The 104,000-nt window shown below is 40.1% G+C and overlaps 1 protein-coding gene and 1 pseudogene across 2 annotated transcripts; both read left to right on the top strand.

The window, feature by feature from the left end:
- The first annotated feature begins 258 nt into the window (after positions 1 to 258).
- On the top strand, positions 259 to 74,038 carry Nipal2 (NIPA like domain containing 2). 2 transcript variants are annotated; one of them, XM_046464947.2, is made up of 11 exons: positions 261 to 495; positions 20,393 to 20,461; positions 23,475 to 23,646; positions 35,899 to 35,958; positions 45,593 to 45,714; positions 53,979 to 54,075; positions 61,292 to 61,427; positions 63,298 to 63,386; positions 69,466 to 69,529; positions 70,640 to 70,734; positions 72,042 to 74,038. In XM_046464947.2, the coding sequence occupies exons 1-11, from the start codon at positions 361 to 363 to the stop codon at positions 72,152 to 72,154; spliced, it is 1,152 nt and encodes a 383-aa protein (XP_046320903.1). In that variant the 5' UTR covers positions 261 to 360; the 3' UTR covers positions 72,155 to 74,038. The 2 variants fall into 2 exon arrangements, with proteins under 2 accessions (XP_046320904.1, XP_046320903.1); XM_046464948.2 differs by lacking the exon at positions 35,899 to 35,958 and having other exon boundaries at positions 259 to 495.
- Positions 72,787 to 72,877, top strand: LOC124107078 (U6 spliceosomal RNA; annotated as a pseudogene).
- Positions 74,039 to 104,000: the final 29,962 nt, after the last annotated feature.

Here is a 104,000-nt window from a genome sequence, read left to right as displayed (position 1 = left end):
GCTCTTCCATTCACTAGGGCACAGATTTGCAGGAGGGCATTGGAGACCGTCTAATCTCGCCCCGACAGGGGTGGGCAGCGGGCGCGGACTGGCCTGGGCTCTGCCCCGCAGCGTGGCGCTGGCCCCGGCGGGGTTGGAGGCCGCAGAGCGCGGGGCTCCGGCGGGGCGCGGGGAGGAGACGGCCGCGCTGGGCAGAGCTGGCGGAAGGGCGCCGCACCTGCCGCGCGCGGGGGCGGGAGCCAGGTGGCCGGCGCGTCCGCCTCGCAGGGCCACTGGGCAGGAAGTGGCTTCAGAGCGGCCTGCTGGCGGGGCGGCCCCGCGGGGAGACTGCCGCAGCCCGAGCGCCAGGAGCGAGACCTAATGGCGGCGCTGGTGCCAGCGGGCCCCGGGGACGCCGCCTCGGCCGCCCTGGACGAGCTGTCGCGCAACTTCACGTACTGGGCGCCGGACGCCGGCAATGGCTCGATGTCGGGCGAGTGGTACCGCAGGAACCAGGTAAGGGCCGCCGCCCGCGCCGCCCGGGGGGACCTGGGCGGGGCCGCGGCGCCCGCCATCCGCGCAGGCCGGGCGGGGACTGCGGGCGCCCTCCTGCCCACTCTCTGAGCGACGCCAGCTGTGCCAGAGGGAAGAGCTGACACGCGGCGATGCCACACCTGACGTGACTGCCTCTCATTTGGCAGAGAGGGGGACCCCCAGGCTTCTGGACGCCAGCCACTGGGAGAGGACACCCAGTATGTGGCCTTGACCTCTGCGGCCCATTGCAGGGCCTCAGGTCCCCAGCCCGAGTGCACAGCCTGCTCCCAGAAGGAGACCCAGGGTGTGGGTGAATCCTCACTCGTTTTCACCCCAGGACCCTTGTACAGTTTAAAAAAAAAAAAAAAAAAGACATCGGGTTCTTAGAAGTAGGAAACTCATTAAGAGCATCCGAATGTCACCTCTACGCAGATGCTCTGGTGGTGTGTCCCCAAGTGCCTAGTGCTTCCATTTCCGTGTGAGGGACACTGATATTCTCAGGTCGTAGTTGCATGGCTCTTTCATTCTTCATCAACGACCCTTTGGGAAACATCAACATAAACAACGCCTGTTTACGCTGGAAATGTACACTTAACAATACCAAAGGGGATTGGACCTGCCTTTTTTTTTGGCTAGGTCTAAAGTTAAAAAAAAAAAAAAAAAAAAAACAGAAAGAAAGAACGCAATCTCTGGTGAGCCTTGCCTCTTGCAGCGTTTATATTCTTTTCCGTGGGCACAAGAGAGCTTGATGTAGTGGTTTCCAAGCTTCCTCTTGTTTTCCTAAGTGCTGCTTTGTTCTTATTCTTTAACAAAAACATGAATCTTTTTATTTTACAAATTTTAACCATTAAATATTTGTTGTTATTGGAGTCAGTGTGGGCTTTTAACCAATATCAAAGATCCAGGTTCCTTTTATGCTTGAACAGTGTCTTGGATGTTTGTTTCTAAAGTCAGATGATAATTTATTTATATAAAGATAAATACTCGTGTCCACGTTATAGGTTTTCAACAGATGGAAGAGCATTGTTTCAAGTCTGCTTTGCCACAAGAGAGATTAAAATGGGAAATCTGAGGGGACTGAAGACTTATTCTGCCCCCACCCCTTCCTTTTACCCACAGGAGTTACAAGGAAAAGAATCACTTTTATGGAAACTTCTTGGACTATATCTTTTATACTATGCTTATACTAGAAGCATTTCCAGTGAAAGTTTAGGAATGAATTGCCCACTCTTAGTAAAGAAATTAGAGGTTTAATAGATGTGACCTACCATGGCATCATCCAGAGCAGAAGAAAACATTGTTTTCACAGTGGAACCATCTGCAGTCATTAGTTTTCTTTAACATTTCCTGGAATTCTTGATTGTCTTGGCTTCTGTTACTTGAACACAGATTGTCATGTGACATTAAATGTGAGGCAGATAATGTTTGCAAAGCTTAACTTGCCTTTGACAGTTCATATTTGTACATGTTAGAAGGGGTGTGACCTCTATATGCTAAATGAAATTACCAAGCTTTTATCTAAACTGTTGTTGATTTGAAATAAGACTGTATCAGCTTTTTCCATTCTGTGCAAATTTAGACTGTCTTAGATCACTGTAGTATTTTTTTTCCTTTCAGTAATTGCTGAAAGGATAATTACTTTCATGTTAAGCAAGAGTAAAAATTGATTTTTAAAAATCCATTCAACACACATTTTATTGAGTGCCCCTACTGTTAACCAGGCCAGTAAAAATTAAATGGAGTCCAATTTTTCTTTCTTTTCTTTTTTGACACTAACTGATTAGAGATGACTGAACATGGGTGCAGCTCCAGAATAACAAAGTGTGAGATACAAATTTCTGACGCTGGCGATCACAATTAGCCTTGGTTGCTGGCTAGCCAAGATTTAGTGCTCCTTGTTAGGGTTCATTGATTTTATCAAATCTGAAATATTTGCACAGTATCTGTTTGCTGATAGTCCAGCTTTCTGTACCTTTCACAGTGATTACCATCAGATCTGCTTAATTAATCTTACTCTATTGAGAAAGACTGATACCCCATGAAATGCCTGCATGTGGCACATGGCTATTTAACAGTAGCTGCTTAGAAACAATGTTGTCTAAGGCAGAAACATGAGTGCTTCTAGAGGAGGAAATCTCAAAGCATGTAGAAAGTGCTAACTCAGTGGGGAAGATGTCTTGGGGAGCCAGGAAGGTGAAGTAGTCATCCTTTTGCATGCAAGAGCCTGTCTATTTGGTAAAAACCCTGCTATAGAAGCATGGATGTGACACAGTTCTGCACAGTTGGATCCACAAGTTTTCAGTACAAAAGGATAGTGTTCCTAAGATGTTTATTGAACTCACTGTGCTGTACAAAGTACTGTGGGGTCATTCAGTATAGTTCAAGATCCAAAACTTTCCTTCCATGAATGTTGTTAGGTGTTTGGGAAGATGTAAATAACTCCAAGACAAAGAGTATGTGGTGGCATATGTAAATGATATGAAGTCCTGCAGCAGGGGCCATTCTGGATGTGTTCATGGAGAGTGGTGTTGGAGCTAAAGGAAAGGCAGGGTTTTGTGATAGGAATGCACAGGTGGAGAAAGCCTAGAGACCAAAGAGTGGGCCCTGGTGACCTGGGCAGGTGCCTTTCTGTGCATTTTCATATGTAGAGGGCAATTCGTTGGTTGTTGTGGCTGCAGCAGAAGACAGAAATGGACTGCAAAGTTGAAGTAGGGCTTGGGACCTTGGCTGTGGTCCTGGATTGCCATAAAGGACTAGCGAGGAAGTTTAGACTTCATCTTATAGACCATCAGGAGCCCTTGAAGTTTTTTGAGCAGAGTGTGCAGGAATCAAAGCAAATAAAATAAAATAAATTTAAATTAGGCTTAGCAGCATGCAGAGCCCTCCAATAGCCAGCTGTGGACTAAGTCCAGTGCATAGATGTGCTTATTTTACCTGAAGAGAAGTTTTAAAATGTTTAATATATTGTCAACATTTGCAACTGAGATTAACCATAAAATTTCAGGTTTCCATCATCTCCTTCACTAATAAGACATTCTCGCAATTCAGAGCCCTCTTTCCTACAGGATCACCATGAACGGGAGCAGAGTGGCCCAACCCCCTCCACTGAGGCCCCTGTCTTTGCTCTCATTTCTTTTACCTACTGACTCCTGTGGGCATCTAGTTTGTAACCAGTAAGCATTGGCAGGGTTTTGTGATAGGAATGCACAGGTGGAGAAAGCCTAGCCACCAAGGAGTAGCCCTGCTGAGGCTGTTGTCTTTACTGTTAATTAGCTGAGTGTCCCTTAGCAAGTCGTTTTCTTTCTCTGGATCTCAGTTTCCTTCCCAATAAAGTTAGGTTTGGAGTAGAAGCGCTCCAGGCTCCTCATGCTACGTGGTTGAACAAATAAAGACTAATCCAGAGAGGTAGTAGAGGGACCCGGCAGAAGAGGAGGAAGGCAGGAAATACTGCAAAGGGGAATTTTGTTGTTGGTTCTTCAAGTTCATGCATAGTGCTAAGTGGCTCCATTCATAAGGACATTGTCAGAAAGATTTATTTTGCACCTGATGAGATGAAAACCCAAAATTTTTATGTCCTTTATTTGAACTTTTGATTCTCAACAGCTTGATTTTTTTTTTAAAGTCAACAGATTTAAATGAAAATTGATACCAGTTGGCCGGGAAGAGGCAAAGAAGAGACTGACATTTGTTATGCATTTACTGTGTGACACTTTATAGCTATTATCTAGTTTGAGCTCCCAACAACTTCGTAAGGTATATAGTATCCTTACTGTTCATGTAGGGAAGCTTGTGTTGAATAACTTGCCCCAAGGTCTTTTATCAAGTAGGTTTAATGGCAAAGATATTTTTATTCCATGCCCAAAGGCCATTGCTAGAGATTGGGGCTTGAAAAGAATGTGGTGGGAGAGTAAATGCGAAGATAGAAATGTACATAGTTTTTCTTGCTGTACTTAAGAAAAATCAGCGATTTTATGTTGCCCTTATGTTGATTTTGCTTTGATATCATGTCTTTTCTGCCAGTAACTGCATCTGACTATCTTTTAAAGGAAGAAAAGCACCAAATTTTTCAGATAATCAAAGGGCTTAATAGAAGTTGCTGGTCATTTTCATTTTTTTCCTAAGAAAAAATCCTTTTTTAAAAATTTTGTTTATACTTATCGATTTCTCGACCTTCCTTATACATCTAATGTATTATTTTTTCCTTTACCGGGAATGAATGTCTAAGGCATCAGGAAGGTAGAAAGAGGCAGGTTACCGCAAAGCAACTGTATCCAAGCTATGTTTTTAAAAAAAAGAAAAGAGCAACATTTTGTTAGAGAAACTGAGTTTTAGTGCACTTATGAATTTGGCAGAATAGGTGTCTATATTTAAATCTACCTGACACTCTCCTTATGGCTTGGTTTTTACTGACTAGTTGTAATATTTGCACTGATAAACTCAGCCAAATCCAGGCTATGGGAAATGCCGGTTTACAGGTTGCAAGGTCTGGTTTATTCAGAAATCATTTTTACAAGAGGAAATGGAGAGAGAAAAAAGCTATAGATTAAAATAGACTTGAAAGACATAGTAGGGGGGAAAAATGCCAACATGGAGCTACAGTCTTTAAGGTTACATACTTGGGTGGTAAACGTATAAGGAAAAGGAAGAAAGGATTGTCAAAGTCACGCCAGTGGTTCTTTGGCAGCAGGTAGGTCACCGTGATTGGGTAGGGCAGAGAGTCTTGGTGGGAACCCAATGTTCCTTTCTTGATCTGAATAGTTGTTACAAGGGTGTTTGCCTTGTAAGAATTTGTTGTAGTAATTTATCCATCTAGATAATTCTCTTTGAAGTTATCGATTCTACATTTGTAAAGGTTTAAGAACATTAGCATTACTATGACTATTCAACTTGCATATCTCATCTAGATAGTTTGAAAAATGTATGCCTTTTGTTTGCTTAGAAGCATTATTTAAACAATTTCTTTTAAATATGTTGCCTGATTGTTCCATTTGGCCTTTGAAAGCTCACTGTGGAAAACCATTTTTTGTTCCTGTATAGTACAATTTTTTAAAAATATTTATTTTTTACTTATAGGTGGACACATATCTTTATTTTTTTTTTATGTGGTGCTGAGGATCAAACCCAGGGCCTCATGCGTGCTAGGCAAGCGCATTACTTCTGAGCCACAACCCCAGCCCCTAGTATAATTTTTAAAACTCACCCTCTTTGCTCTGTATGTTGGCTAGTCCCTTAATTTCTCCATTTCTTGGCATACTCTATTAATATGGAAATAACAATTCATACATATATACACACATACATACCTTGTGGGGTTGTAAGAATAAAACAATAGATGTCAGAGAGCAAAGTGCCAGACACATAGAAAGTACCCAATAAGCACCACCTATTATTAGTAATATTACAATCCACCTGTATTATAAGAAATTTCATAAAATATAGATTTCTGGTAATTTTTGGACCTAGCTCTTGCAAATGGAAATCAGAAAAATCATGCCAGCTATTTGATGCCACTTTTCATTCTTTAACCTGTGTCCACCGTTCCTCTGAATCTTGTGTCTTCCTCATGCCCTTTGATGTTTGCCTCCCCTTCCCTCTCCCAGGGTCACATTCCACAACGCTTCCTAATTAGAGTAGTTTCCTAGTTTAAACACTTGGTATCTTGATGTGCTAAGCCAAGGATTCTTCTCATGTCTTCCGCCATTTTCCAGACTTCTAGTTAGGGAGACAGGATGGGTAGCATTTGTCACAGCTGACAGTGGTGTTTGGTGATAGTGGTGTGATCATATTTCATAGAACCTGACTGTATTTTAACCAGTCAGGAGACCAGTACTCTGAGAAGGCTTATTCAGAGTTAAGACTTTGTGCCATTTATTTTAGCTTAGGTTTTTGTTTGGTTTTGGATGGTTGTTGTGTTTTTCCCCCTGAAGAGCCTGTATTACTCTACTCAGTTTATTCCTTTTATTAGCCTCCCTTCCCCTTGCCCTGAGTTCCAGCTGACTTAGGTTTTACACAAAGTCAAAGCTCTTTACTCAGTCTTCCGGGGGGCCACCCGTGTCCTAATTGCCTGGGGGCTGTCAGGTAACACTATATTTCCCTTCACAAAGCTCTCAGGAAATGCACACCTGTACTGTCTTTTCTGGGGATAGAATCCAGGTGTGCTCTACTACTGAGCTACACCTCCACCCCTTTTTTAATTTTTTATTTTAAGGCAACATCTCACTAAGTTGCTCAGTCTGTCCTCCAATTTGCTCTCCTCTTCCTCGCCTTCAAGGTAGCTGGGGTTACAGGTGTGCACAGCCACACCCAGCTATAGCTGTGCCTTTGCCTTACCATGTCTCTTGCCTAGCCCATTGTCACTCTCACCATGGTCTCCTGTCACCACTGGCACACATCAGGAGGTGCTGATGATGATCCCTAATGTCAATACAGGTGGATATATGTTCAGTCATGCACTCCACACCTCACTGAAGATTGGGTTTTATCAGGATTCCTTCCAGACCCACCCTGAGCTTGGTAGGTCATACCAGGTCTGCATAAAATGAACGTCTTTTTTTTTTTTTTAAAGAGAGGGAGAGAGAGAATTTTTTTTAATATTTATTTTTTAGTTTTCAGCGGACACAACATCTTTGTTTGTATGTGGTGCTGAGGATCGAACCCGGGCCACACACATGCCAGGCGAGCGCGCTACTGCTTGAGCCACATCCCCAGCCCTAAAATGAACGTCTTGCTGCCCTCCTGCAACCTCAGCACTGGTTTCCTAAATCACCAGAAAATTCTTTGCAACTTTCAAATTGTTTCCCTCTTTCAAGAACTTGGACCAAGTGTTATTTCTTGAGCATAGTGATAGTAGTCAGTCTCTCCTCTGTCTTCTGATTGAACCTTTTCTACCAAAAATGCTTTGAAAGTTAAGAGGCTGTAGATTGCACATTATACAAAACTTAACTTTAACTGACTTGAATAATACAGGTAAGTAATCCATTTAGATACAGAAAAAAAGCTAGAAGAATTCAGGCTCAGACCAGTCTTGATCTAGGGGCTCAAATGGTAAACACTGTTTCTCACTCTCATTTTCAACTTTTGTTCTTCAGGTTTGTTCCCCACTTTAGCAGACTCACCTCTAGGCTACATACTTCTTTACTCCCAACAGAGAAGAGCTTGGTGTTCTTTACCACTAATGAGAAAGCATGGGCTTTACTCTGGCTGGGTGGGGTTTGAAAAATGTCCTGTCCCATATAAGTCACCACAGTCAGAGTAACTGGTCTTAGGGTCCCGGAAGCATATGGGCACCCTTGGGAAGGACTGGATGCTCCTACGAAATAGAGGGTTCTATAACCAAGAGAATGGGATACTGTGTGCCCAAAACACAGTTCCTACTAGGTGGGTTCAGGTCCTCCTACTGTAAATCATGTTTTCATGGGAAAACCTTAGGCAGATGCCCATCCTAGTACATCCAGGACCTTCCCTTTCTGTATCCTGGCTCACATGATCATCCCCCACAAAACAACTCCTCATTTGGGCTGCCTTGACTTTGTGGGTATGACCTGAGCATTAATCTCTTTAAAAGCTTAGATTATAGGATTACTTTCTGAAACACTTTCATTAGCATCATCTCTATTCAGTTACTTACTTCTAAGTTCTAGACTTATCCCCTTCCTACCAAAGAAATTCTAGAGAGGCCTCTGGTCTTTCCTATTGATGGAAAAATCAAAAAGAGAAATCAGGACTAGCTAATCAATAACAAGGGCCAGAAATGCAAACATATGATACAAATCAGGAGCAGAGAGCGCTTCTCAATAGGGCAGTGTGAGCAACGATCAAAGAAGTGAGTAAACACACTAGGCCTTCAAAATGTAGCTGCATTTTTATACTGCCTCTGAGTGGGGTGTGGGCAGGGGAGAGAATGCTTTAGAAATCCTTGAGAAATTGCCTCAGAAAAACTAAAAATAGAACTACCACATGATCCAGCAATCCCACTTCTGGATGTTTACCCAAAAAGTTGAAATCAGCATGTTGAAGAGATGTCTACATCCCCATGTTCATTGCTATACTCAAAATTCATAATAGACAAGGAATAGACTCAACCTAAGTATCCATTGAGAGACAACTGGATAAAGAAAATGTGGTGTATCTACACAATGTAATACTACTGAGCCTTAAAAGGTAAGGAGATTCTGTCATTTTCAACAACCTTGAATTAGTAGAACATTATGCTAAGTGAAATAAGCCAAGCACAAAAAGGGAAATATCACCTATTGTTACTTCTATATGGAATCTAAAACAATCCGTCTCATAGAGACAGAGTAGAGTGGTGGTGCACAGACTGAGAAGTGGGAGGCCCAGGAGACATGGTCAAGGAGTACAAAGTTTCCCGGGGAAGAAGGTGAGATTAGTTTTAGGTCTGTTGCACAGGTGTAGAGTGTATTACACATTCCAAAACTGCTAAATTTAAAATATTCTCACCATAAAAAATGATAAGTACTTGAGGTGACACCTATATTAATTAGCTTGATTTAATTATTCTACTTATTTATAAATCATATCATTACTTTGTACCCCATAAATATACATAATTCTAAATGATTGATTTATAACAAAAATTTTAAATTTGTTGAAAGAACTCTTGAAAAACAACTTTGAAGGGGCGCTTTCAAGTGAAGTCATCCTTATTTATATAATTGATGGACTATTTAAACTTGCAGGACTAACAGTACTGTTGTATGAGGAAATACTGTAAGACACCTTTGACTGTGACTGCCTGAGTCACTGTAGTGGAAAAGTAGGCAGGCAACTCTTTGTGAGCAAGACTTAAGCAGACCTTGTGTTATAAGCAGCTGCCACAGCCATAAAGGAAAGGGTAATTGTGATTTATATGCTGCACATTTTACAAGTCTTTTGACCCAAATAACAATTAGCATTGACAAGTCCTGTGGGTGTTATGTGTGTGTTGACCATGAGGCTTGTTGGGACCTGGCTACTGGGCAAGCAGGATGTGAGAGGGTTTGGAGATAGGGGAAATTAGCTTGGCTGTGAGGGCTGGCCCTTTGGAGGCAAAAAAAGCCCAGGTCACAATGTCCAAGACATGTGGCAAACTTGAACTTGATTCCTGTCCTGATTTCAGAAAGATTTGGTCTGGTGGGTGGCAAGGGCCTCAGGAGTCTGGCAGAGATCAGTCACTAAGTGGCAACATCATGAACCCTCCCACTCTGAGGTAGAAACTCTGGCAATGGCTAGCACCTGATAGAAACAATAGAGTTCCATCTTCCTGGGAGGTTGCTGGCAAACTACAGTTGGAGTTCAAGGCAGGCACTGTTTGCCAAAGGGGAGTGTCCTCCGGAAACCCAGGCAGGTGTGGTGGAAAGAGAGGCAGCTGAGTGAGCTCACAGATTTAGGTTGGAAGCCTCACCCTAAACCCTGGGCTGGGCCTGCAAAAAGCAACCTAAATACTGCTTCACTGGAAACAAAGAATTGCACATTTAAAAAATTATGATTATAAATAGGTTTTTGCGAAATATGAAAGTTATCGGACCCTTTATCGATCTGAATGCAAACAGTATTGTTATTTGTGTTCAGTATGTCTGTCCTTGTTTCGAAGATTGCCTTTCTGATATTATACAGGAATAAGTTGTTTTGGGATGGAACCAAGATTAAGACTTCCTTAACTGCAGATTCTCCTTTTCTCTACTATTGTTGTTTTCCTTTTAACAAAGTGTTAAAAATTCCCAAAGAATGTGCTATTAAATGTGCTCCTTTTCTCATAAATTGGTCCTGCTGAAACTTAAATTTTTCAGAAACAAAAAACAGGGTGGCTTCTTACACTAGAGCTTATCCTTGATGGAATTTCATTTTTAAAAATAAGGAATATAAAATTATGTAAGTAAATGTGTTCCCAGTTTAAAAAAAAAGAAGAAAGTAAGTAATAGTTCTTAATTGTCTGAGAAGGCATTATATTGGGTTTTTCTGCCTAGATTTTAAAGTTGATTAGAAACTGGCACAGAACAACTTGAAGAATAGCAACAATATATGGTGTTACATAACCTTGACCTTTTATTTTGGCTTTTAATCACCAGATTTGGATCCAATGTCATGAGACTTTCTCAGGATAGGAATGCAATAACCTTATAGCATGCAGTGACCAAGATAACAAATTAAAAATCTGTTCCTGAATGAAAATTTTCCTTTCTTCTTTTTCACATATGGGATTATAGTTTTAACTTTAGATTAGTATTTCAGACAATTCAATTACCTACAAGAATGAAGGAGATTAGGGTAAGAATAGTCCAAACTATCCAGTAATCTAAAAGGCATTACCATATTTCAGTTGTCACCAGTGTTTATTGCTATTAATATTGCTTCTTTCTAGCCTGTTATAGTTACCTGTCCTCATTGCACCTATTTTTTGTCTAAACTCCTGAAGCAGTCTCCTAATTGGTCTTCCTGCTCCCTGGTCTCCCTCTCTGCCATCAATCTTCCACATTTGCTGTAGTTTGTATCTCAGTTGTCCCCCAAAGGCCCATGTGTTGAAGGCTTGGTTGCCACCTGGGGTGCTATTGAGAGATGGCAGAATCTCTAGGAGGTGGGCCTAGTGGGAGAAAGTTAGGCCATTGGGTACATGCCCTTGAAGGGGATATTGGACCCTGGCTCCTTCACCACTTCTCTCTTTGCTTCAGGCCACCGTGAAGTGAGCAGGTGTCCTCTATCTTGCACTCCCACCATGATGTACTTTGCTGCCATAGGCCCAGAGAAAGCAAAGGGGTCATTCAGCCATGGACTGAAGCTTCTGAAAGTCAGTCATGTTTTACTGTCTGGAACAGGAGATAGCATTATTCCAGTCAGGAATTGAATATGACTATTACTGTGTTCAAAACCAGCTCTGAATCTATGTTTCTTAGGAGCCATGTACTACCGCCGTATTGGTCTGATTCTGAGTTTATGTTTTGAAGGTGAAGCCAGGAATATGGTTGAGTTCAAAGTCAGAACTTGCACAAACTATTACCAATTGCATGCATTCCTATATTATCATATCCTATCTCCATGTACAGGTCAATGTGAAATTTCTAAAGAACACTCTGGCTCGAAAAAATAGGATAGAAGATTGTTATTTCAAATAAAATTAAGACATTGTAATACTTATTGATGCTGACATTTTGAACCTCATTCTAGATAAATTGTTTGCTGGGGCTGCCACCATCTGTTAGTCCTAGAAAAGCCAGAGACTAAGCTATAATGGTGACAACAATGATCTCTAAAAATCAAGGCCATCCTCCTGTGTTGCTGTACTTATAACCACATTACCAAGATGTAAAGCAACCTTTTCTCCCAGCTACTGTTGCTTTATCTAATTTACACTGAGAAAAAGAAATCAATTTTGCCAATTAAGAAAATTGTGTTGCATTGCCACTGACTAGCCAGAAGGTCACCTATTGCAGTCCATGAAAGTGATTCAGACTTGGCCTGGGTGCCCTGGGGCCAAAATGTGGCTACTGTCTAGCTGTGTGACTTTGCATAAGTCACATTCTTTCTCTGGTTCTTTCTTCTTTTTCCTGGCTTGTCTCTAGATTAGTAAAGGGCTGAGTATGAGAAAGGAAAGAGAGAGAGAGAAAGAACCTAAGCCTCCTGTAATTCTAAAATATTAGAAAACACATTGTTTTTAGAATGAGAAAGCATATTGGTTTTATAATATGCTGAATAAGTAATGATGTAAACTAGACATCTTTAATTGGATAAAAAATGTGTTAGGGCCTGCCCGCCGTACACAGATGATACTTCTGATTGCAGATGAGGATTTTGTAGTCATAAAGCAAATTTGCCAGAGACTCTAATTGGAAACAGTATTTAATAGTGGTTACTACAAGTTCCTGTATGTCCTTGAATGTAAATGAAACCACCTTCTTTTTAAAAGCAACACAAATTTGAATCATGCCTCTCCAACAGTTAAGAGCATTGTTAGTCAGTTTTCTGTCCCTAACAAAATACCTCAGCTGATTAACTTCTAAAAAGTAGTTTGTTTTGGCCCACAGCTTAGAGGTTCCAGTTCATGATTGGGCAGACCTTTAGCTTTAGGCCTCTGGTGGGTGCTGGATGTCAATGGCGGAGTCCACCTAGGGGAACAAACTGCTTGCCTCATGGTCAGGAAGGAAGGGAGAGAAGAAGGAGCCAGGGTCCCACAATCCCCTTCATGGGTGTGCCCCCAGTGCCCTAAGGACCTCCCATAAGACCCTTCCCCAAAAAGGTCCACAGAACCTCTCACAGGTGCTTACCTGGGAACCAGACCTTTAATATGTGGACCTTTGGGAGACCATCAGCGTCCCAGCCATGGCAGGCATTAATGAGGCCTTCCTTATTGCTACTTGTCACAGGTAAATGCTAACGGAATTTAATGAGGATGTAATCAACCCTTAATTAAGTTAGAGAAAAATCTTGGAAAAATAAAGTGTAATATATACCAATTTATATTGAGTACTTTCGAGGAACTGTTTCTAATACCTGCTTTGTACCTGTATTTTTCTTGTTCTTCAGTGTACTATGAATTCACTTCAAAGTCAGCAAGCAAGACTGGGATCCCAGTTAGAATAAGATATATTCCATGCTTGTATAAATATGTCAAAATAGATTCTACTGTCATGGGTAACTAAAAAGAACAAATGCATTTTTAAAAAAGTCAGCAATCAGCTTTTTATTGTACATTCGTGGTCCCTCTTAATTGTTGAAATCTGAATTCTGAAAAAAAAAAACCTTTGTTCTCACAAAAACTGAGTGTTTGGAAGATGCAAACTCCAGCTGATTGTAAAATAGTTGTTCCGTTCAATAACTTTCTATATATCCAATGGCCAAAATTTACCATTTCTAGATAGTTTATAATAAATCTGATAGTATTTCAAACAGTATTCAATAAACCACTTCTGTGTCAGGTCTTATACTAGTCATTAGGGTTATAAAGAAAATCCATGAGAGGTCACACCTCTGCCCTCAAAGAGCTCATGGTGTAGAGGGGCAATAGACTTGTGAAAAAATCATGTTACAGTATAATATGGGTATTGGCCTGATAGAAGTACATAAGACTCAATTCAGAGGAGGGAGGTCATGGATGGAAAGCAAACTAGAACTTAGATCTGAGGAAATTATCCGGAATTTAGCATACAGAGGTGAATAATTGGAAAGCATAAGAACTGAGAAACAAGAAGAGAATGAAAAGGTCTAATGTACTAATAAGAAGAATTCATTATGGAGAAAATAGAGGATAAATTGCATTCAGATAGTGGTGAGAACTTAACAAAATTGTAAAAGACATGAATCCTTCAACTGAAGAAGCATGACCCCTGAGGGGGGTGTGGAATTCACACAAAGAGAAATAGTGGTAAAAGAGAGAGAGAGAGAGAGAGAAAGAGAGAGAGAGAAAATATTACATCCTGAGAAAAATGACAGAGCAACAGTTAGACTAACTACTTTAACTTCTCAACCAATGCCAGAAGACAATAGGATGATATTGTCAAAATGTTGAATGAAATAACTGTCAGCCTGTACTTTCTGTACTTGAAAGGAAAGATAACATGAAGATATTTCCTATGTGACAGAATTTGGACTTCAAAGAATTTCATTGAAAGAGCTGCTAAAGTTTCTTCAGGAAGAACATTGAACCCAGAAAAAAGTAAGATACAAGAAAATAATATCCAAAATGTTGAAACAACCGATGTAACTACCAGCTGACAAATGGATAAATAAAATGTGATATGTCCGTAAAATGGAATATTACATAGCTTTAAAAAAAATAGTACATGCTATTGTGTGTTAAATGTTGATACATGCTACAGCTTGATGAGCTTTGAAAACATTATACCAAGTGAAAGGAACCAAACATTAAAAAGCAATGTACTGTCTTATCCATTTATGTAAAAATGTTCAAAGTTATACCAACAGCAGAATTGGTGGCCAGGGACTTCAGGGAGGAGGGAATGGAAAGTGACTACTAATAGATGAGTTTCTTTTTAGGGTGATGAAAATATCTGAAATTAGATAGTGGGGTGGCTGCACAACTCGGCAAATATGCTAAAAATAATTGAAATGTAGACTTTAAAAGGGTGTGCAGTGATGAGAAAAGAAATGGGTAAACATGGGTAAATGAGACAAGTATTGTATTTAAAAATAGTAACAATGACAGGAACTTGCATTCATTGCTAGTGGGACTGAAAAATGGCATAACCATTTTCAAAGATAGTTTGGCATTTTCTTATAAAACTGAACATACTTTGACCATACAGTCCAGCAGTCATACTCTTTGCTGTCTACTCAAAGCAATCAAAAACTTAGGTCTACACAAAAACCTGCTTGTGGATGTTAATAGCAGCTTTATTCATAATTGTCCAAAACTTGGAGGTAACCAAGACGTCCATAAGTAGGTGAGTTGTTAAATGCATCCAGAAGACGGAAGTTCATTCTGTCTTCTGGATCCAAAAAAAGATCTTCCAAGGCCATGAAAAGACATGGAGGAACCTTATGTGCATATTACTAAGAGAAAGAAGCCAATCTGAAATGGCTACATATTGTATGATTCCAACTATATGACATCCTAGAAAAGTGGGGTTGGGGTAAGGGAGGGATGAATAGCTCAACAAAGGAGATTCTCAGGGCAGGCAAACTACCCTGTTTAATTCTATAATAGTGGATACATGTCTTTATACCTTTGGCAAAACCCAGCAGAATGTAATGCCCAAGACTGAAACCTAACATAAACTAAGGACTTTGTGTGATGATGAGGTGCTGTGATGATGAGATTCATGAAATGTAATAAATGTATCATTCTTGACATGGGACAGTGTTGAAAATAGGAGAAGCTGTGCTTGGGAGGTGGGGCAGGAGGTCTATGGTAAATCTCCATGCCTTCTGCTTAATTTTATTATGAACCTAAAACTGCTCTAAACATAAAATTTTATTTAAAAAATAATAACAATGACTATTTTGAGAATATTGAGATAAGGCAGATCTAGTCAGTATGCTAATACACCAGTCAACAACATCTAAGGGAGGAGAGAACAGATAGTAGTCAATGCAAATGGAAGTTTTTATAGTGCTCAGGAGGATGGGAATATTGATTATAGAATTTATGTCAAGAATGCATGATAAATTTGTGGAGAAACTGGATCTCTCATACATCACTGATGGGAATGTAAAATTATAAAACAGTCTTGCAGTTCCTTTCAGAACTAAAAATGGACTTACCACACAACCCAGCAATTACATTCTTGGGCATTTATCCCAGAGAAATGAAAACTTATTTTCAGGAAGAATTTGTACATGAATGCTTATAGCAGCTTTATTCGTAACAGCCCCAAACTGGAAACTACTCAAATGCCATTCAATGACTGAATGGTTAAACAAACTGTGATGTATCCATACCATGGAATACTACTCAGCAATTAGAATTGAATGAACTATTGGTACAGCAACCTTGGATGAACCTGAAGGAAATTTTGCTGAGTGGGAAAAAAAGTTAACTTCAAAAGTATACATACTTCATGATTCTACTTATATAATGTGTGAAATTATATACAGATGGGGAACAGATTAGTGGTTGCTGTGGATTAGGAATGGGGTGGAAGAGAGGATAGTGTATCTCTAAAGGGGTTACATCAGGAAGTCTTAGGGTGATGGTACAAATGAGTATCTTGATGGTGATGGTTACACGCTCACACATACACAGACTTTAGTGTGTGTATGACCAAGGAAAGATGAATTTGTTGGTTTTGATATTCACTCTAGTTGTATAATTTGTTCACATGGTGAGTGTGGCCAGAAGGATGTACTTGTACAATTCATTGCAACCTACTTTGAATCCATAATAAAAAAAGTTTTAAAGTTAATATAATTATTAAAAAAGTGGACATGAGATTTATAATTTTCTTAACAGAAGAGTAGGGAGAAAAGAGAATAAAGAGAACCCAACTAATTCTGAGAGAATGTAGGAAAGAAGAAAGGAGAACTCTCTTGCAAAGAATAAGCAAGATACCCTGGGTTCAATCCCTGGTACCAAAAAAAAAAAAAAAAAAAAAAAGAATAAACAAGATAACTATACACACACACACACACACACACAAATAGTAGACATAAATGAAAATATATTGATAGTCCCTTGGCAATTGAGAGACAAAAGCAGTCCAAAGTTTAGTAAGAATATTGAAGATTTGATTGATGGAAGTAGAATAGATATAGAAAACGCAGGTAGAACATCTGTAATTTTAACAATTAAATGCTTTGCTTTTTAAGCATACCTTGGGCACTTACAAAACATGACCACACATTACTACATTACAAATTGAATTTTACTTTATACTATGTACTAAATCATAAAGTAAATGCTGATTTAAATGCAGCATGTTTTCTAACCACAATGCTATAAAATTAGACACTAGTAAAAATGTGATAACCAACACCTCATTCATTTAGAATTTTAAAAAACACCCTCTGAATAAATAAATCCCAGATAAAAGCCATAAAATATTTAGAACTGAATGATAATCATTGTACATGCCAAAACTAGGCATGCAGCTAAAACAGAAGATGTATTCAAAGAGAAAGTATAACTATACTTGCACATATTATTAAATAAGAAGAAAAAGAGAAGCTAATGAGTTAAGAGTTCAAATAAAGGAGTGAAAAAAATGAGTAAACAAAATAAATGTAGTAAAAATCTGGGAATGAAAGAAATATATGTATATCAACTACAGAAAAATGTTATTTTTCTCATGGCAAGTGAAGAGACTGGAATAAACACAACTACATTTGTAGCATTTTTATTTCCTTGAGCAAAAATATAGTTTTATATATAACTTATATGCATAACTTTATTTTACATAGCAACTTTATTTAAATATGATTCACACATCATACAATTCACTCATTTAAAGTGGACAATTTGTTGGGTTTTAGCATATTCATAGAATTATGCAACTGTAATCACAAGGAACTTTAGAACAGTTTATTTCCTTACAAGGAAACCCCACCTTTATGTCGTCTCTCATCCTTACCCACCTTAAACAAGCCATTAATGTACTTTCCGTCTTTATAAATTTGCCTGTTCTGGAAATTTCGTATAAATAGTATCCTCTAATATGTGAACTTTTGTAACTGGATTCTTTGACATAGCACAGACTTTTCAAGTTTCATCCATTTTATAGCATGTATCAGTACTTCATTCCTTTTGATGGCTAAATAAGATTTATTTTGATGTAATTTTTTAATTTGTTCTTTTTAGACATATATGACATTAGACTGTATTTTGACATATTATACATACATGGAGTATAACTTAATCTATTTGGGATCCCATTCTTGTGGAGTTTCACTAGTTGTGTGTTCATATATGAATATGAAAGTTATGTCCGACTCATTCTACTGTCTTTCCTATTCCCTAGTAAGATTTTATAGTATGACCGTACCACATTGTGTTTATTCACTTATCACTTAACAAACATTTAGATCATTCCCACTTTTGGCTATTTTGAGTAACACTACTACTATGGACATTTCTGTACAAGTTTTTGCATTTACATATGTTTTCATTTCTCTTGGATATATAGCCAGGCGTGGAATTGCTGGATCAAATGAAAATTCCATGATTACTTTTTGAGGAACTGCCAGACTGGTTTCCCAAGTTGCATTGCTTTACATTCCCACTAGTCGTGTATGAGGGTTCCGATTTATCTACTCCTTGCTGAGACTTGTTATTATCTGGTCTTTGATTATTGTCATCTTACTTGGTATGGTCATTATAGGCTTTGATTTGCAGCTCTGTAACGATTACTGATGTTGAGCATCATTTCATGTGCTTTTTTGGCCATTTATGTCCTCCTTGTTGAAATATCAATTCGTGTCCTTTGCCCATTTTAAAATCAGGTTGTTGATTTTTGTTGTTGTTGTTGAGTTGTATGTGTTGTGTATGTACTATATTCTGGATATTAGTCCTTACTGCTTTCTATGATCTGCAGGTACTTTCTCCAGTTCCATTGGTTGCCTTTTCACTCTGTTGATAGTCTCCTTTGATGCACAAGATTTTGATCTTGATGATGTCCAACTTACCTATTTTTTTCTTCCATATCATATCAGGAAATCATTGCCAAATCTTGCCACTAATTTTTAAACACCCAGCCGGATGTCATTGGAACTGTTCAGAGAATGATTTAAAGAATTTTGAAGTCAAGTATTTCTATTCAGCAATTTACTTTTACAATTATGGAAGATTTTCATAATTATCCATTCAATGTCAAATTTCTTTTGAATTTTTATTTTCCTGATTGCTGCCAAATGCATTAGATTGTAAATAGAAAGCATGGAAATAGTACATTGTATTGTGATACAATTGTTCCCCATGAGGAGTAGTGATCAAAATTATTGCCAAGTGCCTTTATTAGGAAAAGAAAATTCTTAACTGATTAAAGACCGTGGATATTATATATCAACTATAAAATGAGTTTTCAACTTTTTTTGCTTCAGTGTTTTTAAATGCTGAGTTTCATTTCAGCTTGTATAATAGAGCTCTGAGACTTCAAAGACATTTTGCATTCTGCAAAGGATTTCTTGTGGTTGTAATGTTCATTTGAAATTCAAATAGCTCCTTGGGGTTTGAAGCCTGTGGAAGTTACATGCTGTAGAATAAAAGAAGGAAAGGTCCCTTGTATCATTGCTAATTTATGCTTACAGAAGATATTCTACCTGTGTACTGAGATGGGAGCAGCAAATCCATCTTTTGAAGTCATCAAATAATTCATGAGCTCTCTATGATAAACATCTTGGGCAATGTGTAAGAACTTAATTTTGTAATCTCATAGTTCTTATTTAAACCATTATATAATACTAGCTTGAAGTTAGTATTTATTGAACTTCTTATTTGTATAGTTGGTGATGTAAAAGACTCAACAGAAGCATAAGAATTGGTTCTTCTCCTTCAGAGAATTTGCCTTCTCTTTATAGAGCCTAATGACACTCATGACAATATCAAAGAAGCAAGGGTATTTGCCATGTACAGTCTAAGAAAGTAAAGATGAGTTAGGTGGTCTAAGAAGGTCTCAAGATGGCAGGCCAGGAGGGTAAAGTCCAAATGGAGTGGGCAGAGGAAGGGAACTACACCACCCAGGTGAATGGAGTGGCATGAAGTGTCCCATGTGACCCAAGAGTGGCCTGTGACAGATACCTGGGGCAGGAGAGGCAAGTCAACTATGCCATAAACAGTTGGATGGTCAGGAAGAGGGCTGATTATGGGAGCTAAATAGTAGTTTTGTATTTTATGCAGTCAACTACAAAGAGACATTGACCGGGGGAGTGTGGGAAAATGCAGTGTCTCTCTAGTGGAGCTCCTAGAACTTCAGAGATAAAGGGTATTCTGGAAACATCCAACATCCCCTTTTCACTGAGTGAAATAACTTGTTCAAGGTCACCCATATAGAAAATAGCAGATCTGTATCTTAGATTTTCCTTTAATTACAAGTCCTATGATCTTTCTTTCATCCCACAGTCCTTTAGAATATATTAAAGAGAATAGAAAACGGACCGAAAGCATCAGAAAGAAGTATCAGTGGGAGAAAGTTGGAACTGAGAACTCTTTTCTTTATTTTAGTGAGTGAGGCAAATAAATACCTGTAGAATTCAGAGAAGGACCAAATTATTTCTCAAAAATAGTATTTGATTAAAGTGAAAAACTAATCCTGATTAACCATATCCACATTCCAAACCTACCCTGGCAAATGGATGCTAAGTGAAGCTCAAATGAATGAATGAATGAGTGAGTGAATAAATGAATGCATACATCAACTTAAATTTGTCTCTTTTTTTTAGTAAATATTTTACAAGTACTATTTAAAGTATCATTTAAAGAAAATATTTTCTTTTACAGGTTCACCTTTTTGGAGTTTTGCTGGCTATTTTAGGAAACTTGGTAATCAGCATTTCCCTAAATATTCAGGTAAGAAAAAAAAAAACAACTTATTTTTCTAACTCTGTAGTTTGATCCAGGAACATTTTGTGACTTTGATAAGACTTAGTCACTTTAGCCTTTATGGCTCTTTCTTCCTTAAAACACAATAGGGAAAAATTGTATTTTTCAAACTCATTGGTATAAAGACAAATTTAATTCAGGCTGGATTGCACTAACATATTTTTTCCTTTTCTGATTTTAAAAGAACTTAAATATTTTTGAGGGCCCCTAGTAGTATTGTGGACTGTATGTATGCCATCCATTATAATATATGCCATCCATTCATGTCTAATGGATGAATTACCTGATTTGATTTTTTGGTATCTTGATTTCTTTCATTGGCCTTATCCCCAGATGAAATACAAATGTTTTTTAGAATCAGTTTTAGGGGTACAGGGTTTTCTTTCTTTGTTTAAAATACTGTTAAATATGTCTGTGTGAAATAAAGTTCTAAGAAAGAATACAGTGTATAAAATAGGAACTTCCTCTAAAAGATGAATTAAAATCCTAGAAGAATTGCTGATTTGTTGAACTAAAAACTGAATGAAATATTAATTTTGAACCAAGTCATGAATGAAATAAAAAATTTTGTCTTAATTAGTTTGAAACAGAATCAGTTTCTAAAAATTTTGAATCAAATAAATCTGAACATTGAAATATCTCCCAGAATATTATATAATTTTATACAAACTCTTGCTAGAAAATAGCCTACTAAACTATCAATAATTACTAAGATATGTATTTGTTACTAAAAAAAAATACAAAAATAAATCATTTTCCCTATTGTGTTAATCAGATTTTCATCACTTTGAGAAAATCAACTAATAAAAGAAAGGTTTATTTTGGCTCATGGTTTCAGAGATTTTATCCTTGTCATTTGGATCTGTTGCTTTGGGCTTGTGGCAGCATAGTACATCATGGTGGGAGTGCCTGGAGGAGGCCTGTTCACCATATGGTAGTGAGGAAGCAGACAGAGGAGGAGAGAAAGGGGCCAAGGTCCTATCCCCTTCAGTGGCACACCCTGATAACCTAACTTCCTATGGTAGGCCCTGTCTTAAAAACCACCTCCTAACAGCACCATAAACTGGCAGTCAAGCCTTTCATATCTGGGCCTTTGGGGGACATTCCAGACTTGAACTATGACACTTATTAAAAAAAAAAAAGGAGGAGGAGGAGGAGGAGGAGAAGAATTCAAAGCATATAAAAGAAAAATTGCTCAGAAGTAACCACTATTGATTATGTGTTTTTTCCAAATCAGTTTCTATGCGTAAACAGCATACATACATATATTTGAGTGGGTATTCCAAAATGTATATAACCATCTCTTATTTAAGAACACACTACAGGACAAACAAATTGGCTTTTGCTGTTATAAATAATGATAAAATGAGTACCTATTAATATAAAGATACATGTTCCTTCTATACTTACGTGACTGTTCTGTAGGTCAAAGAGTGTTTTCATTTTAAATATTGCTAGGACCATGCAAATTGATTTCTGTGTGGATTGTACCATATTATGCTCATACAGCAGTTTGGCTGTGACCATTCCCCATATTCTCAATACCACATATCATTAGTTATGTGGTGAGGGCAGGGAATGATATCTGATAGATGAAAATGGTATTTTATTGTTTCAAATTATTTGCATTTCTTTCTTTATTCATGAGGTTAAGATCTTTTCTCACTTGTAATTTTACTTCTATAAATTACTGTTTCATATCCTTCATATATCGTCTCTTGGATTCCCTGGGGGTGTGGGGGGGTTCCATTTACTTGTTGGAATTCTATTTGTATTAATGATATTAAACCTTTATCACTTATGTGTTGCAAAGGTTTTCTCCCACTGTGTTCTATTGTTTGTGCTTTAAATTTGTTCATAGTATTTTTCTATACAGAAGTTTATTTTTTGCCTTTTTAAATTTTTTTTAATTGGTTCATAATTGTATAGAATAGTGGGTTTCATTGTGGCACATTCATACATGCACGTAATACAATTTGACTAATTTCAGTCCTAGAACCTTTCCTTGGCCTCCCCTCTGCCCTTCCCCTGTTTCCTTTTCTCTACTTAACTGGAGAGAAGTTTTTTTTTTTTTTTTAATACAGTAAAATATTTGCTTTTCTGGCTTATAGATTTTTGTGTCACACTTACAAAGGTGTTCCTATTATGCCAAGATTTTTTTGTTGTTAATGTTTTGTATTTTCTTCTAATACTTTAATTATTTTGGTTTTTGAAAATTTTAAGTAATCTAGAATTATACACAATTCTCATAAGAAAGCATCTTAGTTATCATAAAATCATTAGGGAAATGTCTTTATTTAATGCCCATTTTTCATGAATTTATATTTGGTTTAGTTTTGTTTTTGCAGTACAGGGGATCAACCCAGGGCCTTGAGCATGCTAAGCAAGCATTCTACTACTGAGTTATATCCATAGCCTTTTATATTTTTTTTAAATACAAAGAAATATTAAATCAGACATAAATAAGGGTCAGATTATATCCCTTCACAATTCCCAGCTGCTAAAGCATTCTGCCCTGCTATGTTAATTGTGATAGGTACTTTGACCCATAAATCTGATTTTTCCTTAAAAAAGTTTCCCTTTACTAATTTATCTTTATTTTAGTAACATTTATTTTGGCATCTGGAGTTACTTAACATTCTAAAAAAAATGTTTTTGGTGTACTGTTCTAGAAGATCTCTTGACATCTTAACATATCTTTCATTTTTTTAAAATAGTAATAATGATACATATTTTACACAATTGTTATGAAAATAAAGCAATGTACATATGTTAAAACTCCCTTGAAACTATAAAATACTATATGAATATGAGTTGCTCCTGCTGCTAATATGTTTGGGACAAAGAAGGAATCATAATTGCTCTATAATCTGCAAATAAGTTTAAATGCCATAATGTAAATTTAGGGGACCCAAAATTTCAAAGCAAGTTTTACTTGGATGGAAGTGTTTTTTTTATTTGCATTCTGATTTATTTCCAGAAATATTCTCATCTTCAGCTAGCACAACAAGAACACCCAAGGCCATACTTCAAGAGCGTGCTTTGGTGGGGCGGAATCTTCCTGATGGCTGTCGGGGAGACAGGGAACTTTGCCGCCTACGGACTTGCTCCCATTACTCTGATCGCACCATTAGGCTGTATGTCTGTTGCAGGTGGGCCATTTTTCTATATTTCAACAAATAGAAATGTTAAGATATTGGGATAATTGGGGGGGAAAAGCACAGAAGAAGAAAATCTACCCACTGTTTTCTTAGTGTGTTAACATGGAATTATGCTTCAAATTGCAGTTACCCTCTCAAGCTGATATATTAACCGTGAAGAAACTTGTGTTTTATAGCTGTCCCATTTACATTTAAAAGCCTAATCCTCAATGTCTGCATCTTGTAAGTTAATAGTAGTAATTGAAAATGTTATACTATGCTTTTAATCAATAATGGAACATGTTGGAAAAATATCAGCATTTCCAAATAAAGAACCCAAATGAGACACATTTGAAGAAACAGGTCTGCCGTTTGCATGGCCGTCCAGCTGTGTGCAGCAGCGCCATCTTCTCACTCTGGCTTCAGAACACATTTATTCACTTGCAAATGAACTCGAGGCTGAAGGGCAGATTTCTTTCTGGTCCAACTGTGATTTGAGAATGTATTTTCTGGGAAACTCTCTGTTACACCAGAAATCCACTGAAAGGCAATAAAGTTGGATATTCTGTAATTCAATTTTAGATGGCCAGTCCTTCCTGTCTCAGGTAACCCCCCTTCCTCAGGAGCCCTTCCCTGGTATCTGAACTGTGTTAAGCAGCCGAATTTTCTGCACTCTTCCCACCCTACACAGGACCTTCTCTCATTTATGTGATGCCATTTTTCGAATTAGAAAAAGGCAGCCCTTTCTCATGACAACTTTATTTCTGTCTACAAATTATTGTAATACATTAATTTTATTAAAGCAGGACCCTCTGGTGCCACCTATCAGAAAACTGTCCTTAGAAATACGTGAGTTGACAAGCTCTGGGAGGCAGGTGGTGACTCCTGGAATGCAGAGCCCCTGCACACCTCACCTGCACAGCCTGCATGGTGACACAGTGGCCTTGAGCTATGCTTCCCTCCAGCAGGGCTCTCATGCTCACAGCAGTGTCTGTCCTCACCATTCAGCGGAGATGCAGGAGACAGGAGGTTGTACCTCATTGCTTGACGTCTGCTCTCACAGTGCAGAAAATCACACAATACAGCCTGTAGAATTTGAATTTTGATAAAACAGGTATTGGATGTTCTGTTCTAAGGTGCTGAAAGAGCAAAACACTTGCTTAAAAGATTTCAATTCCTGATGAAACCCAGTGGTTAAACAGTTGTTCATTGCAAGGCACTCATGAATATTCACACTTGTGAGTACTTAGAGGTTTCTAAGCCTGTCCCTTGCGTGTTGAGTTGGATTATGTGTGCCTCTGCAAAGCGTGGCCTTACATTTAATGTTGTCTCTTTTCTGTTTATCCCCCATGACTGTGATCTGCGTTCTGCCTCAACATTTAGAGACAATTAAAAATAATGAAGTTATCAACAACCCAAAAAACTGAAGCCCATGGAATTAAGGAGTTCCATGGTAGACGTCACTCAGTATAAAATTAACTTGTCCAGGGGTGGCAAAGAAATAGAGACGGAGGAAGACTGCTGCAGGGACTGGGAGAACAAAAGGAAGACAGAAAGCACCAATGACATTTTTCAATTACTTTAAATCAGTATACTCAGAGGGACAGAACTGAAAAAGTTAAATTCTGGAAATACTTTAGGTGAAGTAGTTAAAGGTAAGAAACTAATTCTGAATGAAGCTCCACTGTGCCGGGTGCTCTGTGAGACTCATAAACTTGTTATCTTATTGGGCTGGGCCTGTAGCTCAGTGGCAGAGCACTTGCCTAGCACGTGTGAGGCACTGGGTTCAATCTTGGGCACCACATGAAAAAAATAAACAAATAAAGGCATTCTGTCTGTTTACAACTACCAAAAAACAATTTTTAAAAGACAAAAACTTGTTACCTTATTAACATGGCCAAGCTTAATAGAAGAAAGTAATAAGAAGATTGAATTTAGGATGAATTATATGAAATTAAACCCTTGGGATTTTATATGGAAAGATGAAATTAATAGCAGTTAATTCTCCTTGGCCCTAGAATAACTTCCTAAGAGAAGTAGAAACCCTGTTACTGGGCTTATATGGATTAAGGTTGGGGTGTGAACTGCACTGAGAGAATGATAGTGAGACAGACCGGTGATCAACAAGGATTCTCCATCTCTAATTTTCCCTAACATGCTAGCTGTTGCCCAAACTGAAATTCAGGATATAGAATACATGCTGTTTCATGTATTTCTTTTTCTTCTTTTTTTTTAAGAGAGAGTGAGAGAAAAATTTTTAATATTTATTTTTTAGTTTATGGTGGACACACATCTTTATTTTATTTTTATGTGGTGCTGAGGATCGAACCTAGCGTCCTGCACATGCCAGGCGAGCGCGTTACCGCTTGAGCCACCTCCCCAGCCCCTGTTTCATGTATTTCTGTGTGCTTCTCTGAAGCCCTAAGCTGAAATGTATCTGCAATCCATTAGACAGTGGTCATAGTGTAGCCAGAAAACCCTAGTGAGGCCTTTTGGAATTCCAAAGAAGTCGTGTCAAGCAAAAACTTTGGTCTCCAAGATTTTTATTAGAAACAAATGAAAGGAAACACAAACAGACCAATGAGCAAGTGACCTGTAGCATTACACAAACCTAGATGCCACAAATTCTCTGTTCTTCACAGCATGGAGCTTAGTGCCAGCCTGGATCAAGTCTCAGCATCTCCAAAACCTCCTGGATGCTTGTGATAGTGACAGTTCACATGGACGTTGGTTTTAATGCTTGAAACATGTAGAAAATATTCCTTTGCTAAATGGCTTGCTGAATTGTCTCTTCAGCACATTTGTCCAAAAACCAGCCTACATAAACTGTGGAATAAAACTCTGACGTTTTAATTTTATGTCTGCTCATACACTCTCAGCAGAAAGCATTCCTGAAGCCTAAAACTTTATTTGAAACATCTTTTCCACCCATCTTTATTTTTTGAGAATGCCACAAAATATTTCTAGAGAAATTGCTAATGATGAAGTAATGTGCTATTAAACTTATAATACAATATTAATCTTGTCAGTGGTGGTATTTTTACTTTTTTGGAGTCTTTTCAAGTTTAATCATTAGTGCATGCCAAGAAAAATGTAGAAAAGAAAGGATTATTGTTCTTAGTCCAGGTAAATTTCCTCATCTGTATTTATGTAAATTGCCTCCTAATAATGGTTATGTCTTCATTATCTTCAGTAAATGACAAAAGCATTTTTTCATCAGTGTGAGTTTCTTGACTCTTCTCTTCCTGCCAACGTGGTTGGTAGGACATCTTTTCTTTCCGTAAGCAGACATTTTTCAAACTGTCACATCCTCAGAGCTCCAAATCCTGAATCCATGGAGTACATTGTAATTGACATACTCTTCCCCCTAAAATTCTACAGTTAATGGGGAATGATAATTATAGAGCAGTACCTCCTATGGTTAGAGTTGGTGGAGCCTGTGAGCACGCTCAGTATGCCCACGTGCTTGAAGCTTGATTGTGACTGACATGAAAGTGTTTTTGTGGTTTGCTTTTAGCAGTACAATAAAGTTGCCATTATGAGTGGTCAGAAACCACAAGCCAGATATTTACATGTGAGGTTCTGTCTGTAGCATTATTATGTAAATATGTTCTTTTCATGTCATAGTTATTTTTTTAAATAAAAGAAAGGGTTTTTTGATTTGTTTAAACTATTTTGTCTTCTACTTTCCTATATTATAAACATATATCCTGGTTTCTCCTAAGATCACAGAGGTTAAGCACTAAAAGTTGGTAGAGTTTTCATTTGCAGATTAGGTCAGAGTTCACACACTGGTGGCCTCTAAACTAGAACTGGTCACTGCTGTGTGTTGTTTAGCTCAAACAATACTTTTAAAGAATATAATTTCCCATGCTTAAAAATGAGACCATGTCACACAGCCTGGATTTTTGTCTTACAGAATCAGATTTGGTGGCACTGGACTTGCCACCATCGTTTAGTTCACCAAGGCTCCACTGACCTTCTTCACCACATCCTACCAATCCTCATTGTTTTTCCTCTTTAGAGATTACCTAACTGGCCCCTGCAGGCATCTGGTTTGTTACATTTTGAAAGGGTTTTTTTCTTCCCCATGAAATCAGATAAGAATCATATTCATAATCACATCTGAGTAAAATGTAATCAATGGATATTTTAACTTTGGGTTAGATTTGTCTTTAAAAAGTGGTAACAGAGGTACTGAGAATGTAGCTGCATGGCAGAGCACTTGCCTTGGAAGCACAAGACCCCGAGTTTGATCCCCAATATACCACCAAAAAAAAAAAGGTAATAAGGGGCAAAAAGCTAAGAGAAATAAATAAAAGCAATCAAAATCACTTTAAAATAACCATGCCACAGACATTTAAATACTTCTTATAACTCTCTTCTGTGCTATTAAATTTTTAAAAATCATGGGAGGGAAAGAATTTAAGTAAAAAATGCATGTCATAATGTTACAAATTGAAAAAGCAAATGCCCATTATCTATTATTTTACAGACACAAAGTTCTAATCTAACATGTTAAAATTTGCCTTTGGGTTTTTCTGCTAAGTGAAATTTGATGCTTAAGTTCTCATTTCCTAATCCCCATTAGTAGTAATGACAGTGGAAACCCCAAAACAAGTTTATACAACCTTTCTGAACTCCTGTGCACCAGATTAATCTAGAGAGTTTTTGTTTTTTCTCTCTCTTGTGATCTACTGTGAATTTAAAGCATCTATTCTTGACCCTATTAAGCTAAATAACTTCCAGAATAACAGCTGGTCTTGGAACCTCAGAAACTGAGTGATGTCAGAGAGGAGGTAAATGAAGGGCAAATTCAGGGGTGATTCTATTTGTTGTTGTTCTAATTAGTTATACATGACAGAATGCATTTTGACACATCATACATACATGGAGTATAACTTCTCATTCTTCTGGTTGTACATGTCGTAGAGTTACACCAGTCATGTAATCATATATGCACATTCTACTATTCTCCCTAGTCCCATACCCCCTCCCCTCCCTTCACTCCCCTATGTCTAACCCAAAGTACCTCTGTTCTTCCCTAGACCCCACCACTTTATTGTGAATTAGCATCCGCATATCAGAGAAAACATTTGGCATTTGGTTCTTTGGGATTGGCTTATTTTGCATAGCATGATATTCTTCAACTCCATCCATTTATAGGCAAATGCCATCATTTCCTTCTTCTTCAAGGCAGCATAATATTCTCTTTATCCATTCATCTGTCGAAGGGTACCTAGGTTGTTTCCATAGTTTAGCTATTGTGAGTGAGTTGAACTGCTATAAACATTGATGTGGCTGTGTCACTGTAGTATGTTGATTTTAAGTCCTTTGAGTATAAACTGAGGAGTGGGATAGCTGGGTCAATGGTGGTTCCATTCCAAGTTTTCTGAGGAATCTCCATACTGCTTTCCATAATGGTTTCACCAATTTGCAGTCCCACCAGCAGTGTATGAGTGTTCCTTTTCCTCCATATCCTCACCAACATTATTGTTGTTGCTTTTATTCTTGATAATTGCCATTTTGATTAGAGTGAGATGAAATCTCAGTGTAGTTTTGATTTGTGTTTCTGTAATTGCTAGAAATGTTGAACATTTTCCCATATATTTGTTGATCAATTGTGTTTCTTCTTTTGTGAAGTGTCTGTTTAGTTTCTTAGGTAGAGTTTGATTCTTCAGTAGCCCAGTGCCAGGGCACATCCCTACTCCTGGGCCTGGCCCCTCTACATAGAAACTTGGTTTGCCTGAAGCCACCAAACTTGCTTGACCTTTATTTTCTCTTAGAAATCTGAATCAGAATATCCATCAGAGTGACTCTCCATTCTGATTGCTAATCAGAGTGATATTTGATAGCCAAAAAGAGAACAGATGGCTCACCAAGAGAAGTCAGTCCATTTTAATTGTTGCTGAGATTCTTCCTAAACATAAAGCATTAGAACCTCAAGGCAAAGTGAATACATTAATAGACTGCCTCACAGAAGTCCTGTTTTGCACCAGAGAAAACACTAGAAGATAATGTATTATGTCCTTTCCCTATGGATAGTGTTTGTGCCGTCTTTTATCCATACTCCCCCCCAATGTTGTACAAAACCACTGTTTGCATTTTGGTATGATATTTTTTTAATTTTTAATTTTAGTTTTTGAATTTAATTTTTTAAAAAATTTGGATTGACAAATAATAATTATATATATAATAGGATAGGATACAAATAGGTGTTTTAATGTATAGTATAGAAAGACCAAATCAAAGCAATTAGCATATCTGTCAAGAAGGTTTAAAATCTATTTTAGCAATTTGAAATATATAATACATATTAAGTATAGTCACCACACTAAAATGTATCACTGAATCAGTCACTGAAATGTATTTCTGGTGTCTAATATAATTGTATATAACCTTTCACCTTTAAAAAAAAATGCATTATGGCCTCTGTGCCTGGCCCTGGAGTTACTATGTGACCTCTCTGAGCCTCAGCTTTCTCATTTATAAAATGAATATAACAATACCTCTCTCCTAGGGAGGATAGAAGGAGTTAATTATTCCATGCCAAACTCTCAGTAGAATATATAGTCACCATTATTATGTATACATTTTTATATATCATTGTGTAGACATAATTTCCTCTTTCTTAATATTACAGTGTAAGCATTTTTATGTCACTATGTAATTTTGCATCATAATGTTTATTGACTATTTAATATTCTATCCATTATTGCTGAGCATTTAGATTGCTCAGTTTTCCACTAGGAAGAATAATTTGGCAGTGATAAGCTTGAACCTCTTTTCTGTTTTTTGGAATAGTTCCTTAGGACAGATTCCCAGATGCATAATTACTAGGTCAAACAATTTGAATAGTTTGATGCTCTTGAGAGGCATTGTGCAATCACTCTTTAGAAGGATTGTATCAATTTACAATGACACTAACAGTTGGAGAAGTACTGAGCCCTTGTCAGCACTCAGCCTTGCAATTGTGTGTGAAATAGCACCTGGCTTTATCTTGCCTGTTATTACTGGTGAAATTGGACTTAGTTGGACTTTTTTTTCCTCTTTGTCTACTCCTATTTGTGAACTATTTGTATTCTTAACCATTCATTATCCATTGGGGTTTTTTCCCCTATTGGTGTGGGTACACCTGATTCATCACTTAGTAAGGACAGGGCAATGCCTCATAACTTGGTGCTACACAGAACCTGGCTATCTTGGAAAACAGAAGACCTGCCTCTTGCTTATCAATAATATACTCCAAGTTGCTTGAAAAACACAAAGGTCACAGCTTGATCTATGTTCTCTTAAATAACTGGCTATTTATAACATATTCAAACAGCATGGGTAATTGGAAGCCACAAAACAAATGTGCTTTATCTCACCTGTTTAAGAAATAAAACCCAGAAGATAAGAAGTTAATCCATGAGCTGTTGCATAGCTTATTCTTGAGAGTCGAAACTAGAGCCAGGTGTTCTGCCCTCTCAGATCAGTGCCTTGCCTCCTCATCAGTGTCTTGGCTCCAGCATCCTTCAGTGGGACCCCCTGCTGTTCACCCACAGTGATAGTTTGAGTAACCGAAGAAAGGAAGTCTTTTTGGTTAATTCCTGTCCTCATTCCACTTCACAGCATTTTCATGAATCAGACTCATTTTTTCTAACTGAGCATTTCCTTAAGGAAAATAAAATAAGAAGGAGTGGAAGACAGGTCAAATTAAGCCCCTTTCACAAAATTTTTACATAGGCCTCAAGATAGGATGATTCTTGGGGCAACTGCAACAGCAGAGTTCACCATCAATTTTTTAGAAGCTTGGGGGGAAAGGGTGTCAAGTTTTGTAGACATTTCTCACTTGCCAAGAATAACAGTTTATTGACTGTGGGCAATGAGTTTTGCCTGGGAAAATAGCCTATATACCTGGAGGGACATATTATTAACCTTCCAACATTATTGAATATGCATTTTTCTCCTAGTTTTCTTTTTTTATTATTTAAATATTTTTAGTTGTAGATGGACACAATATCTTTATTTTATTTATTTATTTTTATGTGGTGCTGAGGATTAAACCCAGTGCCTTATACCTGCTAGGCAAGCGCTCTACCACTGAGCTACAGCCCCCGCCCCACCTCCTGGTTTTCATTACACCCATCTTGGTACTTTGTGATTAAGCACCAAGGCCAATGAGCATTTCATGTCTTCTTGTTTTCGTCAGCTTTTTCACTGCTGTGACCAAAAGAACTGACACAAACACTTTTAGAGGATGAAAAGTTTATTTTCAGGCTCACAGTTTCAGAGGTCTCAGTCCATAGATGGCTGTATCCATTGCTCTAATGTGTAGCAGAACATCATGGTGGATGAGTGTGGTAGAAGCAACTCAGGACATGGCACAGGAAACAGAGAGAAACTAAGTTCAGCTCAAAAAATATGTACCCCAAAAGAACACCCCTAATGACCAACCTTCTCCAGCCACACCCTACCTGCCTGCCATCACCAGTTAATCCCTATCAGGGGATTAATGCACTGATAAGGCTCTCATAACCCAATCATTTCACCTCTGAACTTTCTTGCATTGTCTCACACCTATTATCAAAACCATAACATTTCTGAAGGCTACATGGAAAAACATTCTTGAGCCTCTGCCCAAAAAAACCTTGAATCGAAAATCAAAAAGGTACACAGAACCGAATGCTGAAGTAAACCTCAATAATAACTGTAGTTTAATCACATCTATTGCACATCTGTTATTTTGCAGATGTGTTCCATTTTAGTGCTTTTTAAACTATTGGTTGTGGAATGCTCTATTTTTGAATATTGAAATATTGAAATGCTCCATTTTTTAATATACCTTCCTAGTTGTTCATTAGGCAGTAGTTATTATAGCAGCTAATCAAGAAAGTTGAATTGGACAGGTATCTGATTGCCAAGATGTATAGGAGTACTTCAGTTTAATTTTTTCTCATTTAAAAAATTTACTCCTCTACTTAGAAGCCATGTTATTAACTGTTGCCCAGATACTGACTTTTTTTGCTCAGCACAGCTCCTTTTTTACCATGATTTGCATATAAATGAGTTATAAGTAAATGTGTCCTTGTAGAATGTTTCTTTTTGTTACTTTACTATATAAATAAAATATTATTCTCTTATCTAAAAGCTCATGTCCTCTTAAAAAAGAGAAAAATGTCATTAAGTCAGTATATAAGTACATTAGACTTTTAAATTTGGAAAAAAAAAGAGGAGTATATTTATATTTCATGAAACATAATTATTTTATCGCAATTGATACAGTGTAATGAATGTAGTATATTTCAAGTTTTCTGTTATATTCATGTCCTTTGTGCTTTAAGCAATGAATTTATTTCCCATGTTACATTTTTCCCTCTTCCTTCTGAAAGTAAAATTGTTTATGAAACTGTGGCTTAGCAACAAAAGGAAAAGAAAAGCTGTCTTTTCTGACTTCAAGGGAAGAAATGGCATGCAGTATACTAGAAAGAGCTCTGCATTATGTTAAGCAAAGTGAGTCAGACTCTGAAAGTCAAGGGTCATATGTTTTCTCTCATATGTGGAAGTTGGAGAGAAAAGAATCTCATGAAAATAGAGGGAGCCATTAGGGTAAAGGAAAGGGGCGGGGGTGGGTGGGAGGAGTGGAGGTCCTGGGGAATGAAATAGATCAAAGTACCATGTGCAAATATGCCACAGTGAAACCCACTATTCTGTATAATTATTATATACCAATAAATTTTTTTAAAAAAAAGCATGAGCTCTGGACTGGGAAGAAGCAGGTATGGATGCCGGGCTCCAGTTCTGCTGTAATATAAATGTTTGTTAGGTGAGTGGATCAGAGAGTGAATACACAGACTACCTCTTTGGACCCAATTATTCCTGAATCATTTTGTTCCAAACCTAAAATAGAAGCTTTTCATATGCTTTTTGTACCTGTCCCAAACTCAATTTTTCATTTAATTAGCTACATATCCATACATTAGTTAATCTACAAAAATCTTGCTCTAATGCTTTAGACACGCACTTGATGAACATTTCCCATGCTCAGTTTACTTTGAGTCAAACTTCCATTTCTATAAATAACCTGCCTGGAAAAGTTTATCAGAACAAGGATCAACTTAAATGAGAAAGACTAGGTTAAGGGGGAAAAATGGAAAAAAAGCATATGAGTATCCCAGCTTATCTTTTTAATTTTTTTTCTTTTTAGTGCATTTCTGCAATTGCTGGAGATGTTGAACATTTTTTCATATATTTATCGACCCATTGTATTGAGGTGCCTATTTAGTTCTTTTGGCTATTTATTGATTGGATTATTTGGGGGTTTTTGGTGCCAGCTTATCTTAAATGAAGATTTCTTGGTGTAAATGTGTTATTTTGTTTTATTTTTTAATTTTTTTTTAAAGAGAGAGAGAAAGAGAGAGAATTTTTTTAAGATTTATTTTTTAGTTTTTTTCGGTGGACACGACATCTTTGTTTGTATGTAGTGCTGAGGATCGAACCACTTGAGCCACATCCCCAGCCCCTGTTATTTTGTTTTAAATAAATTGCCAGAATGCCAGACATAGTCATACTCAAATTTAGCTATAGCATCCATTGAATGGATTATTATTCAGACATTAAAGTTATGTCTATGAAAAATTCTTAATGACATGGCAAATTATTTCTAATATGATGACTGAGAAAACAGAAAATTCTGTATTATAGTTTAATCTCAACTAGATAAAAATAAAAACATCAACATTATTAACTGTAATTTTCTCTAGATGATGATATTATTTTATGATTTTTTTCTCTATTTTTACTGAAAAAAAAAAAAACCGAAAATCCCAGAGGATAGCTAAGATATCTTTTGCATGTAAAATGTCCTTTCACAGTCTGATCAACCCTTTTAGGCCTCCTGAAGAGTTATAAAATAGCCCCAAACAAAGTAGGAAGAGATAGAAAGCCTAAAGAGTAAAACAATTTATAAACCAATGATTATCCCTTATGTAAGTAAGAATGGATAATTTTAAAATAATGTATTATTTTAAATAATGTAATAATTTTAAAATACTGTATTTAATGACATTCCATAGTGTATTTATCAAGCATATTTTTATAACTAGTGAAAACACAAAAGATGAATAAAATACAGAATCCAGAGTGTATTGACTCAGTTGAACATAAGAATAAAGTGATTGATCTTTTTTCTTTTTCATTCTAATATGCTTTTTTTTTAAGAGAGAGGAGAGAGAGAGAGAATTTTTAATGTTTATTTATTTTTTTTTAGTTATTGGCGGACATAATATCTTTGTATGTGGTGCTGAGGATCGAACCCGGGCCACACGCATGCCAGGCGAGCGCGCTACCGCTTGAGCCACATCCCCAGCCCCTCTAATATGCTTTTAAAAAAAAATCCTAGCTAGTAATTTTGGGCAAAAATTTAGAAGAAAAATTATGTTGTGTATTTTTTTTATTATTGCAATTCTAAGTTCTTTAATGCTTTTACTCATAAAGAAATAGCCCCAGATGAGGAACAACACAGAGAGGTTCAGTTTGGTCCTGCTCCCTGAGGTCACAGCAGCAGGCTCTGCCTCAGGTATGGGGATGCAAGTTCAGCAGCACTGGTTGTGGCAAGAAAAGTCCAAAACATGACAAGAGTCAGCAGTTTCAGGGCTGGGATCTCACTTATTTCATTTCATGCAGTGATCACTTATTGAACTTACTATATGCTAGATACCAGCTATACACTGAGGATCTTAAATGAATAAGACATCTCAGACCAAAAGGAACTGACGGACTTTTAGGCAAAAACTAGAAACTAACTCTTAGTTATCATGAAAAACTCGATGTAGGGGTCATTTCAGCATAATGGTAGAGCGGTCAACTTTGCTGAGAGATTCCAGTAGTGATGCTTGAATATAGATTTGATCATAGAATGGGGACAGAGCTGCATGTGTCAAAGCCATAGAGCACGAAACTACACCAAGGGTTCTGTGAATTATGATTACATATTTCCCACCCTTTCCTTCTTTCTTTCCATTCATTTATGTAGTCATTCAGAAGCTTTATCAAGCTCTCCTTTTATACCAGGCATTGTCCCAGCCACACTGTCCTAGATCTCCTGTAAACCAGGCCCATCTTTAGGTATCTTCATCAGGGAGAAGGAAGTCTGCTGGGTGTCTCTACTCAGGACAGAGCTAGTCAGGCATGAGGCATAATATGCTTTAACTTCTTTCAAATGGAGTTGCATAGTATATGTTTTTATATTAGAACTAGCACTAATGGCCATTTTCTTTATAGGTAGTGCCATTATTTCTGTTATGTTTCTGAAAGAAAATTTGAGAGCCTCAGATTTACTGGGTGAGTAATTGTTTAATTCATGTAATTATAACATTGCTTGACCAGGAAATAAATAATAGTAGCCATAAAAATGTGTGATTTAAAACTAGGGGAAAATTATGAAATGGCTGCAGATCTCATTTAGATGTGACTGTAATTCTGCCTTGGAACTGCCGTCCCTTCTCACCTGAAATACTCATATTTTCATTGTGACGGTGGCTCATGCTACTGGTCATAGCTATCATTTTGTACTGTTGTTATTATTAATGTTGTAAAATTTTATGAACATAAAATTCAATGAAAATTTCTGTGTTGCCTAATAGACTGTTCCACTTCAAAGGATATGCTTTCTATATTGTTGCATTTGTATGGTATAAAAGTGAAAACCACACAAAATAAGATAATTAATTACCAAGTAATTACCTATGGTATTTAACTCCTTGCAAAGGTAACACAGAGGGTTGTTCTTCCAAATTTTGAAAATACAGTTGTTAATAGAAAACAAAGAGAGTAATGGAGGAAGGAGTGGTCTGGTAGAACTAAGTCTAAAGTCAATGAAAAAATAAATAAAGTGAATGATGAATAGAAAATGAAAATAAAATAAAAGTAGTCTTCCTGGCTATAAAAGAGATTTCTGTTACACTGCGAAGCTATCATTTATTCATTGTGTCTTCTTGCTTTTGTTGGAAATATCATTGGTGAGAAGAATTATAGAGTTTCATATTTTATTCCTTGACAAAATCCTGCTTGAATTGCTGCTGACATATGATAATGAATACAGATACTTTAGGCACTTGAAATAAAACAATGCCTGCCCTCTTCCAGGGAGATCATATTTTTCGAAAAATGTGAGCTCTAAATGTGACACCAGTGTTGGTATGTTGAGCATTTGTTCTCCCGGATCATGTTTCCCTTGAGCCTGATGTCTTGAAAGTGTTTTCACTTTTTCTTTTCCTCCTTGGTTTGATTCTGCTAGTAGAGTTTTTAGTCAACATTGTCAAATTTTTCATGGTTAAAATGTTTTTTAAAATGTATTCATATGTGAACTGTATCTTTTGCAGCATATTATTTTTTCTATATTCTTTTTTATGTGTTGTGGTTTATGGAATCATTTACGGAAGTCATAGGCAATCAGAAGTAAGAATGACCAATGCCCAAGTTTCATAAATTAAAAAAGCAGATCCTATGTTGATATTGTCATTTATCAAATGTCTTAAGGAAACATTGAATACTTTTATCTAACACCTGTTATCTTTCGTAGTGGGTGGTTAGTTACCGATTAAATTAATATGACTTAATGAGATAATATACATGGATATAGTGGAAGATTTGCTAACTGTCTTGAATATTGTTAGTAAAATGATAATTAGGACTGAATCCCTGCCCTTAAATAATTTACAATTCATAATGAAATACATAGAAGCTAGGTAGTGTGGCACAGCAGCTCAGGAGGCTGAGGCAGGAGGATCACAAGTTTAAAGCAGCCTCAGCAAATTAGTGAGGTCCTAAGCAATGTAGTGAGACCCTGTCTCAAAATAAAAAATAAGGGCTGGGGATGTGGCTCAGTGGTTAAGCACTCCAGGGTTCAATACTGGTTACCAAAATAAACACACACACACACACACACACACACACAAGTTTTTTAGAAGTAGAAAACAATGTATATCATAATGTCATGAGCCATTAGTTTAGAACAGTGTTTGTGGATCTCAGCACTACTGACATCTCAGGCTCCCTAATTCTTTGCTGTAGGGGGATATTCACTGCATTGCTGGGTGTTTATCACCCTACAGACCTTTACTTACTAGATATCTCTAGCACCCTCTATCCCACTTACCACAATCAAAAGTGTCTCTGGACATTACTAAGTGCCCCTAAAGGACACAATTATGCCAAATTGAGAACCACTAGGTTAGAATTAAGAGAAGTAATCTCTCTGAAGATCAGAGAGAATTTTTTATATCAACATTTAAATCAGTCCTGACTACTGAATAGGACAGGCATAGGCCACATCCAAGGACATGAAGGGGTCACATAGAGAGACTAATCCAGGGAGCGTCCACAAAGGTACAACAGTGGCAAAGTAAGTGTCTGTTTACTAACTGTACTATCTGCTACCTTTAAGGATTAGGAGAAAAATAAGAAAAACTCATAACTATGGAAAAGGAAAAGATGGAAATATCAGTATGTACAGATGATTTGCTATGTACTTTAAAAAAAATCCAAGATTAACTAAACATTACTAGAAACAACAAATTAATTTAACAAATTAAAGGATCTAATTAAATTCACTCTAATGGATTTGAATCTGGATTCAACTTCGGCTTTTTACTATATGGCCAACCACATATACATAAGTATTACTTCTCTAAGCCTCAGTTTGCTGACAAATACATAAAAGTGTTTTGAAAATCAAATTGGATTACTCACATAAAAGCACTTTGAGAACTGTAAAACTCTCTCACTGTAATTGTTATGATTACTATGATCACCTTCATATCCAAGAGATTCCCAAGAGGTAATACTAAAACAATAAGAAATGGGGAAACACACACACACACACACACACACACACACACCAAGAAAACAAAGTAAAACTTCAAATCAATTCTTTAATAATTTTTATATGTTAAAAACAGCTAACATCTTTTGAACATTTATTCTTGCCAGGTACTATGGTGTGCTGTTCATGGATTATCTCATTTAAATGTAGAACACTCCATTTCCAGAAGCAAAATTTGAAACTTAGGTTAAAGAGCCATCTAACTGGTGCATGATGGGCCAGTATTCTAACAGTGTCCACCTAGTAAAACTGTAGCATAATGGTTTGGGGTGAGTCTCCAGCATCAGAGAACTGTTTGACTTTTTCAGAGTTAATAAATAAGTTATTTTCATAGTTATTATTTTTAGAGTTAATAAAATAAGCTCTTATAAGCCTCAATTTCCTCATCTTTAAAATGAAGGTTAATATTACCTACCTCACAGGATTAAATTATGGCCTATTCCATAATAAGAACTCAAAATGTTAGCTGTTCCTGTTATTACTTTTACAACCAGCAGCAACCACCACTGTGCCCTGCTAGTTAATCAGAGGAATTAGAATATTTTTCTACCTTTAGTAGTCCAGGTAACATTTCCCAGAACTCTGGGAATTTTATCCCTTTCTAACTGAATGTTTTTGGAATATGGCTACATCACTTGTATCACATTTGTTTCATACAACAGTTAAAAGTGATCAGTTCTTGCCTTTAATCAGTGGCATACAATAAAACAGGATTTAGTCACATATTTCACACATTTTCCTCTGACAAGCAATATCATAAGATCACTTTATACTTACAGAAGTCCAGGGAAGGACTTTTACCCAACTGTGTTCAGTAATGTGTTAAGTCAATATATTTCCTTTGGACCTTTATTGCTGTTGCCTTGAGAAAATTAAGCTCTTTCTGTTAAAAGCAAAAAATGCATTTTTCCCCCTTTACAGGGTCTAAAACCAAACAGGGAAAAGAGTAGTTACTGGTGTTTCTTAAAGATTAACGTATGAGCATGCTAAAAAATTAAATTGTCAAAATGTGAGAAGAAAAATCATTTATTTTTCCCTGCTTCAAGCAAATGAAAGTTTGTTTTTCACAATGGAACAAATAAAGATTTTGGGGCCATGTGGAAACAAGCTGAACTAATTTATTGCCAAATGTTGCTCTGTGGCTATGAAGCTTTTCACCACTAGCCTCAAAAAATGACCTCACAAAAGCTATGTCTGAAAGGAATCGCCAACTATTATTAACTCAATGACAAGCATTGGACTCTGCTCTGATTCTTAGTGGATTAATAATTTTAAATTATTTTAATGATTATTTTTCCTTTTTAAAAGCACCAGATTTCTCTCCCCTTTGACCAGCCAAAAACTATAGTATTTTCCTCTCTCTTCTCCCAGTCATCAAAAGTCTCAAACCTAATAGTCTGAGATCCTTGTTGATTTGAGCCCAGATAATGTCATCATAGAAATAAAAACTGCAGTCAACTAACTCATCAGCACTCCCCAAGAGACCAGGAACTGGATTACTTCAAGTCACCTACAAAGGGTTTCCCCAGATGGGAAGCCAAGGGATTAATAGCGAGATGAAGGCCACCTCCTTCCTTCCTTCTCACGCACCCGAGATCACTGTGGTTTGGGTCCAGAATCTAGAAGAGTATTGCAGCCAAATGAAGCATCATTTCTAATTGGAAGGACAGATTGGACATTTTGGTTTCAGATACCTCAAGAATGGGAGCCTTTCTGATGGCAGAGCCAGGACCATTTGGATTCCCTGTATCACTGAGACTTCCCAGTCTAGGGTTCCTTCGAGGAGTCTGGAATGGCTGCATTTATTGGAGGGTAGTCCCAAATGTCTGGAGTTAAGCAGTCCAGTCTACTCTGTGACTTCTGGTATCCCAAAGAGCAGTGACTGGTTTCCTGTTAACCAAGGTACTTATTTTGAGGACTGAAGGAATCAACTTTGTTTGGAGTGAGGTTAGTTGAATATTTTAAGACTCTGGAGGCTCCCAGAAGTCAGGTCAAGTTATAAAATAGGCAGTTAATACTACTTGGCATCCAACTGGGGAGTGAGTTCAAGATTCAAGGAGATTCCAGGTTTTAGTGAGCAAGGAGATTCCAGGTTTTAGTGAAAGGGAAAACTAGTATAGAAAACAGGATGTTAATTGAAGAAGAAATGTATATCATCGATCCTGGATGCGAGGCAAGTGCTGTACCACTGAGCTACACCCCCAGCCCTGCACATCAATCTTGAAATGAAAGACACCCCACCCCCTGGGGGGTGGGAGGGGAATCAGCTCATTGGAGGTGCCAGCAAACAGCAGCACCAGGAGGAACCCAATTCTAGGCTTGGTTCCCTGTGAACACATTTATACTTCATTCCTGTCCACAGGTGTCTACGGGAGACTTTTGCAATAGGAGACCAGGCACCTCCTGAAACAAGGGCTGCATTCTCACAGCCAGGCCAGTTACAAGTCAAGTATTTCCCACAGTAGAAAATATTCCCTAAAGCACTACTTCAGGGAAATATAAACGGTCAAAAATGATTTGGAAATATGACAACCACATGCTCCTTATGCAATCCGTGTGAACATCAACACATTAGTAGATCTGAGAGGTCTTCTAGTGAAAGAACTACTCAAATTCATTTAGCTTGCTTCTTCCCAAATAATATTTGACTCATTTGGGCCTTTTTTGGTGAGGCCTCCACCTTTTGAAAACTGGTTTCAGGGAACACCAATTTGGGAATGCTCTTCTAAATGAACATTAGAGCCCCCAAAATTATGTGAGACTAGTCAGGGACCCCAGAGACCTCTGCCGGAAGGAATCGTTTCCTTATTTCTGGCCTGTTGGTGATCTGTACAGTTGTGGGGGGCTCTACTCATTTAGACTACCATGTGAATGACAGTTTGAGCTTTCCATTCAGCAGCCCTACCCCTTAATGCATACAAGAGGCAGAGGAATGAAACAGAAAACAGACTTCCTAGGTTCCAATCCAAGTTCTCAACATATTAGTTGGAAAACCCCAAGCAAAATAGTTATTCTCTTTGTGACTCAGTTTCCTCATTTGTTAAATATAGATAGTAATAGTTTAAGATTATACATTAAATATCATGCATATTGAATACTGTATGGCATATACAGCGTATGTTTTAATAATATAATTACATAATAGTAAACAATAGTCCTCCCCTTATCCAGTTTTACTTTCTGTGGTTTTAGTTACCCATAGTAAACTACAATCTGAAAAAAATTAAATGGAAAATTGCAGAAATAAACAACTCATAAGTTTTAAATAAATTTTATTAAAGCATATTGTAATTATTAGATTGTATTATTAGTTATTGTTGTTCATCTCTTACTTTGCCTAATTCATAAATTAAACTTTATTATAGGTAGGTAGACATAGGGAAAAAAGCAGCATACATAGGATTCAGTCCTATGTGAGATTTCAGGCACCCACTGGGGGCCTTAGCATTTATTAACTGTGGATAAGGGGGGACTACTGTCATAGTTTTTCACGGATTTGTTGTAAGGATTAAATTAGAATATAGAATTGTGCTTATTAGTATTAGCTATATAGTTTCTATTATCATGTTTTAATATTATTCTGATCATAATAAAACAATCATGTTGGCCATACTTGCTGATGAAATCAATAGTTCTAAGAATATCACCTTAATAAAAAGGATTACCTTGCCTTAGTACATTCTCTCCCAGGATACCTAGTATACACCTACCATAAATAGTGTAGGAATTTGCTTGTATACCTGTTTTGCTTGTATACCTGTTTTGCACATAGGCCAAGTTTATACAAGAAAGTTTCATTGCTTGTATATTCTGTCAAGCTAAATGTGGAATCTCCACTGTCAACTTTTAAGTAACTTGCATCATATTTGATCAGAAAACATAATTGCTGCAGGTTGGGATGTGAGGGAGAAAGATGAGGCACTTCCTTGAGTGGTGAGTAGTGTTCAGCTCCAGACATGGACTCCCACCTGAAGTTTACCCACAGTGCCCAGCTGCTCTGTTTTGGGCCATCTCCAATATCCAGATCTTGGTGCTTCATACACCAGTTCCCAAGGTTAGCTGGGGGAGGAAACATAGTGCTGCCATATTTGCTTCTCTGTGTTCTGTTAATTGGATCATTTCCTTCATTGCAGTTCCTTTTAAGACCAATGGGGCAAAGTTTTCACTAAGCAGTCAGAAGATGCTCGATGATTCCTTCCTGTCCGTACCTTCCACTGACTCCTTATAAACAGTTCCAGTGACAGTGCCTGATCATCCTGAGCTATATCATTAGGGATACTATTTTAGATTAATTTTTAAGTTGAACTTAGATGGCCTTTAACTCATGGCAAACAGTCAACCATCCCGAGCTAATTGATCCTAGGTCCTGTGTCGCATCAAGCCTCCAGGGGAGTTTCAAGCATATTCAGCTGCCCAGACTGGCCTCTTGGGATCTAGAAGATATGATGACTTAATTCATACCTAGAGATCAGGGAGACTCATCCAGTTACAGCTGTATCAATAATTTGCTGGAGCTCTTCTGGCTAGCAAGTTGCAATGAAATTTGAATTTTTCAGAGACAGTTTCAGCTTTGATGAGACTTGCAGGAATCCAAGTCTTGACCATAATTGTAACCACTCCTGTGGGCCAGAAGCATATCTCTACTGCCTGCTTCTTTGGGATATTACATATCCATATCACTCTTTTGGGTAACAGGGCCAAAGAAGATAAACTAGCAAGTTTTCTAAGTTAGAAATCTGTGTCCTCCAAAAGAGTATTTATGGTTTCACTGAAATAAAAATAGCAGGAACTGACATTCCATGCCACTTTTAGTAAAATATAGATATAGATAAACTTTAAGGAAATTTATTTAAGGAAGTACACATGACTATCTTCAACACTTTTAAGTACCTCTGGAAAATATGCACATGGGATAGTAAATTGCATTAAAAATGCAAATGGCACAAAATAAACAAGCATACAACTGTTACAGCTATCTAGAACTGCTTTTGCAATTGTCATGAGTAGCTGAAATTAAAATTATCAAGAAAAAGAATGGGTTTAGTAGAGTTACTAGACTCACAGTGATGTGAGGCTCAAGTGAAATAATGTTATGTAAAAAGTGACTTTGAAAGTAAAATTGCAAAATCATCAGCCATTTTGTTTTTAGTTTCAGAATGCAATGAAGACATAGTGATAGAGATGTGCACAGACACAGATGTAAATCAAAGATAATATTGAGGAAAACTAAGTTAAATACTACTACCATCATATCATATAATGGAATACTATGTAAACCTCAAAGAATGAGACTGCCCTGCATCTCTTCCAAGGTGTTCTGTTAAGTGGGGAAAAAACAAAAAAGCAAGATGCAAAACAGTGTATATAATATGCTATCATTTGTATAAAATGACAAAACTCATGCACACTCACTCACATATGCGTAAAACATCTCTGAAAAGAAAACCTAAGGACCCAGTGGTGGTGGTTAATGTTGGGGAGGGGAACTGGTGGCCTCAGGGTATAGGAGAGATTTAACTTTTCACTGATCACCTTCATTGTATCTGGAATTTTGTACCATATACCTGTGTTACCAACTCAGAATGAAATTAAAACAGGAAAGTTTATTGATGCTAGATTCTGTTAGAGGAGATCAAATCTGGTAGAGGAGCTTAATATAAATAAGAAATATAGATTTCCCAAAAGAAGCAGTTGGAAGTCTCTGAGACTGATTAAAGTGTATTTTTTAATTAAATTGATTGATTCTACTTTACCAAGTTTAGAAAATTGTTTTTTTAAAAATCTCTTTCTTCTTCGAGCTTAATTTGGAATAATTATCTTATATAATCTTTTTTTTTCTTTCAAAGAAAGAACATAACTTACCAATAACTTTTCTCCAGGTTCTTGTGTATGGCTTTTATTAGTTTGCTTTTATTACAATATTTAATAATGTATATTGTTTTTCATTCCAAAAGTTCTCATTAGAAATAGCTTTAAAATTATGTATCTAATCTCTGTCTTCACAAAATATTACATAAAAAATTAGAGAAAACTTATTTGTAGCTTCTACAAATAAGTGTTGTCTAACTTGCGTGAAAAAAAAAATCAAACACTGTTCTCAGAAACTGGAGTTCAAAACCTAAATCATGTGGTTAAGAGAAATGAGAAATTAGTGCCTTCAAACTGTGAGATTTTATACACAAACCAAATTGTCTCAGGTTAGAATCAATGCTGCCTGTAAATTATTTCCACGGTGTCAAATCTCAGTGATAAAACAAGCTGAATTGTTTGTAGGTATACTGAAAAAAAAATGCTGCTTTTATTAGTTTTTCTTAGATGGCTATTTATTTAAAAAAAAAAAAAGAAAGAAAAGAAAGCTGTTTTCAGTGTTATTGGAAAAGGCAAGTCCTCCCCCTCCTCCAGCAGCCACCCCTCCCATGCCACTCTCTCTCCTCTATAGTGTTAAGTGATGCTAAGGAACACACTCCTGTCATTGGGTTGATGATGCGATGCATTTTTACTAAGCTAACCTTGCAACCCTCAGTCCTAAATTAGAATAATTAAAATTCGGCGGCAACGTCAGCAGCCCTGTTGTTATTCCTGCTGAACCAACTCCAATAGATGGCAGTGATTAAGGCACTCATTTTACCGGAGTCTCACAGTGTGAAATCACTAGGGCGAGTGTAGGGGCTCCAGAGATGCTCAAGTGCAGGGCAGGTCATCATGTGGTGGACTTGCCTGTCCTCTAGGCTCTGAGATCTAGATCTAGGTGGATGGAGGTGAGATGTGTTTTCCCATGCCCATGTGCACATGTTCTGATCTTCTCCACCTTTGAGGAAAGCTCCAGAGAGGCCAGGACTCATCTGAAACAACAGAGAAGAACCAGAAGTTATTTTCTGGCCCATCCAATCCCTGGATTTTATGCCCCTGTAAAGGTCATGCCGTTTGGTGAACATGTGATGTTACAGGATGGCTTGATGAATCAGATTTTTAATAGAGAGGGGCTGCCAGCACTTTTACAAGTAATGCTCTGTCTCTAGGTAATGTCTGAGTCAACAAAAAGTTTTAAGTGTCCCTTTTCAGTTGGCTTTGTCTTTTCTGTTTTATTTAAAGGTATGACATTCGCACTTGCAGGAACATATTTATTGGTGAATTTTGCTCCAAATATAACTCAGGCTGTCTCAGCAAGAACAATACAGTATTACTTTGTTGGCTGGCAGTTCCTGGTCTATGTGGTAAGAATTCTAAAATTCCACTATTCCTGAAGTGATACTATCTAGACCACTGATGTCTGCAGATGTTGGAGAGCTAGTATGACTTTTTCTTCTCAGCATTAGAAACATATTGAAATTAAAATCTTTTTGAGCAGTACCAAAGTATTTGAAATACTAAATCAGCAGTAGAAGCATCTTCCAAGAAGTCCTATTTAATTACTGCAACAGGTTGAGATGAGCAAGTATGATCCCGAGAGACATGTAAAGAAAACATGAAAAGAGCTGATACAGGCATTTGAAGCTATTAATTGGGGTGCTTTATTTGATACAGTGATTGTTATCAGGTGATTGTAAAGAGAGAACATGATTGAAATGGTTAATATGTAGCTTGTTACAGACTAAGATTGGAGAATAAAAATACTCTAGAACAGGCAGGTAGTAAGAAGAAAACTGAGATAGTCTTGCTGAGCATTTAACCATGATTTGGATTGGTAAAATAATTGTGAATTCAATAAATAGAATCAAAGCATAAAGGCAAGGTATGGTCTTAGGATTAGAAATGACCTCAAAAAGCTGTGTGGTATACTCCTCTGCTTTTAAAACGAGTAAAAAGTGTGATCCTAGTTGATATACCTAGTATTTAAAAGTGTGACCTTGGCATTTGCAGGAATATGTTTACTAGTTTTGATCTAAGTGTAACTCAGGTAATACAGCAGCAATTCCTAGTATATGAATTCTATGTATCTTACTATCTCTGACGTATAATTTGGACCACTGGGACAAATATTCTTAGATCTTTCCTATAAAGACCTATCTATAGGAAAGACTTCTTTACCCCTTTCACTTTTACTTTCTCTTACTCTTTAAGGATACTTAACTTTCTCTGTTTTCAAAAAAAAATTCCTCATAAACTATACACCCTTTAACAATCTTTCCTATTTACCTTCTTCCCTTCACCATCAAAAGATGCTTTCAGATAGCTTGTCTACTCTTGCCAACCCTGTCCACTCTCTCAGATCCCATTCGCTCCTCTCCTTACAATCTAGTAGATCCCTCCCACATCTTGTCAAATGGAATTGCGTTTTTTGCTCCTGACACTTCTTGAACTTTGTGCAGCATCTGCTGTCTGCCCATAATCTTCTAGAATCCCCTCCTTCCAAATCCAGACATGCCTGTCCTTCCCAGGCCTCTCCTAAGCTCCAGCCCTGTGTTCTCTTCTGTCCACTTATTACTCATCCCTGTTTGGATATTTGGTTTCTCAAATGTAAATTATCTGAAATTGAACCGATGCCTTTTCCCAAAAAAACTCTCTCACTCCAATATTTTGTGTGTCTGCTTCCAATACTGGAAGTCTGAGCTGCACATAACTTCTTCCACATCTTTACTCCCCACTCTACCTCTCATCCTATTGGATGTTTTAAAGTTTCTTGAACTTGACCCTTCTTTTATATTTCCATTGCCTTTGCATCCGTTCAGGCTTTCATCATCCCTTGCTCAGACATCCCTTGTCTGTCCTCTTGTTGCTCATCCTCAACACCGTGACTGGAAGTATTCTCCTACAAGAGAGATCTGCTCAGTTAGTGCACTTTAGCCACATAATGCAGTGCCACTGTGTCTGTGGTTCCCTCTGCCAGCAGAGTCCTAGCTCCTTGGAACCCTGTCTCCATGCCCTTGCAACTCCCTCCAAACTTGCCCTCATGGGCACAGCTCAGATGGGGCATCTTCTGTTAAAGAGCATATTTCCAAGATAGTTGCTCCATTTTCTGGGCTCTCTGTATGACACATTATGTTTTAATCACCTATTTTCCTTTCTGTTCTATTCTAGTAGACCATGCACACCCTCAGGGAAGAATCATTATTGGTCAATAAATTAGTCAGCTGTCAGTCATAATGCTCTGCCTAGTTAAACACCTGTTCTTGATATGTTATGTCTCTGATTTTCATTCTCATGACTTTATTTTTTCCCTAGCTCTGTCACCTCTTACCGCCTCCCGCAGCCCCTGTCCCCAACCCCAACCTTTAGGATTGGGCTTCCCAACTCAGATTAGCCTTCCCGAGGTCATTCGTACATCGTGTCTTCCCCCACCCATTCATTTTCCTGCCTGTCCACCAAACTCAGTTCTTTATCAGATTTCATCGATCAGCTATACACACTAGAAGTTTTAATCCCTGTGATTTACTTCTGTTCTTTAAACTTTGTTGAATGTTTCATGACAGTCCAGACTTGAAGTCCTACCAACACATTACTACTTTCTGCCTACAGGCAAAACAGTCTTTATCCAGTAAGAAAAGAGTGACATAACCTGTGGTCAGAAAATTAATAGCCTTAGCTGAATCCTTTGGAGATTAAAGAATAAAGATCAAGCCTTATTTCTGAAATAAACTGCATTGCTTCATGATGATGTATCTTGTGTTAACACCAGAGAAAATATTTGAAAAGAACAAAGCCACTTTTTATTAAACCTTATATTTCCACAAAAATACTCTGAAATTAATTAAACTTTGTCATTTTCCAGAGTCAACTCTTAAATTCATTCATTTATTTATTCACTCATCCATTCAACTGACTAGACACCTTGGTTACAGAGAGGAATTCCTATAGCAGGAATTTTATAGTACCAGGATAGATCCACCCTTCAGTAAAATTGTATAATTATAAGATAGTATATTTGAAAGAAAAGGCCACACAGGAAAAAAAAAGGTAGCTAAATCTAGGTATTTATAAAATAGCACAAAATAAGTCTGTAATATGGAACAGCACTGGATGTTGGATTAGACTTTAAGGGTAATAGGTTCATGTTATAGTAATGTAGAATTTAATCCATCATATGTTTTTTTTTTCTCTGAAGACTCTGGGGGTGATTAGTTATATACAGAGATCTTAAGAGGAAGTTTGATTTAAATCTGTTAAACATCTAAGTAATTAACATTTAATCATCGGGTATGACAGATTCTGTACTCTTTCTGCAACGTATGACGGCAAAGATCATAATTACACAATTGAGACTACTCTTTGACAAATCATTCATCTGTTTATGTAATTACACTGCATATAAATATAGCACCAGAATTGCTTTTCAGGACTGATCAACTAACTTACAAAATGAATAAAAATATTTGATATTTTAATAAGCTTTGCACTCCTCAAAACAGGGATTGTAAATGGTATTACAGGCAGGGTCATCCCTTACCTTATGTGTTGCCTGACAGATGGGTGTCTGTTTTACCTTCAGGTTTCCACTAAGTGGAAACCTCACAGCCACAAGGCCCAGGAGCTCTAATCAAGCATTCTTTTGCAAGAGGATTTGAGCAGCCTGGTGTCAGCTAGCAGCAGAAGAATGAAGTGCCCTTTTATCACCCACTAACATAACCTCTCCCTACCTGTCTGCCTCAGATGGGTAGCTCCCCTCATTGATACTTGCCAAAAATAAAAAATGAGTGTGGATTCAAGGCCAGACTGGCTTAGAGAGATATGGCATAACAGGTCCCTCTGTGGAATCCATCATCTCTGTCAGCAGATTAAAAGCCAGAAGTCCTTGAGGAAAGAGATAGGTTTGATTTTGTTACTCCTGTATGCCCTAAGTTTATTTGACCAAGGAGCCCTTTTCTGAAGGGCCTTTTTGAGTAATTCGTGTTAACATGTTCTGCAGAGTCCACTTGAGGAAATGTAGCCCCAAGCCCCAATTACTTCATGTTCTTTGGCAGGCTTCATCATGGCCATTTTGCCCACCCAGATTTTCCAACAGACTATTCAAATAGAAACCTCTGTTGTTAACATAAAATCCTTCACAAAATAATCTGCATGGTGCTCATTTTAGCTCCTCCAGACAAAAAATTAAATCAGCAGAAGCAAAGGCCAAACCTGTCATTTGGGGTAATCCTATACCTCAGAGCTGATTATTAAGTCAACCTTTCTAGCAAAGCTCCTTCACAACCCACTGTCAGGTGTTTAAAACCTGAAGGGCGAAAGCTGCATGTTTTTATAAGACATGCAGTTGTCTCTTGCCTCATGTTTCTTTGCTTTATTTTCTGGATGCAAATAGTACTTGTGTGTCTGCACCATTAGACATTTCTGCAGCTCAGTAGACCGTGCTCATGGAGCAGCTGAGCACTGTGCATAGCTCCGACTACAGTCTTATGTTTTATCTGCCTAATGATCCTGTACCTGGGGCACGATTATCCTCTACATCTCACAGATGGGGAACCTGAGGCTTAGAGAGATCCAGTAACTTGCCCAAGGTCATATAAATATGAAATGGGAGAGCCAGAATTCAAAACCAAGTTGTCCTCCTCTTGGGGGGAGGTGGGGACACATTCAAACACACTTCTCTAAACACCTCTCTATGCAGAATTAATAAAACTGATTACCAAGGATCAAGTCTTTGTCCAAACTTGGCCTAGGAGAGAATTTGCAAGGCCCATTCTTTTTGGACAAAGATGCTGCATCAAAGGGCTATGCTTCCAAGAAAAATCTTGGTAAGAGAAAAGGAGGTAAACTCATGCTTGGATTTTTATACTGGAAATGGAGCATCCAACAAGGAAATTGTGTCTGTCCCTTTCCACTTCACTCCTTAATAGCCATAGCCCTTTAAGCCACTGAAAACAGGGTGACTGGTGCTTCTAAATCTAAATAGACTAGAGAACCAATCCAGAAAACCCAAAATCAATGCAGAAAATTCCTCCCAAAGATTCCATTCCTTGCCGGGCATGGTAGCGCACACCTGTAATCCCAGCAGCTCGGGAGGCTGAGGCAGGAGGATCACAAGTTCAAAGTCAGCCCAGCAAAAATGAGGAGCTAAGCAACTCAGTGAGACCCTATCTCTAAATAAAATACAAAATAGGGCTGGATGATGTGGCTCAATGATCAAGGGTCCCTGAGTTCAATCCCTATTACCCAAGGGGAAAAAAAATCATTCCTCTGGAAAGATTTCAGGTAACAGAACCTGAATTTTTTTCTATTATTCTATAACAAATTGTCACAAATTTAGTGGCTTAAAATAACACAAATTTATGACTCTAGTTTCTAGGTCAGAAGTCTTACTCAGATCTTGCTAGGCTAGCTATGCTCCCTGCCAGAGCCTCCAAGGGAGAATCTGACTCCTTGCCTTTCCCAGCTTAGAGTCACCAGTGTTCCTTGGCTCCCATCTTTCCTATGTGGCAGCTGTCTGCTGCAGCTGGGAAGCTTCTCTTCTTTTACAGACTTATGTAATCATGTTGGACCACTTAAATCATCCAGGATCATCTCCCCACCTCGAGTTCCATAACCTTAACCACATCTGCCAAGCCCCTTTCCATGTAATATCATGTAGCCAAAATAATAATAATAATAATAATAATAATAATAATAATAATAATAATAAATATCATGTGGCCACAGGTTTTGGACATTAGGACATGGACTTCTTTGGGGAGCCGTTATGCTGCCTACTGGGGCAGCATCCATTTAACCCCTGACCCTCAATTTCCTCACCTGTAAAGTGGGGATAACTATAGTTTCTACCTCCTAAAGAGGTTGTCAGGATGCCATGAATTAGAGAAAAGTGTGCAGCATGCAGTGGGCACACAGTAGGACCTGTTGTTATTTCTAACCTCAGAGATAGCAGTCAGCAGTGCAGCCTCTTCTTGGGGCACAGCAACCTGTGACATTCCAGCTTCTTTAATATTGATATTTTAGAGGAAAAAAGTTATATAAAAAGAATAAACATTAATTCATACTTCTTGAATATTTTATTCCTGGGACCTGTGATCCCTTGGCACAAGGTGGAATCCAAGTCAACTATAGTCATTCTGTGAATAATGAGAACTCATGTTTTATGTTTCTGAAGTCATAGAGATGAAATTTGCAAAAAAAAAAAAAAAAGGTCATACATGATCTTTAGAGCTTGGAACCATTACCCTCATTACCCACCCACCCCCAAAAATTAATAGCTGGAGTGCAACTAGATGTAGCTCCCATGCTCCATGCTTTATTTAGTGCAAGAAGAGCTTTCTGGCCTCCAGCAACAAATACAGCACTGCTGGGAACAATCTGTGATTGTATCCGTGGGAAATGGAAGCCTGTTAACTGGTGGTGAGGTGCACAGCGATTGGGACACCCAGTGTTTTGATGGCCGCTTTAGGGAAGGCAAAGAGATGGCACTCTAATAGCTTTTGTAGCACCACTCAATTGAATTAAAGGCCTGGCAAATGAGTCCTACTAAAAAAGAAAAATAGTGAAAATAATTGGCTTACTTTATCAGGGGAAGAAAAGTCCAAAGGATGATCTAATCTTCCATATTAGATGAGAAGCTTTTTAGAATGAGTAAGATATGGTCCTGTGGCTTCCCATGCCCACAGAGGATTAAAGGAAAACACAAATCAACAAGCAAAACTTTGAATTCAAACAATTAGATTTATTAGATTTAGATTTATTTAGATTTAGAGAGGGCTCTGCCAGTAAAATGCAATCCTCTCCAGCGATTTTTAAGTAAAAATTCAATGATGTACTTGTCTGTTTTCAGAAATTTAAGACTTCACATTTGATTTCAGTCCAGAGATCCCATCTCTTATCAAAAAAATAATAATAGCCTGGCTTCTGGTTATCTTAAGGGCTACAAAAAAAAAATATTTTTAGTATTAAAACAAAATAAAACAATTTCAGAATTACACTGGAGTTTTCTTAAGGGTAGGAAAATTTTAGAATTTCAGTTACTACTTATGGAACACTGTTTATCAGACAGTGTTCTCTTTATTTGGCAAGTTGTTTATAATAGATATAAGGTATAATTTATTTATTAATTTCATAAACATTTATTACGAGACTGTGTACTAGGCACTACAGATAGAGTGGCAAACAGAACAGATAAGGTCCTTCTTTTCATTGAGCTGGCATTCTAGTGGGAGAGACAGACAAGAAACATAGAATATATGAACAAGAAAAGCACCAGGCAATGACATATTGGCTACAGCAACCTAAAACTGTGGGTGTGGCAGGATGACTGGCTGGCTCTTTTAGATCAGAGTAGTCAGGAAAGACCTCTCAGAGGAGGTGACATTCTAGCTGAGCGCTAAGAAGAAGCCATCCGCAAAGATCAAGGAAAAGAGTGTTTTTGGCAGACAATAGTACAAAGGCCCAACGGCAGGAGAAATCTGAGGACTGCAGAGAACAAGGAAGGAAGGAAAGGAGGGAGGGAAGAGCAAAACGGACAAATAAAAATAAGGGAAAAAGAAAACAAGGGCCCTTCTGACCGGCCTTTGTGGACCATCCCAAAGCAAGTGGTACAAACTTGGGTCCAAAAAGTTGTTTGGGTCTCTGTGATCCAGTAAAGAGTTTGGATCTTAATCTACATGGGATAGAAAAAAACAAAAGAAGTTTAAGCAAAGGAATGACTGGATCAATTTTTATTTTTACTTCCTGGATCATCCTGGATGAATTTCATTAGCATAATGCAGAGTGAAAAAGCAAGCAAGGGAAATAATCCCACATGGATAAAGTCCAAGCACATGTGAAAATAAACAAGGTCTTTGGGGATATGTAAAAATGTGGTAAACAAGAAAGAAAGCGAAGGGTAAATGCAAAGTGCAGTGCCTCGGTTCCTGGGGCGCCAGAGAGACTTCCAGAGTATCGGTAGGTTCTGTTAGGTTGGGCAGAAGCACGTGAATTCTTGACATATTGCTACATATACCCAAAGTGTATATCATACATATTCTCCTCTGCAAATTAAGTATTTCATTATCCCAATTGTATGTGTAAATGAATCTTCTGGCTGCCGAATGGCTGGCTTGTTGAGAAGCAAGAGTAAGATCAGAGACAAGTTAGAAGATTATTACAGTAGTCCAGGGAGAACATGGCAGAGGGAGAAGGATGGCAGAGGAAGGAGCTTTGGGCTTGTACAGCAGAAATTATGGTGAGGCCATTGAACATATGGGCAAAGGCCCCAGGAGGAACAAGTTGGAAAGTAGGGAAATCGAGATTTAAGTGTTGCCCGTGTCCATGTGGTGTATCTACTAAACACACTCGTGGACACGTCTAGTAGTCTCAGCAAGGTGAGGCCTAGAGAGCTAGGTTTGGGTGTCACTGGTGGATTGGCCGTGTGAAAGCTCTGGATCTGGATGGCTGAGCTCCTTATATTGTTGTAGGTTTATTATTGTCCCTGGGAACTTCAGTCACCCTCAGCGCTCATGGAAACTGTTGGGAAATCAAAAAGAGAAAGAAAATTTTAAATTTTTTTTTAAAAAAGGAAAGAAGTATGGCATTGTGAAGATTTTGCATAGAATAACTTACTCTTGTTTTTTTTCATTTCTAGATTTTAGAAATATTAATTTTCTGCATTCTCCTATATTTCCTTAAAAGAAAAGGAATGACACATATGGTGATTCTGCTTACTCTGGTGGCACTTTTAGGTAAGGGAATATATTGTGTTCTTATTCTAATTAATCCATGTTAAGTCATTAATGAAGTTTGAAGGAAATACTTGAGCATTCTATTTCTTTCTGACTGTTTCTATTTTTCAACTCTGACCTATAAGAGGAAGTTGAGTCTAAAGTATTCAGATTATACTTTGCATGCCCATTATACTCAATTGGGACATATTTAATTCTTGACAAAATACACTTATGGACTTTTACTCCTTGGTAATTTTATGCACTCTATAAAAATTTGCAAATTGTTTTGAAGCAAATAATTGAAAAAGATTTTTAAACTAAACTAATAAACTTAATTTAAACTTTAAGTTAACAAGATCTGTCCTGTTTACATATTTTTAAAAACTTTAAAATGTGGCTAAAATGAAGCATAAACATAAGCAGTATGATTTTGTTAAATACCATATTTCTTTTATTCATTGTTTGCCAACCCTTTTACTTCTTTTACCAGAGACTTCTTATAGGATTTGAAATCTGATACTTAGATAACCCACTATATTTTCATATATTGTCCCTCCTTTCTCCCTCTTCCCCTCCCACCCCACACACTCATATATACCAACACAAGGAGATATTGCTAAACATTTGGGAAATTCCCTTTTCAAATTTTTTTTTAACATTTATTTTTTTAGTTGTATTTGGACACCATACCTTTATTTATTTTTATGTGGTGCTGAGGATTGAACCCAGGGCGCACACATGCTAGGCGAGCGCTCTACCGCTGAGCCTCAAACCTAGCCCCCCTTTTCAAAATTTTATTTATAACCCTTTATTAACGTCTTCTTTACCAATAAGATGATCCATATGTTATGTATTGTTTTCTATGACTGTAGATTATACTTATACCATTGGACAAGCTGTAGCCACATGTAAATTAGGCACTGGGGTTTTCATTTTTCTATCTCATCAACTAGTTTTTTTCCTTTGTATTGGAGGATTTGTGTTTAAGAGAGTTACTTTTAGAAACGAATTCAAGTATGGTATTGATCAAGGGAACTCTGTATTTATTTTCTTTCCAAGTTACCAGGTAGGGAAAACAAAAGCAAATAACAAAAAGAAAATGTATATTGTATAGGAAAATATTGAAAATAAAGTAAATTTTAAATAGGACATAAAATTAGAAAATTATCAATCATGAGCATAAATGTAAATGGCATAAGTTTACATAGTTAAAAAAGAAAGATTCTCAAATTGAACTTCAGAGAAACTCTCAAATGGATATTGAAAAAGATTCTGAAATTGGATTCAGCCATTTGCCTGGGTACAGCTCTTTGAGAGTTTTCGAAACAGCTACCAGTCAGGCCTCTAGGGTGCTTCCTTCGCTGATCTCTCTTCACCAACCCTACCCCTGCCATGACTAGCACTAAACATTAATGCAGGGGGCCTCAGACCCCCACCTTTTCCCACTGGTCTTATTGGTTGTTAAATATTTTGGCTGTGTACATCAATTTTATCTAAAACAAGGTAACTCAGGTTGAAAACAGAAGAAAGGGATTAAGAGATTACTAAGTTAAAATCAAGGGCTGGGATTGTGGCTCAGTGCAGAGCACTTGCCTCCCACGTATGAGGCACTGGGTTCAATCCTCAGCTCCACATAAAAATAAATAAATAAAATAAAGGTATTGTATCCATCTACAACTAAATGTGTGTGTGTGTGTGTGTATCAATCAAGATGGAAAACATTAAATGTGACAAATGGGGGTAATCAATCAGTTCAGAAGAACATCATACATAATGTCCTAAGGAAAATCTGCAGAAAGATGCAAAAATGTATAAATAGAAATATAAGGGGAGAAGAGACTTAGCTCATGGACTTAAAGTCATATTAGAATCTCTAGTATTGAACTCCAAATCCTGGAAACAGAGAATATGCCTTCTTTCTACTGCCTGTGTATCATTTACAAAAGTTGATTATGTAATTGGCCACACACAAAATAATCCTTGATCAATTCCAGGAAGTTGAAAGGATACAGACCACATTCTCATGTCACAGTAAAATAAAAACAGAAAATAATAACAAAAATAAAAACCAGTAAAACCTTCCTACCTGGAAATGTTAAAAGTACTCTTAGGGCTGGGGTTGTGGCTCAGCGGTAGAGCCCTTGCCTAGCATGTGTAAGGTCCTAGGTTCAATCCTCAGCACCACGTAAGAAAATATAAAATAAAGGTATTGTGTACAACTACAACTAAAAAATAAATATTTTTAAAAAAGTACTTTTAAACTGCAGCTGGGCAAGGCAAGATTTAATTGTAGCACATACTTTTTAAATTACTATGCAAACACTTAATATTTAAACTGTAGGTAATGACTAATGCTGTATTCAGAGGAAATTAATTGCTTTTGATGTAAATCAAAGCATTCAGCTCAAGAAGTTAGAAAAAAACACTGAAATAAAGCTAAGGAAGGCAGAAGGGAACAATTGATAAAGACGAAAATGGATGAAATAGAAAACAGAAAAGCAATGAATTGAAAAATACACCCCAGAACAAGTTCTTAAAAGACAACTAAAAATAGATCCTCCATCAAGAAAAAAAATCACAGATACTCAGAAATAGAAATGAGAGACAGATGAATGGAAAGAGAGATGTACACACATATATACTTAATAAAACTTAAATTACTCATTTTAACATACAAAACTTAAATAAACTATTTTTTTAAAGAAAATAACTATGAAAGAAATACAGGGGTTGTTAAGAAGTCACATTCTAAAAAAGAACCAGGTCTAGACAGTTCCAAAGGTTCAAATATTTAAGGAACAGATTATTCTGATGTTACTGGAACTATTTGAGGACATTAGAAGAAAGCCTTCCCTTTTTAAACTATAATCAGATAAATACTGATCCCAAATCTGAAGAAGATAATACAAATATAGAACACTCTGAACTAATTTCACTGCCAACTATTGATGGAAAAATCCCAAGTGAAATATATTAGCAAGTGGAATCCAGAGCAAATAATACTTCATGACCAAGTGATCTTAATGAAACTGCTTCTTTTTCTTTTTAGCACAGCAACTTGTATTTACATTCTATATATGTGTTTAATGCATCATCTTTGAGTTTACCTTCCTTGCCAGATTAAGTTTGTGAATATAGAACTTGTCTTTTCTTTATAGTACATATACTCTACCTAGCTAAACCCAGTGAGCACACTATAAGTGTTTGAATTATTAACTAAAAAAGTATGATTCTTTAAGAAATCCATTACTATAGTTCATCATGTTAATGAGTCAAAAGGGAAATATTGAGATGTTGGTCAGATGGTACAAACTTTCAGTCATAGGACAAATGTGTTCTGGGGATTTGATGTATGACATGGTGCTGTGGTTATCAATACTGTATTGTGTATTTGAATTTTGCTGAGTGTATATATTAAATGTTCTCACCACACACACACACACACACACACACACACACACACACACACACACAAATGGTAACTGTGAAAGGCAATAGATGGGTTTACCAACTTAATTGTAATAATCATTTCATTAGATATGTAGAGTACATCATATATAGAGCACTGTATACCTTAACTTTATCAATTTTATATTTCAATGATGTCACAATAAACCTGGGAAATGTGTAATTATCTCAATAGGTGCTGAAAAGTCATGTTAAAGCTTATCCATTTCTAATTTTTAAAAACCTTAATGATGAATATCAGAGGTATCCTCATTACTATAAGAAATGAGAAAACAAGGTATCTACTCTTCACTGTGCTCCTCTTGCTGCTTGAGTATTTCACAGTGGGCATTAATGACTTTACAAGGAAAAACAATTATGAAAACCATGCGGTTACCTTGAAGAAAACATGTCTAGTGTCATATAAAATGGAAGAAGTAGCCCACGACGTTGTACCCACCTGCAGTGTGAGTGAAAGCACACACAAGGCAAAACCTGGGAATGAGGGAAAGGAAAGCACATGTAGGGTGTTTTCTTTATTGTTGCTGTAATATTTATCGTGTGACAGATGAAAATGGAATTTGAAAAAGAAATAGAACAATCAGGAAGAAAGAAAGCTGGCTTCTAGTGAGTTCCTTTCTCTTTTTATATATGCACATATATATGTACATGTGTATTTATATATGTGTTGAATCATAAATTGAAAACTTATAATTGTATGAATTTATGGGATATAAAGTGCTGTTATGATTTATGACTACAACGTGGAATAATTGAATTAGTTAACATATCCATCACCTCGATTCTTACCGTATCTTGTGATGAGGACAATTGAAATGTATTTTCTCAGCAATTTAAAAATGTTGACAAAATCTCAGTTAGGCCAGAGAAATACAGTGAGGAGGCGATAAAGAAAAGACATGTTCTGTCTTCACAAGAGAGTTTGTGTATTCATTTGGGTGTCCGAAGCTCTGTTGCAGTCTGTGGTCTCCTTTTATAGAGGAATCCAAAGCCTCTTACCACAGTTCTTCTGGCAGGGCAGGAGGCTGGGAAGGCTGGGAAGTCCTGCTCTATCCATAGCATATTCTTGTTGTCAAAGCAAAATAAACAAATGAAATATTGATGAATCTAAGAAGGAGACACTGATCTAGGATCTGGCCATCTAGGAAGTCTGTGGAACGGGATGAGGAACTAAGAAAACATTGAAAGGGCCAAATGTCAAAGACGGAGCCAGCCTATATGTTGGAGGAAAATGGTGCTGTGAGAATAATGAAAGGAATATATATTTATTGTTGAAAATTAAGAAAACAGAGAAAGATATAAAGAAAAAAATATTAACAATTGTGTTATGGGGCCCAGTACAACAGTATGCCTGGTGTTCTCTGCCAGGCAGTTTATCAGGATTTTTTAGAAGCCTCCTCACTGTCTTATTGTCAACACAGTAATTCCCTTCAGGTGATTTTCCAAAGGAAATAGGCAGAGTGATAGATTTATGTTCAAAAATATTCACTGTAGCCTCATTGTAATAGTAAAATAAAAGGGATTCAATTCAAATATCCAAAAATAGGGAATTGTCAAAATAAATTATACATTCATACAAAGGCATTCTTTATAGCAAATAAAAGTCAGGCTTTAGAAGAATACTTTATGGCATAGAAAATATTTAATCTTAATGGAAAATAGGTTCTAAGTAGTGTATGCCATATGATTTACATGTTATAATACATTCATACTTATGAATAGAAAAAATAATGATGAACCTGAATGTTAAAAAATGATTTGGGAGCAAGTATTGAGATTATAGATGATTTTAATTTTTCTTTCCAGGCTTTTCTGCATTTCCCAGTTTTTTAAAAATGAACATGTACACTTTTACAGATATTCCCAGTGCTATAGATAACAACTGACAGTATCTTAATGTAGGGGGGTTTTTTTAGCCATTTTCTGTGCATACATAAGCACTTTCTATTTATATGTGTATATAACATTAGAATTGCATGTTTCAAAATTGCATTACAATTTTTCATTTCCACCTATCCTCGTCAGTCCCCCGCCAAAAAAACTTCAAAGTACCTGACATCAGCTTAGAAACAGCTTGCAGTTACAATAGTGATTAATCAGTTGGTGTTTGAAAATATAAGGGTTATAGAAAGATAGTTTATTTAGCAGTTTAATAAATAATTCTAGTTTTGCTTTTGTTTTGTGTTCAAGTATAATTTAAAATCAGATGGTGGTTAAGTTAGATGACCTTTAAGTTCTTTGCAATCCTGAGGTTCAGAAGCTAATGGAACAGTGTGCTCAACTCCTCCATTAATTATCCCTTCGGGAGACCTGGCTATTCAGACCACAGGACTATAGCCATGTGGTGCTCCAATTCCAGGCAAACTATTTTAGGAGGAAATCAAGGTCCCTAAAGAGCTGACCTACAAACTTAAGCCATCAAGTGATATAGGGATCTCTATAGATATTTAAAATTCCTAGATTAGCTCAGACATGACTATTGTCATAATCAGTCAGATATGACATCTGAAATACGTAAGACCCGTCAAAAGACATCTGAAGATGGAGAGGGGACTGTTTTTTTAAGGGCCTCTTTGTTCTGATTGGGGGGTTTGTTTTTAGAATTTATTACCTGGTCTCCTCCGCTTATTAGGACTTTTAATTGGAAGAAAATACCTAATTTGGAGTGTACCCTAGAGTCCTTCAAGTTAAAGTACATTTTCAGATTTTGGAAAAGAAAATTATGGGAGGCTCTTCTTGGTTGGCCTTCACGTACTATTTTAAACATATTTATATATATATATATATGAAGAAATAATACCATTCCAAAAGCTAAAAGGAAGAAACTCAGCTGTATTGTGATCAGGTAGCTCAACAGCATCAAAGGGAGTATTTCTCCTTCACTTGCCTTTGACTTTTGATTTCACCTAAAAATTAATTTTGAACTTTCTTTAGATTTCAGCTAAACCAAGGAATTTTTGGAACAGTAACTTGAGGGAACCTGAGACAGAAAGAAAGCACTAGGGTCCTCCTACAGAAGTGTGGGGAGAAAATGCTCATTGCTTTCACAGTGATAGGACCTGGTCATTTTTCTTAATTAGCATGTGGAACCTATGAAAAATTTGTTCACGTAAGGATGGGTCTCTGTTTAGCACAGAAAATATATGATGTTGTTTATGTAAGTCTTGGATTTAAGGTTCACTCTGAGAAATGACACCTCAGCTCCTGTCCTGCTTCCAATTATTGTCTTTGTCGAAAACCATTTTTAATGCAACCTCTAGGCATGTCCTAACAAAAAGACTCACACATATACTTCAGACAAGTCTCAGGAAACGAGGAATGTGTCGCTTTCCACTTCCCTGTCTTCACATCTATTTGGCTTTAAATTTTTCCCATAGTTTGATAGATATTTTCCCACAAATGTCAGATGGACAGTCTGAACTCTCTCACCTCCCCCATCCCTGTTCTTGCCCTTCCCATCTACTAGTGATTATAATCTCTGCAGAACCCTTTCAACAGCACTGAAAAATAAGCATCTTGTTCCGAAGATAAAAGCACCCCGTCCACAGATCTTGAGCTGATCTAAACAAATTTAAATTCCAGCACAGCCTGAGGAACAAAAGGGGCTGCTTGCGGAGGGTCACTTCTTCCCCTGCACCTTTCACAACAGTTTTCACTCTTAAAGCACAATTGCCACACATGCTACTCCACCACAGAAACTCAAGATACGTATCTATAATTCTGCCTCAAATATGTACTTTATTTGTGTTTTTGTTTTCTTTTCCAGCCTCATTGACTGTTATTTCAGTGAAAGCCGTCTCAGGCATGATCACTTTTTCTGTGACGAATAAAACGCAACTAACTTATCCCATCTTCTATATCATGTGTATCATCATGATAGCATCTTGTGTTTTCCAAGTCAAGTAAGTTAGCTTCTACATACTCACTAATCTTTCAACATTCCTGTGCTTCCTTCTCCAAGCGTTAATCTTCATTGGCTTCAGATGATAATTAAGATGAGCTGCAGTGGATTTCTAAGGGTGAAGGACCTGCAGCTTATCCGAAGCCATCATGCCTTGCTTTGTCCTTCGCATACAATAAGAAGTTTTTACTGAGCATCGCCTTCATGTCTTGTGCTTTCTAAAATATGGTCATAATCCAGCTAAGTGCGCTTTGATGCTTTCCTGATGCTCTTCTGCTTGTAATTAATATCCATCGTACACAGGTTGTCATTAGCAATAAATCAAAGGGGCAGGTCCACGTCCAGGATTTCATTCTAAATATAGGAAATACGTGAACCCTTCACCTTCATTTCTTAGCTCATGCTCATTAATTGCCCAGAGATGGACAAAACCAGACATTTGGCCGGGAGGAAAATCCTTTCCCCAGAATTCTGCATCTTTGGCCAGAATTTTCTTTGCACCCATGGGATTGCAGAGTGATTGTTTTATGTTTCTCTTGGGTCCTAATAGTGGTGACATGGAACATTTTTAATTTCTGCTTTTCTCTGCCCCCACCTCCCTCTGCCCTAATCACTCCCTCTCTGTTTCACGTAGTGCTTATGCCTTTGCCTGCTAGGCCCTCTTGAGTTGGCCAGAGAGTTTTCTATTCACCCCCAATGCTACACCAAAGGACCACCCAGTGCCAGCCAGGAAATCAGAGCTCAGAACACGACTGATGCCTTCTGTGAAGTCTCCCTGTTATGGGCTGGATATAGCCCAGTGCCAAGGCCTCTGGAGGGTTGCTGGAAGAGCCCAGCACACTCACTGTTTTATCATTTCCTTACAAGACTGAGTATGTTTGTAATATCATATCTTGCCATTTTGTTTCTTCTCTCTTTCTTCTGAATTAATCAGTACTGCTACAGTATCTTTTGGGATTTAATGATTAGTATCATTGTCCTTATCTTAGCTTCGGTGACTTAAAAAGCACACACCGCGGAAGGTAAACTTCATCCTGTTGCCCTTGCTTCAGTCCCTGTGCCTGTCGCACTGTAGAACTGTGGTTAAAAGAGTTGCTGTGTTTGGACATATAGGTGAATATGCACGCAACGTGTACACACATACATATTCCTGCAGTTATATGGCCCTCCATACATGTATGTGTACACACACACACACACCTCGGCTCTACCCACAAAGGTTTTTTGTTGTGTTGTGTTGTGTTGTGTAGTTGCCCTAGAATAGGACCTAAGCGTTAGTGCTTTTTTAAAGCATCCAGGTGATATCCATGCAATTCACTGCTTTAGAAAAGTCTAGTCCTCGTCAGGGCAGCACAGCACAGAGCGGGAACCTGAATTCCTGTTGGTGGCCAGAGTGAGAAGCTGAGCTCCCACATGTGCTCTGCAGCTGGAGCACTGAGCATTGTTTTTGAAACATTAAACATTCTTTTACTTCTCCATCTTCTTTCTTGGCACGTGGCATGTCAATGGATAGCTATACTATTCCCCAGATATGATATTTAACAGATTCAAGGGTCTATCCTAATGAATCAGCCCCAGTATGATACTGGTCCAGCAGCTTGAATCGCTTCCAACTCAAACTTCTGTGGCCTCAGAATATGATTAATTGCTTTTCATTGTTACTGTTGTTGGTTTAAACAGACCATAAAACCTGACATCTGATCTCATACATCAGATGCACATAAGCTATGACTGCTGATTGGAAATGCCCTTTCCCTGCACTTCCTTTCCCTTTGTAGTTGTGGCTACAGAACATGCATTTCTTGAAGTTATTGTTAACTTATTGCTAAGCTTCTCTAAGCCCAAGCTCTAGTAAGTACCTTCTGCTCTAGGTTCCTGAATCAAGCCACGAAGCTCTACAACACGACAGCAGTGGTGCCCGTTAACCATGTTTTCTTTACAACCAGCGCCATCATCGCAGGTGAGTTTTGGCTTTCCCCACATAGGTTATTCCACCCCCACCTGCATAAGTGAAGTTTCTTTCAGGGTAAATAAGAGATCAAGAAATGGTTAGGTTATAGGAAACTAAGGAGCCCATGTCCCCCACACCCAATGTCTGAATTTCCTCCACGACATCCTCCAGGATGGGCTATTCTACAGGCTGTGAATGCTACCCAGTGCTCTTTGTCACCTGAGACAGCTCTTATTCAGAGAGTTCTAATTATTAGAAAGTGTTGCCCGGCACAGTGGCACACACCTGTAATCCCAGTGGCTCAGGGGGGTGAGGCAGGAGGATCATGAGTTCAAAGCCAGCCTCAGCAAAAACGAGGTGCTAAGCAACTCAGTGAGACCCTGTCCCTAAATAAAACACAAAATAGGGTTGGGGATGTGGCTCAGTGGTCGACTGCCCCTGAGTTCAATCCCTGGTACCTGCATCCCCCACCCCCCCAAAAAAAAGTGTTTCCTTATACTGGACCTGAAATCAGTGTATTTTTATTATTTTTTTTAGTTATACATGGACATAATATCTTTATTTTGTTTATTTATTTTTTTATGTGGTGCTGAGGATAGAACCCAGTGCCTCACATGCGAGAGGCAAGTGCTCTGCCACTGAGCCACAACCCCAGCCTCGGAAATCAGTTTTATTGAAAATTCAAGACAGTCATCTTTGTTCTGTTCCTGGGTGTCTTCTCCTTACTAGCTCTGCTGATAATCAAAGCAACCAAAAGCCCTCTTGAGTCTTGTCTCTGAGCCAGACTTCCTCAATTTCATGAACTCTTCCCTATATGCCCCTCACCAGCTTGATCAGAGAGTGGAGTCGCAAAACCAATTTAGCATTCCAGGCAAGGAGAGACAGATAAGCATGGAAATTACTGCCTTCAGTGTTCCAGCCTCCATATTTCTTCTTTTACAGTTTTTATATTTTGGTGAAGAGGTTGTTTTTTTTTTAACATTACAGATGCAATAGTGTTCAAAAGTACAAATTTAAAACTTGGTCCAAACTAAAATACAGTAAATTCAAATAGATCCCTTCTAAATTTAATACTGATATGCCCTAGTTCCTTGGCTTATTTACCACCTTCTCATCCTAGGAGTTTATTTCTCTAAAATTTTGTATTTTGGAAGTAATTGGGGATTACCTGCTTCTGAATTGGTACATCTTTGTTCTTATCTCATGGCCAACAAATGTGACTGCCATTGGACAGGGGTTTTTTTTTTTCTTTCTTTTTTAAGTAATAATGTATTTTCTGTTTCCCAAAATTGAACTTTTTATTTAAAGAAAAATTATATCCCAAGACATCTAAATTTTTTTTCAGTATTTTGCACTTCCTGATAAAAGATAGTGAGAAAAGATTGTATACTGTTATGTCCTAGAATTACTGGAAAGTAAAAATTAGACCCAAAAGAGTTATAGACAGGCTGATATCCAACCTAATAATTACCATAAATATGCAGAAAGATGGGTAAAGAATGCAGTTCCCTGGCTGACGATCTTCTAGGAGGGCAGCAGGGCTGGGTCTCAATACTCAACACATGGAGTAATTGGTGAGTCGGGGAGGCTGGGACTTTGGGAGCATTGACAGTTCTTCTTATGTTACAGGTAGAATGGAAGTGAAGCTTCTCAACTAACTTCTCTCTGCCTCTGTCACAGGGCATAGCTTAAAGTTAAATATTTGCCTACTAAATTAGTCAACTTTTGCTTGTTTGTTTTATTTCAATAGCCAGTGCCGATGAGGCTACACTATCAGAGACACCCTCCTGAGGTTGGGTAGATGGTCCCAGCTCCCTAGAACTCAGGTCCATAGTTTTTATCAAGGCCTTACAAATGTTTTATACTCTACAATTCTACAACTCAAAATAAAAACACAAATGACCTGATTTTAATGTTCATAGCAACTCAATTCACAATAGCTAAGCTATGGAACCTAGGTGCCCTTTAATAGATGAATGGATAAAGAAAATGTGGTACATATACACAATGGAATATTATTCAGCCATAAAGAAAAATGAAATTATGGCATTTGCCAGTAAATGGGTGGAGTTGGAGGCTATCATGCTAAGTGAAATAAGCCAAATCCCCAAAAAACCAAAGGATACTGACTCACAATAGGTGGGGGGAGGGGAGCAGGGGGATTGGAGGTTCACTGAATTGGGCAGGGGGGAATGGTGGGAAGGGAGCGAAGATAGGGGGATAGGAATGGAAAGACAGTAGAATATCAGACCTAACTTTCCCATGTTCTATATGAATACACAACCAGTGTAACTCCACATCATGTACAACCACAAAGAATGGGAAGTTATATTCCATGTATGTATGATATGTCAAAATACATTCTACTGTTATGTGTACCTAAAAAGAACAAATTAAAAAATGATTGACATAAAATTACCATGTAACCTATTGAGCACAGTGGCATACACCTATAGTCCCACAGCTTGGGAGGCCGGGGCAGTAGGATAGCAAGTTCAAAGCCAGCCTCAGCAACTGAGCAAGGCCCTAAGCAACTCAGAGAGACCCTGACTCAAAATAAAAAATAAAAAAAGTGCTGGGTATGTGGCTCAGTGGTCAAGCGCCCCTGAGTTCAATCCCCAGTACCAAAAATCAAAAACATAAAAAAACACCATGTAATGTAACAATTCTACTTCTATGTCTGTAACAAAAAAAATGGAAACATAACATCCACCAAAAATATTTTATACCAAGGTCAGAGAAGCTTTATTCATAATAGTCAAAAAGTAAAAACAACCCAAACATATGAACAGATGAGCACAATGTGTTCTCTGAATGCAATGGATATCACTGGGCTGTAAAAAGGAATGTAGGGCCAAGACATGCGACAGCACAGACAGCCTCTGAAAACATTATCATGAGTTAAAGAAGCCAACAAGAGTACATAGTAGTAAAGATTCCATTTATGTGAAATGTCCAGAATAAGAAAATCCTCACAAAGTAAATTAGTGGTTGCCCAGGGCTGGTGGTGGTGGCTGTTGTAGTGGTAAAGGGGAATAACTGCTAATGGGGTGCTGAGTTTCTCTTGGGAATGATGAAAATGTTCTTTTTTTTTTTTAACTGGGGATTGAACCCAGGGACACTTTACATTGAGCTACATCCCCAGCCCTTTCTAATATTTTATTTTAATTTTGAGTCAGGGTCTCACTAAGTTGCCCAGGCTGACCTTGAACTTTCAATCCTTCTGCCTCAGCCTCCCAAGCTGCTGGGACTACAGGAATGTGCCACCATCCCTGGCCATGACCAAAAAAAAAAAAAAGACCTGATTTTGAAATGCACAAAGGATTGTTTAAATAGATGTTTCTGCAAAGAAAATATAAAATGATCAACAGGCATTGCTGAAAATATGTTCAACATCACTAATCATCAAGGAAATGCAAATCAAAACCACAATCAGATATCACTTCACATCCATTAGAATAGCTGCTATTAAAAACAGAAAATAACAAGCATTGGAGAGGATATGGAAAAATTAGAACTCTTGTGCATCCTTGGTAGAATATAAAATGGTACATCTGTTATAGAAAATAGCATGGCAAGTTCCTCAAAAATATTTAAAAATTGGATTACCATATAGTCATCAATTCCACTTGTGGGCACATACCCAGAAGAATTGAAAGCAAGGTCTTAAAGAAATTTGTAATATCTATGTTCATAGCAGCAGTGTTCAGAATAGCAAAAAGGTAGAGATGGCCCAAGTTCTCATTGACAGATGAGTAGATAAACAAAATTTGGCATATACATACAATGGAATACTATTCAGCCTTTGACTAGAGGAGATTTTGATACACATCAAACCACAAATAAATCTTGAGGATGTTGTTCTATGTGAAGTAAGTCATAAAAAGAAAAATACTATTCCACTTATCTGAGGTATCTAAAAATAGTCAAATTCCTAGAAACAGAAGATAGAATGGTAGTTGCCAGGGACTGGGGGAAAGAGGAAATGGGGAGTTGTTTAATGGGAATAGGATTTCAATTTCAAAAGGAAAAGTTCTGGAAATTGGTTGTGCAACAATGTGAATATGCTTAACACTGCTGATCCATACATCTACAAATGATTAAGGTGGTAAATTTTATATTATTTACATTTTACTACAATTTTTTGTTTGAGATGGAGTCTTGCTGTGTTGCCTTGCCTGATCTTGAACTCACAATCCTCTCATCGCAACCTCCCAAGTAGCTGGGATTACATACATGTGCCACTATACCTGGCTTACTTTTTTTTTTTCCTTTGGTACCAGGGATTGAACTCAGGGGCACTTGACCACTGAGCCACATCCCCAGCCCTATTTCGTATTTTATTTAGAGACAGAGTCTCACTGAGTCACTTTGTGTCTCACTTTTGCAGAGGCTGGCTTTGAACTCTTGATCCTCCTGTCTCAGCTTCCTGAAACGCTGGGATTACAGGTGTACACCACTGCACCAGCTTTACTTTGTTGTAATTTTTTAAAATACAATGTGTGGGGCTGGGGATGTGGCTCAAGTGGTAGTGCGCTGGCCTGGCATGCGTGAGGCACTGGGTTCTATCCTCAGCACCACATAAAAATAAATAAAGATATTGTGTCCACCTAAAACAAAAAAAATAAATATTTAAAAAAATAAAAAATAAAATAAAATGTGTTTATACTCTTTGAAACAGAAATTCCATTTCTAGAAACCAATTCTAATGACAAAAAAAAAAAAATCAAAACACTGGGGGAAATGTGTAAAAGAAGTTCATTGCTTATTACTAAAGAACAAGCAATTAGAAACAACTTAAACTGTCCTCAGAAATGAATATTATGGTGCATTAGTTTAGAATAACATGGACACAATAAAATGATTATGAAGAAGTATGTAATAATATGGAAGATGTTTCAGAAATATTCATCCAGTTCTAATACTCATTAGAGCTGGATGTGGCTTCTTTCTGTAAGAAGTCCATTCTCAGAGTAAGGAGATAAGGTTGAGGCTGAGAAAACTTTGTCTCCTGTGAGCGGGACTCCTCTTGTTCACAGTGGGGTCTCCATCACCCCCAACAGCAGTGCACAGGAGACACTTGGTAAGTACTCATTGACTGGCTAACAAAGCTAGCTCCCAACACAAAAACTGATTCCAGGTGCTTCATACATTAAGGATGTCTTGTTTGACAAAACCCTACAAAGGTTTTAGGACCTTAAACTAACAAGAAATCATTGAGACCAACAGGGAGAGAAGAAAAGGTCCTCAAAATAAATCCTACATGCTTGCTTGCCATCTCCTAGGAAGGGAGGCCAGAAGGAGGACATGAGAGCAGTTAGCAGAGGAAAATGGAGCAGGGGCAACACCCCAGTGGCCAGTGTTTTCCTGTACCTGTATGGGCATGTGACCAGGCTGGCAGACCACAGGGCATAGCCAAGAGTGACAGAGGGGCTACAGCTGCTGGCCTGAGGTGGGCCTGCCATGTCAGTGACCCCATGGTTCACCCAGACTCTCAGGCCAGGTGCTGACCCTGATCTAAAATCGTAGGTGGGATATGGTCACTAGACTTTTGTTCTCTTGTATATTCTGGTGAGAAATTCTTGGACTGGGTAATTCTGTGCCTGGCTTGCAAAAGTTATGTCAAGCCAGGCACAGTGGGGTGCGTCTGTAATCCTAGCAACTTGAGAGTCTGAGGCAGAAAGATCACAAATTTAAAACCAGCCTCAGAAACTCAGCAACTTAGTAAGACCTTGTCTCAAAATAAAATAAAAAGGACAGAAGATACAGCTCAATGGTAAAGCACCCCTTGGTTCAGTCCCCAGTACCAAAAAAAAAAAAAAAAGAAAAGAAAAGAAAAGAAAACCTTTTGTCAATTGTGTTGATTTTATAATAATTATAATCATATTACATAAAATCTACAAGTCTCTGTTCCTTTGGAATAATTTTAAATGTAAGTGTGGCATGCAAATTTTTTTAAAAATAAACTACTGAATGTGCATTTTAAGGATAGCCGTATTTAGATATATTTACATAATTCTAGAAATAATGTGTAACTATTGTAAATACTCCTACCCTAAAATTAATTCTGTATTCTATTCCTATATAGGTATCGTATTTTACCAGGAATTCCGTGGTGCCGCTTTTCTCACTGTATTTATATATCTTTTTGGGTGAGTAAATGCCTCAGAAGTAAGGTATGTGAAATTCTATTACTTTTAATAGGATTTTTGGCATTGCACCTGAAGTATAGAAAATTGGAAAATAATGTAAGAAACACCAGTTTCCTGCACTCCTAAAAGAAACATATTTTTCAACTTAACACCTTTCACAGGGCTCAGTGTCTTTGGCTTTTGATTTAGGTATCTCCCTGAGGGTCCTAAAGCATTGGTGATTTTCAGTGCCAGCCAAAGTTGAGATAAACTCACTGGCCTTTGTAGTTACTCCACCTTTTACTACTGTACCAGACCTACCTCGCCCTTGGGAACCCCGAGATTAGATCTCAATTAGAGGATGCTTCAAGGATCACCTGGAATAAAAGACCAAGACTGGAGCAGATCCCTAGATTTGGACCTAGGAGCATCAGGTCGATCCATTCCTCTCTTGTGTTAGAGTGGCCAGCTCCATGCTTCCTAGAAATCTGAGGGACACATCACTAGCCTTGCTGGCATACAGAGCAGAACCTTGACAAGATACAGCCAATGTATAGAAGCTTCCATTGGCTTCAAGTGGCATTCCATTAGCGCTTCCTGCTTCTTGATCTGGTATTCAGCATGACCATTGTTATGCAAACTTGAGCCTAAACTATTTTCAGCATAGGAAACCATCTATCTTGAAAATTCAATTTCATAAGACATTTGGGCGAGGCCAAACTTCTGGGGTCTGGAAACTATGACTACTCTTATGGCCAAGGACAACGAGATTTCTTAGAAAATTAAGGAATAAATTGTTTTCGCACTTGTGTTTGCATGCCAGTAATGGGTCTGGGCATGCATGGATAGAAAACGAGACCTAGTGTCTACCCAAAGGGCTTAGCGACTGAATTAGCCTCCAGATGGTAAAAACCTGGGGCAGAGATTTATTGGAAGCTGCCCAAGTCTTGGTTCTGGGTACAAATATTATTGGCTCCAACCATTAAGACAACTTCTAGGCAGCTTACCATGAGAAGCAGGATAAACAAAACTGATGGAATTTATGTCATCATGTAGGATATGGAGCTCAGTTATTTAATACCATGAGCTGTTTCAGTGTTCCTGTGTTCTTTATTAATATTTTTCTTACAGGTGCTTTCTGTCATTTCTTGGGGTGTTTTTGGTCACAAGAAATCAAGAAAAGGAACATCTGCAACAGCCCTATATTGATTTTGGAGATATTCCTGGTAAAAATATATAAATATATTCTCTCGTTTATAATAGAAGCTTTTATCCTTATAAGTTAACAATTGTTGGCATTATTTGGTGGTATGGAGTTAATATAAAACATAATTCTTACCCTCAAAAAAAGTATACTTAATGATGAAGCAAAGGTGATGTTTTCAGTGTAAATGTTAATAATAATTTATGGAATGTCAGTTTTGCATAGATCTGGGGATTTAGGGATTTTTTTTCCTTAGAGTGTAAAAAGATAGGGGAAACATGTGGGGAATGGCTACCAACAGCAGATCCCTGCCACTTGGAGAGGCTTTGGAGATACATATAAGGACTGAAGGTTAGGCTGCTAAAGAACATCACTCCTAGGGGAGACTGAGGTGGCCTGTGAACCATGTGCCAAAAGTGACATCGTCACAGCCTCCGGAACAGGAGGGCTTCTCCCCCTTGTCCCCTCATGCATCTAGATTGGGTTAACATGCATCCTCTTTCCAGTTCTTCTTCCCTCACATTCACCACTTTGCTAGGGATTTGGGGCGACCTCTCCCTGGCTTGCTTCTCTCATTTCCAGGTAGGAAATCGATTCTCCACCATTCAGTTCGTACCATATCTTTAGGCAAAACCCACTAAAGCCCCATCCCTAAGACTGAGAAATCATGGCCCTGGGCAATGAATTCTGTGTTCTTTTTTCTGTGTGAGCCATCTTATCAGCCAAAAAGCATTCTGTGCAATAATAGGCATCTGTGACAAGAGTATGCATTAGAGACAACTTGTTTGGGAACCAAACCCAGGATGTGGGGAACACTTCAAATTGCATTCCATGAAAACATTAGACTGTCAAAGCGTAGGAAGGCTCTGATTGTCCACACCATTATTTTTAATTCTGTTTTCCACTTCATAAAGCCCCATATATAGGAGCAGCTTTTGAAGGCTCCATTAAAGTCAGTTTTTCTGTGTTGTCATATGCTTTAGACTAGACATGGAAAAGAGGACAAAGCCCTGGGGAGAAAGGTTTGGAGATGAGTGAGTGCTTCACATGAATCTCCTGACTGGCCAACCAATTTCCATGCCCAGCATGGGGTCGGAGACAGCTCTGTCACATGGACAGTGCGTGACCACACACCAAGTGACAGGGACTTCCTTGGGCCTTTCTTCCTTGATGGTTATCTTTTCTGTTTAGAGGGTGACCACATAGTACTTTAAAAATAAATAAATAAATAAAGGGGAATAAAATGTGGCCTAGACCAAAGAGAAATTATTAGGATTTTTTTCATCCGTAAGGCTCAAAAGATTTTTTCTATGATTATTATCTCCACAGGGAAACAAATGTTGGACAAAATACAACCAGATTCAAATGGCTTATCCTATGGAACCTTGCCTGATGGAAGTGACTCAACAAAGAGCCAAAGTGGAGAGAAGAAAGAGGTCTAAAGTGCCGAGAGGGATGGCTGTTGGCCTGTTATTCGATACCACCTTTTTAAAAAATTGCACATGTTCAATATGTGTCAGCAGCTATTTCATGCTGACATGTGCTCACATTCGTTTCAGTCCTTCCCCACTGTGGACAATCAGAGCCTTCCTACACTTTGACAGTCTAATGTTCTCGTGGAATGTAATTCGAAGTGTTCCCCACACCCTGGAACTCTCCCTAGTGATCATCTAACCAGCTAGATCTTAATTGGGCCCTGACTGCTCAAGCAGGAATGTCACACAAAAATGTGCCTTCGCAATCCGGTCATAGGAGGCATAGGTTGCTTCTCCCACGTGGCTTGTAGGCTATTGCTTGGCTTCAAAAGACCCCTTAGCCTGGCAATGTCAGTCCTGAAAGAAAGTTCTAGGGTACCTTTTATGAGCCTCCCATACAGAGCTCCCCTTTTCATTCCTGAATTAGAATGGCAACTCATCTTTTCTGAAAACTAACACTTAAAATCCTCCTTTGAAAAGAAAGGACCTCTTTAAAATGAGAATTTATAAGTGGCATTCTGCAGTGGTACCATACTAGAATTCAAAGACTGGTATGGCGGACTTTTTTAAGCCTAAAAAAAAAAAATTTAAATAGGACTGTGCTCATTTCCATAACACATCTTCTAAAATTAGAACAGTACAGAGCATGGCCCCTGGGCAAGGATGACAAATGAATCTGTGAAATGTTAAGGGGGGGGAAGTGAATTAGGACTAATGGTTGTTTATTTTTAATAAAAATGTAGAATGATGGTATTTTCTTCAGCCATATGGACCTATTATACTTGAATTGAAACTGAAGAAAAACTATATTCTGTGCCTTTAACTGTTACAGATTTTACGATTTATCAGGTAGGTTTACGTTTTAACTTTCAAAACAAGTGTCAAAGCTCACATTTGGATTCATAGTGATATTTGCACTATACTCCATTTCTTCCTCAAGTCATTGTCTCAAACCTAGTGGATTCTTCTAGGAAGGTTATGACGGGAGACCTGGCTTTCAGCCTTTTGGGAGAGGGGATTTAACCCAGGTGCAATTTACCACTGAGCCACATCCCCAGCCCTTTTTATTTTATATTTTGCTTAGTAAGCAATCACTAAATTGCTTAGGGCCTTCCTAAATTGCTGAGGCTGGCCTCGAACTTGTGATCCTCCTGGCTTAACCTCCCAAGCCATTGTGCCTGGCTGGATTTCAGCTAGTTAAATCTGCCCAGTAGTGCTCCTGTGCCCTTAATGGCTTTTCTGCTGCTATTAATGCCAGGTCTACTAAGATAGTTCGCAGGTAGAATCCATAGTAATATCTGTTGTTTATAATCTACCTAACGTTTAAATGAGAAGAAAAGAGGAAGACTTAATTGTAATCAAATAATGAAGCCCTATCCCTAATGATATTTCAAAACCTTCAGATCATTCCTGACCTGTCGAGTCTGATATTGTTCCAGCCAATGGTCTCTCACTAGTGTAGGAGTTCAACTCAGAGCTAGGGGGATTGCAATCTTAACTGCTTTTAGTTTTATTCTTCATCCTAACCTATACTCATTTATGGGATGAGGAGGTACCAGGGATTGAACTTGGGGACACTTAACCACTGAGCCACTGTTTTGTATTTCATTTAGAGACAGGGTCTCACTGAGTTGCTTAGTGCCTCACTTTTGTTGAGCCTGGCTTTGAACTTACGATCCTCCTGCCTTAGCCTCCCGAGCCGCTGGATTACAGGCATTTGCCACTGTGCTGGCCTAACCTATAATCTTTTTCTTTATTCTGAAGCTTTTTATTATAAAATAAAGGTCTGCTAAAATATAGAAATGGATTAAAAGAATGTAAAATTAAACCATAATTTCCTTATTCTAAAAACAGATTTGTGTGAATAATTCCAGAAAATTTCTATGCTAACCCATACTGTTGACCAGACTGGCCAAAATTAGCCACAAAGAAGAGAGATGCAAATCTATCAGCAGTGTACAAAAAATAGCCCGGAGCCCGTGTGTGCCTGGCCTCTGAACTCCTGGTAACAGTTTTTGCCATTGAGGAAAGTGTCCCATGGTTCAGAGTCAGCAGTTGTCTAATTTACGGCACGTTGTGCTGAATGGGCACGGCATGTTGACGCTGGGAGGCACAGCTGAGAAGTGTGTCTGGGGCCGTAAACTACAGCTTTCTGGTGAATCTTGAAACTGGTTAGGATTGGGAAACAATTAGACTGAAGAGTTTTACTTGAAGTAGGACTCCATTTATAGCTAGAGTGCACAGTTTTGAATATTGTATAATTTTGCAGACACAAGCACAGCACCAGTATTTACGGGCCACCAACACTATTAAAAGTACTAAAAAATGACATTGACTTATATAATCCAGCAATGCTTTAGAAATCCAGATTACATAGAAAATACACTCAGATCTAATTTTATTTTCCATATTGGTGCCCCAAAGTAAGGTGAATAGTAGGAGTTTTAGTGTACTGACTTGTGGGATTTTTAAAAGTACTAGTGCATGACAACAACCAAAACCAATCTAGTCCTCCCTTGGCATGTAAGTTGGGGACCTTCAGCCAACATTTGGCTCATCTGACTATTTGTCTAGACCAGTGATTGGCAAACTTTTTCAGTAAAAACTCAGAGAGTAAATATTTTGGGGTCTGCGTTGTCCATACGATGTCTATCCCAAATACTCAACTCTGCCATTGTAGCACAAAAGCATCCGCAGACAATATGTAAACAAATGAGCATGGCTATGCTCCAGTAGAACTTGATTTATAAAAATACACCAATCCCTGGGCTATAGTTTGTCAACCCTTGATCTAGACTCCTCTACCCTTGCTCTGCAAGTTTTTTCTATTTCTTGGACATCGAAGATTTTTAAAAATAACGTTTCATTGTTCATGATAAATCAGAAACTATGGGAGTGTTTTGATAGTTACATTAGGGTCTTTTTTCTCATTTAAGAAATAAATGAGAGCACGAGTTTATTCTTGGAGTTCAAGTTTCTCACTTTGGAAGGCAGTGATTATTTTGCAAACACCACTCATTATACTGGAAGAGCCTCTCCAATCCCACACCCCAAGTTGATATCTTTGTACATTACCTTTTATGTAGTAAACTAAAGCAGAGATCTTTACCATCTGATTGTTTTTCAGTTTAAATGTTGGTTTTTCTGATTGCTGTAAGACGTTCTTTACCAGAATCCCTTGAAAACTAATGCAAGAAAAAATTTCTCAGGCAGCAGCTCAGAATGTACACACACACACACACACACACACACACACACACAGTCCTGGAGATTCCATTCTGTGGCAGAAAAGAGAAGAGACAGATTTCACAAATGAGTGCAATTTCAGTGCTATTAAAGAGTAATGGTGGTAATGTGTAAGTCTGGCTCCAAAGGAAGCAGGTGCCATTGTGGCCATGACTCAAATGGATAGAAATGTCGAGCCAAGTTCCTAAAGCCAAGAGTCTTCTTTGCACTCCTTGTTCCCGAGCACAGCGCATCAGGAATGGTGACGGTACACACTCAGCCACTCTGAAGGCTGCCTCACGCCTGCCAATTTAATAGTGATATGATGGACATAAATATAGCAGTTACTAAAATGAACCTTCCAATACCCTTCCAAACTGCTTTACGTAAACTCCGTTACTTTGGCTGGTTACTGAGCCAATCCTTGATGGGGGCAGCTGCAAACCTAACGCACGTGTTTGGCACCAGTGAATATGAGTTCTTTAGTGAGGTTGCTAGATAAACACCACACATTTTGAACTATTAGAACAAGATCTCAAAATTGAACCCAACATGATTGTGTGAGGAATTTCGAGGCTGCTTCTAATCGTTAGACTCATCAACAATGGTCTGGCTCTTATTATGGCCATCTTGAAGTAAAAAAATAAAATAAAATTCCACACATACATGGTTTCCATGCAAATATAGACCAGTCTCGGGCTATTAAACATAGTATTTTAGCAATTGTGGTGAATGCAAGGAAGAGCCCTTCCCACCCAGGAATTCTTGAGTCTGTCCCCTTTCTCACCAGCCTCAGGGTACCACACAACATGCTGTCCCCATGCCAGGAGAACAAATCAGTTACAGGAGCTGTGGCCCAACTTATGAGACATTTTTTGCTAGAAAGGGAGGCAGCTCCTTCAGTGTGGATCCTTATTGAGAGTTAATGAGTCCCAACCACAATGTAAAAGAGGAATATCAATCCCAATATCAAATGTGGTGTTTCAGGGTACACCCAGCTGGGCCAGGCATTGCTCAGAGTTTCACAGAGTCCCAGGCAAGATGCAAGATAGTCTTGGTGTTCCAGGAAAGAATCTCCTTCCCAGGGAGCTGGCAAGTGAGACCGAAGGAGCCAGTCCGTTCCTGATGGGACCAGTTCGCATGGACCAAAGCCACTTTGCACATTTGAGCTGCTGCTAGCCAGACATGAGCCAGTCCTTCTAGCACGCATGCAGCTCGCTTCCAGAGCCTTTTCCCTCATGGTTCTAATTTGAAAACCAACCTCAGAAATTTTCTGAGGTTTGGGCTCTACTCCCTTTGTCCAAAGTGCCTCACCTAAACCTTCTAAACACATGCATGAACAAGGAGATGAATCAGCTCCAGAGCTCTTGATCCATGGACTCCAAGCTTAGGCTATTTCCTTGATTGTGGACTATTCACCCAATGACCAGATGCCTCACACATAGCAAATATTCATGAATTCATAACAGTCTCAGACATAATTGATTACTTACTGTTTTTAATGTGTTTGGTTTTTTGTGTGTTTGTTTTTAGAACCATTTTAGTTTTGCTTCTGCAAAGTTGAGCAGAAGGTACAGAGATTGCCTGTTCCCACACTTGCATAGTCTCCCCCATGACCAACATCCCCCATCAGAGTGATATATTTGTTACAATTGATGGACCTACATTGACATATCACTGTCACTCAGAGTCTCTACATTAGGGTTCACTCTCATTGGTATGCATCCTCTAAGTTTGGACAATGTACAGTGACATGTGTCCATCATTATAGTACTCCCTTGTGTCCTGCATATTCATTCCTTCCCCTCCCAATCCTGGATCTTTTCACTGTCTCTGACATTTTGTCGTATTGTTGGAATCATACAATGTACAATCTTTTTAGTCTGGCTTCTTTCATTCAGTGAAGTGCACCTCACTCCCTTCTCATGTCTTTTCACAGCTTGCTAGTTCATTTCTCTTTAGTGCTGAATAATATTCCATTGTCCAGATGTGCTACAGTTTATTGATCCATCCATCTACCAAAGGTCACCTTGGTTGCTTCCAAGTTTATGGTTATTAGGAATATAAAATGTTTTAAACATGAAGACCAGCTTCTTAGGAGCTTACCATCTAGTCAGAGAAGTAATAGCTACTGTTTACCACATCATTGCTGTGTGCAGGCACTGTGCTTGGGCTTTTACTTGAGTTATTCATTTAATCCTTATAATTTCTCTGTCAGGGAGGTCCTTGTCTCCACTTTACATGAAAACTAAGACAAGAGGCAGGGTAGGGGCTAGATTAGAGTAAGTCAAGAGAGCTGGGCATGGGCTGGGGATGTGACTCAAGCGGTAGCACGCTCGCCTGGCATGCGTGCGGCCGGGGTTCGATCCTCAGCACCACATACAAACAAAGATGTTGTGTCCACCCAAAAAAATAAATAAATAAAAAATAAATGTTAAAATTCTCTCTCTCTCTCTCTCTCTCTAAAAAGAGAGAGAGAGAGAGAGAGCTGGGCATGGTGGTGCACACCTGTAATCCCAGTGGTTTGGGAGGCTGAGGCAGGATGATTGTGAGTTCAAAGCTAGCCTCAGCAACAGCAAGGTGCTAAGCAACTCAGTGAGATCCTATCTCTAAATAAAATAGGGCTGGGATGTGGTCAGTGGTTGAGTGCCTCTGAGTTCAATCCTGGTCTCCACTCCCCCCCACAAAAAAAGACAGTAAGTCAAAAGAGGCATCTGAGGCACAGCATTTGAAGAAGTTCATGAAAATCTTACTTTCAGGAGATAAGAGTGAGTAACTCCTTAAATCTTGTGATCTAGACTCCTTACAGTGTCCTGGATCTAGCAAGAGAGGTTAGGTGACATGACTGGCATCATTCAGCTGGCAAATAGCAGCTGGGATTTGAACTTGGGACATCTAACTCTTACCACTGGTGTCAATGTACCTATAGTGCACAGTAGAATGTCACAACAGCCTTAAGAAACTTGAACAACACAAAGGATACAGGAGGTAAGAGATAAAGGTCACTTTAGGCCAGAAGACAGTCTTCAAAGGAATTGAAATTGTAGTGGTTAAATGGTGGCCTCAAAATAGAGATGTTCACCTTCTAAACCCTAGACCATGGGAACATGCATGGCCTTATTTGGAAAAATCTTCTTGGCAAAAGTAATGAAGTGAAGGTTCCTGATGAGATCAACCTGGATTACCTGGGTGACCCCTAAATCCAGTAAGTGTCCTTTGAAGAGAGAGAAGATGGGAAGATGCAGACACACAGACAAAGTCCTGTGAAGACAGAGGAGGACACTGGATTCATGAAGCCACAAGCCAATGAACCCCTGTAGCCCTCAGAGACTGGAAGAAACAAGGAAGGATTCTTTAGAGACTTCAGAGGGAATACTGCCCTGCCAACACCTTGGCCTCCAGAAGAGAATAAATTTCTATTTTTTTTTTCAAGTCCCAAGTGTGTGATAATTTGTTGTGGTTATCTTAGGAAATAAACCCAGGGGTTGAGCTGGTCTTTGAAGCACAGGTAGAATTTAGATATCAGAGAAGGCCCTGTGATCAAGGAAGAATCTGAGTAGCAAGCCTGGTAAACGCCTCTGATGTGGGGTCACATGAAGAGGAAGACAGCGAGGTAAGACCAGAAAAGCAGCTCAGAAGCCCTCAAGTAGCAGCTCTGCTATAGATCAAGAGTCTGGCCTCGATTGGGAAAGTAAATTATGGCATTTACTTCATTTCTGGGAGTGCAGGATGAACATCCGATCACAATTAGTTTCTTTTCAGAAACTCATCCATCAGTATTCAATGATGTTTCCCCTGCATCACTTTCACTATCAATACAAGATAGTATGATAAGTGTTCTTGAAGTAAAGATTGGATTCAAATTGTGCATTTGTGGTCTCTCAACCCTCAGCAGATCCTGGGCCTCGTCTCGAGGAACATTCCAACTTTGTTATTTTTTAAAGATGTAGTGATCCCGACAAGGGGTCATTTAATGACGACTTGGGCATCACCACGTGAGAAAAAGGGAGACAGAAAGGGACACCAAGGGAGCTGGAGACAGAATGGGAACTCATTTTCAATGTAGAAAGAAAGATTGGTCCCAGAAGCAAGAAGAACCCAGGGCACAAAAGCAAACGAGCCCTTTCAACACCTCACTCCTCAGCTGGGTCCAGCAAGGAGTGTAAATCTGAACAGGTGGGTCTTATGACAAAACCAGAGAAATGAACAAGGGCACGAGGAGGGGTTCCTCCAAGCGCCACACCTCCCCCAGACTCTTGCCACCTCAAGCCAAGCTAGGAATTCCTGTGTCCACTTAAGCCCCGGCCATTCTGCCTTCAGGAACCAGGCGGGCACCCTCTGGAAGCCTGGCCATTGGTCATCTTCATCCCTCGGCATCAGACCTCAGGGTGGCAGCCTGGGACACCGCTGCTATCCAGGGTGACAAGGCCGACCCCTCTTCCCAGCTGCTGATGGGAAAACAGGTTCCTGCGGAAGAGGACAGACATCTGTCACCGGGGCACGGGGTGGCCTCGCTGGCCGTTCCACCAGCCTGCTCTAAAGCAAACCACCTGTTTCCTGCCCAAGCTCAAGCCCCAGCTTTCCAAGGTCTCCGCAAAGAGAGAACGCGTCCAAGCCACGGCTGAGGAATGATGGCCTTGGCACTGACTCCAGCGAGATTTGTTGTTCACTAAGGAGTTTTGTGGAATCCAGACTCATTTTCCACTGAAACAAGGGAAAGTAAAGACGGCACCAAATAAAAATAGCTTCCCGGAGCTTCCTGTTTACTCTGCTTGGCTGATTCTCCCCAGCCGGGGGGCTTCACTGGATATTTGGGTACAAAGTCCCTTTGCAAAAGACCCCTGAAAATGATGACTTTTTTTTCTTTCATGTTTCTATTTCCCTCCCTTTTGTTCCATGTAAGTTTATTGGGGGGGGGGTCTTTTTTTGTTTGTTTGTTAATTCCCAAATATCCCTTTTCTAGTCCCATTTAGAGGGATACAAGGTTACTGGGTGCTATCCGCCTCTGGTGACCCCATGATCTCATTTATAAAGTAGAGCTAACTCTGTCTGCCTTGCTGAGTCACAAAAGGAAGATGTAGGAGAAGAGTAGGTGACACAAGGGCTGTGGAAAGAGGGGTCTGTGCCTGGCACCAAGACTTTACATTCCCCTTTAGAATAATGCACATGCATGAGAAATCAGAGAGGACATGAGGTGACAGGCAGATGAAGCTCATCCGGAAGAAATGAGCAGGTCTGCTCCAGACATCAGGACTCGCAACGTGCAAGTGGCCGTAAAGCCCTTTTCTAAAACCATCAGGACATCAAGTATGTTTGGGGAGAAGGCCTGACTGACGAACGAGACATTCCTGGGTGGGCCGTGGGTGACAGGTCTTTGCTGAAAACTGGTATTTGGCCCTCTTCTCACGGCCCACGTGCTGAACATGTTGTCTTGGTCCAAAAGCAAAGGGAACAGCTTCACTTTCCTGACTGATTCTTACACCACAACAATAAAAGTTCATAATGGAAAAAACATTTATTCCATGGCCCGGGACACTCTAGGCAAGCAGAGAATTGGATCTACATTCTATCAACAGAAATTGCTGAGAGCAAACCAAAGCTTGTTAACTGATTTTTATGAATGATTGAAACAGCAAAGCAGATTTATTTGATTTTCATAATTTAAAAATTGACAATTGCATAAATATCTTTCCAAACTGGGCAGGATGAAAGCCATCCTGTTTTTGAGAGGAACAGAAGTGGAATGAAGTCACAAAAAAAACCAAACAGACATGAGAACTGTCCCCTGAGAAAGAAGCATTGAAGTCCTAACCCCATTATCTCAGATGTGATCTTATTTGTAAATAGGATCTTTAAAGAGGCAATCAAGTTAAAAACAAGCTCTGATCCAGTATGACTGATGTCCTTACAGAATAGACAAGTTTGGACAGGGACTGGAGGCCGGGTAAAGACACAGGGAGCAGGCCATCAATAAGCCAAGGAATGCCTACGGCCACCAGAATCCAACAGAGAAGTGAGGAGAGATTGTCTCCCACAGCCCTCAACAGGAACCAACCCCATGACACCCTGACTTTGGACTTCTAGACTCAAGACTGCAAGATGGTAAATCTCTGTTCTTAGATCCCCCCAGACTATAGTACTTTGTCACAGCAGATGAAGCAAAAGTAATACAAGGACTTGTGTATCCTGTAGCTCCCAGCAGTTATGGCTCTATGCTGTTGTTGGGGGAACTTTGGGGCCTATGGGGCATGTCTTGTTAGGAAGCAGAAATCCCCCACCCCCTTCCATTGCGAAAGTCAAAACGTCAAGACTCCCTGTCCCCAACCTGGCACGTTGATGCTTTATCCCAGAATATAAAAACTGGAGCATGAGCAGTTTCAAATGTACTCTTCAGCCACCATTAGGGGTGATGTCCAGTGTGCATTTGCAGTGGTACTAATGGCACCACTCTGCATTTGCTAGAAGCCTGACCTGGCTCACAGATCCAGCCATTTGATTTTGCTTGGTTCCTGCCCCTTTTTCCATGCCTAATTCTTGCAGGCTTCAGATTGTGTGAACTTCCCAACATACAGTCAAATTGTGCCATCAAGTTCAGCAGGACCGGCTTTCCACCCTCTGCTTAACCTCTGCCTCTGGACATCTTAATCTCCATACTGATGTCCAAAGACAAACTCATCACCTTTATCCTCCTTTTTTTCTGCACCCCCACCCCCCCCACACACATACTGACATCTGTGAGTGGTGCCTCTGTGTTCCTCGGCCTTCACATAACAAGCAGCAAACAACACTCCTCCCCAGCCTCTACTCACATCCCCCCTCTTCCCAGTCCTCCAGCCCTCATAATAAATATCTTTGCATAAATATCTTTCTAAACCTGTCAGGATGAAAGCCATCCTGTTTTTTTAGAGGAAGAGAAGTGGAACGAAGTCACAAAAAAACAAACAGACATGAGAACTGTCCCACCTGAAATACCCCCATTAGTCTGACCCATTTTCAACTCCCCAGATTCCTGTGATCCCTGTGGGCTGGGGAGGCATCCTGGATAGAAGAAGCCCAGGTCCTGCCCCTCCCTGTGCCATCCACAGTCATGCTTCGCCCATGCTACCCTCCTGCCCTAATTACCCTCCTGCCCTACTCTCTGTTGGAATCTATCCAAACTTTAAAACCCATCTCCAATATAGATGATGATTTTTTTCCCTTTCTTTTTCTGGGGGTTGGGGGGGTGATTGAATGCAAGGGTGCTTCACCACTAAGCCACATCTCCAGCCCTTTTATTTATTTATTAATTTTATTTTGAGACAGGGCTAAGTTGCTTAGGGCCTGGCTAAGTTGGTGAGGCGGGCTTTGAACTTTCAATCCCTCTGCCTCAGCCTCCCAAGCTGCTGGGATTACTGGCATGAGCATCTGTACCTGACCATAGATGATGATTTCCATCAGCCAAGATGCTCCTTCCTTCCTTTGAATTGCCCCTACATTTGAGGCTACAACTCTTAGTTCCTTCCACCTTGAGTTACAGTAATCTGCATGCTCATCTGGTTCCTGTTATGCAATCACTGCTGTTTGTGGAACAGCAGTGGCCACAACCCATCTCCACCTCCAATATCACCACCATCCTTCCTACCTGGATTATTGCTTCAGCACCTAACTGGCCATTTGGTAGAAAACCCAAGAAAAAAGACCCAACGTGGTCTGACCTCCATGACCTCTCTGTCCTAAAAACCACCTCTTTCCCCCTCCATTGTTCTCTCTCCTCTCCAGCCCCGCTGCCTTCTCCCTGTTCCTGGAAAGCACCCAGCCTTGAGACATTTGCACGGGCTGTTTGATCAAGCTAAACCCCTCAGCTGCTTTAAGTCTTTGCTCAAATGTCACCTTCTCAAGGAGGCTCAGCCTGACCCCCTTATTTGAAAGGCTACCGCTACCCAGCACCCTCAATCCCCATCACGCTGCTTTCTTCCTTCTCTCCATAGCACAGACCAGCTCCTGAAATACTAATTTATGTGTTTATGACGGGTACTGTTCATTGTTTGCATCTCCACCTGCCGGGTTGCTCACAACTAAGACACTCAGGGGAACTGGGCTAAATGGGCTGCGCAAAATAACCACACAAGATACGGAAATACCTTTTTCTTTGGGGGTGCTGTGATGGCTCCTGTGAGAGAGAGCACGTGCTGACCCCTTTTATTGAGGAGAAGCTATTCAAATGAGGCAAGGGGTCAGGTTTCAAGGGGCTGAGTCCAGCTTCATGATGTCCCCTGTCAGCAGGTTGACTGACACCTAGGAAGGCCACACCTAAGGGCACAGTAAGAGAAGGGGACACACACAAGGCACTTCCATGGAACATTCTATCCCAAACAGGGCAAGGGGTTATATTACAAAGGAACAGGTGAGCATAGCTCCACCCATGGGGAGGTAGGAAGGCACGTCCATGCAGGAAGACACAGTCACTCGAATCCGAATCCTAGAAGACCACCAGGGCTGTCTAGCAGCGTGGCCGTTGCAGGATGCCACATCGCTCAGCAGGGGAGTGGACTCAGTCACATGCTAGTCGGTCTCCCACATCCTCCCCACCTGCCACAAGGCCAGCCTCTCAAGAACAGGGCCCTCATCTGTTACACTCACTGGTGTATCCCATTAACCTGTTCATGGAAGGTGCTCAATACAGGCATACCTCAGATGTATTGTAGAGTTGGTTCCTGACCACTTCAATAAAGTAAATGTCACGATAAAGTGATTAATCTGAGTGTTTTTGGTTTCCCAGTGCATACATATTTATGTTTACACCAACCTCATAGTTAATTAAGTGTGCAATACCATCATGTATATAAAACAATGTACATGACTTAATTAAAAATATTTTGTTTCTAAAAATTGTTAATGATCACCTGAGCCTTTGGTGAGCCATCATCATTTTGGTGGTGGAAGGTCTTGCCATGACACTGTTCAGGGTAGTTGGTGGCTGTTGAAGGTTGGGTCACTGTAGCAAGTTCTTAAAACAAGACAACAGTGACAGGTACTGCATTGAAAGACTTTTGCTTTCACAAGGGATTTTCTGTAGCCCGCAATACTGTCTGACAGCATCTTACCTGTGGTACAATTTCTTTCAAAATTGGAGTCCATTCTCTCAAAACCTGAAGCTACTTTACCAACTAAGTTTATGGAATATTCTAGATCCCTGTTCATAGCATCTTCACTGGGATAGATTCTGCCTCAAGAAACCACTTCCCTTGCTTGTTCAGAAGAAACAGCTCCTCCCCCATCAAGGTTTATCATGAGATGCAGCAATTCAGTCACATCTCCAGTCCCCACTTCTAATTCTAGTCATCTTGCTATTTCCATCACATCTACAATTACTTCCTCCACTGCAGTCTTGGACCCCTCGGAGTCATCCATGAGGGTTGGGATCAAATTCTTTCGATAACTATAAATCCCTTAAATCCCTGTTAATACTGATTTTTTTTTAATACTGGGAATTGAGCCCAGGACTGCTCTATCACCAAGATACACTCCCACCCCCCACCCCCGCTTTTTATTTTTTTAATTTTGACACAGGGCCTCACTAAGTTGCTTAGGGCTTTACTAAGTCAGTTAGTCTGGCCTCCAGCTTGTGATCCTCTTGCCTCAGCCTCTCAAGTCCCTAGGATTATAGGTACGTGCCACCTCACCCAGCAATGTTGAAGATTTGACCTTCTATGAATCAAGAATGTTTCTAGTAGCATCTAGAATGGTGAATCCTTTCCAGAAGGTTTTCAATCTACTTTGCCCAGACCCATCAGAGGAATCACTATGACAGCTATAACTTTATGAAATACTTTTTTTCCTAAATCATAAGACCTGAAAGTCAAAATTACTCCTTAATCCATAGGCTGCAGAATCGATATGGCACCAGCAGGCATGAAAGCCACGTTAATTTCATGGTGTACCTCCATCAGAGCCCTTGAGTGACCAGGTGCATTGACAGCTCAGTGAAACTTTGAAAGGAAGCTTTTATTCTGAGCAGCAGATCCCAACAGTGGACTTACAATACTCAGTAAACCATGTTGTAAACAGATGTGCTGTCATCCAGGCTTTGTTGTTCCATTTATAGAGCACAGGCGGAATAGATTAAGTATAATTCTTAAGGGCCCTAGCATTTTGGGGATGTAAATGAACATTGGCTCCAACTTAAATCACCAGCTGCACTAGCCCTTAACGGGAGAATCAACCCATCCTTTGAAACTTTGGAACCAAGCACTGGCTTCTCCTCTCTAGCTATGAGAGTCCTAGATGGCATCTTCTTCCAATAGAAGGTTGTTTCGTTAGCACTGAAAATCTGTCGAAATCAGTGCAGCCAACTTTATCCCTGATCTTAGCTAGATCTTCTGGGTAAATTGCTGTATCTTCTCCATCAGCACCTGCTGCTGCTTTCCCTTGCACTTGTACGTCATGGTGACAGCTTCTTGCCTTAAACCTCAAGAACCAACCTCCACCAGCACCAAATGTGTCCTCTGCCGCTTTCTCACTTCTCTCAACCTTCCTAGAGTTGAAAGAGTTAGGACCTCGTTCTGGATTTGGCTTTGGCTTTGGCTTACAGGAATGTTAGCATGTGTGTGTCCATTTTTAGTTTCCTTCAAGAACGTTTCCTTTGCTTTCCCAACTTGGCTAACCTTTGGTGTAAGAGGCTCAGCTTTTAGCCTGTCCAGGCTTTCCACACATCTTCCTCACTAAGCTTAATCATTTCCAGCTTCTGATTTCAAGTGAAAGATGTGAAACCCTTCCTTTCACTTGAGCACTTAGAAGCTTACTGTGGGGTGATTCGTTGGTCTCATTTTCATATTGCTGCGTCTCGGGGTATAGGTGGCTCAGGTGCCGGCGCCATGTGGGAGTGGGGGTGGAGTAGCCGTGAGTGGCACAGCCAGAATCCAAACCACAGTTTTGGACTAAGTTCCCCGTCTTATGTGGGCAACGTTCATGGCATCCCAAAATAATTACAACAGGAACATCAAAGATCACTGCTCACAAGTCATCATAGCAGATACAATAATGATGAAAAAGTTTGGAATATTTGCAAAAATTGCCAAAACGTGACAAAGACACAAAGTGAGCCCATGTGGGATTGCCATGAGCCTTCAATTTATAAAAACACAATATCTGAGAAGTGCAATAAAGTGCAATAAAATGAGGTATGCTTGTAAATATTTGTTATATAAATGAACCTCTCTGAATGCTGCGTATACATAGTCATGACAGTCAGTAGGTTCCCAAATCATACTCCCTTTTTAAAAAAGCATCGCTGCCTGGTTGCTTGGCTGCTTTTCCCTATGCTGCCATGGAAACCAACAGCCCGGGGACAGGTTGCTTTTCATCAAGTCAGGCGATGTATACCGCACCCCAGGAACACAGGATGTATACCGTGAGGGCAGGAGGCACCAGCCAGTGAGCTGAAGCATTGGGGTGTAAGCAGCCCTGAGCTCAGCACCCCTCTCTGCTCAGTTGGCCTCGGGATCTCCCTAGGAGCCTCGTGGGGTGAGCAGCAGAGGCCCCCAGGAGATCCGCCCCTGCCATACATTTGCCCACACAGACCACACATTCTGTTCTCAGGAGACTCTCAAGTCAAAATGTTCCCAGTGCCTCCCACACGCATCTCTTTCTCTATCCCCAATAATAGCAGGCATTTGTGGAGTACCTACTACAAATGAGACATTTCATGTACATCTTCACCAGTGCTGGTAGCACTGCAAAGTCAACTATCATTCCGCCTTTCACAGTCAAGGAAACTGAGGCTCAAGGAGACAGTAAGCATTGCAGGGGAGGTGGATTTGCATCAGGGAACCTGGGGCCGGAGAGAGGTGAACTTTCCACAGGCTGCAGAGCTCCACCGGCTCTGCTGCTGTGCTTCTCCCTGCCATTGTCTCAGCCCCTGTGCCTGGAGAAGGTGGGAGAGGGCAGGGAGTGGAGGGCAGAAATCTCCAGAAATCCTGGAGTGTGCACTTCACATGCATGCACACACGTGTGGACACGTACACAGATCCACAGTGAGCCACAGGAACATTGTAACTGGATTCAGTCTCTGACAGAGGCTGAGCTCTGAGCTCTCTCTGGAAGTCTTTAAAAAATAACAAGTAAAAGATAATCCCATCTTTCTGGAATGACGTAGGTGTGGTCGTGCCTAAAAGCAGAGATTAGCTGACCCCTAATGGACCTGTTTAGCTTTATGAGCATGATGAACCGTTACTGGACAGGCGGGCTAACTAGAGCATTACTAAATCTGTTTTTAATAATGTCACCATCCCAGGACCAAACCCTGACCCGTCGCTGCAATAAAGGTTCATCATCGCTGGAGAGAGCACTGGGTTACTCAGGGTGGAGGTGAGAAGTGGGGACTGCCTGTTTGTTCTCAAGTGTGGGGCTCCGTGAGTCATAGAGTAGCTCAGGAAGGGGTGGAGAGCTTGAAGATTTATCTCAGAGGAGGTCCGCAGACTAAAGAAGAAAACAATGACAAGGAGACTACGGTCAGTGCAGTGAGGACAACAACCCAGCTTGAAAACTGTTGAACCAAGGGACACAGAGACTGTTGCTGTGGGTATGCGTGCAACATGTACACTGTGCAAATCTCAAGCACACAAAGAGAACACTCCCAACACACCTCAGATCATCAGACAACATTTGTTCTGGGTGTTATGCAAAAGTCACCAGCACCTATTACATGACTCAGATATTTAATATTAAGCTGAAAGTCCACCAAGGGCAAAACTCTTGCAGGCACTAAAGAAGCAAAAGGGCCAATGGAAAAGATTGGGAACTGGCAGCCACCTTCAGGGACCAGCAAACCAGGTAGGGAAGGGAGATGTGACCAGAGGAGACGAGAGCAAATGGAATATCAGCAAACAGCGACACCAATGGCTTCACATGAGCATTCAGGGCATTTGGTCAGCTGGCCTGGGCTTTCAGACCCTGCTAGTGTTGACAGCCCCCGTGGCCTTTTGCCCCCTGAGGAATCCAGGCCCTTCTGTATCAAATAAGAAGGGTGGAGTTCATGGCACAAAAGATTGGCTCCCAGGCTGAGCTATCAGCTGGGTGGGAGTCAACCCTGGGGATGCTGCTTGGTGGGGAGGTGGATTAGCTGGGTCTCAAGGCAGTGTGCTTGGGCACAGAAGAGTCACAGATGTCACAGAGCTATGGGGACATGGCCTCTTTCCTGCCCCTGCACAGAATCGGTGCTTCAGTTCCAAGGGATAAATAAGCATGGGGCACCCACATTGGTGTTCCCATGAGGGACTTGAGTAGCAGGGCCATTTGCACACCTGTGTATCTATTCCCTGCAACCCTATCCCAGGGCCATGTGCATAAATACATCCCAGTCCTCCTTAGGAGGGGAAGGCCTGCAAGCCCTGCATGAGCAGCCGGGGACTGGAGCTTTAGATTCCTGCCTCCATCTACCAAGAGACCATCTACCAAGATAAGGAGACACAGGCTGAATGTCATGGCAATAAGACACTCTGGTGCTCCAGACTCTACCATCGTCTCCCTCCCAGTCCACTTCAAGTAAAAGCCGAAGTTCTTAATCTCCCCTTGGCCCCCTTTGCTCTGGTGCTTGCTCACTCTGCTCCAGCCACATATCTTCCTGCTGTCTGTCTGTCTGTCTCTCTCTCTCTCTCTCTCTCTCTGGTAGGGGAGTGGGGTTAGGAGTGGGTATCAGGGATTGAATTCAGGGGCACTCAACCACTAAGCCACATCCCCACCCCTATTTTATATTTTCATTTAGAGACAGGGTCTCACTGAGTTGCTTAGCGCCTCACTTTTGCTGAGGCTGGCTTTGAACTCGTGATCCTCCTGTCCCTGCCTCCTGAGATGCTAGATGACAGGTGTGCACCACCACACCCAGCTTCCTGCTGCCTTTTGACAGCTCCTAGATGCTCCCACCTCTGGGCCTCTGCACTGACAGCTCCTCTGCCAGGAACATTCTTCCCTTAGCAGTCACAGGACTCAGTTTTCCATTTCATCAGCCTTTACTCCAATATTACCTGCTCATCAGAGTAACTGCTGACTCACTAAAAATGGCAGCCACCTTCTGACTACTTACTCTCCCCTGACCTTTTTTCCCCACAGTACCTCTTGCTATTAAATATCCAGCTCAGTGTATTTTACTTTTTGTATTGTCTGTTTCCCCAACCGGAATGTCAGCTCCCTAAGGATACGGATTATTGCTGTTGCTACCCCAAATACTTACCGCTGTGCCTGGAAAATGGATCCCCTGTGCACTGCTGAGTGAATGAATGAATGAGTGGACACTTGGTCCCTGTTCTCAAGGCCCTTGCTATCTGGTTGAGCAGGTCCTTTTGCTCAGAACAACTTATGAACAACACAAGCTCATTTCTCTCAGAAGATCTGAAATTTTTCTTCAGCATTTTCAGCTTTTCCTTTCATATCCCAAGCACAAAATTCCATCCAATCCTGTTCTTTTCTCCTCAAACAATCATAGTCCATGACTGGGTATCTGACAAGTTTCAGGATGAGAGTCCTCTGTGGCAATGTGGTCTTCACCCAAGGCTACTGGGCCTGGGGACCAAGGCAGGATCCTGAAAGAAGGCAGAGCTGACTATACCAATGGTGCTGAGTGCTTGGGCGGGCGCAGGGAAGTTCTGGTGACACCCAGGCATGGGAGTGGGGAGCAGAGGTCAAGGCTGCCAAAGGGGAAGGCAGCACCATGAAGTGTGAATGGCACTGAGATGATTTTAACGGGCTCTCAGACCACGTAGCACCAACCTTACTCCATGGGTGGGCAGCTCAATTCTGGAAGGGTCTTGCTGTCTGAAATTCTACCATTTGTGTCTCTGTCTGTATTCGTTAACTAAAGCTGCATAAAAAATTGCCCCAAACCTTAGAGACTTAAATAGTAACCATTGATTATCCCATATAATTTATGTGGGTCAGAAATTGAGGGATTGTTTGGTCAGCTAATTCTGACTCAGAGTCCCTCTGAAGTTGTAGCTGAAAACCAGTTAATGTTGCCATCACATAAAGGCTGGACTGGGGTCGAAGGGCCCCCTTCTAAAGTGGCCCACTCACATGGCTGGCAAATTGGTGCTGGCTGTTGGGGGGCTGGGGGAGCTCTGCTTCTATCCATGCAGGCCTCTCCACAGGGCTCTGAAGTATCCTTGTGGCATGGCAGCTGGCTTCCTCCAGAGAAGGTTATCCAAGGGCCAAGGCAAATGCCACAAGGCTCTTTTGAGCTAGCTTTGGAAGTCACCACCATCACTATATCCTAGTCATCACTCAGGCTGCCCCTGGTTCAGTGGCGGCAACAGCCCTGGAGGAGGCTCACCGGGAGTTTGCTTGGAGGCTAGTTACCACACCGTGTTTCATGACATCACTTCCCCAGATTAGGGTGCAGGAGCCTCTGGGCAAGACAGCAACTACATCTTAGCAACCCACTCCACGTCTTCCTGGGAAAGACTGCAGGAGGTCCCTCCCAAGCAGATTTAATTCACACCCCCAGGCAGAAAGGAAAGTCTAAGAGAGGATAAGAAGACATGGCAATGAACCAGTGAACTAGGGCTGGGAAGGGAAGTAAGAGGAAAAGTGGAACACAGGTCTCCTCCCCTCCATGTCCAGGGCTCCCCAGTTGGTTCATTCACCTATTGAACAAACAAACGTGGTTGGATTGCTCCAGCAATGAATGTGCTAAAGTCTCAGCAGTCACCCAGACCGCCCATCCAAAATGGGGTTTACACTCTCCTGGGTGTATGGATGTAAGTTCAAGGTCTACCAGGAGCACAGAGGAGGAATGGAGTGATGTTTGCACTGGGGAAGATCAGAAGGGCTTCACGGAAGAGGTGTCACTCCATGCACCAATGAAGCAGGGCTCCCCATCCTCAGTTGGAGAAACAGATGGAGACTGAGCATCATCTCACAAACTGTCACATCAGTGTTTATCAAAGTGTTGAGCTGCTGGGGCAAAACCCAAATCTCCCGGGGACTCTTATGTTCACCTGGGCGGAACCCGAAAGGTCCCCGTGAAAGGACTTTTTTGTCCCAGATACTCACTGTGGGCCTCCTGGGAGAGGGCAAAAGCGACGTCAATCAACCAAGGGTTTCAAATCTTTTTACCGTTTGGCTTTTAAGGAAATTTATTGTTACAATTGACTCAAATATTTGAATTTCCACAAATTCCCCAGTCTCTGTCATGTCAAAACGTCATCAGGTGAGCTCCCCAAAGTCACGATTCACCTCGGTGGCAGCATGGACACCCACATGGGGCGGCACTGCGAGGCTGCCTCTCGAGCTGTTTCTATAAATACGCAAACTCATTATAAGATGTGAAACAATGGTCCCCGCTGCACAAGCTAAATCTTGCAAAGACTATGTCTCGCTGCTCTGTGAGCTGCGAACGGCTTGTCTCCAGAACTCCATTATCCTCGCAAACAGTGGGAACATGATCATCTCCCTTTTGTCAGCAAATGCTGTGCCTCTCCCAAAACATCTTAAGCATAATACTTTGCTACATAATGGTGCAAAATAGCTTCTTTAAGGAATTCAGCCTTTTCAATTCCCAGCCTGAGGATTATTTCACTCATGTCCTTTTCTGTGGCACGTGATGCTCTGCAGGCCATTTCCTATTTATTACTGTGTTGGAACATGATTTGTAGGTATGTACACTTATGCTCATGCACACATATGTGGATGTGGGTGCCTTGGAGGGTGAGTGTATATACGTGCAGGTGTAGTGGTTTTGCATCTGACTTCGAGAGGGAGCCCCTTGAAGATGCATATTTTCCTCATGTTTCTCAGTCCCTGCTGCTTTTATACTGGAACAAATGGCTAGTGTTGCAAACAGAAGTGACTTCTAGACCAGGGCATCTTAGTATCCGTGTGTCCTTGACGTGCGGTGATTATGGACTGAATATTTATGTCCCCCAAAAATGCAAATGCTGACGGCCTGACCCCAGTATGATGGGATATGCTTGAGGGTGAGGAGTCTATACTGGTCTCTAGAAGATTCATGAAGGCCCAGAATTCTCAGATTTTGCTTTCTACTGGGAGGCAGGGCCTTTAGCAGGTGATCAGGTTTAGGTAATGCCATGAGGGTAGGGGATCCCATGATGGGATCATTGCCCCTATAAGAAGAGGAAGAGAAACAGAGTTCCCTCTCAATCAAGTGAGGACACACATAATCCAAGAACAGGACCCTCACCAGGAACCCAAACTGCTGACACCTTGATTTTCAACTTCACAGCCTCTAGAACTGTGAGGAATATTTGTTATATCTTCACCCAGTCTGTTATGGCGGCCTACCCGACTAAAGCAACAGCCTTGGAAAGATGTATTCTAGTTTACGAGGTATCAAGATGCAAGAAGGCTGTAGGGTGAGTGTGTCTCGGTGTGTTAAACCATTGGGATTTCAGACTTTATCTGTCACAGCAACTGTATCGCTTCATCTGTAAAATTATGCAGGTAATACCCGGGACGCAGGGTTGTTGTTAGGATTGAATTAGGTAATAACTTAAAGATCATGTGTGATTCTCTCTCAAGTAACTCAATCAAATGAAACAAGTTCCTGAGGCATGCATTACTTGCCTGGCACTGTGCCAAGTCCCGAGCCCAGGGACCCTGACATTTTAGTTAGCAGAGCAGATGTGGAAAACGACATATAACTGCATATTCTGATAAATGCACAATTACAGAGAGTTCATGGTCAGGAAGGAGGAGCTAATTCTGGAGAATTCAAGAAAACAAACACTATGCCAGGCACTGTGGCACACGAATATTATCCCAGCAGCTCGGTTCATGAGTTCAAAACCAGTCTCAGCAACTTAGCAAAGCACTAAGCAACTCAGTGAGACTCTTTGTCTAAATAAAATACAAAACAGGGTTGAGGTGTGGCTCAGCGGTTGAGTGCCCCTGAGTTCAATCCCTGGTACTCCCAAAAAAAAAAAAAAAAGCCAGCTTCAGAAACTTAGCAAGGCCCTAGATAACTTAATGAGATCCTGTCTCAAAATAAAAAAAAATTAAAAAGGGCTGGGCATGTGACTCAGTGGTGAAGCACCTCTGGTTCAATCCATGGTACCAAAACAAAAAAAAAAGGGGGGGGAATGGGCAGCAGGCAGCATTTTAAGGAAGAAAGAGAGCTCTCCAAGTTAAATGAGTAAGAGGTCAGCCCCAAGTGAGGATGGATGAGAGTCTATTTCAGTCAGATTTTTCATCACTGTGACCAAAAGGCCTGACAAGAACAGGAGGAAAGGTTTATTGGGCTCACATTTTCAGAGATCTCAGTTCATAAACAGTCTACTCCGTTGCTCTGGGCTCGAGGTGGGACAGAACAGCAGGGCAGAGGGTGTGGCAGAGGAAAGCAGTTCAGAACTTGGAAATCAGGAAGCAGAAAGATACCTGCACCAGGGACAAAATATAACCTCCAAAGTCATGCTTCCCAATGGTCAGCCTCCTCCAGCCACACCCTACCTGCCTACTGTTGCCACCCAGTTGATCCATATTGGTGTATTAACACTGATTAGGTTAAGGCTCTCATAACCCAATCACTTCACCTCTGAATGTTTTTGCATTGTCTCACATATGAGCTTTTGGGGGACAACGCTCATATCTACATAACAGGGTCTCATTTACTCTTGGTAAAGCAAACTCGAGTTTTAATTTTTTAAACCCATGCCATAATGTTTCGAATTCATTTGGAAGAGGGTGTGAGTGTTGGTGTCTGCTTGCTCATATATATGTGAGCTCCTAGGACAGGGACAAACCTGGTTATATGTCCCTCTGGGTTCCCCAAGCCTAGACCCTGTTCTGCAGCTGGAGCTGCACAAACGCCTGTTGAATCAAAATGAACGTAATCCCCAGCCCATTCCCTAGATGCTGCCCTGAACAAACAGAACTGAATATCCCTCCAGCGGTGGCATCCAGGTCAGGCCCAGGGCTAAACTGAGGTTTTCCAGCCTCTGGGAGCATCTGTGCGGTCCACAGCGACACCCCGCGGTCACTCCTAGGAACTGCACTTTCTCGGGCTGCTCCCAGTCACACAGTTGTTCCTGTCTGGAGGAAACTGGCCTCTGGAGATGTTCATATTCAACCCCTCCTCTTCCCTCTATGAGTCCCAAAGAATAACCCCTGATGCCTTAAGCCCCTGTTTACAAGGGATTATTAATAGTAAGTCACATGTGAGAGATAAAGGGCCAAAGTTAGATTGTGGTAAACCCTTCTTAGAGACCTTTTGGTTAAGATGTTGGCAGACAGGTGTTGGATGTCATTTTACCACTTTCTAGCTCTGTGACCCTGGGCAGTTTACTTCATCTCCCTGAGCCTGTTTCTTTCTCTGTAAAATGGGGGTGACACAACTTGTAGAATTACAAGGCGGGCTGGGGTGGTGGCTCAGTGGTAGAGCGCTTGCCTAACATGTGAGGCACTGGGTTTGATCCCCAGCACCACATAAAAACAAATAAATAAAATAAAGGTATTGTGTCTCTTTACAACTATGAATATTTTTAAAGTTGCTACAAGGATCAAAATAACCCATATAAATTAAGCTAGATCAGCACAAGGCACTTGGGCTTCTGTTGCTCCATTCAAGTCTCGATTAAGATGGCAAGGTGGGCATTGATATTACTTCCATTGAATGGACAAGAACAAGGTCAAGAGAGCTTAAACTACTTGTCCAGGGACTTTCAGCCAGGGAATGACAGAACTGGAAGGCAAACCTTCTCTTTGTTGTTGTTGTTGTTGTTGTTGTTGTAGATGGACAGAATGCCTTTTTTAAATTTGTTTATTTTTATGTGGTGCTGAGAATGGAACCCAGTGCCTCACGCATGCTAGGCAAACGCTCTGCCACCAAGCCCCAGTCCCAGCCCCAAACCTTCTCATTCTTGTTAGCATTCCAGGAAGCCCTCTGAAAAAAGAGATGCTGAGGGCAACATTGTTGAAGAAAAGTTGCCAAGTTCAGAAGAGGCAGATAAAGGAGAAGCGGAACTTGAATCCAGCATAGCAAATTGCTTGCTTCCGTTGTGTGTGTGAGACTCTCTCTGGAAAAAAAATGCTCTTTTCCAAAAGCTGGTTCCGAGAAGCGCTGTCAGGAGACTGGGGTTCTGGCCCCAAGAAGTTATTGTGAGGACGTCCCCTCTTGGAAGTTCAGCTTCCTCCTTGGCAAAATGAGCGGAGGGCAGTCAAGACACCTGCTCAATGGGGGCGGGGGTCTTTCAGCCCCACATTCTGTCATTCCACAGTCTGTGCCTTTCTGACACCCTGCAGATGTTCATGGGCGGTGGGGGAGGGGTGTCACTATTTGCCCCCAAGGACTTCTGGGTGGGAGGTAGAAAGAACCCAGAACTCTGCCCTGGGGTGGGGCGGGAGTGACAGATGGAAAGAATAACTCTTTATTCGATCACATGAACAGGAGATTAACATTAATCCCCAGTTGGGACTGAGTAACTCTGCCCACAAAGGCCTGCACGGTGGGGCCAGAGCGCTTCAGGCGCAGACAGTGCGGGTCCGGGAGCCAGGCCGCTGATTTACGGGCAAGATTAAAAGAAATCAAGGAATGGGGGCTGGAAGACCCACCCTGGGCAGAGCAGAGGAGAGGGGACTGCTCCAGAATGCCCTAAATTCAGAAAGAGATTGCACCCCCATTCCTCTCAGATGGGGAAGGCTGTGGGGTGTGTGTGTGTGTGTGTGTGTGTGTGTGTGTGTGTGTGTGTGTTATTGTTTGGCTCTTGGCTGATGTTTTCAACATGAGCAGGCCATTCGGGACATGTAATCGTGGCCCTTTCATACACGCCTAAGGAAGGCAAGATGAATGGTGTGGGTGGTGCTCGGGTCATAAATATCAGTGGCATATCAGGGCAAAATTAGAAAGAGAAAAGCAAGTGAAATAAATCTCTCAGGACTCCAGGGCCATCTTTCCGAGAAAAAACATCAAGATGAGAAAGACCAGATTCCTGTGACAGACCCAGAGCCAAAATCCTTGACACTCTTCACATGGCACCAGAGCAAGGAGTTGTTGACCTTGAACTGCTTAAGAACAAGTCCATGGCTGATGCATGAGTGCATCTGAGCCCTCCGGTACCCAGCACAGAACAACAGGCCTGTGCCTGGTATGGAGCGAGCGCTAGGATGGGAAGAAGCCCGGGGATGTGGCGAGGAGCTCAGACTCGGCTGCCAGCTGGCTTAGCCCCAACCCCCAAGGCTGTTTCACCAGCAAACCATTGAATCTCTCTAACTCAGTTTCCTCACCTATAAAATAGAGATAATAATAAGACTGCCTCCGAGGGTTGCTGTAACTGTTAAGTGGAATATTGCTCATCAAGCCATAGCGATTGCTCCGTGTCCCCCATTTTATGTAACCAATGGTTGAGTGAATTGGTTGAGAACTTTACAGAGCTATTCCACATGCCAAGCTGATTGGAATGGTGCTTCTTTTGTTTTGTTTTTACACTCAGGAATATAGAGGCTGAGGAACTCTGGTGGCTATGATGGAGGTTTTAGGCTGGAGTTTGGGGGTATCCTAGCTGTCCCTGTTAGCCCTTAATTCTATGGTCACCACAGGAGGGGTGGGCACTCCTCTCTGCCCACTCTGACATGAGTAAGTGTGCATAGGAACATAATGGAGACCCAGACTGCAGCTGCCCTCACCCCCAGACTCTGGGTGGGCTTGGAGAAGCAGAGCCCTGCAGCTGTCTGTGAATGATGCTGACCCTGGAGGAGTAAGTCCCAAGTCCCGACCTCAATGGCCCAAGCTAAAGGCCAGCCTTCCCTGGCTGCTACTTGCTTCCCCATGGGGGACCCCTGCATGAGGGACGAGCCTGTTGGGGAGCCAAGCCCCTGTTCTCCCTATTCCAGAAGGTCCTCCATTCACAGGCAGAAAATGGTGCCCCAAAGGAAATTGAGGGAGGGATCTCTAGACCTGGATGAGAGCTCAAGGTCCAGGAGGCCCTCTGAGGGAATCTTTCTTTTAGTTTGGAGTCTCCTACCACTTCTTAGCCTCTGACCTGGCAGGGGTACCTTGGGGGCTTTGGCTTCCCCTCACCTTGAATTGCTCCGCACACCTGGGGCCAATTAGTGCCAAGCCTGCTGGGTTTTTCTTCCCTCGTGAGGGCGGGTGACTCTGCAGACACCCAGCCAAGGCTCCCAGGCAGAGGACTGGGGTTGCTCCTGGAGGGCCCCTCGGGTTTCTGTGGACATGATGTTGATGGACAGACATGACTCCTTAACACTGCATGAAGCCAGATGCAAGTGGACACTCTGGCCTCTCTCGGTGGCTGCCTGCGGCCCCAGCTCTCAACAGCAACACCAGGGTATAGGGACCTCAGCACCTAATGGCTGAGGAGAAGAGGCCTCCATCATTCCAGCTCCACCAGAGCTTCCATCAGCCAGGTCCCCTAAGCATGAGGCTATAGGAGGTTTTAGGGCATAGTAAAGAATCCACAGATTACCTAAGCAATATCTGCAGATATTGGAAGAAAGGCAAGTTTCTGGCCAAGATATTTAATAGTCTGCACCAGAAACTAGGCCTCACTATTAAAACAACAACAACAACAAAAAAAATCAAACAAAAACCTCTAATGGCAAAGAAACTAGGTCTCACTATTTAAAAGCCTAACAGACAAAAAGCCCTGTAGGCCCCAAATATAACACCCCAAAAGAGTGACATTCAAATTTGCAAAACAAAGACAATGGCAAAAAACATCAGAATTTCAGAGTGGATGAAGATGACCTGGTGATTCTTAGCCATGAGCACGTGAAATTGCATAAGAGCTTAATAAAACCACAGATTGCAGAGTCACACCACAGATCTGGTGGAGCATTGCCCTCCAAAACTGAAGACAAGCAATGTGCATATTTGGCAAGCACCCCAGATGCTCTGATGGCACATGGGTTTGGAGAACTCTGACTCTCCACAGCTCCTGAACCTCTCTGGTGTGGGATCACCTGGTGCTCTTGTTCACAAGAGTCGACTCCAGGTCTGGGACAGGTTCTGAGATGCTGCATTCCTATTGCTGAGGTTGCTGGTCCTAGGACCACAAATCCGTCAGACCATTCTCCAACCTCTGCCATTTTATGGAAAAATGGAGATAAAACGAGTGCAGGTATTGGGGAAGCCCAGGGAAAACTGCTGAGTTGGGAGAGGGGAAAAAATGAGATGGCTGGGAGGGAAGAAAAAGGGACTATGCAAGCTAGTTGGGTAAGAATGAGGTGAAGTCAGTTCTGAAATCAGCAGAGAATCTCTACTTGGTCAGTTTCTCACCAGGCAACAGTCCTGGGGCTTGTTTCCTGAGGAGGACACAGAATGGGAAGTAGTCAGAGAGAACAGGTCCCTGGTCTGAGAGTTTGCTGGGCAGCTGGACACAGCTGCCCCACACTTTGGTAAGATCAGCATTAGAGTCCACAAGCCAACTTCTGGCACTTGTTCCAGAATGCTCATCAGAAACGCCCTGACACCTGTATCATCTCCCCAACTACATCCAAGTGTGCAAATGTGTGCATGTACATACCCACAGATGTGGCTCTGCAAAATTGCAATAGGAAACTGTCTCCAGAGTGCCAGGTGCTGGAGATCTTTTATCCAGTTTCACATTTCCCTGGCCCACTTTTGCTCAGCCCTTACTGTAGCAACCTGCTGAGAACAGAAGAAGCCCAATAGCCCCTTGCCTCAGCTGCCCCTCTAGTTTCCTGCCCTTGGGACTGCTGGGTGGCTTTCCCAGGATACTCAGGGATAGGCTGTGCCAGCACTTGTGCAAACCAGGAAGTGCCAGGAAATTATCACTCCCTGGAACAACACTTGGCCAGTAAACATGGGAGATGGTAAAGATTTCCCTTTTCTGGAACTTACACAAATTTAACATGGAGGTACAGATTTAACATGGAGGTAACTCCTCAGTGTGTCCCTGGTGGGAGGGAACCCTAGTAGTCCCAGTGGGTATCTGCTGGGAGCCATTAGCCAAGTAGGTATGACAATTTCCTTGCCAGCGTACCCCATGTTGCAGTGACATTGAATGTACGTGACCTTGCTCAAGGACCAAGGCAGATTAGGGTGTTCCCGGTTTTAAGATAATCTTGTTTAGGGCGTTCCCAGTTTAGGTTCCAGGTTTAAGGTTTAAGATTATTCCTGCTGGGAATAGGGCGTATCCTGCTGCCTGAGTTCCCCTTGAGTTCTCACGGGATTCAGACAGTATATTTTGGAGATAGAAGCCCAGTGGAGGTGGATTTGGGAGAGAACGTGGATTTGGGCAGAGAACGTGGATTTCCCCAGAACGTGATTGTAGACGGCTGGTGTGAGTTCGGGAATAAAGAGTTGCTGTTTGAATCTACAAGCTGTGTGGTGGCTCGTGATTGTGTGCCCAGCCAGACTGCGGCATTTGTGCCCAGCCAGACTGCGGCAGGTATCCAACTCCTAATGCATACATGGATCAGATTTCAAATCTTCCCTGACCTCCACACTCCTGGTCCCTTAAGTCACTTCCTAAAATAAACTATCTGCCTATAAGGGTGCAGCTCTGCTCTTAAGAGAAACCAACTTAACACATGCAAGAGACGCTAAATCCTGCCCAAGAGAGAAGAAGGAGGCTGGAAATACAGAGGGCTCATTGATACCCAGAGCATTCCAGGCTGTCCCTCAAGACAACAGCCACTGCTCAAGGTTCAAACAGCTGCGCATGACTGAGAACAAGTCATGTCCAAAAAACAATTTAAGATCCTCTGTGAGACACTGGGAAAAAAAAGAGAAGGAAAGCGAAAGAAATGAGGATTGCAACAAGCATGTGTATTGCAAATGTTTAATAATAATAATAATAATGGAAAAAAATAAATGAGGGTTGTTTAACTTGAAGAAAAGAAAACAAAAATGGTTAACAACTGACTTCATTAAAATAAAGGGGTGGTTCCCGATGTTAGTCTTAGTAAGAATGCAGGGAGGTAGGATTAAACTGGGGCTGAGGAGACATTTTAACCATGTTTGCTGACAAGGGAGAGATTGGCATCTCCTGGTGAAGTTATGAGTTCTCATTGCAAGAGACACTCAGCTGGTAGCAGAAAACAAACTTACTGGGAACAATGTGACTGGGATTCATCTTTAGAGAAACGCTTTTAAATTTGTCTCAAGATACTGTTTTAAAAATCATGGAGTCTTGGACTTAGGGTGTAGCTCATTGGTAGAGTACTTGCCTAACCTGCATGAAGCCCTGGGTTTGATCCCCAGCACCACAAAAAATGGGTGGGAAATCAGAGAGCTTTGGGAAATTAGGATTTTGCTAGTATAGCTCTGCCTCCTAAAGAGGGATTATTGATAGATCTGTGACCTCATTCCCCACCTCCCCAACACCAGTAGTGCAGTGCCTTACAAAACTGAATTGCATTTTAGTCTTGATGCTCTTTTCCCATGGTGGGCTGTTTACTCGTGAGGTCTTGGCACCACCTAGTGGCTAACTTATTCATTACAACATATGTCTGACCTGCAACGTAGTAGTTTACTGCAAACACCCTGGTTGATTTATCAATTCAACAAAAAGACACAGTATAGGTTAAGCACTGTGCCAGAACCTGGGGTTAAAGAATAATCAAAGAAGACATGGTCTTGCCTTCTTGAGGTTCACAGTCTAATGGAGTAGATGAACAAACAACAAAAATTTAATGATTATGCATTGTAATGTCATCAGAAAATAAACCTGCCGTGGGACAGAGGATAATGTAGGCAGAAAGGGCATATTTTAAATTGGATAGTCAGAGAAACTACCCCAAGAAACGAAGCTCAAGCTGGGGAGGATGGGACAGGGTAGCTGAGAACATTCCATGAAGGCAGAATGTAGCATGTGCAGAATTGTGGAGGGGCCCAGGGCTCAGCTGTAGGAGATGATGAAAGATCAGGGCACTCAGAGCACAGTGAGGGAGGCCCAGGGGAACACGATGAGCCTGGAAACTAGGAGAGTATCGTGTCTCTAAACATTTCCTTGGGGAAGGAGGGGTAATACCTTGATGTGAACTCACCCATTTGTTCAACTCCACCAGGACCCCAACTGGGAACATCAATAATAGCTGCTCCCCATGAGAAGAAAATTACCTCTAGATAGGGAAAAGAGGTGGGAGGGAAAGGGAGGGAGAAGGGGAATTGCATGGAAGAGGGAAGGAGACACCCTTCGTTATACAGAATACAGGTATGACGATGTGAGGAAAAAAAAAAAAGAAGTGGGTCACATTAGATTGGGTAGAGAGAAGTGATGGGAGGGGAGTGGAGGGGAAGGGGGGAATAGAAGGACAGCAGAATAAAATAGACATTATTATTGCTGTCGGTATATATGTGACTGCATGACCAATGTAATTCTGCAACCTGTACACTCAGAAAAATGAGAAATTATATCCCATCTGATTCAAATGTAAAATAATAATAATAATAATAATAATAGCTGCTCTGTTCTCAGAGTTCCTATTCCTGATAAGCTGTGTCTTTGGCTGATTACAGGGAAATCTCGTTTTAAAATTCAGGATAGTGGCTCTCAACCTGGGCCACAAACTATCAGAGAGCTCTTAAGAATTCCAATGTCCAGGCCACAGCCCTAACCAGTTAAAGCTGCATCCCTGGGCTCCCAAGGTGATTCCAATGTGCTGATGAATTTGAGAACAACTGACCTGGAGAGATGCTTGCCAAGCAGGGTGGGGAGAGAAAGAAAGAAAACACCTCACCTGGTACTCCCAAGTAGTGAAAGTTATATATGAATAATGAGCCAGGCTGTTTTGTGTGTGTTTGGGTTTTTTCCCCCAAGAGCAGGCCCACTTCCCAGTGGAAAGCACCAGTCAGGGCCATCCTGCCCTCTGCTTGATGCTAATTAAGTTCCACCTGGACACTTCACACTGCGGTCAAGAGCCCCTGGGAGCTGATGTTACAGGAAGGTCAGGTTTCACACTGGCAAGCAGGTCTGCTAAGGCACAGAATTATGAGGTTTCCATGGCCTCCTTATTCATGCACATTTCCCCAGGGTCAGAGGGTTCAAATAGCCAGACCTCCTACAGCAGCAGATCCAGTCGCAGTGGCCTAGGGGGCTTTTTAAAAATACTGATGCTTAGACCCAATTCAAGATTGATCTGGTTGAGGTTTGTACTATCAGCTGATTCTAACATGCAGCTGAGATGGTAAGCCACTGTTGCCAAACAAAAGACAGCACCTGTGGTCCCTCATGTTTGGGGAGGCCTGCAGTAACTAGAACCTCTGTGTCACTGGGGTTGCTTCCCAAGTGACCTACCAATAGTACTATTTTTTATTATGTGTTGAATGTTCCTTATCCAAAATGCTTGGTACCAGAAATATTTCAGATTCTGGATTTTTTTTTATTTCGGAATATTTGCATATATATGAGATATCTTGGGGAGGGGATCAAAGTCTAAAAATGAAATCCATTTGTCTTATACACACTTTATACATATAGCCCAAAGCTCATTTTACACAGTATTTTTAGTGAATGTTTTGTTAGTGAATATATCACGAGGTCAGTCGTGAAATTTTCCAACTTGGCAATGTCAAGTAAGTATTCAAAATGTTTTGGATTTAGGGGCACTTCGGATTTGGGGACATTTTTGGATTCTGGATGCTCAACCTGTATCTGGTAAGCATCCCAGTCCTGAATCTAGCTCTGTACTCTTCAGGCCTTAAATTGGCCATAAGCACTTACAACTATTTCCCAGAGGCTTGGGAGCAAGAACTCACCCTAGGCATGTGGCATGGAGAAAGCAATGCTACATTTATATGTAAAGCACCATTTCCTATTATTTCCAATAAAAGGCCAATTAACATTAGGGTTCATGCTAATCAAGCTTCATAAGGAACTGGCAACATGAACCTAGGCTACACTTGTATGAGATTTCATTTAAGCAACTACTTTTTTTTCATTTTTTTGTTCTTTTTAGATATACATGACAGTAGAGTGTATTTGACATTATTCATACATAGAGTGTAACTTATTCTAATTAGGAACCCATTCTTGTGGTTGAGCATGTTGTGGAGTTACACTGATTGTGTGTTCATATATGAACATAGGAAGGTCATGTCCGATTCATTCTACTGTCTTTCCTATTCCTATCCTTCCTCCCACCCCGTCATTCCCTTTTAACATTTTTTTCTTAAGAGATAACCCACTGGGCGCCATGGCAGATGCCTGTAATCCCAGCTTCTCAGGAGACTGAGACAGGAGGATTATAAATTCAAAGACACCCTCAGCAATGGTGAAGGGCTCAGCAACTCAGTGAGACCATGTCTCTAAGAAAAAGAAAAAAAATAAGAGATTACCCACATATATTTTCACACCAAATGGATATGCACCAGAAAGGTTAAACTGTAGTTACATCAGGGTAGTGAAATCCAGGTAATTTAAATTTTTTCATTGTTGGTGATCTTCACTGTTTTTTTATGATGAATATGGATGATAGATATAGCATTATTTAAGTAAAACCAAAAAGAAAAAAAAGCTAATCACCCAGAAAAAACTGCATGTAACTGATCTGAGTGTTCAGCTCACAACTCTTATTAGGATACTTTCTGACTTAGTGGACTGTGAAACCACTGTCCCCTTAACAAAAGAACAGGACCATGTTGTATTTTGTGGCTATGTGACTAGAGTGCAGCAGGCACCTG

Source organism: Marmota monax, unplaced genomic scaffold, assembly GCF_021218885.2.
Source record: "Marmota monax isolate L192 unplaced genomic scaffold, Marmota_monax_Labrador192_F-V1.1 WCK01_AAM20220418_F8-fsc00003, whole genome shotgun sequence".
NCBI classification, from domain to species: domain Eukaryota; kingdom Metazoa; phylum Chordata; class Mammalia; order Rodentia; family Sciuridae; genus Marmota; species Marmota monax.
Note: the sequence above shows the minus strand (reverse complement) of the source record. Positions and strands in the feature narration are given on the sequence as shown.

Coding starts and splice junctions, on each gene's coding strand:
- Nipal2 (XM_046464947.2), top strand. CDS start 361: ATGGCGGCGCTGGTGCCAGCGGGCCCCGGGGACGCCGCCTCGGCCGCC. Junction 23,647..35,898: donor AGGCTGTATGTCTGTTGCAG/GTGGGCCATTTT, acceptor TTTTCTTTATAG/GTAGTGCCATTATTTCTGTT. Junction 61,428..63,297: donor TCTTGTGTTTTCCAAGTCAA/GTAAGTTAGCTT, acceptor CTTCTGCTCTAG/GTTCCTGAATCAAGCCACGA.